Source organism: Brachypodium distachyon, chromosome 2 (assembly GCF_000005505.3).
Source record: "Brachypodium distachyon strain Bd21 chromosome 2, Brachypodium_distachyon_v3.0, whole genome shotgun sequence".
Taxonomy (NCBI): domain Eukaryota; kingdom Viridiplantae; phylum Streptophyta; class Magnoliopsida; order Poales; family Poaceae; genus Brachypodium; species Brachypodium distachyon.
Genome location: NC_016132.3, coordinates 55,548,845 through 55,684,526, shown reverse-complemented (window position 1 = coordinate 55,684,526; position 135,682 = coordinate 55,548,845). Strand labels below are relative to the sequence as shown.

The following is a 135,682-nucleotide window of genomic DNA, read 5'->3' as shown; positions in this document are numbered from 1 at the left end:
GTCAAGACATCATGTATAGCTTCTGAACTATGAAAAGCTTCTCTTTCTCGGTTTTCCAATGTCTAGCAACTTAGTTAAACGACCGTTTATTCTGTGTTTATATGATGATCCGCTGCTCCCTGACATGTAGGCTCCATGACCCTTTTTTTTTTTTGCGAAGACGGCTCCATGAGGACCATGATCGTGAGGTCTGTGAGTCGCTGAATTTCTTTTCCTTGACAAGGCTAAGCACAACTATGGAGTAAGAGATTGACTTGCGGCAATCGATCGTCAATGAGGCAGGTTATTTCAACTTTCCAGCATCTCGAGCTGGCCGAGACTCATTTTGATTTTTTGGCGAGGCAGCGACGTTGCTGGGTGGCAGGGTGGGTTTACTGATGCTGATGCCACTGCCAGACGCAGCCTCGCGGAAGATAATGACACGGCGAAATGAGAAAGGGCCGACACGAATGAATAGGAGCATGAAGCAAAAGGCTATGATATCTCGTGTCGCACAAGGGTCATTTGCTGTCTCCTGGTGTTCATCGCACGAAATGATGATGCTTTCAATTCTCGACAGGAATGCTTTTAAAGGCCGTACTGGCTGTTTACTTGTGGCGGGAAATCAATTGATCAACCGTGGAGGGCGCCTGCACCCCAGCCGTCGATCTGTTGAGACGCGGCGGCGGCGACGGCGGAAGACAGCGCAACGGCCGTGCACGCCTCAACTCGGATCTTGGCTCCACCCAACGGGACACGGAAAAGAAAAGAGGAGGAGAAAGGCAGCCAAAACAGAAAGAGACGGGAGAGAGTGAGCTCTCAGGAATCCAATTCCATAGCCCCGCGCGCCATCTTCACCCCCCCTTCCTCCTCAGTCCTCACCCAGTCGCTTTTGTTCTGTAAATAATTCCATTCCTGCCTCCTCCCCTGCTGTTTCAGCTTTGCTTATTCCATCCATCTGCATCCCCTCCGTGCCCGGCCGGGAGGAGCAGCAGCAGCAGCAGCAGGAATCGGCTCCGTCCCGGGCGCCGCGGCGGATGTCTGGTCGGGAGCTCCGCCCGCTGCGCTCGATCCGTAAGTCTTCTGATTTCTGGTTTCTCTTCAAGCTTCTTTGCGATCAGTGTGATATGTGTGATCAGTGAGTTGCTTGTGCTCGAGGGAGAAAAAAAAATTAAGGAGGGAGAAAGCAAAGTTATGTGTGGATTTGAAGCGGTATTAATTAATTAACTAATCGAGGAGTTAGATGCTTTACAGGACTTCTATTATTCCTCCACGCTTTGCCATCTCTGTGCATGCCCTGTTTCTCTATGACCAGTTTAAGGTTGCAGTCCTACAGAACCGGGTATCCACTTTGACATATTCAGAAGGAAGATCAATATTAAAAATAAGTGACCATCTTAGGATATGTGCTGCTTTGCATCACTCTAAGCGAATATTTATTTCTGGGAAACACTATAGGTGGTTAATTCTCATGAGCCTCAGCTTGGCGGTCTGGATTTTTGAACATAGGAACTAGTAGACCTGTAGACCTTATGCTGCCTTCAAATTTTCAGGAATTACAGGGGATGGGAGGTGCCTGTTCCGGTCGGTTGCTTACAGCGCCTGCTTAAGGAGAGGAAAGCAGTCACCGAGCGACAGCATCCAGAAAGAACTTGCCGACGAGCTTCGATCAAAAGTGACCTGGCTGCTCATCACCTTGATGATTATGTTGATTGAGCATTGCCACTGTCCTGTGTATTTTAACAGATTTTTTGAAGTTTCCTGTTTTTCCATTCGCACGCTTGCTGACCCATCGTTTGTATGTTCCAGGTTGCAGACGAATTCATCAAGAGAAGAGGAGATACAGAATGGTAAAACATTTTCTGCTGACCCGCCATTTTTCATTTCAAAATTAAGAAAGAAAATATACTTAAAATGGACAGATTAATTGCTCCGTTCAGTATCTAGATTCTAGATACACATCATTCTCATACAACAACTTCTGTTACATCCTTGCCCTCTGGATAGGTTCCTTGAAGGCGATTTCGAGAGCTACGTGAGTAAGATGAGAAAGCCTCATGTTTGGGGAGGAGAACCTGAACTGCTCATGTGCTCCCATGTTCTTAGGTAAGTACCTTCCTTGTGTAATTAGGTATATATCCCTATACACCACTGTTAGTTAGGAATGTCAAACTGCAGGATGCCCATCACTGTCCACATGTACACCAAGGGCTCTGATGGCCCCAGGATCATAGCAGAATATGGTCAGGAGTATGGCAAGGACAATCCGGTCCGTGTTCTCTACGACGGCTATGGGCACTACGATGCGCTGCAGCAACCTCTTGTAAGAACACCATCAAGACTGTAAGTATAACACGGCACAAAATCCGACAACTTCAGTCTACTATTGGAAGAATCAACCTTTCCTGTAAATTTGCAGGACATATTAAGCGGAGAATATGTTATTTAAGCTTCTTCTATATCTCAAGATCAGCCGCATAAGTGTCGAGATCTGCAACAACTTGATTTTGCTGGATTTGGCAAACAGCAAACTGTATATGGAATTCAGCCTGGATTTACTGCTCCATGCTTTGATCTTCTTCAGCGCTGCTGTATAAATAAGCATCAGATGTGTAACTCCTGATCCGATCACAAAATCTAACTGTATAGCCTTCTGTATCAGAAAATAAACATTAGATGCGTCCCAGCTTAAGCTGGAATGTTTTGTGAAGCTTCGGTATCATTTTATTCAAAAAAAATTTGCGGGACATATAACATCCCGACTACTGCTTCAAAGAAAGTAAATTCTACCAACCAATGTGAAGATGTTATGTTTGACATTAGTTTGACTCTAGGAGAGTTACCTGAAAATTGTAAACCTATGTGCACGATCATATTAAGGTTCTCTTTGGACTGCTATATCTAGTACTAATCAACCCCAGTTCTGATCAAGAGATCTTTTGAGTCCAGTAATTCACTAAAATAAACTTGATGTCAAGAAGAGAACACAAGGTAGGCCTACAGTACCTTTACAAGGGGAGATGATGATAAGCAGAAGCAATCCCTTTCGTGTTGAAATGGAAGATTTTACACGAGCCACTGCCTTACAGTACTTAAATTACAACAGACAATCTACTTGTGATCTCCTAGTCTTCAAGCCATCGAAGCTAATCCATGGTACAAGTGTACAACTATGAAAGGGGAGGCTGAGGCATGCAGGCCACTTGACATGCGAAAGCACTTTTATAGCTCCATCTCCTGAAACAAAACTTGGGCTTGCCAACGACATTTGCAGAAACATAGCATTGGAGGTCTGGCTCTCCAGCCTCAGCAGTTCTGATTGCCTGGGCAAGAGCAGTTTCCTTGGTCCTGTTTCAGTTTCTGCACAAATACATTTTCATATGATAAGTGCTAGTACATTTTAAATTCTCATGGCGAGAAGTGCTATAATTTGCTTGTAAGAATATTGCCATACAACATAATGCTCATTAGGTGCTCGCGGGCATTTGTCCTTTTATTTTTGTAACAAGTATATTATTGCTTAGGCAGTTTAGACATACGTCAAAATAGATGAAAGATGTTGATGTACAATGTAAAAAAAACATTTTTAACAAGGACTCCTGGAAGTGTGTAAGATACAACAGCTACCGAGCATACCTCAATTTGGTCCTGCAACACTTTGATGTAGTCTACAGCAATATCCAACATGTCTGACGTGTTTGTTTGCTGCATATTCAAGAACAAACTTATTACTAAGAGAGGAAGTGCACACAACAAATGCAATTCAGGACAGCTAGATTGGACAGTCTGACAAGATGTGAAGAATGATGTGTACTGAAAGGACCAAGCAATATTTCCCAACGAAGTGAATTGCCATAAAGTAGTCTGAACTCTGTAGTAATTAGGTCCGAGTCATTAACAACTACTTACGTTTTGGATTCCTAATAGATAAGACAATACTCCCAATTCAGGTTAGAAAGGTCAGTGTTAGTTGTTCAGTGATCACGGACTCTTGTAATTCATGGTGAGATTTTTCTTGTATCCTGATCTGCTGACCTCGAGATGACAGTCGACTTTATCTGCTGGCAGAAATCTGATAATTAGTTAAGCTACCTTGTCCATGTTGGGCACCAGGTCTTGCAGCTTCCTTAGCCTCTTGCTGATCCTTGTTCTTCTTTCCTGAACAGCATGAGCATTTAAGTGATTCAGTACGATCTCTCTATAAGAAAAAGATCAAATACAACACATGTTAATTAAGTCGAGGCAGCAGAAGATGCAGGACACTAACCCTCTCAGCAATGCTCCGCGGGTGAGTCGCGCAACCACGCTTGGCGCGGACTCTGCAGGCGACGGAGTCCTGCTGCAGCTGTAGGTAGTCATCCATGCCGGGCATCTCCAGGGATGAGCTCGACACACCAAACTGAAAAGAATTGGACGAGAAACATTACTAACAGGAAGCAGTCGGTTAATTACAGGCACTAAAAATTTAACCAACCAAACAGTGGAATTTTAGCAGCACATTGTAATTTGCCTGTACCTGCGAGTCGATGTTGCTGAAGCTGGTGACCATGCCGTCATCGGCGTGGTCCAGATCCACCATGACCTTGGCCTTCTTGCTGCTGCGAGCCGGAGAGGAGAACATGATGGAGTTGGTGTCGTCCCACGAGCTCATGGAGAAGTTCCTGGAGAGGCCTCCGCCGCCGTAGGACGACGACTGCGCGTTCCCGCCCGCCCCGTCGCTGGAGCTGTTGCCGCCGGTGGCGATGCTCTCGCCGATGTCGGCCGGCATGGTGGCCAAGGCCATCCCCATCTCCGAGATCTGCGGCATGATCATGTCCTGCTGCTGCCTGGAGAAGCTCCACTGCGAGCTCAGCCTCCTGTGCTGCGCCATCGCGTCCACGTTGCCCGCCGCCTGCGAGTGCGTGTAGCCCCCGATATTCCCCATCCCGCCATTGTTGCCTGCCCGCGCATCAGAAGATCAATTGCGTGAGACAGTGAGCCCAATTGTCAGCGACTGTTCGTATTTGCATTAGAAACACAAGAGGAAGTATCATGGACACGATCGATCAAGGCAAATACTCGGGGCTATGGGGTCTGGGCCAGGGCAGGTGCAGTGGTGCATTGGGACATTAAACGCCTTGTATTTCTACAAGAGAAGCGTATCGCACTCTTGTAGTTGGCGATTCGCTAACGGTTTGCGCGGCTACGTACGTGCGCGGTGCGTCCAAGGATCTTAAGTGCTGCTGAAGCGCTGCACGATATCTGGCAAATACCGGGCAGCGCCTTATCCGTGGTTTCGGAACCACGCCACGTCAGCCAGATACAATGCATGCACTGAGCCTAAAACGAATCGACATGTGCCCACCTCAGCTTGGAGGAGAAAAAACAGAGGTGACATGTGTGTCCAGGTTCGCTGATGCCAGCGAGGAAGGCTCACGCCACGTCAGCCGGATACAATGCATGCACCACTTGGGAACGGGTGCAGTACTTTTCTACAGATTGCTAGGTTCAGATTCAGTGCATTGTAGTATGTGACAGTGCCAATGAAGTTTATACTTGGGTAAAATATCTAGTCAATGGCAGTGCTGCATCTGAGACAGCAGATAAGGTGCTGTTAATTAGCTAACTTTTAGTTTACATGGAGGACAGGATGATGAGTGGGGCACTTTTCTATCCGTTAATTAAAATAAGGCGCGCGGCGATTATTCCACGCCGCCCCTTCCCGTCACTCGCCAGCTCCCACCAGTTTCGCGAGGAGTGCTTATTGGACAGATAAGATCATCCGCCCCATTTGGCCGTCATGATCCTCCTAAATCACTCACGAGACATCATGCGCATGAACAACCATAGATCGCAATTCGCAAGATGGTAGTACTCAAACTTGAATGAGCCAAGCACAGGAGCTAGAAGCAGAACAGAGGCAGGCAGTAAAAATAGGAGCCAATGGGAGCGCGCGGTGACACGCGATACGCTAAGCGAAGAAAAGCCGGGAGAGAGACGAGCGATCGGCGGGGAACGACGTACCGTGTGGGTCGGCCATGAGGCGGGAGAGGAGCCCGGCGGGAGAGCTGCTGTGCCGGAGGAGCCCTGACTGCGGCGCGGGATGCGGAGGCGGCTGAGGCACGTGGTGGATGATCTCGCCGGACCCGCCGTAGGCCCGCTGCAGCCTGCCGTCCGTGTGGCAGCTGGACTCGCAGGAGGCGAGCCCGGACGAGGTCTCCCCGCCGCCGGAGAAGAACCGGCTGACGACCGGCGGCGGGGGCGGCGAGGCGACGACGGAGTCGGCCAGCGCGGCGAGGAAGGCGCCCGGCGCGGAGCCGTAGCGCGCCAGGCCGCCGTGGTGGTGCTGCGGCGGGTGCATCGTCGCGGCCCTGCCGTGGTGCGCCGGCGTCAGGCGGTTCATGGCTCTCTTGCGGCTTTGCTTTGAGTAAGGAGTGCGCGTGCGAGAGAGCGGCTGCGTGAGTGCGTCCCCTGCCTCCTCTGCTTTTTATCAGGGATCAATGAATCGCGCCGCGCCAAAGGCCAAAGCAAAGCAACGCCAGGGGGGATGGACTGATACCGCCGTGCCTCTTCGCCTTGGCGGGGCCCGAGACCGAGAGAGAGAGAGACCCCCGCGGAAGAAGGAAGGAAGGAAGTGGGCAAGCATAGCTAGCACCACGCCGACGCGGCAAGTCATGTGGCCATGTGCGCGCGCGCAACCGCGTCTTGTACACACTTGTCCTCGTGCTCTGGGGACTGGGTTCGTTTCACTGCCCAGGCAAGGCAATTTTTTTGCATCCATGGCATGCACGCCACAGGCGATCGACTGTGATGATGCATGCATACTCCGGCCGTTCCGGGGCTGTTGTATCTTTCAGGTAGGCAACTGTTTGTATTCTTCTCAATCTTCTTCTTTCAGTCGACACCCCCCCCTGTGCGCGTCACGGTAAGGTTCGGTGGACGGGGCTGTCGGGCCTGCGCACATATCCTCCTCCTCCCGAGTGGCATACCCCCGGCCCTCTCATGTGGGTTTGCTGTTGACAGCTCTAGTTATCCAATCAGACGTGCTCAATTCTCCCTTGGAAAAACATGGCTAGTTCAAGTCAACCGAATGCGGTGCCCTCCAAGTTCCATCGTGCTACTCTTTCTCCGGATACAGAAACAACTTGACCGAGAACCTGTCGAGTATTTCACAAGTCAACGACGAGTGCAAGTTGAAGAAAAGCGAAAATCCTGCATGTTGCACTTCCAGACCTCCTGCACCCATAACACGATACCGGTACAACTTACATTGCTCCATTAATAGTTCCTCTACTTGGCCATAAAAAAAAAAACAAGGACGATTAGTTTCTGATTCCTGTGCCGAGAGGGAACTCGGTCATGTTATTTCTACATGAAAAGATACCGATGGACACAACAATAATAGCAACTCCCAGGCTTTTTCTTGCCAGACTATACACACCAGGCACCTGCACAACCGTGCATCTGCATGCGCACGGAACTCTTGCCGGTGTTGTCTCCGTCTGCCCCATGTGAGGATACAGTGCGCAGAACGGCTGTCTCGGAGACCTTCCTCTGCGATCGATGATTATCCTACAGGCTCCTTGCACTGCCTGCCTAGCTACTCGAGGCACCAACGCAGGGGAAACCCCGCTGTCTGCTACTCTGCTAGGGAACCTTGAGAATCTAACCCAAGTGGCGGCCCGCACACTTTCGCACCCAGAATTGCTGTCTTATACTAAAGCCCAGTTGGCACGTACACATGCACGGAGGCAGGCAGGCTGCGCCAAAAGCCAGAAGCGATTACGGAAAGCATGCTTAATCTAGGACCAGAACTAACTTTGCCAGATCTGCTGCACGAGCAAGCGCGACAAGTACGACAGTATAGGCAACCCAACGAGGTACTACTAGCAGCGCATTGTGCGCGGCTCCACGTACGCATCGCATGTGCCCCGTCCCAGGCTGCGTTTGCTTGCATCTGCGTCTTGCGTGCCTGCCAGCCCTCTTTGCAAGGTCGCTCTGCATCCTTTCTGTCTGGCAATGCTGCAGCTGCAAAGAAGTCGTCGGTTTATCTCTTTACTTTGCGGTAGTTCGTCGCCAAGAGCGAAGTCAACGTACGAGCTCCTCGTTTGTTTGATTAATCAAGTTCAGAGCACGGTTCGATGTTAACTGTGGCAGGATGTTACAGGGTGGAGGAGCTGTTGCTTTCTTTCTCCCTCGACGATGGTGATACGTACAGGGGGCCTGACCGGGTTACGCTTACGCTGCTGGGTCAAAGCTTTGTTATTCGTACGTGTGCTCCACGCGGGAGCTATATTCAGGCCAACAAATGCTTGGATCGTTGCGAGGATCAGCACCTCTTGACGTTGACCGATAGCCTGAGTTCAAAGTCAACCTTTTCTTTTTCTTTTCGTTGTGTGTTGAAACTTGAAAGTCACCGATTCGTGCCGACCTATATTTTTCTCGAGAGAGAGAAAAACGCTGGCGTGGTGCCGACCTGGGACGTGTCATTGGTTTCCTACCCGCGGTCTGGGCCACCCAGTTGCGGAAGCACGACACTGAGGGAAATGAATGAGAAGAAGAGTCAGCTACCTTTATATCCTTCTGGATGCATGACATGGAGCTTCATATTACTTGTCTCGTTGCTATACATCAAGCTAGAGCCATACAACTCCAATGCCTGGATATAGCCCACGCTATGATCTTTTGTACGCATTTGAATTCTATCCAAATTTGTTGGGATTCATCATACATCTGTTGAGGTAGGTACATAGAGTAGTATACAGTAAAATGCACAGTTATCGGCCTATTTCTGCTAGAGCAGTTCGACGCATCGTTTATTGTTTTGTGCTGACGTGTTTACAGATATTGTAAGCTTCATCCACACAAAAAAAAAGATATTGCATCTTTTTTGAGCGAAAAGCTTCTTTTCTGTTTATTGACACTTCATTATTTGAGAGGCCTACTCACTCTCGTTGCACAAGCCGAACTGTTGTCTACCTTCTTTGTCTTTACTGCTACTTAATTTCGAGTTTGGCAGTTCGTCCGTCCGTCCGTCCGGCCGGCCGCCCGCCGCTGCCGACTTCCGGGTCCCGCAAACACCTGACCCGCTGCGCCTCCCTATCTCCTCCTCTCGCAGAAACGCATAGGAAAAGAAATCTCCCCGCTTCCCTCGCCGCAGCCTGCTCGCCCGCTCCATCTGCCCACATAGAGCCGCCGTCCACCGCGCCGACGCCGCCCTCCTACCCCGCAGGCCGGGGGTCGATGCCGGTGCCCTCCACCGCGGACGCCGCTGCCATCGCCCTCCACCACGGATGCCGCGGGATAAGGAGATGGTGGCGGCATCGAGATCCAGGCGGCAGACACGTGCGTCCTCCCGCCGCTACGTCCGACGGCGCCGCCGTAATTCGCACATCAGCCGCCACCGCGCACCTCAGCCGCTGTCAGACCGCCGCCGCGCGTCCTCCTGCTGGTCTCAAACCCTAAACCCATCTTCTTCTCCTTCTTTTTCTCGTTTCTCCCTCGAATCCATGGGATTCGCCGATTCGCGTATTACTTGTTTCCTACTGATTCGTCTCGTGGTCCTCGTGTCGCCGCTGCTGGAATCCTCCTGCCCCGTCGCCTCGCGGGCCGCTGGCCTCGCGCGCCGCCGCAACCCTGTGGCTGTCCCTCCCACACCACCGCCGCAGCCCCGCCATCCGCAGATGGCCGCGCCGCCACGACCACTGAATCCTACTGGCCGCTCCGATGCGGCCTCGTGGGAGCACGAGGAGGCTGAGGGGCCGTGCCTCCCCAACTGCTCCGTGTGTATGAATCACGTAAGCTGAGGGGGAAATTGGGCATCTGGTCGATTTGCTAGGTAGGTGTGCTTCTGAGTTTCTTGTGTGTCAATTCTAACTAGCTCTTGCTTCAGGCAGGTCATATTATGGTCTTACGTGTTCAGCAGCAAAGATAAAATCTGAGGTGCTGGTATATCTCTGTACAAGGCCCTACAAAAACTGCCCCTTCTAATGAAACAAGGGGTATCGGCAGACTGCTGTGGATGAGAAGTACATTATATAAGACGTCATTGGTGAGTTTCCTTATTAATTAATTAGTGAAACTTACAAACTGATGTGGATGCGAAGTACATTATAATAAGACGTCAGAAAAAAGAGAGTAGAGAACGGCCTTATTTTTGCTTGTTGTATACGATTTACCCTCTGAATTTCTTGATCACACATTATACTTACACTATGTTGTTAATGCATATTTTAATTTCCCCGATGTCAAGGTCTTACATATTCTTTAGTTTAGTGTGTGACATTTGCATCATGATTTCATCTAATGTGTTCTTGCATTGAGGTATTCTCACCTCAAAATTGAGTTATAGGTCTACATGAATTACAGGATTCCTGATTTTTTTTTACCTCACAGTTCTTATTATTATTGTATTCGTACTATGTAATATATAAGTGCACTTGGAGAAAAAATGAATGACGTAGAAATCTGATTTAGGATTCAGGGATAAGCCCCTTTCTTTCAGGCAGGTTTGAAAAATATTGTATGGACCTGCAAGCTTTATGAAAAAATGTTCTTTTTCATGACATGTGGTTCAGTGAATTGGTCATAGCAAGTCTAAAAGAGGGTTACATTTCTGGTTTGCTTATAGGGAAATCCAGAGTGCAGTCACATTGAGCTTGCCCAAGAAGGCCACTGCCCACCACGCGAGGTATTGTACTGTCTATGCACGGGAAGAAGCTTGCAGTTTTATTGTGCAGGATTAGCTACCTCCAATTGTTTTGTAGATTCTCCTTGGCTTCTTAATTTCTTTAAGCTTGTTCTACTTTGTGATTAGCATATCCTAGATAGAAAAAGAGCGATTCACAATGCAGGGGGAGGGGTGCTATTGTGTCTCAGTAAATAATTACTTCAATGTTACGTATCATGTATGAAGGTACAACTTCTGACCTGTAAACTCTGTTGTTGTGAAAGGTTAGTACCTTACTCAATTATTGATCATGACAAGAAAGAACATTTGTCCTATCTGCGTCCAGGGAAGATGGGCTTCCAAATTAAGGTAAGCTAATTTAATTGGTAGAACTGATATGGCTATCTGATTTTTCATTTTCCATGGTGGAATTGGAAGGGCTAATTTCAGTTGCAAGGTAAGAACATTTTTCATTGTACAATTGTACCTAACTTTAGCTAATTTCAGTTACATGGGAATCGGAAGAGCTAAAAGAAGGGTAGAAACTGAGAACCTTGCATCTACATATTGTACTCTTACCCTGGTTCCAATATATAATAGCAGTAAAAAAAACTGTTGGTCAACAAGGTAAATAAGAGTTTTCTTTTTCTTCTGCTTTACTGCCTTTTGCAGATGCACATGAACCCTGGTAGGCGATTTGTCTCTCTTTACTGCTCTGCACTGTTATTTTTTTTCCTTATCTAACACTGACGTCTAAAACTGATATGGGTTTCTCCTACAGAGCTAGAGCAAAGTTCTAATCTTGTACTCAAACAAATCGATAATTTTCTGTAGGCGCAGCTACTGATGCAGCCGGTACCTGCGTATTTGATGACAGCAGGTATGCTGCTAGCAAACCACTATTTAGAGAATAAGGTGTTTCATGGGGGCATTGTCGTAAGGTACCGTCAGCCAGTTCACATACTTGATTGCAATTTCATGTGTTTTCTTCTTACTCTTGTGCACTCCCCCTGCGCTGCCAGTTACTTCCTTTCGTATGGCATATTTCTGTTTACCTTCGTTTTTTTGGTACTCCCAGTTTCTAATAAAAAAAAGGGACAATGTATCTCTGGTTAGTGTTGTAGTGTGTAAGATGGCTCGACAAAGTATATGAGCATCGGGCTGTCCTTATCTATGATTTAGCTGACATGGATGTTTCTACATTTTTAAATGCCTGACCCAGTGACCCTTCTGATTATATTTAATCAAGCAATAATGCTACAATATGAATTGTGAACAGTTTGGTCAGGCTATGGAATTCTTTTAATGCTTCATTTTTTCAATTTTATGTACTGTTGGTCCAAACTGAAAGATTGAAGTCTGAACTTCTGCTTGGCATCTTAAGTTCTTAGCCTGAGATGTAAATTTTTACAACTCTTGCCTTTTTTCAGGTTGCTAAACCGGATGCATGGAAGGAGAGGCTAACTTCAAACACATTTGATCGAAATGTATAAATGTTTGTGTATCGCTATAGTTACCTGGAGGCAGAATATACATAGCAAAATATACATTCCTGCTGATTCAGTTAACTGAACTCGAGAAGGTTCTTAGACTTAGAAGGTTACTGATCCTATGGCCGAAGCCTCAAAGGTGTCTCCCATCGTATGACAAATGCCTTTTTAATAAGAGTTCATAATGTTCCTGTGGTGAAGCAACACTTTCAATCTCGATGTAGACATACATTCTCTGCATATAGTTTCTCTTATTTTGTTTACAGGATATTGAATGAGCTCGTTAAATACTATCTTCGTTTCTAAATATAAGAAGTTCTAACTTTGTGTTAAATCAAACTTCTTAAATTTAGCCGAGAAAGAAGAAAAAAACTTGGGATTTCATGCGATGTGGTAATGTGTTTTGCTTGGCACGCATTTGCAAGAAAAAAAAACCTTTAATCAAACTTCTTAGAGTTTAGTCGAGAAAGAAGAAAAAAACTTGGGATTTCACGCGATCTGGTAATGTGTTTTGCTTGGCACGCATTTGCAAGAAAAAAAACCTTTAATTGATGACTTTATAATTTTTTCTGTTAGTCCGTAGCAACGCACGGGCACTTAACTAATCTTCCAATCTTCCGTTTATGCCTAAGTTGAGCGGAGCTGGCACCAAGGAAACTTTTCTTACCCTTATTATAGCTTACAGATTTCCCCGGGTTCCAGCCCAATAGTAGCCCACAAAGGCATCATTTCTCTCAGTTTCATAGAGGCCCAGATTCGAGCAGGCGACGAACGAATAGGCTGCCCAGGAATGGAGACGAGACGAGCTATATTTTCGCTGCTCCCAGACTCGCCCGGACGCTCAGCTGATTTTCCTTCCCCGTATATACTGCTCGGATTGAGCCAGAGTAAAGGCAATTTACGAATTTTTCTTTTACCCATCGGTGCCTAAGACAACACTGTTCATACGCAAGTACTCAACCAATCAACTCCATCCCGGTGCCTAAGGGCGTGTACAATGGGGTGACGTCAGGTTTCTCTTAACGGTGCCACATAAGATAAAATCTGATGTGGAAGAGAGAGAAACGAAGAAAAAACACAAGTCTTCTCTTAATTAAGAAATGATCTTTTCACAAGAATGATAAGACAAAGATAAGACAATTTTCCCATTATACTAGATTTCACCTTTTCTTAACATTTATTTAGTTAATTTTATTCATCTAAGCATTAATTTTAAGATATAACATTAAGAGATAACTCATTGTACAACATGTTTTGTTATCTTTTCTAAATGACGTGGAACATGTAAGATAAAACAGTCTTATCAACCATTGTACATGCTATAAGACAACACTGTCCATGGTGCTCTACATGATATCTTTCAAGTTAGAATTTCATTTATGTAGCAGCTAAGCTGCACCTCATTTTTATTACTTAAAACCATTAACAGCTAACAATGTCAAGGACACTAACCTTTACACTGGACACAATTTGAGAATCGTGGCCTAAACAATCATTGACATGATATTAAATGTGCTTATCTTATTGAATTACTACTTCATTTCACATATGCCCTGTTGGGCAAGGATGTTTTTATATTTATCTAGCGGTCACGTGTACTCCCTCCATCCTAAATTAATTTACGTGGATTTTGTATAGGTCCTTATACTCAATCATTGGATCAACTGATCAAATCAGGACCAAATCCCAACTCCCTCGCACTCTCTGTCGATCCAAATGGCACGATCATTAGATGTGTCCAGCCTACCAAAAGGAAGGAAACAAAGAAAGAAAATAATTTATCTCTTCCCTGAACCCAAATTTCCTCCTCTGCTACTTTCTTCCCACCAGACCCCACTCCCTGTGGGTTGACTTTGCCCTTTTCCCAAAAGCCATAGCCACAACAAGAGAAGAAGCCAAGGGACTCGCAATCAGAATCAGAATTTTGCTTCAATCGTGCTAGGCTGATCTTGGGACTGCTTGCTGTTGCCGGGATCGATTGATCGATTCTCTGCAACTGCATCTCTTTGCAGCCTCCAAAACCAAAGGTTAGAAAGATGCGGAATCTTAATTTGCTGGTAATCATCATCCGTCGGAGCCCGTTCTAGTACTCATGCATATGGCAGGCTGGCAGGCAGTTGAAAGAAATGGAATTGGAGATCCCAGCAATAGTTGAAGCAGAAGTTGATGATGATCGTGTCCTCTTCCCTTGCCCCAATTGTGACATTCAGATGGTGCACAGACTGGCGCAGCTTCTGCTTTCCGGCCTGGCCACGGCATGCGTCGACAGCACAACCTTCTCCTTCTTCTTCTCCTTGGCCAGCGCCAGGGACTCCTCCTCTTCCTCGGTCGTCGCCGTCGAGACGCGCAAGGAGCTGGTAGACTACATCACGCACAGAAGCACGAGCATCATTCTGGACAACACGGAAGAGACCATGTCCATGGATCCAAGCGAGAATTTATCCATCTTCCTGGACGATTTCGCGAGCACCAAGAGGAATGTAGTCGTCGGATGGCTTGGCCTCGGGCTGCCATACTTGAGCGACAGCCGCGACGACAGGATCGACGACCTTGTCCAAGAAATGGAGACGACCCGTTTCTGGCCGATCCACGCCAGGGAAGCCATTGCCCGGTCTCTGCTCCTTGTCGGAAATTTAGATGTCAGCGGCCGGTTCCATTGCCGTGAGAAGCTGGAGAGGAAAGCTGCTGATGCTGATGGGCATGTCGATTGCAGCTTCAGGCCTGTAAGGTGCCAGAATCAAGGCTGCCGAGCCGAGGTCTCTGCTCTTCGCGCTCATGAGCACGACGAGGTTTGCCCCTTGAAGCTCCTTCCCTGTGAGCAGCACTGCGAACTCAGCGTCATCAGGAGTCAAATGGACAGGCATTGCATCACTTCTTGTCCCATGAAGCTCACCAATTGCCCCTTCTACCAGCTTGGGTGTGAGTCTGCCTTCCCCAGCTGCAATCTTGAATCTCACTGTGCTCAGTTTCTTCAGTCTCACCTCCGGAAAATCCTGCTTACTCACGTCCCTGTGAGTGATCGTCATGACCATCTGGATCTGGTGGAGAAGCGTCTTCTACTGCTGGAAAAGGCCAGTCTTCACCTATCTCTAGCTACCTACATATGTACACTTGCTTGTTTATTTTTATTTTTATATCTCAGCATCTGATCGATCTGACGGTCAGGCTGGTGATTAAACCGTACTGATCCATGTCTGTCTGGCTGCAGTGTGACTCTCATGCTACGTTGCGCAAAGCTTTGGATGTGAGGTCTCTTACTAAAGCTCTTGCTGAGCTAGAGAAAAGCTTGAACGGTCAGCCATGATGATAATGATTCCTCCGGTTACACGGGACAAAAGGAGGAGAATTTTTTTTTTGAATCCTTCATTTTTATAAAATTATTTCTTCTAGTGTTTTTTGGGAACACATATAAGATAAGATTATGTTCTTCCTATTTCTCACAATGTCGACTGAAATTGTATACATGATTACATTTTTTGAGATAATATAGCTAGACAACTACCATGTTTGCCTCAAAAGAGAATACTTCTTTCGATGGGCTGTTCAACACAAAGTTTTCACAAGAATCAAGAATGCTATCTCATCCCTAAAAACTACAGAAGTTGAAACCAATCAACCAAAATCGACATTGTAACTCACTACAGCTTACCGAAAGAAAAATACACCACCAAAACATAATTCCCATATCTAGTGTCATTAAACAAGATGACAACAAACGTGGGTAAACGAAAGTCAATTGATACAGTAAGCAATTGTACACGAACAGAAAAGAGTAAATTGACAAATACCTAATAAGGCATCCTACGAGAGGACGAGAAGATGCATCTCGAGAGCCGGCCCTTGCATGTTGCCATCGACTGTGTGGAGTTATGTCGGAACGGCGTACGTGCACACTGCCTCCCACGCGACTCGTTCGTCACTGTTGCTACCTCCTGCGGCGCCCTTCTCGGACCTCGTCCAAAAGTGACCCATCATCACCTCACATGATCTATTATTTGAAAATTAGTTTGCTAATTCGATTGTCGAATTCATTTTACACACAGACACACATAGAAATTCAAATGGTCCGAACAAATACACATCTAACATTGATGTATTAATTTGTCTTAAAATTGATCCGAATAGTCAACAATTTCCGTGCACCATAGTTGGGGCATATAACACGAGTTTGTACGTCTTTCATGTATCCTTTAACATGTGATGGTTCTATTTAGAAAAAACTTAGAAGTCGGTTGACTCTCCAACCAAATTGGTCCTCATGTGATACTTGATTGCAAAGAGGTTGAAGCTAAATCCAGAGGAATCAACCGCATTGTGCCAAGAGTGTGCATGTCAAGGAGTTGATCATGACTGACCTTCTCGACTGCAGCGGTATTAACAGGTGACACAACCCAGCGAGGTTTGCAGGAAAAAAAGTTGCATTTCGCGTATGTGCATACTGCGGAGAGCTCTTTCGACTACATCACCATGAGAGGCCCAACTCGTTGGCGCTAAGTTGAATGAACCTGCGTTGGGATCGAGGTCATAAAGAAGTCGAGCAAAAACGATTCATGAGCTGTGGGCTAAAGGTTGAGGAAATAGACAAAGTTTACAAACGGAAGACATTTTTTTATGTTCAAATGAATGACTACCTATCTAATGCAAACCTTCGTTCTGGTCCATCGGTCTCCAACGTTAGGTCAAGATTAGAGATAGGAATTAAAGATAAGACAACATAGATAAGTACATGAGTTATGTAAAAAAACGTGTTTAAGTGAGAGTTGATTTCCCCTTTTGATCTACAGTGCATGTTTTAGATTTCGATGATAAATGTTGATAGTTTGCAAGTTTGCGACAAATAAAAGTTAGTAGGAAAATGTCCGTGCGTGGCAATGGGATACTAAAAAACAAGGAGGTAAATACACTGGCAGTCCAAACAGTTGAGAGGTGGGAGCAATTTAGTCCAAATTCTTGAAAATTGGGGTGGACTAGTCCTAAAAGTTGATTCGCGGATTCATTAGAGGTCCTGGCCAATAAGGAGAGGACACGTGGCATGTTTAGTCGGTTTTTCCATTTTGCTGAAAACCCCCTGGACTTTGACTAAATTGCTCCGAATTCTAACAAGTGCATGACGGTTCGTGTTCCTTTTCGGCCGCCCGCACCGCTCTATTCCTCTTCCCCCGCACCTCTCTAACCCTAGAATTTGGCCGGCCACCGATGAGGAGCTTCCGCAAGGGCGGGTGCCGCATTAGCGCTGGTTGAGGGGTAGTTCATGAGGGGGAATCTTGGTCCCGAGCGGGTTAGAGGCGGCGGTGGCAGGTTTGGCAGTCGAGCGATCTTACCGTACTGTGGCGACCAGAGTCCCATTACCGGAGGCGGGGCTCCGACGGCATCGTCGTGTCTCGCAGCCGACGAGGAGACGCCTGATCGCCCACGTCGTCATCGTCGAGGCGACAACGAAGAGTCAGGGAAGGCGAAGCAGTTAGCAAGGAAAGAGGACAGAAATGCGCCGGGTGTTTTTTTTTTTTGGAAAAACTATCTTTGTTGTGTGGTCTGGACCTTTCTGTTAATGTCTTATACTGAGGGGTCTCTTTGCTAAAAGTACAAGTTCGCCATACGAACGGCCGAGATGAAACCACGTCTCCATTCGGATTAGATTGGACTTTTTTGCTCCCACCTTTCAACTTTTAGGACTAGTCCACCCCAATTTCAAGAATTTAGACTAAATTGCTCCCACCTCTCTAGTAGTTGGACCACTGGTGTATTTACCTCAACAAACAAGCTATTTTGTACTCACAAAAAAAAAGCAAAATAGCAACACCGAAACATCTTAAAGTTCTACTCTGATTAAAATAATTCCACTCTGATTTGGTTTTGTGCCACTTAGCTTCCGCGGCGGCGCAGCGGAGAGGGAGAGGAGGGGGCCCTGGGACCTCGTGCGGAGGGGCAGATGACCAGATTGAGCTCGCCCGTGTGGGATCCTCGGGACAGCCGTTGAAGTCCTTGGCTGCCGGCGTGTCTCTGTGGATGGCGCCCTGCAAGCCCCTGGAGACCGAGTGGGAGAGGGGGGCGGGGGCTGGTCCTGCAAGCCCGGGTGGGGTGTTTTTCAGATGAGAAAATTACTTAAAACCACCACATTTGAGGCACATATATAAGAAAACCACCTTTAAAAAAAATCAAATTACCACCGTTTTTGTGATCCGTTGTACTCCCGCGCACTGATTTTTCATTTGATCGCGTTTTGATGGAAAACCTGACGGGGGGCCCACATGTCAGGTGCCACCTGCTCCACGTTGGCCTAGCCCTCCATCATGTCCGAACCCGATTGAGCACCCAGCAGGACGCCGCCGCGACGAAGCTGCCCCGCCGCCCAGCCGCACGCACGCCGCACCCTCGTCCACAGCGCCCAGCCGCACGCACCCCTGGAACCTGACCCCGCCGCGCTGCACCGCATGAGACCCGCCTTTGCAGACGATGATGGCGACTAGGCAGAGGCCGGCGGTGTCCCACAGGGTAGTAATGATGGGGAGGAGAGGTGCATCACGGTGTCCCACGGCCGGAGCGGGCTGGTGTCCGCGGGGGCTCGCGAAGCGGCACGAAGCGCTCTGCAGAAGGGGGCGACGGGGAGCGGCCGGAGTCCGATGCGATGCGGGGCGGCCGATGGGGGCGATGGGGAGCGGCCGGAGTCCGATGCGATGCGGGGCAGCAGACGGACGGCGGCGCAGGCGGCCAGGCGGGAGCGCCTGCAGGCGGTGTGGCAGCCAGGCGGCGGGGGCGCAGCGTGGGCAGGCCGGCGGCGGGGGCGCAGGCGGGCGGGCGGGAGCGCGTGCAGGCCTTGCGGCGGCCATGCGGCGCGGGCAGGCCGGCGGTCAGACGATAGGAGGAAGAAGAAGCCGTGGGCAGGGGAATCAGACAACTTTTTTTTTTGAGACAGAGGAAAATGCCACGTTGGATTGGGAAAAGCCACGTTGGATCTGACAGGTGGTCCCAATTGTCAGGATTGCTGTCTTTTATTTTTTAGAGTAATAATAGGAGCCAGGGTCAGGATTGCTGTCAACTTGCGTTAAACTCCAATATTAGTGGCCTGAGGAACCAACAGCCCAAAAACGGTGGTAATTGTAAAATTTTAAAAAAAAATTGGTTTCGCCTAGATATGTCTCAAATGTGTGTTTTTACATGATCTTCTCATCAAGTGGACGAGGGGGTACGCGGGTTTGACAAGCGACGACGCCAAGAGCAACGAAAACGCCTGGCGAACAGGGAACCTTCGGTGTAGATGCACTCAATACGTGTCTCGGATGAATTACGGGACTAATTATTTCGACGTGTGCAGAAGGCCAACAACTATCTCTCCTTTTTTCCCCTTGCTGAGCCGCATCCCCTCCTTCCTCTTCTGTCCGATCTCGCTGCCGAGCCGCCAGCCCACCTCGCACCGTCGCTCGTCTTCCTCCTCGCGCGAGCGCCGCCACCGCCGGTTGGTCTCCCCCTCGATTCTATCGCTCCCGACCGTTTCTCCTCCCATCACCCCCACGAACGGATTCCGCCCTTTGGCTCCCCGTTTCATCTCCTTATTCTACCCTAATTCGTAACCGAGGCGAAAATCAAGGTAGGGCTTGCCCTACTGGGTCCTCCGCCCGTGTCCAGATGTTTTGCGCTTCTGTTGTTCTCTTGTGGAGATACCTCTTGTTCTTCAGCCTCACGGGTTCCGATTCCATATTACAGGTGCCACCATGTTCAACAGGCTATTCGGGAAGCCCAAGGAGCAAGCCAACGCCGGCGCGTTGGCCACTTTAGATAAGTTAAACGAGGTGAGGTGTTTATTCTTCTTATTCTTTTCCTAATTTCTGTTAATGCTAGTGTTACAATCATAAATTTGACGCTTTCTTATGCATATGCTATGAAATATGAGAAGTTCTTAAATCCTTCTTTGTATATATTTAGACTCTTGATATGCTGGAGAAGAAAGAGAAAGTGTTGGAGAAAAAAGCAGCTGCTGAGCTTGAGAGGGCCAAGGATTTCTCAAAAGCAAAGAATAAAAGAGGTATGGTCAATCACCTTAGTGCAACATGTAATCTACCCTAGTAATATGTTGATTGGAGTATTTTTTTTCTTCCAAAGTGCATACATATAAAATGGGAATTAACTTATCTTATACACATGCCACACTGCCAATTTTAGAACACATACATCCTATTCTCACGTCCATTTTACTTTTATTTTCTTTCGTGCTTGCTGCGCTCGATGCTCGTGCAATTTTTAAATTTGAGACACGGTTGTTATTCTTCTCATTGTTAAGATCATTGGGTTAATATCAAGGCTGGCATGTTTCTGCATTGGATAATACGTCGTGTAAGATGCATTGGGTTAATGCCAAGCAACCTGTACTATCGTTTCACTTGAAGCCCTCATGATGCTAAATACGGCGTATTCGTTTTTTTTTTCTTTCAGTTGAGCTAATGTTGATTACCTTAGATTGTGATGTGCCATTGTTGTTTTTATGTAATGTAGAATAGAGTTATGATGTCATACATAATTGCAACAATATTTTTTGTCAACTAATTTCTGTTTTTCATCAGCGGCTATCCAAGCTTTGAAAAGGAAAAAACTTTATGAGCAACAAATTGAGCAGCTTGGGAATTTTCAGTTGAGAATCCATGATCAGGTTAACTCCTAGTTCCGAGTTAGTTTTTTTTGTACATGTTCATGTTCATTGCATACAGTATGTTTACCATATTGATCTTGTTATCTAGATGATCATGTTAGAAGCTGCTAAAGCTACGACTGAGACTGTTGATGCATTGAGGACTGGCGCCAAAGCTATGAAAGCAATGCAAAAAGCAACGTGAGTATTATTATTATTCTATTTTAATTTAGGTTTGTTCCTCTAATTATTTCAGGTAATTCAGGTTTTAAATCGACTAATTTCCTTGGCCCTGCAGAAATATCGATGATGTTGATAAGACTATGGATGAAATTAATGAACAGACTGAGAACATGAAACAAATACAAGATGCTTTGTCAGCTCCTCTTGGAGCATCTGCTGATTTTGACGAGGTAAGTAACTAGCCATTTAAGATGTACGTATAATTTTGGGGAATTCACTTAATACCTATTGCCCTGAAAAATTGATAGGATGAACTAGAAGCGGAGCTGGAAGAATTGGAGGGAGCAGAGTTGGAATCTCAACTACTGGAGCCAGTTGCAGCTCCACCTATTCATCCGGTACAGATTCCAGCCAACAGGCCACGACCTCACCTTGCTCCACAGAAAGCGTCAGCTGAGGAGGATGAGCTTGCTGCTCTGCAAGCTGAAATGGCAATGTGATCAGGTTATTGATTTACCCTGTCTTCAATTTTCTGTGATGTATCATGCTCTTCCACTCATCCAACTAAAATTCGTTAACTGATTGCTGATTTTGTTAATTGAGATCTAAATATTGTGTGTTGCATATTTCTTAATGTGTTGCATGGATCCAATCAATGACTAATTCTATTATATAGCATAAAAGATTAAGAAAAAGTCCACTTTACCCTCCCTGGACTCTCGCTGGAAATGCGGGCACACCAGTATGGCATGGTGTAGTCTCCGCCATGGCTAAGTTCGACCGTTAACCCCTCTGGCCCTTCCAAAGTTCTACACAGCCTTGAATCATGCACATTGTGAGGTGAGGTCGCAAGAAAGGCTAGAGACTGAGCTTGGCTATTTGTGTGTGACTGCTAATACACACTATTTGATTGATTGGTGGTTTTGTGCATTTTGGTATTGGAATACCACGTGTGCATCTTGAGTATCCTAACTTAGTAGTATTGGACCGCTCAATTTATCCCCACGGACTCTCTAAACCATCTGAAATTGCAATGTATGTGCCATGCAGGCAACTTTAGTCACATCAGCGTCTTCTTCCCTACATGTCTTCTCCCTCAACCTCTCTCCCGCCCTGTTTTTTGCCACTGCAGACCTCTACATTGACGCATGACGTCTGCCTCATCTGCATGCCACTCCCTCGACTTCCTGTGCAACCTTATTTATTTTGATTTTCTAGGTCTGGCCTTAATTGTCAGGATACATTATGTACAATAACAGGATTAGACCATGAGATCCGGGTTTGAACTGTTAAGACCATGTTTTAGAAGCCAAGAGAACAGAGTGTTTGACGTAGGAGTGTCCTTTCACTTTTGGTTTTGCTACACCCTCAAGTCTCTTTTAATTACTTCTGGGTTTGGCATTGAAATTGTCTCAACCAAACAACGATACCTATGAGGCTATGACTGCTAACTTCTCTGGTTAAATCTTACCATAAAATATAGAACTGATGATTTGTAAGTACTTCCGTTAGGAAATCAGTTATTTACATTTTCCATGTATAATCAAACACATTTTTGCATGTATATTAGTGGTTGAAGTTCTAAAACATTTACTGTGCATGTTCTGTCATGATGTATTTGAGGGCAGAGGGGTAAATGTTTGGCAACTAGCCCCATTAAGAGTTGGCCATCAGATCAACCTTTTGGAAAACAAGCTTGGGATTGCATGTACTGTTAGGAAATATCCTGGGGATCAATTGGGTAGTGCTTTGACTGATAGTCACCATCAATCATGTGTCTCCGCATGTTCTGTTCGGAGACTCAAGAACATGGAACTTGGTGTATTTCTGTTAGGTTCTAAGGTCTTAAAAGGTTTAAATTTTTACGCACCCACAGCTATAACCGGAAACCTGTTTTGACATTGGTTGTGTGCGCCCTCTTCTTTGCTAGTTGATGAAAAGAAACTAGAATTTTCTTTGAAAAATCAGACAGTAGCAATCTTTTTGTGCAATTGACTTATTTGCTTTTGTCAGGTTCTGTAGAACTTGTTTTATTGTGTTTAGAATTTTAGATAACAGTGGTGTAATTTTTGGGAGATTTAATCTGCTTGCATATTTCGTCGTGGACATTGTATTTTTATGTGTCTCCTTGTTGTAATTTTTTCTCTCCACATGATCTGTTGTAATGGCAATGGAAAACGTGCAGGTTGCCAGTTAAGAAGTGAAATGTACAAATGATTGGTGGTATGCTACGAGGTCGCAAGTGAGTCCAGCTACACATATAGTTGCCAATGTGTGTGTGTATAATCTTGTGGGGATATATTTGGCGATGAACGCAGGAAAAGGTTGCTCTGATCCTTATTTTAATTGTTTGAAGGTCTGTTTTCCATAGACTTAATTTTCAGTTGATGTTGGCTCCATCTAAGTCATCGTGCAATGCTCATTGTTCGTGACATCTATTTTCCATTGTCCCATATTATGTGGATCCTTGTAAAACAAGTTGCAACTTATAAATCCTAGGGTTCACAATGGATGCCTTGGTGGAGCAGTCTTTCCTTTCTATTGTACACGCATCTGTTTTGATTCCACGAAGGTGACATCTCCCTATTTTGCATACTGCTTCAGTATGTAAAGGTTGTGCTCATCTTCCTTTCTTGATGGTATGTGAGGTTGATCTCGTTTCTGTTGTCAGAATTGCCATAACCCGTTCAGTGGTGAAATGGCCGGTTCTGATCCATGCCAAATGTTCTTTAAGGATTCCTGCATTAGATAAGTTATACTTTGATCTATGGTTGTTGATGGAGCACGCACATGAGCAAGCCAAAAGGCCGCACCTCGGCCAAAACCACTGAAGAATGAAGGCCTTGCCGGAGAGACCGTTGTGTGCTCTCCGATGTCGAAACCTGACAAGTGCCTAGATGGCCAGTAGATCTACCGTGTTCTGTCAAAAACGGCACTATGGCGCAAGGAAATGCAGAGGTGGAGGCGAAGTCGCGTCCTTCTCGCCGACGGCCGAGTGTTCGGTTTCCCGGTTTCAATAGCCACCCAACACCCACGTGGCAATGGACCCGATTCATTGACCCTGCGCCCAAAGCGCAGAAAGAAACACAAGGCAAAGCATAAACCTCGTTGTGGAAAGAAAGACGCCATTAATCACCCGCTTTGGCGTGCCAACCACAAACTCCAACCGATTTTTCCAACTGTTCCGCATTCAATGCAACCCCAGATCTATCTCTAAATGACAAGTGGGAGCCAGGAAACACCAGCACCAGCGGGCCCACCTGTCATGGTTAATTTCGAAGAGCTTTCCTGTAACTCACAGCAAGGACGCAGCTAGGCGTGCGACCTAAAGCATACAGCAAGCTCTACATGTCGTCCCTGACAGGTGGGACATAACACGTGGACCCACAGGCAGTAGTGACAATCGGGTAATGCGGCACGTACTTTTCGTACGCGGGACCTTTCCGTGTGTGAGAACGTAGTTAAGATTAAAGCGATCAGCTCAACTGTCCACCAGACATCTGTACTAAACCCCAATCTCACTGACGCCGGGCCCCACTTGCCGTCCCCACCCTCGGTACTTCCTTCCCCATCGGCCTTCTGTCACCTCGTCATAAGAAAAAGCCGCGACGCCAACGCCAATGGCAGGCATCTGATGCCCGCCCAGGCCCAGCTAGTGCCTTCCTCGTGCGCGCGCGTCTCCATCCACCTCGACGCCTCCGCCTCGCCCAGTCCCCATCCATGGCCGCCGGCGTGGTGGGCACCGTGCGGTGGTCCACCGCCTGCTCGGCTGTGCTCAACGCCGCCGCCGCGTCCACCGGCGCGGCCGTCGCGGCCTTCGCGCTCCGGCGGGGATGCGGCGCGCTCGGACCTGCCGTCGCCGCCGCGTCCGCGGCCTCGGCGGCGAGGCTCCTGGCCTCCGCCGTGGCCGGGTTCGCGCAGGGCGCGGCGGCGGCCGCGATTGCCGCCGGCGCCATCGGGGCGCACGTCGACAGAGAGCGCGACCTCCGCCAGCTCTCGCGGGTAAGCTCCGTCCAGTAATGGGTAATGCGGTCTTTTATTCTACTCGGAGTAGCTAGTTAGCATTAATCATCTGCGAATCAATGCCTAAGATATGCAAGCTACGATACTTTCAAACTAGATTGGCTAAAAAAGGTAGGCTAGTTCTTCTGGGGTAGCTGCAGCAATGGCAAATTCATAGCCAAATTGGAGCCAAACCGTTCCCGACACTGCAATTTTTGTATCGCCTGCCAGCTTTGAGCTTTTTTTCATGCTGCCTGCTGGATGATTCTAGGCTGTACAGAGAGCCGGCTGCTGCTATCATTTGCATTGCCTTTGCAGGCGGTAGCACCACCTTAACAGTGAATTTTAAATCTCTCAGTTCATGCCTCACTCATTTTACCTCCATCGCTAATTCTTTCTAGAGTTAATTTCATGGTTCATTTGGGTCCATTGCATTACTTCTCTTCAGTGAGGACTTTATTACTGGCTGTTGGGCTACGGCGTACCGCCTTTATTGTTCAGTGTTAACACTGACACAATTCATCTCCTTCCATAAAACACATCGTATCCTGCCTGCATTTTAGGTGCTTCGTAACAACCTCTGAGGCAATTTACTATTATTTCTTTGGACAGCTGAGATACAAGAGATGGCTTTGGTGGACAAGGTTTGGGATGGTAATTACAGTGCTGCAGTTTGTGTTAGCATTTTATCTGATGTGTATTATTATAAAGGATTTGTCAGCTGGGAGGTCTTCGAATGAGTACCTTTCAGGTATATTCACAATTACTAAACTTTCCCCAAAGAACTCAAGTTTAATTTGTCCAATATACAGAAAATTAAGTTATTTTATCTACTCTATCCTTGTCATCTGTGCTTAAATCATCTGTATTGTAAAAAACAATGATGGAATATGACCCCCAAAAATCTTTAATAAGTTGCTTAGTGCATTAGATGCATTTTTTGGGGGAATTTTATAGTATAATGCTAATCTATTATTAACTGGATCATGTTATGTGAATTTTATCAGGACAAGGTCAGGACAACAGTGACTGGAAGCACATCTTGTTAATATTTTTCCTTGTTGTCATGTGGGTGGGAACAGTAGTTCAGTGTGCTACTGGTTCAGATGTATTAAGATGGAGGTCCTTTTATGCATCCCATGATATTGCATGGAGGGCTCACTACAGGGAGGTGTTTGATCATGGCATCCGTGAGGCTTTATGTTGTCTAGGGCGGGTTAAGTACTCGTATGTTTCTCTCTGCTGCTGAGTGGTATGTCCTCGCTGCATTCATATTTTATCAGTCTCAGCAACTTTGTTCTTCACTTTGCTAGGAGTGTATTAGAAGATGATGATATCTGTGTCGTGGCAAAATTATTGGGCGATATTATGGCTTATCGTGCATCTGGAACTGGCCATCTTGAGCTCATAGCAGGTTGGTTTTCTATTTATGTTGTCATTCAAAGCTCATTAATGTTCAATCCTGGTGAATACATGTGTCCATATGTGTTCTGATGTTCTGGTTTCATCATAACATTATTTAGCAGTATTATCTTTGTCTCAAATGATTTTCCTTCAGGGTTTTCATTATTGCAGAAAGCTAAGCAGCTGTCCACGGTTATTCCGAAAGAACAAGCGGAGGCTCCTCAGAATCTCATCCAAGAAGCTGTTCTGTTTCATCCGTTTGCTGAAGCTGCCTATACGGTTATTGATTGCATCCTTTATTTGGTCCCAAATTGAATGTCTTTTTAGGAGGATACTCAGTGTTTTGGGGTACATTGTTGACATGTTCTCCTCGCAGGGGCCCCTGCTTGATTTTGGAAGGAATCCTCTTATGTTTCCCTGTGTTTGGCTCAATAGGCAAGGGGTTTTGACTCCATGGAGTCGTGCCAGGTAAACATTATTGCGGCCTTTATAGAAGACTTTGTGATCATCATCAGATTACATCGTGTAGCACTGAATTAGAGGTCAAATGCTTTTTAGTGCCTTCTGTTTTCCTCAAGATTTGGATAGTTGATGCTTGCTCAATATGGTGTCTGTTGATCCACAAGAACACCAAATAGTGTTATTTTCTAGGGAGGCATAGACATGGCTTGTATGAGCTGTTGCATTACAATCCACTATAATTGTTACGAGTACGACTTTTAAGAAATGGTTGCTCCGGATTTGAAGCTAGTAGCTCCCTTGCAATCAACTGCATCATTTAATTTGATATTTTAAGCACAATCTCTTAAATATGGCATGCTGAGAATTCTCTATTGGGTTCAAAAGTAAAATGCAGGATAAAACAAAAGAAAAAGGTAGCTGCATTTGCACAGTTGCACCTGGACGAATAAGCTTAGGCTCCAAAATGTTTTTTATGACATACCTGTTCTTTCTTTGTTGTATGATGCATTATCATGATTATAAAACTGTACTTCCGTAGGCGACCAATCCTTGAAGGAGATAATTGGTGGAGAGGGCATGCAGCCGCTTTCCTAAAATATGTCAATGTGGCTCCAGAAGCCCTTCGAGAAGGTCGTGTAAGCCAGGTAAATCAGCATATACACTACATCAACTTTACGAATTTTTTTTGTGACAAATCTAAGTCCCTATTTTCTGCTTGCAGAAAAAACGTGAGGCTGCCTATTTTGTTGTTGTCCTACATAATTTGAAAACAATAGTCATTGCCATTCGTGGAACTGAGACTCCAGAAGATGTTATAACTGACGGCTTGTGTAGGGAATGCTCTCTTACCATGGATGACTTAGATGGCCTGATCAAGTAATTTACTCTCTCAAATAGCCTAATCTCTCTCATGCTAAAAATTATACGTCGTAAACTGTCTTTGTTTCGGAAAATAAAAGGCATATTGTGTATCTTTTAATCTTGGAAAGAAAATCCATTTTTGGTTTCTCAACAATTTCAGAAGTCTAAGTTTGCTCCATCATCTCCAATAACAGATGTTCTTGGTCTCTTCCCCCTCCGAATGTGGCTTTGATGATGTTGTGGCTGTGCTTTTGCACATGGGGCTTCCAGCCTTCCAGGCAACAGAAAAATTGGGGAAAGACTATTAATCTGAGAGAGAGAGTAGATTTTGCAATTCCTTAGGAAATACATGCCATGGGATTACATTATACATGCCAAAGAAAATACAGACCCAAGCGAAACACCCAAAGACAACCTAAAATTAATTATGTGGGACTTCTAGCGCCAATGAAAGACCACAGCCTGTGTTCTGTTCTGATTCCTTCATGAATAATTTAATATCCCATAGGTTGTGTTGTGAGTGGTGCAGTTGCAAATTCTATCATTTTTCCCTCAAAACTTGACTTTTACATGTTCAAAACTTAGGCTTTTGCAATAGTTGAGGGGTCAGAAAACAGAGGCTGATTCATGTCCTCAGTCTTACTTATGCATTAAAGAAACTATTTGGAACTCCCCAGTCCCCACCAGGCTGTGCCATGTTTGAATCTTCATTCACTTCTTGATGGAAACTTTGAACTGATATGAATACCTGCTATTTGTTTACCTGATTAAAGGATTTGTTATATTGCAGTTCTGATCAGTTGTCTCCTCAAGTGAAGGGTGCTATCCTCTCATCTTTTCCACACTATGGGCATGCTGGAATGGTTGAATCAGCTCGAGAACTGTATGTAAAGCTTGAAGGGCAGCCCATTCATCAAGGTTAACTTGGAATAAGATGCATATTTATTTTTTGTGCACAATCAAACATACACGTGCCCCGTTTTTATCATATAAAACTAGCACAGTATAATGCATCTGAACCATGTCCTTCTGCATTTCATTGTGTCCTTGTTACTGTAGCACCTTGTTCTTTGACAAATTTGACAACAGCATCATGGAACTACCTGCAGATAAGTCAGAAACAGTGACCGTTGGGTTCTTATCTTCTCTGCTTGGAGCTGGATGCGAATGCGATGGATACAATATTGAGATTGTTGGACATTCTTTAGGAGGTGCCGTGGCTGCACTTCTTGGTATCAGGGTAAGTTTGTTATTTTCAATGTACAGGGGAATTTAGATTTTTTTACCGATACAGGGAACTTTAGTTGTCATTTGAACATGTTGATTTGTCAGTTTCAACATAAAGCTTGACTTCACTTTTCGTATATGTCACCCACAAAATATTGCTGTATTATTTGATACTTCTACATTTTTACACCTGTGAACCATTAAACTTCACCTCTAAGCTGTTTGGTTACTTGTTAGGGCTTTTTTTAGAATTCAGTGTTTGCATGAGGTGACTGAATGTAGGTATCCTGGACAAGGTGGTGCACCAACAGGAGCATTTTAATGGGATGCTGCATGGTCTTCTCCATAATAATTTCGGAATAAACTGACAGTCTGGTCGCACCTTGGCAATATAAACTCGCTAGATAAATGGGCAAACAACCTTATCTAGTTATCAGATCCAAATAACCTCTCATTTTGCATCACTGAGTGAAGTAAATGCAGAAGACTGGCAATTGAACACAAAATGGAGCATTAGGTATTCTTTTTTTTTTATCGAACACGCCGAGCGGTTAGGTATTCTGTAATGCATAGCTTAGTTGGTGTGGTGATTGAGTTTATTTGGCTGTTAATGCAAGTTAATCTGCCGGTCTGTCATTGTGAGTTGCCTATTTAAGATTAGTCCTTATTAACACCTTATCAGTTAGTATAATGATGTGGGAATTGTTACAAACTTCAAGTGCCATCTATGATGCAGTTTACATGCTTGCTTAGACTAAGTTAAGTCAATCTTTGAGTCTGTAGGAAAGTAATGTTCCATATCTGTTCGGCGTAAACTTTGTTTTCACGCAATAATATTCACTTTTGTCAATCAACTTGTATTTTATATTATGCAGCTGTATAGACGCTTTCCAAAACTACATGTGTTTGCATATGGAGCTGCACCATGTGTTGATTATGTGATAGCAGATGCATGCTCACAGTTTGTTACCAGGTGAATATCGAATTGCCATGATTAGTGAATCTCATTATTTGTTAGGCGAAGTATCCGGTGAAAACCACCTCTACGGTGCAAACTGTGAAAACTTCATCGAAAAGACTTCAGAAAATTCTCAAAAAAATCACATATGTTAGAAAAGTGATGTTTTATATATGTGTAAAATTTCAATTCCAAACTCAATTTCGTTTGGTAGCAGCGAAAAAAACAAATTCTGCATGAATAGTGGTCTTTTAGTGTTTGACACTATTCATTGTAATTTTCTCTTTTTAATTCCTTTCAAATGCTTTTGATTTTGAACTTGAAATTTTGCAGGTTTGTAGAACATCGCGCTCCCAACATATGGTATTTTTGTAGAATTTTTTGAAACTTTTAAACATGGTTTTTATGAATTTTGTACGGTTTGCACCGAATGGGGGTTTTCACCGGATACTTCGCCTATTTGTTAATACTGGAATTGGCATGTGATTAATTATCCTTAATTTACAGCATTGTCCACAATGATGAATTTTCAGCGAGATTATCCATGAATTCAGTAATTAGATTACGTGCTGCTGCTATAAAAGCTCTCTCAAAGGATACTTCGCCAAATTCTGCTAAAGTTGTCAAACTAGTCGGTGGAATCAGGAGCACCAGAAGAGATGATGAGAATTCTGTGGACCATTGCGCTTCTGCTGGTGCTCTGCAGACAGTGAGTGACCTAACTAATAATCAAATCCGTGGAAAGAATCTAATGCATACTGTTAGAGGTGGTGTATTTCTCTTTGATCAAGCGATATCTTGCTTAATAAATACTCCAAAACGTCGAATCAGCTCCACTGCGACAATGAACTATGAGTTGGGGCGATCTAGAACAACCTTAACCTGTAATGGAGAAAAATGTGTGGTTGCTTCCCACAGTGTTATGACAGCTTCACAACCCGGAGAACCTAGTAATGTATACAGAGATGACTTGAATGAATGTGGACGGTCACCGCATTCAAATAATGGTATTGAACTCGCATCAGCTCCTAACGATCACGTGTGTACAATAAGTTTGTCTGAAGTGCAGTCGACGGAGGTGTACCTCCCTGGCCTCATTATTCATATTGTTCCAGTAAAGAAAGGTACTTCTCCGTTGCAGAAGACACTTGTGACTCGTCACAAGAACAAGAGTTACAAAGCATTTATAGCAAATCGGCAGGATTTTACGGACCTTGTTGTGTCCCGTCGCATGTTTCTTGATCATCTCCCATGGAGGTATGTCCCTCAATGACTCTATTCACATGGAAATTGTATTGTATCAAAACTCTAATCATCTGGAATATCATTAGATCTAAGAGCTATATTTCTTTGCTATATTACAAATGGAGAATGAGTGCAGAGTTTAAACCATCCTAGATTAACTGGATTGACACTACATCAGTTTCAGTTGACCATTGTTTCAGTCGATGCGTAAATGTGTAACTATAAACCTGTGCCCCTTCACTTTTATGCTAGCATTACAATAGATCTGATGCGTTCATGCTTCTGTAGTTACTAGATCTTGCTTTTGTGTGATTAAAGGTAACCACAACATTCTTCACTGGTGTATTTTCTGAACTAGTAGAGTTGATCTGATGGTTTGCAGGTGTCAGTATGCCATGCAAAGGGTTATACAAACATGGAAACAGGACCAGCTAATTCAGGATTCATTGGCTAGAGAGGATCCTGTCTAATGTAACATTATGCAACTTGCCCTCTTTTTTTTTGTGCTGTACATAAGCTAGATAGCTATGATCACCTGCTCTTCACATGACAGACGGCAGTTATGCACACATTACTGACAGTTAAGTACAAGTAACAAGGGCAGAAATGGTCCTTCCACCCGTCCTGATGAACACTAGTTGATCTCAGCATTGTTGTAGTATTCAGTTTCCCTGATGGCTAGGTTTTCTCCGAGATCAATGTAGACCGACTTTATTATTGAGTGACAAATTTGTAAAGAGTTGAAGCCTCTGCTTAATCTCAGCATTGTTGTTGTACTGTTCAGCTTTCCTGATGGCTAGATTGCTCCGAGATCAATGGAGTCCGCCTTCAATATTTATGACAAATTTGTATACTGTACTAAATTGAAGCGTCTGGTATCAGCCTCGAGCAGTGTTGTAATTTTAACACCAGCACACGTAGGCATCGACTGTAAAAATCTGAAGTGTCATGGATTACAATGCGCCTACTGAATAGAAAGCTGGCATTTTAGTTTCTTTCTCGTATTGCATTTCCCTACTTGTTAGTACTACCTCTGAACCGGGCCTGCGTATGCCTGAAGCCGAACCTTTTTCAGTTTTTCGCCGGTAAATATTTGAAATTGTTAATGATGTAGTGAGAAAGTTTACTTACTTTCAAGCATAATACTGCACAATGCTTATCCTCTCGTTCAATTCTGTTCATGGGCTTAGTTGTAGATATCTCCCCTGGTGCCTTTGCATTGAATCCTCTCCCGTCTCTCCGTCAGAAAAGCGCAGATCAAGTAGCAATATAGTAGTACTCGCACTTCAGTTGCTGCTAGTCTTCGACAGCTGGATGTTGACGAGGATGCATGAGCCACATGACAACATGGGTTGAGTAGAAATAGACCAAGATATAGAATTTCAGACCATCCTTTCGTAACACAAACGCCGGCCCCAGCCAGCAAGCAAAGCTGGCCATTGGACCCTTTTAAGCATGGGACCCAATTAATCTAACTACTACTAGTATGACGCATATATCATCGTCGATCTTCTCCTGGGAACTAGAAAGATATGCCATCAGGTCGGAAAGAGATGCAGGGAATCGTTTGGTGACGCGAAGCATGTTATCCAAGAGTTGCCTTTTCCCCGCTGCTTAGCTAGCTTCAAGCAACTGATGGTGATGAGGACAAGCCAAACTGAAACTAAAAAGGCGGATCGAGGCAAATATATTCGATGTGATCGCTGCTGCTAGCTATTCCCTAATCCCTAGCAGCTCCTACGTCGTCTAAATCTGACGTAGCGAACTGGTACAAGTTGGCGCTTCCAGCAGCAGGATTAAAGAAGGACAGAAGAAAGAATTCCCGGATTGATCCCCCCTTTTTCCCCTTTACCTTGTTTCTTTCTTTCTTTCTTTCTTTCTTCCCGGAACCGGTCGGTGGATCGATCGATGTGCAGGGCTGCAGGCGAGGCGCCAAGAAGCTTCATTGTCAGGCAGACAAGAGCCAGTTACCTCTCCGTGTCCAACACCGCATCTATATATTCTCCGGAGAACAGCCGGGGGGAGAAAGTAAAAAGGCAAGAGGACTTGTCCCCTCGCTGCATGCTGCCGTCCGGCAAGCAGACGCCGGCCGGCGGCGGCAAAAGGGGAAACTGACCCGCCGCGTGTCAAGGTTTCCATCGATCTGCCTTTATTTTGGACCAATGCTGGTCTTTCAGTTTGTTGTCTCGCGTGTTAAGCTGCATGCAGCGCTGGCTGGTCTTTTCAGCTTTTCTCGTGTGTAAGCGGCAAAGCAATGCTGGATTGCTGGCTGGCTGGTGTGGAGTTTGCATGCAGTAAACGAAAGGGGGAAGTTAACTGGCGGTCAAGTTGACGAGGGGAGATTGTCAAGGGAGATTGATGGAGACGTGCTCTTTTTTCTATGGAAATTTCTGGTAGTACTACACAAAGTGCACGGTGTTGCTAGTCTACAAGCGACGGCCCTAGTTAAGCAAGGCTAAGCTAATAAGCTAAGCTAGGCTCTCACCAACCACGATAAGACCAATAATGAAATGGTGGTGATTATGGTAAGTTAAGTCGAGTTTTGTTATGGCCACCGGAGGGAGGGAGGTGTGTGCGGGTATACTACTACGTTCGTTTCGTGCGTGCGCGTGGACACGTGTGGAGTAACCGGAGGCCGGCCACCGCCCGTGCCGTCCGTGTGCAAGCAGCTAGCCTGCACGCACGAACTCGATCACTCCTGCGGTTCATTCATACACAGATTGTCAACAAGAGCATGCACATTGTATTATATCTCTACCATGTGCGTGCATGCGCGCGCGTGTGTATGATGTGCATCCGTGGTCATGATCTGCTCGAAATGCTTGATGGATCACGCAGGCAGCTAATGGACTCTACTCCGTCTGTGCCCCCGTTTCCGGCCGGGCCGTCGGAAAAGTTGGACCGTCAAGATTTTTTCACACGAGTTCGTTCCCAACGCATCAGAACGGAGATAGACCAATAATTAATATATCTGGACTTTGCGCGGCGCCGGAACGCAGAAACGTCCCGTCCCATACTCCCATCACTCTGCAAGTCTGCAAGTAGTACGTACGTCCTCAACAAACTGGATCGTACGTACGTGGAGGAAACCGCGCGATTCCTGCCCCCCAACACTATCAATCGCCTGCTGGCTGACCCGGAGCTGCATCCCGTCGCGTCGCACGCACGGCCCAGCTCTCTCGGGATCAAAGGGGGGTGCCATTACTGCGCGAGCTAGCTGCACCGCTTAATTACGCTGCCGATCGCAATTACCGATCGAATTAACGAACCAGCGAGCGAGATGGAGGGAGGGAGGGAGCGGCCGGGTCGATTCATCGGACAGTGCTCGATCGCTTCATTCAACAGAGACGACATGGATCCATCAATTAATGCTCTTTTCAGAGTTTCCCCGTCGTCTGTGTATGTCTGTTGTTTGTGGCCCAGACGCGATCTACGAGTCGCAGGCACGAGCCCCAGAATCTCGCCGACCTCGCCCGATCCCACGCGTACGTACGTGTCAAGCTCATGCATGCACACAAGATTGTTCGGATCGCCCAGAGCAAGCCGGCCTACGTACGTGTCCCTCGCCCAACTTTGTTACGTGCAGATCCGTATATATGATCGGATTAGCTAGCTAGTCCAAGATCGCGTTACGTATACCTAGCTACGTTACGTGGTGTGCACGTTATGTCCGGAACCAAATGAAGCAGCTGCAGCATATCAAGTCCACGTCCCTGGCTAGTTCGACCGGCGCATGCATGCATGACGATGGGGATGCTAATTTGGGTTGCAGCTAGTCTCGGACACGATGGCCGGGGATCAGTACTAGTAGAAAAGACGTACTCGATGGGTTTGTTTGCATGCATGGATGCAAAACGCATGCACGTACGTCGGTCCAATTGTTTCCTTACCATCGGTCGGCGGCGCTGGTCACAACAACAATTCTTCCAGCTGCAGCTGCCTGCCTGCCTGCCAAATTAACTGATCGAACGAGCCGTTTCTTTCTCCGCGCAGCGCATACATACTGCACGCAGAGCTAGCGACGTCGACGTCAATGCATCGATGAACGGAGCTGTAGAAAATCGACCGGCTCAGAACACTTCTCTGTTGGGGGCCGGTGTTTGGGGATCGATAGCGACCGAGAGGGGGAGTTCCATCGCTCGGGGACCGATCTCTTTCACTTCCTTGAGAATTAAGCATAGACACCTAGCGGCTAACTTTGGTTGGCTGCTAATCGGCCATGTCGACGGCATGCCCGGAGGTGTCGGCCTCAAAGCTAGCGATATCGGGTCAGCGCGGGGACCTAACGGTCTCGATCGAGCGAGCGAGCATTCCAGCAGGCAGCAGTGTCCGTTCGATATCTCGCAGCATACGGCAGCTGCTGCGGCATGCACGGCGTGAGAACTCGTCCGGACGAATTGGCCGGACACGGTGTCAGCACGTAATCAATAATGTTGAACTTGCTATGGGAATTTTTGCTAATCCGTGTGGGTACGTACACTAGTGTCGGCAGAGATCCTTTTTTCTTGCATGCAATATGCTCTTGCTAATACATGCATTGTTTTGTGCGGACGCTTGTGTCCAGACCAAGGCGCAGACTGCCGAGACGCCAACTTTCTTCTGCTCCTGTTTCGTTCGGTTAGCTGGTCCAGTGACGAATGCAAGGCAGATTCTTGCTAGGCACCACTATACGTACGCAGCGATTTTTTCTAAAACAATGTAGCTAATGCAAGAGAGGAGGAACAGATGAACAAGCAACAGCGAGTGAGCAAGCAAGCTCAAATAACGGATAGAGATTAAAAAGGCGGACATACATACGTGCCTGGCTGGGGAGACATTATTTGGAGTCTTGGAGGCAGATGAGGCCACGTCCTACAAGCTAGTGTTGGTTTCACTAGTACGACTCCTACATGGGACGGCCACTCTTAGCTTAATCAGAACAGTACTAGTACTGGGGCCGTATTTATTTAATTGATTGTGCAAAGGAGGGCACCTTTCAATGATCAGTGCATCGAATGTTCACTCTCCGGCCGTACACACGGGTGACGTAGACCGGCCCGGCCCGCCAAAGAAAGAAAGAAAGAAGGGGAAGATGTCAACGAGTGAATGACCGATGCCTACACCGCAACAGTTAGCAAAGCCTACGCGATCTCGCCAACCACACGGATGCCTACACCGCAACAGCGTTCAACACGAATTTAAGTCAACACTCGAGCTACATGCCTGCATATTTTATTGCTTTGGTCCCCTTGATTTATGGAGGGAGTCAAGCGCCCTTAATTAAATCCTGTCCGGCCGGCCGGCCAAGGAGCAGCATGCAAGTAGTAGCCGGTGGATCAGTTCTTATGATTTCCTACGTTTTCCCAATGCGCCTGACATTCTAAGAATCATATATGCTGTTTCTAATATTGTCTGGAAATGGGAGATTCTTATTTCTAGATTGTTCAAGTTGTAAGCCATGAATGAAGCTTGAAACCCCACTCCTTCCGATACATAAAAAGTGCCGGTCATTTTGTACTAAATTAGTACAAATTTTATACTAAATGGGCGATACTTTTTGTGTAGATCGGAGGGAGTAGCAAAATATTTCGCAAACTTTCAAATTTTATTATTTTGCTAAAATTTCATAGTACAAATTGACTGCTAACGAAAATTGCACACATTTAGAATCTAAATTTAGTGATGCTCACTTCTTCCAAAACAAATCCTGGCACTGAATGCGTTTGAGATATACAAATATTAAAAAAAAACTAGTAGTATGAAACATAAAGAAATAGTACTGGACATACACATAGGGACGTGGACGCGGACACGTCGGTCGCGTTGACCGCCATGCCGATAACCGGCAGCGTCACGGTTGGCCGCTAAACGTCCACCCCCGGAATTAATCCCTGCGCATTAGTGCCCTCTCATCCCTAGTCTCCGCGCGCTAAAACTTTTTCTCCCCGCGGCCGGGAGCCGCTGGAGCATGGGGCGGGCGACGTCACCGGCCAACCGCCGCTAATCAATCCCCAAAGGGGGCTCTGGCTCGCGCGGCGCTCTGGGCGCGGCCACGTCGTCCCCGGCCCCGGGCGGCGGCGTGGACTCGCTTCGCCCACGTAGCTGCCTCCGCGACGACCCTCGGCCCCCAACCAGCGCGCCCTTAATTGCGTCGCCATTGATTAATTTAAGCTCGTCGGGGGAAAAAAGGATCCCCTTTTCGGCATCAATTCGATCGTAGTATGACCTTTGGTTCAGACTCTACGCGGATATATCCATGTACCCAACGATGTCGTCCCCCTCCTCTCCTTTCCGGTTCTAATGGTCATCTTTAACACAGATTTTTTACATTGCGTTAATCCAAGTATATCTTTAACACAAATTTCTACTCTACTTGAATGTAAAAGAAAAAAAATCGCGCGTCCAAGCTGACTGTACTCGATTTGTCTGAACTGACGGGTCACTGTTAATAAATAGCCGATTGTTCTGTACAGTTTCTGAATTTGGGCATGTCCGTCTGAAGGTAAATGTACAGATCCCTCCAGTTGGGGGGAACTCTCGGCTGCTCTGTTTCCTCTGAGGCAGCAGTGGCATCCACTACCCCGATTCTGCCTGCAACTGCAGCATTTTTTAATCCGACCCTCAGCAACCCAGCCAAAGGATCTAGACAATCCGAAAATCCCACTTACTCCTCCTGGTCTCGATCGGGTCATGGGAAGCATCAAAATGATTACGACAATCATCCCGCAGGCCAGGAAAAACTCACCTCAGCAAAGCAAACCAAACCCCAGCGACGGACGGGACCGGTCAATCGCTCGCCAGACCAAAACGCCTCCGGTGAATGAAAACGATCTTTCCACGGCAGTCAAAAGAGTCAAAACCCCTCCCACGCCACGAGAATTACGTAATTCCACCCGCGAATTATCACCGTCCTAACCAAGCAGGCCTTTGGGGCAGTAGCAGTCGGTGGCGAGAGGCGCGGCTGGCTGGGCTGTCCCCGCCAAGTTGGTTATTATTCCGAAAAGGCGCGCAGGGGAGGCAGCGGAGGCCGCTTGGCTTCCCCATCGGATGACTCACTTTGGGACGGAGAGGACTGTAGCGGTAGCGAGCTTTCTTCCCTGGAGATAGAGGGGGGATTGAGACATGCGTGCAAGCCACCCCAATCCCCAGTGGGATTTCCTTTGTCTCTCGGTCTCGCCCTATATATGCCCCCTCACCCCGCGCGCGTCCCCCATGCATCATCATCCATCATTGCCAGCCATTCCCTTCTCTTCTCCTCCCATCTATGGTCTTGGCGTTCCCACCGCCTCGATCGCCGCGCAGCAGCAGCTGATGGCCTTCGCCGCTCCCGCGACAACACTAGCAGCTTCAGCAATGGCGCTCTCCCCGCAATGCGCGTCGACGCTCCCCAGCACCTCTAACTGCAACAGGCGGCGATGCTGCAGCAGCAGAGCCTCGGCAGCGGCGGCGATGTCGACGGCGTGCGTTCCGGTGGAGAGACGGAGGGCGGCGGCGCCGTCGTCGTCCGTGGCGGGGATGTGGAGGCAGGTGCAGGGCTGCTCTGACTGGGCCGGCCTGCTGGACCACGCCGTGGTCCGGGGCGAGGTGGCCCGGTACGGGGAGCTGGTGGACGCGTGCTACAAGGCGTTCGACCTGGACCCGAGCTCGCGGCGGCACCTCAACTGCAAGTACGGCAAGGAGCGGATGCTGGAGGCGGTGGGCATGGCGGGCGCCGGGTACGAGGTCACCAAGTACATCTACGCCGCCCCCGACGTGTCCGTGCCCATGGAGTCCTCGTCCGCAGCGAGCCGTTGGATCGGCTACGTGGCCGTGTCGACGGACGAGATGAGCCGGCGCCTGGGCCGGCGCGACGTGGTCGTCTCCTTCCGCGGCACCGTGACCCCCGCCGAGTGGATGGCCAACCTCATGAGCTCCCTGGAGCCGGCCCGCCTCGACCCCTGCGACCCGCGGCCCGACGTCAAGGTCGAGTCGGGGTTCCTCAGCCTCTACACCTCCGCCGACAAGACCTGCCGCTTCGGCGGCGCCGGCTCCTGCCGCGAGCAGCTCCTCCGCGAGCTCTCCCGCCTCCTCGACTCCCATTACTCTTCGGCATCGGCATCGGCACCGGCGTCGGACATCAGCATCACGCTGGCGGGGCACAGCATGGGCAGCGCGCTGGCGCTGCTGCTGGCCTACGACCTGGCGGAGCTGGGCCTGAACCAGGCCGCGCCGGTGACCGTCTTCTCCTTCGGCGGGCCCAGGGTGGGCAACGCGGCCTTCAAGGCCCGCTGCGACGAGCTGGGCGTCAAGGCGCTGCGGGTCGCCAACGTGCACGACCCAATCACCAAGCTCCCGGGCGTCTTCCTCAACGAGGCCACCACGGCCGGGGTGCGCGCGCTCGGCGCCTGGCGGGAGTCCTGCTACACGCACGTCGGCGTCGAGCTCCCGCTCCAAAACAACGGCTTCGGCGACCTGGCCGCCGTGCACGACCTCGGCACCTACGTCGCATTGCTCAAGAAGCCGCCGCCGACGCCGCAGGCCAAGACCAACAAGGCGAGAGCGGCGGGCGACATCGGCGGCGTGCTGGGCAAGGTCATGGGGTTCGTGGGCCGGCAGCGGGCCGGGGCTTCGTTGCCGTGGCAGGACGCGGCGCTGCAGATGGGCGGCCTGGTGCAGACGCTCGGGCTGATCTGAATTCCTCTGACCAGAACACTGTGATGACAAAAGTTAACTCACTGATCCTCCTAGCTCCTCGGAGATGGCATATATTTTCTTCTCGGGAGAGCAGAGATTCAACAAGGCCACTGTTCTTTTGTTTGTTGTTGTTGCTGTTGCTGTACAGATTAATCAATCATCATACGGAATCACAAAGACAGAATTCTTTCATTTCCCGTTTCGAGTGCCTCTTTCTTCCTTGAGTCTTCGCTCTTCACACACTGACAGTCACACGCTGTATACTAGTGGTCAGCAAATGCAAACGAACTGGAGCCTCAGAGACACACACCCAGGCAAAATTACCAACTGAAAACTGATCTGATAATGATTGGTTTGTTGGGCTGTGTCTCAGAGAGACAAAGAGAGAGTGTCCGTCCTGTCCGTCCGCTCGACGCGCCGAGGCGCCGAGCCAGCAGCAGGCGGCAAGATTCGCGTTTAATAGCTTTACACATCACACGGAGATGCGCGGAGGGGTTTGCTAAAATCTCCGGCCAGAGCCGAACCGTCGGATCGCGGAACCAACGGCCCAGATCGGACTTTCACCTAATTGGGATTGCTCGCTCGCTCGGAATTCTGTTCCGTTGCTAAAAATATTGGAGAGCGAGGGGGGGTGCGTCACCGTACATTCGTTGCTTGCAAATACCACGTGTCTCAAGGTCACGGAATTTTTCTCCTTTTATTTTTCAAAGGAACAAAAAAGAAGAAAAGAAAAGCAAGCAGGCTCATGGCAGGATACGGAAACGAGGATGAGCGTGGAGTGGAGATCTTTGGGGGCCGTTTTTCTTTTCCGGGAAAATGACGTCCGTGGAATGGAATAACAAGTTATCATCAGAAAATAGTAATCACGATTCACGTACTGCGTGGCTAAGATAGCTAGCCGGGTCGGAAAATAAGATGAACTTTGTAAGGATTAATTCCAGAACATGCTTAGCAAGTTAGCATCAGGTATCGTTCAAGTATTCGTTAGAGATGAACTACATACTCCTATATATTCATACTTTTTTTTGGCATGCCATCGTGAACTGCAGCCCCGACGTGAGACATCTGTTCCATCCTGCAGCTCATAACGTGTACTAGTACTATATATTCCTATTCATACTTTTTTTTAGAGATATGTACTACATACTCATGCATCGACCTACTGTATTTGGCACGCGATGCCACGTATATCTAAAGTTTCAAGAGCTGTTTTCCTACCTTATATATTCCAAACAGACAAGTTGTCTGGGGTACAACAGACTGTCCGTAGACAGTTCGATAGCCGAAGCTATGAAGCAAAACTAAAGAAGGCAAAGGGGAAAACAAGAGTGGCTAAACCGTGTTTTACCGATGTTTTGGTCACGACTAAATAGTTAGTCTTTGTTTGCATTGTTGTCAAAATTTTGGCATGCCAATACTTCCTGCCGCTTTAGTTTATTTTTCATGCTAATGTTGGCCAAATCTTAGGTAAACGAAAGCATGACAAGAAATTTAGCTAGCCAACTTTTGGTAGGGTAAATCTAAGGCTAACATCCCCTCGAATTTTAGAGATGTGTACTAAGTATATACTCACGCATGGACCTGCTATGTTTGGCACACGATGTTACATATCAAAGTTTTTTTGTAACAACTCGATCTTTTGTTAAAATTCCTTGCACTGCACTGTGTATGAACAAAAAAGCATTGCACTATATATGTATGAACAAAAAAACGGAAAGAGTACCACCGCCATACGATTGCTTTGCTCTATGGGTCTTATTGTACTCTAGTTTAAGGGACGCATTCTTCTGCCTGGTCAGAGATAAGTTGGTTATTCCCAACTCGCAATAAAATAGAAAATTGTTTTTGTCCATGCATGATCATTTAGAGGTTCCTGCCTATCCAACCCTGGAGTTCCTAGCTTGCGAGCTGCTTTCCACACCGGATTTTGTTCGTCCCAGTCACCGGCTGCTTTTATTTTTCAACATTTTTGTTCTCTTTTGGTCCTTTGTTTGGATATATATTTGGTGGTGACGAAATCACTAGCATCCTTAAGAGCGTGTATAATGGGATGACGTTAGCCTTTTCCTCACGGTTTCATGGATGCTGGTGCGATTTAATTTTGTTCTGTAATTTGTGCATATAGTAAACTGGAGAGGATACTGATCCAAAAGCTTAGAAAAAATATGTGGGATTTTTGTAGAATAACCAGGCAATTTATAAACGGTAAACAGACAATTTCCTTATTAAAAGTGGAGTGGCACAGCCTTGGTCCATAACTCGTTCTTATTCTCAGCATCCACGCGGCCACATTTCTCTTCATTTTACAGCTACTATTTCACTAGTATTACATCTTTATACATACTTCCTCCATTCCATAATTCTTGTCGAAATATTACATGTATCTAGACGTTTTAAGAAATAGATACATCCATTTTTTTAGCAAATTTGAAACAAGAATTATGAAACAGAGGGAGTACAACATTTTGTCTCAAATTAAGCTCTAAGATTGACAGCGAGATCAGGTCTGCCACACATGGGTAGTACGTGGCAACCATGATATATATGTGGGCTGGCGGCTGGGAGCAGGACGTATGCGCTTTCCACCGTGCTTACACATAGAACCGTGCAATCAGCTGAGGCGAGATAGCGGCTCGATCGATCCTTGGCAGCCATATAATAGAAGCAGAAGTGGCAGGCATGAAATGGCTTTCCATCTCCCATGTTCTAACAAACTGACAGTACGGGCGAACACTGAACAATAAACAAACAAACAAACAAAAAACTTCTTCTTCTTCTTCTTCTTCTTCTTCTTCTTGAAACGATCGTTGTAGAAACTTCTGGAGGAGCCGGTCAAACTGCGGCTCTAGGGCTGTGATCGAGCTGTTTAACATGCATGATTGGTTAAGTGAGACTGTGAGAGGTAAAATTACCGGGAACAGGTGATAGAGTTTATAGTACACATAAAGGGCTCTGTTTCTGCTTCTTGCAAAAACGAAAAAATAGCGAAGGAAGAGATAGAGAGATTGGACCGAAATGAAGGGGGTTGGGCAGCTCGCTGGGGCCGCTAGTGTTGCTCTCAGGAGGTAAAGAAGCCAGTTATTATTTCTCATTATACATTTGTGGACCTTGGAGAATTTGAAAGTGACAACGAAAATTAATGCAACTGTGCAGGGCCACACATGGTCTCAACAACTTTGTTATCACACTAGTACTAATAGCTTTGCTTAGACTGGCTGCAAACCATCACAGCAGTACAAAATCGAAACATGGACGAGGTTATAAATGATCTGACTCGGTGACAAATGTGATGTGATCACCCAAGTACGGAGTATATATATTGGAACTGCGAGCTAGAATTCAGTTGCCGACATATAAGCAACATTTCCAGCCTCTTATTCGGGATAACCTAGAACTCACAAAAGAAATCTGCACATGCTAATTGTGTCTGGACAACAAAGGACCATGGAAGTGTTAGGCTTCTGATCTGCGTCAGTGTCAGACGTTTAATTTTCACCGCTGTTATTCCGGAGAAACGCCAATCACACAGGTTTCTGTCCTTCGAGATCAGCAACATCTTATCCTTGTCAGATCATGCCCATCACGATCTTATATATACACGTGATCACATAGAAATGGCGGTCCTAAAATATACACAAGCCTAGCTTAGGCTGAACACAAAACTGAACCGAAAGATCGTGATCTTGTCTGCACATAATTCATGTCAAGTTCACTACTGTCGTGCGAGTAAATCTTCACTCTGACCCCACATGTTTGTCGCGTTGTGACAAATTTGGACCGGATTTAATTTCCAACACATTTAACGGCATTTAAGCACCAACAATTCCATTTTAACCATATTATATATGTTTTGGCCCCCGTCTTGCCACGTTTGTTTGCAATACCTGTCAGGCTAACTAGATGGTAGGTTGGCATCACGATGTAGCTATTGACAAGGCATGTCCGATGTGGCCTTATTAACAATTAGGGCATCCACAAACTTAGATTTTGAATTGGCTCTTTACGTCACCTATAGTCGGTAGTAAAACAATTTATATAATGAGTTTATGCCCTGAGCTGCTTCAGTATATTTTTCGTACCTCAACTTGTTGAAAAATACGCAAATGGTTCTCAACTCTTTTATTCGTATACTTTTCATCCTCGACTGTTGAAACCGGACATCAATGGTCCCTCGTCTCATCCAAAGCGGTATTCGTGTCATCATATCACAGTTTTGGACCAAGAATTGTCATGTTACTTTGTCGAATTTGCATCACCTGTTGTTTTATACCTCGAGTCAATTTCTTTCTGCAAAAGAAACAAAGAAAAAAACCTAATCCAGCGTGGTATTTCTAGGCCAAAACCATGACACATATAAATATAGTCCAAATATCGCAGGGACGGAGACAAGTCCTTTTTCTGTAGTTGGCGTGTTAAAAAGTATTTCTCTGAATGAATTTTACATAAATGTACATACATATTTATATACTCACATGATTGCTGTACATAATTTGTTTGAAGCTTCTCAATATCATATTTGGAGTTCTGAAAAATTCTAGTCCACTGAAGTTCGAGCTCCAAACGTCCGCACTCGTCCAATGCGGCCTTATTTACCGTACAAGACATTTCCTTGTGGACAACAATGATGCGGCCTTCCTAATCAGTGCCATGTTTTTTTTCTTACAACAAAAGCATCTAATCAGTGCCACGTTGATTCCACATGTCGGGCCTCTCTTTTTAATGGCTATAACACTTCAAATTTTGTCAAGTCATAGTAAACTATGGCACATAAATCTGATCAAATGTGTTACGGAGAATAAATATAGTCCGAATTTCGCAAGGAAAGACTAGTAGAATCAGTGAAGAAAAAAGGAAAGATACTAGCAGTTGTACTCAGTTTGCACCCTCTCTAATCCTGAACTTCTTTTATTTGCCCCCTATATACATAAATTTTGGCTCCGTTCTTGGTCCGAATTGTCAACCTCTGTTCCAAATATAAGACATTTTGGTAGACTATTTGAAACAGAGGTAATATTACCTAGTCGATCTTAAGGACAATAAAACCTTTTTGGGTATAATAAGATATATAGAGGTGCACGGCCAGTGAGCATAAACATGGTGAGGCACAAGCGCTAATGCGTTGTTTGGATTCGATAGATGTTTGGTACCGGAGTTGCAGTTAAGTAAGTGGAGCATCAACTTTTCAGCTGACTAGACTCAATCCACGTCATGCAACGCATAGAACCAAAATTTATCCAAAGCGATGCTCTAGCCGTACGTAGATGCTGAAATCGGCTTTACGCAATGGCACAAACCTGCCAACTTGGCAAATGGCGAGTAAAGTACTCCCTCCGTGCACTAAAACAGCGACAAGTATTTACGAACGGATGGTGTAGCTCGCAACTGCATACCATTGTGATGACATGCCACTGTTTTGAACTAGCACAGCACAGTGAGGACGACATAACTCTGAATATGCGCAAAAAAAATGACATAATTCTGAAGAATAACTGTTTTTTATTCTCTCCGTTCCATGTTAAGTGACTTCTTATTGTATGTATCTAGATGATTTTTAGACATAGATACATCATATTTGAACATGAGGAGGGAGTAATGCTTGTGCGGTGTCGTTGGAATTGGATGATCCATGCAAAGCGAACAAAGCCCGCTTCCTAATTTGGTACAGCAGAGGACTGCTGGTGCTAACCAAAAAAGAAAGAAAGAATCTCGAGCAATATCGGACAGGTTAGCCGCGTACGTGTGAAACGCGCTGGACGGACGTACAGGACGTGCCAGCTGCGAAATCTCTGTCCTGCCGTTGGGCTGTTTGCTGCAATGTACTGTACATATAATACACACATAAAAAAACTGAACCATATCTTGCGATTAGCTGAGAGCAGAGCAGTGTTTTGTTGAGGATCTTGGTGACATGTGACGTACGATCCTCGCGTATATTTTGGCGTAGTGTGTGTCTGTGTGACACTGATCATGGATGCCCAATTAGGAACGAAATCTTGCAAGCCCAGCTTTAGCTGGTGCTGCAAGGAACCATTTAGTTGTCACATCTCTCCTTCTCTGCTTACATTATTTATGTATTTCACCGAGCTATATATTAAGCTATGCTGACTTTGACAAGGAGGCGGTCGATTAGGCCAGCCTGCCGCGCGTGTACAGGACGAGAGTAGTATTCCAGCTAGTCCCCAAATAGCAGGAGGCCGAGTACCAAAGACAAATGCTGCGTGTAGTATATATGTGCGCTGTGTACCAATGATGAGCCCGTGGAAATCCCTGGATCATGTATGGTGCCATGCATGCATATGCGCAATCTCTTAGGCTACACGTACGCAGGAGTCGTAGTAGCCTTCCATGCCGTTTTCTGATGGAAAATTGGAAACCAGCCAACATGCACTGTACGAAATATATATTCGCCACATATATGCACTGTACACCGGTTCCCAAACGCCGGTGCAAATCTTTTTACAGATAAAATACAAGCGCAAAGTTGCAGATCATTGTAAAGCTGGCGCCTCTGATCGACATGGGCAGCTAGCTAGCATGGCGTCAGTGGGCAGCTGAGCTGCATGGCTTTTGGTGACTACCTTCGGCCGAGCTGACCGGGCGTGCGTGGATCGCGCGCTTCTGTCGTTGCGGTTTGTAGCTAATTAATGGTTTCCGTTTTCAGGCATCGTCGCTTGCGATTGGTGATTTGGATGGCCGACAACGTGAAATGGAGAGTCACTGAGCGCTAGTCTGCTGCTGATCGATCACACCCTCACTCTCACTCCCTGCTCATCCGGCCTGATCTCTCTGTTCACCATCTCTCTCTCGGAGTGAGATCTGGAGAGAGGGACGGCCTGCTCCCGATTTCCCCTTCCAGAGAGCCAGAGAGGTCCAACGATGGCAACTAAGCATTCTTCGTAGCATGCATCACCATCGCCGGCACAAAGAAATTAATTTACAGAAATCAGTAGCTATATAGCGTCGTCCCATGACTATAGCTAGGTACACCTATATACTCACACATACTATAGCTAACTAGGCGAGCAAGAGCCCACGTAATGGACGCCAACTGATCAACCGATCGTCGGGTTGGAGCTAGGAGGAGGCCACGTGTATACGTACCTACATACAGGTGCATGCATATATACGTACGTATAGATAATCAACGATCCATCGAGACCGTTCATTCGCTTCGATCAGGTATATACGTATACATAGAGCTACGTCGTAGGAGAGAAAAAGGTTTAATTTTAACGACGTGGCCACCCTAGCGATCGTGCTATATATAGCTATCGACCGAGACGACGTGCACGCTGCAACGACGACAGCACTGCCACTATATCATAGGCAGCTGGGCCTCCATGCACGTAGTACGTGCCATGCTTGCTACGCTGCAATTAAGCTAGCACTGATCACTAGTGTGTATCATAGATGCATACTCGATCATCACAACATGCAAGGTGTAGGAAAACTAACGGGCACTAATTAACAAAACAGTACTCCCGTCTCGTAATTTTTTTTTAAAATTTGCTCAAAAATGAATGTATCCATTCTTAAAAAACATCTAGGTATATGTAATATTTTGACAAGAATTATGGAACGGAGAGAGTAGCTGTTATTTTGATTTGTCGCTGTTGGCACAAGCTAGTTAGCTCCCTCTGTCCACACTCCAAAATATATATTGCATATATGGACGTGCAAATTAATTTCTCGCATAAAATAGAGACATGCTCGATCGATCCAAGTGGGATATATTCATATATCAACAGTGCCGCATCGCATGGGTCGTTTTCCCTGCGCTTTTCAAGCGGCAGCTTCTTCTTTCGCATCGGCGTCAACACCAGTACACACCACCAACCAACGCCCGGCCGATTGAACCTCGAAAGCGAGACCAGCCCAGGGAGGAGGGCCACGTCAGCCAGCCACCGGTGGGGCCAGCATATCATAAATTGGGAATTGATAGTCATGGGGCATGTATACATATTCACTCGGCCTCGGGTGCTATGGTCTTTGTTCGTGCACGTAGCTAGCTAGGAGGACCCCTCTCTCAATTTAGTCAACACGTCGTAGTACTACGCATTGACTTGCTGGATTGGGTTGATTGATTGATTGATTGCTTGCTGAATTTGGTAGGTTTCTTTATAACTACTTCGGCCGGTGTTGTTGTTCTTAAATTAACCTTTCTCTTTCGATCTCGTTTTTTCTTAACGCCGGGCCTGGGCTGTTGTACAAATGAAGAGCCTTTTAATTGGGGCGGACATGTGGGCTTACCTAGCTCAAAGACTAGTATGCACTTATTTCGGTTTGGAGGAAACAAAACATAAGAATAGGATGGCAACTGCCAAACTAGAAATGAGGTTGGACTAGATGTTGAGTTTCCTCCAAAAACATAGGAAATGAATAGTGTTCCTAAAAATTTGTTTTGCTCATTTCCTACAAATCGAATGCACATTCCTATGAAATCTCCAATCCTGTGTTTTTCCTTTAAAAATCCTCCAAACGAATGAGCCCTCAGTGGAAGGGTTTTCCTCGCGCAAAATAATCCGAATCTAAAAGGCGAAGACGTATGCGCAACAATTGTTATGCTTCCAACAATTATCTCGTTCACTGTTAAAAAAAAAGAGAATGTCAACGGCCGAGGTGATCAAGTGAAAATGGCTGTTTTACAAAAAAAAAGAGCGAAAATGGCTGACTAATCGTTTGCACATGCTCCCGCGGAGATGATGACGAAGCACCAACGCCACCAACGGAACCAAGGTAAGGGTTTTTTTTTTTTTTTTTTTTGAGAAAGGTGGCTGGCAGATTAGAATGCGCCGTGGACGCAAGCCGTCGGTGTTACCGAAATAAGCCCGGTCCGTGTAGAAGATTGCACGCCGGGCCTGGACGGTGCGAAATAGATGGGCTGGATCCGCAACTCGAGCATTTCGTTTCCCGCACCAGGCCCAACTTGGCGGCTCATCATGCCTAGTCCCCGTTACTAGGCTTTGCATCCTTGCATGGCCGGGCCGTCATTCTTGTTCTTTTTCTTTCATTTCGGTTTCTCAGGTTTCCGTCTTCCTTTTCACTTTGTTTTTCATTTCTAAAAGTTTTCTCTTTCCTTTATTTTTTTTTGAATCAACTACTCCAATAGTATGTTGTTCTATACGGAGATTAATTTTTGTTGATAGGCTGGGTAAGAGCAGGAGTGGGAAGAATCTTACGGCTTGTTTGGCACCCATCATTTCGGACTAGAACCGTGGAATTCATTTTAAATTTTAAAAACTAACTTGTTTGGTTGGCACGGAATTGACTACATGAATTTAATTTGCAATTTAATGGAATCACAATACAACTAAACTCAATTTCTCTCTACAAGCTATCATTTCTCTGGAATTGTCTCTAAATCTACAAATCCATGTGGCAGACAGACATGATTTTTGAATCCGAAATTCAAATTCAACCAAATGAAATTCTACCAAAAATTAGATTTCATTTCATTTGGACCAAATGAAATGAAATGAGCTGTTAGCTTAATTTTTCATTTCGTCCTATCATTTGACCAAGAACCACACCGTTTTGTCATTTCGTGCCTCCAGTCCCCGCGCGAGGCCGGCCAGGCACGTACGGCCAGGAAGCGAGAAACCCAGCAAGCAAACAACACATGCAAAGACTGGAGCAAGAGGCCAAGGTCACGTGAGACGACGCCTATACCTAGCTACTTAGCTAATACTCCCCCAATTAGCCATGCATGCACGATCCTTCGCCAAAGCTATATGCCTGCCTGCATGCATGCAGACGAAATGCATGGTCAAACCAAACGATCGATGCATTTTAGTATATCTTACATGCACCGGATATTATAAATTAAGAAAGCGGTAACACAGCACGCCCCAATCACGTTCTTTAGTTCCTGTTCGGTTTGGGATTCTGTTTCACCTTTTGGTGATTTTAGCAATTTCAAAATTAATTCTCCTATTTACACATGAAGCTGAGAAGCACCAAGTGCTTTTGAGATTACTAGAAGCACCAAAAGCTGAAATAAAAATCCAAATAAACAGGGCCTTAGCTAACTAGCAGCAGATCGATCGGCGATGAGCAAAGTGCTAAAGCAACACAGAGAGAGTAAGGCTATCCAAGAAAGTAAGAGTAATCCTTGCTTTGTTCCTCAAATTCTTGATCAAATGATCGGTCAAAAAAATATACGCCCTAATTTAAAGTGCAGATGGAATAATTTGTATAACCAACAGTGCGGGGCATATATAAGTAAAAGTATAGTCGTAATTCAATTATTCAAAGCTGAGATTGCAGACGGCATTATTCTGCTACGGGAACAAGGATTTGAATTCAGAAGCATGCTTCCATGCATGCGTCCCTGCAGCACGCATGAGCGTCGACTGTCAGAAAAGAAGTGGCGAACAGTGTAACGGAAGAAGAAAAGTGATCAGGAAATGCGGCGATAGACTTGCTTAGCCTGTCGCGGGGCTAGCTAGCTACTAGTACCACGTAGGATTTGTTTACGCACAGCAGACAGCGGCTGCGCGACCTGTGGGGCGATAAGAATGTGAGCCAATCTACGTATACGAACGTACGTAGCTAGCCTTCAAATCAAACGGCTAAGCCTAGCTAGCTACAGCTAGTCACTCTCCCACAAAAGCTGCCCAAATCAATGCAAGTGTTTTTAGTGGGATCGCATGCATGGTTAAAGGTTAGCCGCATGCAAAGCGTAGTACCAGTAATTATGGAGTAATTTACTATCTGTACACAAGGTTATCTTTACAGTGTTTACGAGGAGGCACGGGCGCTCCGTTGATTTCTCCTAGGCCACTGCACGCCAGCTGAGTAGGAGGAGAGTATGGTACTCGTTTTCAATCAAAATCATCCATGCACCCTCCTGTATGGTACTCCTGTTGGTACAACTTTTTCAGTCCCGTATTAAGTGATAAATGGTATCTAAGATAAAGTCACGACACTTAACACCAGACGGAGTACTACTTAAAATATATTTTTACCTACGTGCAGCCCGGCCCTCCGCTAGCTAAACGTTGGTTTGCATCGATCTCGAACTACCTAAACACAAGAACGTAACAATGGAGATACTTGGAGTAGCGGAAAGACCATGCAGCCCCTATGACCCATATGACAGGGGCCTACATTAACGCACTTAATTACTCTGGTACTCCATTTTTTTTTTGAGGGGCCTCTGGTACTCCATGTTTAGAGTACCATCTAACCCTCGTGTTCGTGTCATGACTTAGTGAGAGGCTCTTCTAAATTTGGTCCAATCCAGAGGAGCCACACCACACGTGCGGGTGTGCAGGCCTGCTGCTGGCTCTGGCAGGCAGGCTTGAGTAGAAGAAGAGCTAGCATGCATGCACATGCCAATGAGCCTCGGGCGCGCGCACATGCGCTTTATCGTTCCAAGAGAAGATTGTGCACTCGACCGTGGACTGATCCGGCCCTCATCACAGTCTCACGTACAGTGTGTGCACGTGAGAAGCCAAACTTAATTACTCCAAACGCAAGTCAGATACGCCCGTACGTGAATACTATACGGCGCCGGAGAGTGTTTATATATGTGTGTACACGTATTCATTTTTTACGGAATCCGGCCCCCTGATCACATAATTAACTTATTTCACACTGCCGACTTCGCGGGCGGTTAATTAGTAAAAGATGGTGAGGTTACAGTCTGAACTCTGAACTGAGGCAGGAAATTCAAGAGGCAAGCAGGGGGACGCACGCACGCAAGCACGCAGGGTTTGAATACGATCTATAGCTTTGACGGTCAAAGTTTTAGGCGGAGGCAAGGGGTGCAATTACCGAGGTAAAAAAACACGCTCGCCTATCTTAACCTCCACTGCTTCTCCGTTCCCCCATAAAGAGAGAGAAATCGATCACTAAGTTAATCCTTCTCTGGAGCTGCCAAGGAGAGAGAGAGAGAGAGATTAAGCTCCGGTTAACAACTTGTCATGGAGGATCCTATGCGAGGTTTCTAGGGTTTCTTTCTTTCTTTCCTGCAGCTCTCGCTCGTTTCTCGATCTCTCTGCGTTTCTGGAGAGGATCAACGGCGGAGGTTTTTTATATGGCCGGAAGACGAGGGTCCGTGTCCTCTTCTGGGGTGCAGGTACCACACCGGCCATCTCCTTCTTCCTTGAGACTAGCTATGAGACCGGCAATTTCATTTCTTTCCTTCTGCAGCTTTAGTTATGTCCTGCTATATACTGTACATAGCCTCTCTTTGCAATGCTAGCTTAATTTAATTTGTTCTTCTTCTCTATCAATTGATCAGCTGGCTAGCTAGGTTCAGGTACCTATCATGTTTAATTTGATCGTCGTGTACGGCACACACAAAGTATTAGTAGTATGATTATTTAATTGATACATATAATTGCAATGTTATATATGGTGTAGATGCATTTCCAAATGAAAGAATTTGTCATATATATGTATTGCCGCTTGCGATGTTAGATCTCAAGATGTTTAAATATTAATGGAGATTGCGTTTAAACTTGCTGAATCTGTAATTGGCAACATATATGTACAAGTACTACTATAACATTGGATCGAGCTACCGTAAAGGATGTTTAAATGGGAATGTGCATCTAGTAATTCAGAGCCTCTCACTGACATACTAGCCTTGGTGTGTGTTGGTATCGTAGTGTTGTCAGGAGAGCCTAGGTCTTTGCAAGAAACCTTGTCAGGGCTTCTGCACACGAGCCGTGAGCGGTTTTAGGGTTTCACAGAGCTAGCCGAGGACCAGGCCAAAGGCCATATACGCCAGGACTTCATTGTTCATATGTGGATTCATCAACTCTTGAACAGTGTTTTGTCACATAGCTATGGATATTGGATAGTAAAATAAAATACCAATACTAGTTATATATACATGCATATGTCAACTCACTACTGATATATGTCCAGCGACCCAACCGTGCAGCCAGCGTGCATGTGATCTCTGCATTTGAAAATTAAAAGGGAGAGATACTATATGCACACGCAAGAACATCTGCTTGCGAATTGAGATCCTAGACAAATAGAATGAAGCTAGATCTTGCAACATTTCTTTTCTCCCCGTGGAAGGATTAGTTTTCTAATCACTGTGAATACCCCAGCTTTCCAGTCAAAAAAGGACATGACAACTCATTCTGTTATCGAGTAAAGGGCACCACTTTAGTAGTACAACATGTACATGCATGCAGGCAGGCCAGCATCAGGGTGTACTCATGTAGGCAATATCTTGACATGTTTATTTGGGGGGAAATGAGACAAAATATAGTGGACTCTCCCCCGAGAAAGCACAAGCAAAAAGCTGACCTTGTTCAGTTAAACCATGCCACTGTTTTTGTATTGCAGCCAACATATACACAAAATTTATGGTGCCTTTTCCCCCTGTACAGGAAAAGCTTCTCCTGCATAGGTGTAGCTAGTCTTACCCTCACATAGCTAGTACTCATAAAAGTACACTCGTAATATCAAGGATTAGTGCTATGGTTTGTATAAATATCTGCCCCAGTACTAGTACTACTAGTACAGTTGCTTAAGGCTGCAAAACTCTCTTCTTGACCTCTCCCTCCAGCTTCACCCCTGGTCCTTAGGACTGCTCACCGAAATGGCTTCCTGATCTGCTCGGTGCCAATCTAACAAAGCAAGCTTAAGTTTCTACTTAATCACTTCCACATCTTTGCTCTAGCTAATCGTCGATCAGCCGAGCATGGCTACCGTGAACAACTGGCTGGGCTTCTCCCTCTCCCCGCAGGAGCTCCCGTCCTCCGCCGCTGCCGCCGCCGGCGACGTCTCCGGCGCCGACGTCTGCTTCAACATCCCGCAAGGTACAGACACATATATGTACACACAGTTGATTAATCAAAAGGGCATCAAGCGTGTTAATACAGAAGTTTGATTGATTTGATTTGATTTGGTTGCGCGTGTGTGCAGATTGGGGCATGAGGGGATCGGAGCTGTCGGCGCTGGTGGCGGAGCCGAAGCTGGAGGACTTCCTCGGCGGCATCTCTTCCTACTCTGACCATCACAAGGCAGCCAGAAGCAACAACATGAACATCAATGGCGCCGCCGCCTGCTACGCGAGCTCCGGCAGCAGCGGCTACCAGCTTTACCACGACCACCCCAACTCCCTCCAGTTCGCCGACTCTGTCATGGTCGCTTCCTCCGCTGGCGGCGTCCACAATGAACATGGCATCATGGCAAGCACCACTGCCAATGGTGCAGGCACCAATGGCGGCATCGGGCTGTCCATGATCAAGAGCTGGCTGCGGAGCCAGCCGGCGCCGGCGCAGCAGGAGCAGCAGAGGGCGGAGGGGCTGTCGCTGTCCATGAACATGCCGCTCCTGCAGGCGGCGGCGGCGGAGACTAGCTTGTCCACGTCGGCAGCGCAGCAGGGATCTCGGAAGGAGAATAATGGCAGCAGTAGTGCTGGTTCTGGAGCCGTGGTGTCAGCCGGTACTACCAGCGCCGGCGCGGTGGTGGTGGAGTCGCCGGCAGCGGGGAGGAAGACCGCCGACACGTTCGGGCAGCGGACTTCGATCTACCGCGGCGTCACCAGGTACATATATACCTATGTATAGGGTGCAATGCATTATGCAACCCATACATGAAATGAATTTAATTTCTCTACTGGATCGAGCTAGCTACAGTCCAGCATGCACATCATCACCAATATGGACAAATGCTGATTTTCTGTTGATTCTTGTTGCAAGGTAGACTCTTCTGTGTGTGTTTCTTGCAAGGAAATGTAGTACTGTTTCATTGCTTCTCATTTTTGTTTGGATCAAATGCGTATGGATGCTGTTGATCATATAGATGCATAGGATCGGAGTGCTATCATGTGGATGTGGGACGGGAATGTGTGTATATTTTTGATTTTGGTTGGTTATATAGGCATAGATGGACAGGGAGGTATGAGGCTCACCTGTGGGACAACAGCTGCAGAAGAGAAGGACAAACTCGCAAGGGTCGTCAAGGTACTGAATTTATGCTAATTAAGTTTATATATAGGTGTCTTCAAATCTGTTTGATATTTGATCTTTCCTCCCTCAGTGTTGCTGCTTATTGACATTCTTCTTCTTTTCCTTCTTATTTCCGGGTCGATTGGTTGGTGTTGATTTACTCTACACAGTTTATCTAGGTAACCAAGATTCGGACCCAACTAATTAATTAGATTTTTTTGTGACAATATTTAGACGAGTCATTGTTCACCAATGATTGTTTTCATCTTGCAAATTAACATTGATATTATTTGTATGTATAGGTGGTTATGACAAAGAGGAGAAAGCTGCAAGAGCTTATGATTTGGCTGCTCTCAAGTATTGGGGCCCCACCACGACGACAAATTTTCCAGTAAGCATATATATACTCTTCAGTTTGTACATTCATTGTTTCTGAAGAAATCATTGTAACTTAATAATATCTGATTGGTCACTGATATCAGTGGTGAATGATAACCATATCTTAGTGTAGCTTACTGAAGTTGTACTTAAAGGATGCACATACGTATGTATATTTTTCAGGTAGATAACTACGAGAAGGAGCTGGAGGAGATGAAGCACATGACAAGGCAGGAGTTTGTGGCGTCTCTCCGAAGGTTGGTCCCCAATCTTTTGCGATCATTAGCAAATCAATCAATCTATACGAATAGATTAGTGCTACTTTTATTTGATCAATGATGCTAATTAATTACTCCTACGAATCCTTGTATCTCTGCAGGAAGAGCAGTGGTTTTTCAAGAGGTGCATCCATTTATCGTGGAGTAACTAGGTATACATTTTTTTTCCCCTTTATCTATTGTACAATGTAGAAGTTTAGGAATGATCATTTCATCACATCTGTAAAAAAATGTAATTATTTCTGACGATCCATCTTCCAATGTGCATAAATAAAGGCACCACCAACATGGGAGATGGCAAGCAAGGATAGGGAGAGTTGCAGGGAACAAGGATCTCTACTTGGGCACTTTCAGTAAGTTATATGTACTCCATCTATACTGTTCATTACAGAAGACAATTAGTTCCATTCATATAGTAGTAAAAAAAATACATTTTCGTTTCTAAGAAAATACTCCACTGAATCAGTTACCACCCCCAATAAGATTGCAAGAATCATTTTGTCACGCGTCAGCGGGACATGGAGTGAGAAATACTAAAATGCTCACAAATAGAGCGACAAATCCTAGATTTTTTCCGTTGAAATGGGACCGGCAGGCCTGCAAGTCATGCATGCCAAGTTGCATTACTTTGTGCCTACTGTTCATGTGCCCCTTCTTTTGCCTTTTCTTTTTAACGTAGCCTTCCATGTTTAGTGCTGCCGCTGTCTCCCGTTCCCCGCTGCATCTAGTCAAAGTCATCACTGCCAGGCAGCGTGCATTATTTGCAGTAAACTACTTACATTAGAATACTCACTAATATAATCATACCTCTTCATCTATCATGCATGCATGGATGCGGCGACTGGTGGTAGCTAATGAAGCGTGCACGGCAATAATGTGTTGTGTTCTGTAGGCACGCAGGAGGAGGCGGCGGAGGCGTACGACATCGCGGCGATCAAGTTCCGGGGGCTGAACGCCGTCACTAACTTCGACATGTCCCGCTACGACGTCAAGAGCATCCTCGACAGCACCGCCGCGCTGCCTGTCGGCGGCACCAAGCGCCTCAGGGACGCGGCTGCCGCCGATCAGCACTACCAGCAGCGCGCCGGGGGCGTCGTCAGCTACGCCGCGCCGCAGCTCGGTGGTGTCAACGAGACCGCCCTTGCCTATGGCGCGCCCTACTACCACCACCAAACCTCCGCCGCAGCGTGGCCGACCATCGCGTTCCAGGCGGCGCCGCAAGCGTCGTCGGGGCACGGGCACATGCTGTACCACCCGTACGGGCAGCCATTGATGCGCGGGTGGTGCAAGCAAGAGCAGGAGCAAGGGCAAGGGCAGCAGGAGCCGGACCACGCGGTGATCGCGGCCGCGCACAGCCTGCAGGACCTCCACCACCTCAACCTCGGCGCCGGTGCGCACGACTTCTTCTCCCAGCATGCCCACGCCATGCACCAGCAGCAGCAGCAGCACGGCGGCCTCGGCAGCGTCGACAACAACGGCGCGGCGTCGCTGGAGCACAGCACTGGCTCCAACTCCGTCGTCTACAACGGGGCCGCTGCCGCCGGGGACACCAACAACAGCTACATGCTGCCGCCCATGAGCGCTGCAGCAGCAGCTGGCTTCGGCCTCCGCGATCAGCAGGACGAAGGCGGGAAGATGGCGTACGAGAACTTCCTCCTCGGCGCCGCCACCGACGGCTACTGTGGCCCTGGAAGGATGGCGGCCACCTGGACACCGGTGTCGGTTTCGGCGGCCCAGCCAGTGGCGGCAACGAGCAGCGGCAGCGACATGGCCGGTGCCGTCTGCCATGGCGGCGCGCAGCTCTTCAGCGTCTGGAACGACGACAGTTAGTTGGATCGACCGCCTTTAGGCCAGTCAAAGTTAAGAAGGCACCACTGACATTGATAGCATAGCACTTATTTAGGGTTCTTGAGAACATCGGCCATTAAGCTGTTATTGTCATGTCCTATTATTAGTATTACTACTTAGTAGCAAGCTTAGCTAGTTGGGAGGATGTTCTTCTGAAGGAAGGGAATGGTTTGTGACTATGAGAGCTACCATTGTTTTGGGGGTTCAAGTTCAGAAGGATATATACATTTGCCTGATCATTAACTAGTTAATTACATGGTTAATTTAGAGATGGAGCTAGATAGCTAGCCTGGTTACTAAACTAAGGAAATGTTCTTGTGGCTGACATGCAGGCAGGAAAATGCATGATGGCAGAATTTATCGTGGGTTCTCAATCAGTCAATCTTATCTAGTATGTTTCTTACTGAAGAGCCATGTAGTATGCCTGTATGCACACAAGAAATTTTAAAAGCCTTGATCCCCCAAATGTACAAAGTATGATCTGATCGGCAGAGCTGGGCTATAATTTGGGCAGGCTGAACAATACTTGGCCCAGTGCAAACAAGACGATCATTTCTCAAATTGATCTCTGTACCTACAAAATGTAGCTACCATGAATTCTGAACTGGCTGCCACCAAATGCCATCTACTTGAGCCAAAAAAAGAAAGGGATTCTCTAAAAACAATTTGAGAATAAATTTAAGATTTTAAATCCCCATATACTAAATGTTTATTTTCTGCTAATCAAATGGGATCTCTCTAAAGCCGTGTGCATCATGGGTTCAGTTCCATCCAAAATCTCAGGTCTGACAGATGATTGCAAGAGGTCAAACAAACTTAGAGCATAGAAAGGGAAACAAAACGATAGCATATTTGTTTGTTAAACCTGCTCAATTCATTCGTGGAGCAGATCAGACAAGGGATGCACGCGCCCTGCAAAAGCTTCCTTTGACCAAGGACACAACACCTCATGCTTTGCTTTGCTTTGCCCTGAGGTTGGTGAGCTGCTCTGTTATGGTCAGCGAGCTAGTATCTTTGAGCAGTTGAAGCTACACATACCACTCACCTCGGATCACCTGAATATTTTTTCTTCTGAAGCAAGGGTAAATCTGCACCTATAAATATGCAAGTGAGAGTGGTTGAAATAGCAGGCAATCCTCAGTGGGTGATTAAATGGACTGATACTGTTACCTTGCATGCATCAGGCCCTGGGCTCCTGGAACTGCAGGACTTATTCTGCACTCGCCTGACCAGAAAATCTTTTCCCTATGAAGAAGACAGTAGATGTTAATTTATTCGAATGGATTCAGTTTAGCTGCACCACTGACTATTCCATGAAGCAGAAACAGGTGCCCGAGGAATTGGCATCACAAATTCAGAATAACCTTTCCAGATTGTTACAATTGCAGGCAGAGCTTGTAGATGACAGACTTTCAAAGAATCTAAGTTGGTACGTCGCATATTGGATAGGGATATCTTTTTTCTCTAAAAATGGTAGAAAAAAATCAAAACGTTTTGCACTTTCAGATCCAAGTGAGATGAGTCCAGTATGTAAGATAAGCTGCAAAAAAAAAACATGCACAAAGACCAACCGGCAACTGCAAAAAAGAAAAGAAAAGAAAACATGCACAGAAGAACTGCGAAAAAAGCAGGCAACTAAAATCTGTGCATCGTGCAGAAAACTCGCTACATGAATTCATGCCAATTTTTCACTGTTCAACTTCAGCACTAACAGCTTGACATACACTAGGCAACTAATTCCAGATAAAGTGTGTATGGATAGTCAGTTAAAGTCTGCTGAATGTACTGATTTAGGCTCATGGAATTTTAACTGCTAATGTAGATGTATATTTGCGACCGCTTCAATACTTACAGTAATATTCTCTGAAATAGTATACAAGCAGATTTATGCACGCACCATGTCAACCAAGTACAAAAGGTTATCTTAAGTGACAACAATTTTCATATTTTCCCAACCTGAAATCAAATGGTGACAAAGTACATACACTAAATATTCAAATGGCTATATTGCCACCTTACCACCCCTGAAATCAAATGGTATTTATAATGTTCAATATTTATAATGGGTTTGGCTTTGGTATGGATGGGTACCTGCTGTCCCTCAAACCATGACAGGTGCCACCTTGAACATTATAAATACCCATCCATACCAAAGCCAAACCCATTCACATTCCCCCTCATCCTCTCACTTCAGAAGAGCTGTCCAGCAATGAAAATGAGCGTGGGAGGCCAGCCAAAGGGTCACTTATGGCTGGTCTTAGCTGTGGTGATTGCCATGTTTGCAATGCACGGTGAGGCAGCCAGAAGCTTGTCACCACCTTCTCTTTCATTATCACCAGCATATGCTCCTGTTATTAAGGTGGTAGGGAAGGTGTACTGCTATAGATGTTTCAACGAGGCACATCCAGAAGAATCTCATGGGAAGGAGCACCTGCAAGGTGAAAATTTTGTCATTAACCAGTTTCCACTTGTCATGATCTAATCATTCGATGTTTCTTCTTGCCTCGTAATTTTCTTTCTGTAAGATAATACAATTGGTCCATGAACATGACTATAGAGGAAAACTGAGCTTTGTGCTCACCACTATCTGATGTAGTTTCAAGTATCTGTAAGGCTGTAAAAGAAGGATCTGTACTTTTTCACTGCTATCTGGATAAGGCATTTTTAGTGTTTTAGAAGCCCTATATACATAGCTGCTAAAAGAAGTTACTGAGAAGGTAGGTCAGAAAGAGGATGAAGACAAATGGGATTGCTCCCTGAATGCATATATACAATGTACTGTTAACCAAATTGTAGTAGCTAAATCACATTGGAGAGAATACTCTAACTTAAATATTCATGCCTCCTTCCTACATTTCATACTTTTTATCCTGATCTGGTGCAGGAGCCATGATCAAGGTCACTTGCCAGGCCAATGACCAGGCACTAGTGCGATTTGGCTACACCGAAAGCAATGGAAAATACAGCGTGGGCATCACAGATTTGCCACTTAGCAGCGCCTATGGGGCTGACTCGTGTAAGGTTGAACTCCATGCAGCACCAGGAGGATCTGACTGCAATGTGCCAATGGAGTTAAATTTGTCTGGAGTAAACGTTTACTCAAAGTCCAACAAGGAGGTGGTTTTCCAAGCCAACCAAGTAATGGCGTTTGGATCAAAGAAGACATTTGCTGGATGTTCAAAACCTCACGTTCTTCCACCGGTCCATCCGTATAATTCATCACCACTTCCATACCAGTATCCCTCACCTCCATCCAGCTACAAGTTCCCACCGTTGCCGTACCAGTATTCACCACCTCCATCACATCAGTACACATCACCTCCAATGAACTTCTACTCTTCGCCACCACCCCACCAACTGTCCACACCGCCAAACAACTATCAAGCTCCACCAACATCTAGCAATTATCCGTCGCCTCCACAGGGCTACAAGTATCCAACACCAACCCACAAGTATTTACCACCACCATACTACTACAACTCTCCACCACCGCAACACCAATATTCGTCACCTCCAAACAACCATGTAGCTCCATTAGTGCCTTACCAGAAATCCCCACCCCCGACCTACAACTACAAGTCGCCTCTTCTACCACCGTCACCAGCGCCTGTTTACCACTATAACGCTCCACCACCTTACCACTATTCACCACCTCCACTTAACTATGGATCTTCACCCCCACCTTACCAATATTCTCCGCTATTACCTCCAAGACATCTACAACCAAATCTTCCTAATGCGAAGTCGCCACCAGCATCAACATCTCCACAGCCACTCCGGAACTCCTACCAATCCCCACCACCACCGAACAAGCTGTCTTAATTAAGCATCAAGAAGGAATGTAAGTTTTTTGGTGGGATTTATGTGGAGTACCATTTAAAATTTAACACGTATGGTCACATGAAATGTTACCTATCTGATTTCATCCATCTCATTTCAGGATCAGACATGGGCAGAACAACGGAAGAGTAGAAGTCTATCTCAAGAGGAAGAAGTGCCGTAGCTGGAGTTTCAGCTGTGGATTTCAGTCTCTAGAATTATTTACCACTTATTGTATGTTCATCTTTCATGGTATTACCTAGAGCTATTTCAGCAATGTAATCCTAAGTCGTGTGTTCTTTGATAGTATCCATGTTATGTATTCAATCCAATATATCATATACGATATTTCTCTGTTGCAAAACCAGATTTTTTTTCTAGCGTGTGGCTGCGTCTGTTTCTCAAGAAAATGAAACAAAATGAGGAGATGTTGTCCTTGATTGGCTACTTCACTTATTCTTTTCTTGTTCCACAGTTTCTACTGCGGCATCTATCTGAGATGCAATAAATCCAGACAGGATTTGTCCACCACAATAAATCCATTACCCAAATTCCATTTTGCAATCAAAATGGATGTTACATCTTCACAGACTCTTCTAAACTCTTACCAATCCTCACTACCACCGAACCAGCTGTTTTATAACCATAAAGAAGGGCTTCTTGAAATGTAAGTACCCTAATGGGCTTTATGTGACGTACCATTTTGTATTCCACACACTATGCATCATCTCTTTGATATTCGATCATAGTAATAATGTGAATTTTCAGCCTTCCAAGATGACTCATATAAACTCAATATAACGTGGATTATTGCATTAGTGTATGATAAAAAATAATTATTTTGCTAAATTATAGTTAGCAGACATGCCAGTCATATGGTTTCCTCCCTCTCATTCTAGGCTCAGGCCGTGGGCAGAATAAATGGAAGAGTTGAAGTCTATCTCAAGAGGAAGAAACTTCACGGCTGGAGTTTTCAGGTGTGAATCGCAGTCTTCAGAATTATATACTGCATGTCTAGTATTATTTCATCCTTCATTTCATTCCCTTGAGCTATTTCTTCACTTTTCAGCAATGTAATCAAAAGTCCTATGATCTTTGTTAGTATCCATGTTCGCTATTCAATCCATATTATATATAGTTGCAGGTCTATATTAGTTTCTATTTGTTGCTCAAGAAAATGGAAGAAATTAGAGAGAAATGTTGTAGTTTAACTGGCTACTTTCTTCAGTCAAGAATGTTCCCACAGTTTATACCTTGGCATCTACCCAAGATGCAACAATCCAGAGGGACTTCAACACCACACAAAAATCCTTGACTCAATTAAATTCTATTCAGTGGTGTAAAGTGAGCTTGAGCGTAGTGTCAGTGTGCACACCAATCGATATCTGTCACCCTAAAGGCTCAAAGCAATATCACCAGTAAATTAACGCGGTTCCTACATAAAGCCAAAGGATCATCCATCACCCAACCACGCGCCCGCAAAGGCACAATGCACTACTACTTGGCAGTGGCGATTGCCAGAAAAAAATTTGAGCTCAAAATTCCAGGCGGATCTCGTGACATCTACACGGAATTATTCGCCAACGAAAACCTACGCGGTTTTACCAACATGAACTAGTAACTCAGCGAACGATTCCTAGAACTCACCGGAGAGGAAGACCGAAGAAGCGGCGGTCTCCGAACATGTGGCCCAACATCGCCGGAGTTGGCGGCGCTCGGGGTGGCTGGCAGGAACCGGGCGCGCCGCCGCGATTCCACCCGCCCGAGGATGCGGAACGCAGTTTGGGTGGGCTTGGGCCTCCCAAGGAGTGCATATTAATTTGGGCCTAGAATTTATTAGACTGGCTTGGGCCACCCAAGAGGGCGATCAAAACAGTTTACCCGTGGTGGTTGCTCTTTTTTTTTTCCTAAAAAAAGGTTAAATGTTTTTTCGTTTTTAGCGGCGCATCGGCTAAATGTTAAATAACCATGGCAGAACACATTGATAAGGTGATCCTTGTTCATAAATCTTAAAGTCAGTGGCAAATAATCATCTTGAATAAAAGAAGTCCTTGTACACGGCGACACGTTGCGTGGTTGCTTTTGAAATCTATTTTTGACTTGCTCACGCACGCACATAAGCACATTTGGGGCAGTGACGTCTCTCTAGACGCCGGCCGTTAGCTTTCTGCATCAGAACGACCCACGCCTAGCACGTGAAGGCGTGATTCGTTCGTTGAGCCACTCTTCCTATCACTGCAAGATTAGCATTCTCCTTTCATTCCCGTCAGGCTCGAGCAGAACCTGAAAAAGGCTACATCCTCATCTGTGATTTCTCAAGGATATCTCGTAGGAAAAAAAAAACTCAGTGAAACACAAGTCCAAACACTATGGATGAGGTGCACGTCATTTTCCCAAAAAAGGAATCAAGTTTTTCGTTTTTGGATACCATAACAAGGGAGCAATTGATGATATACTAGCAAAAAAAAGAGATGGCTTGCATGCAAATGGACGAATTAGATAAGCAAAAAATATATATGGAGATTTTTTTTGCATACAAACAGCAGATGTTGTCACGGGAATAAAAATATAAAATGTCTTCTTCCTTCTGCTTGATCCAGTTGGTTCTGTTCCGGGTATGGCGATGACGAGCCTGAGGCTGGCGTTGCAGGCCAGGAGGCTGCAGATTCCGGAAGCACACAAAGTTTGATGCCAAGGGAATATAACCCGGACATATTCGCCTGTGCTGCGATTGGAGGAGGCCCGAGTGAGGCTAAGACACATGTCACGTATCAGTCCCAACTGTACATGCAGATAGTACTCCTATCTCCAAATCTTTCACTTGAATGCTATCCATACATCTTTGATCTGCGGGACACGAGGCTTATCGCCCAAACATAGGAGACCGTACCTTACGTACACACATTTGTTTCTCCGACGCGAAAAAGTTGAATCTTCAGTGAACATATGAAGATATTCAATGAGCATTCTGCCCGTACTCGGCGAGATTAATTGGAGTAGTAAAACAAGGTATAGAACAACCGTAGCTCAATGAGATCAACCGGTGTCAGTTCCGAATGTAGTAACTCCGTCCAGCAAAAAATGTCTCAACTCTGACCAAATTTGAATAAATTTATGCACTAAGTCATATCTAGATACATTCAAATTTTGACAAATTTAAGACATTTTTTTGTTGTACGGAGGAAGTAGGAAATTTGACGGGATTTTCGCAAGAATTTGGAAGTAATTTGACGGGTTGTTGGCAAGGGAATACATGTAGAGGTGCTTCTGCGCCAACGCATGTGCACCATGTTTAAAGCTCAGGAGGCCCGGCGACCATCATCATCAACACCAACAAGAGCATTTAACGGGACCAGCAGACACTTTAAACGCAGGATTTACCTCGAGATCCGCCTTCTCACCAACTCCAACGAGACCAAAACATGTTGTTGCTGTAGCAGCTCCGATTACTGTTGCATTCAGAAAACAAGAGAAACAGAGGGAAGAATCTGCAATATAAAACGGGTTTAATTAGCAGCAACAGGCTAAGGAGTAATATAAAATCTGCACTCTGCAGTGGAAGTGCAAATTACCAAAAGCGCCCTGCCACTGCCCCGTTCAAGAAAGGAAGGAAAAGGGCAGAGAAAGAAAAGAGAGAGAGAGAGGGGCAGGGGAAGGACTGACTGACTCCTCGCGGCTCGCCAAGGCGGCCACATTCCGCACCCACGGTCTTCGCCGCGATCCGTCGGGGACGCCAGGGGCAAGAGTGAGGCCGTGCTGGGACTGCCCGAGTGAGCCGCCGGTCTCGCCGCCTCCGGCTCTGTTTCCTCTGATCCTGCCCGCCGCGCGACGTCGTCGGCTCCTTTCCGTGGTTCGGGTTTCCGAGGAGCAAACCTCTTTTTGCGGCCGCCTGTTGGTGAGGTGAGTACTGCTATTCCAAGCTTAGTTTGGTTGCAATCAGCGTGTGATGTGTGCTTGGCTCGTCTGGTCCTAGGGTGGCGGCGTTGGCAAACAACTGATCAGGACTCAGGAGGAGTTATTTTTTCCTCTGTTTTTTTGCTGTCGTTCGAGGAACATGAGGGGAGCACACGGCTGTTCCTTGATCAGGGCAACTGTTTGCTGCGTGAGTGTTCACTGCAGCTCTTGGTTTAGGTTGTAGGATTCAGCCGAATCACTTCCCTACTGGTTCGGTAGAGATTGGAGTGTGCGATTTTATGCTGAGTCCGGTGTAGCTGCCTCAGTGTTGACAGTATTCTTGATCCACCGGGCGTATGGGCCCCACCAGAATGCAAGGTGTTTAGGGCTATTGGATTATAGGTGTTAGATTTTTGGTGTTGCACTTGTTTCTGTGTGCTATCGATGAGGATGCATGGCAATTTGCATAATTCAAAGTGCCTGGTCTTCATTTTGCCCGGCCAACCCAAAGGAATTACCCTTTTGCTTACTTGTTTCAGTCTCCTATTGTTCCATTTCCAATGTATGTTGGTAATTAATCGCACATTTCCTTTTGTCAAACAAACCCCATGTGTGCGCTGGATCATCTTTGATTTGCATCGTGTTCGTGTTTTCATGGTGTTCATCTCGGTTAACATTTCGTTTCTTTTCGCAGAGCATAATTTGGTTGTCTTTTGCTAGAGTTTACCAATGTCAGCAGGGGCCACTATAAACTGGATTAAAACCCCATTCGGCACCAGGAGATGTCATGACTTCTCTAGTTTAAGGTCACTCCCTCCTTCATTGATTCAATTGAATACTTTGAATGACTCTTCTCTTTATTGAACCTTACAAGTGTAACAATTTATTGTAGTTTTAGATGCCGAAACACTTTTGGATCAATTCAGCCTTGCTGGTTCGCAACTGATAAGGAATCATCCCTCTCCAAAGTTCGTGTGGCTGCAGATTACTCAGACTCAGTGCCAGATTCGAAGTACATGAGAGAGCGGGGATACCATCCTCTTGAAGAAGTAAAAGAACGTCCAAAGAAAAAAGACCTTTCACTAACAGATGTAGAAACGGCTAGAACTGTTGTAGAGGTAACCTATGATGACAAAACAACCCTTTTGTTGAAAAATGCATCTAGTCATTATAATTCTGCATAGCGGTGACCAAATTCCATAGTAGAAAATGTCTCTACCTAAGTCTTACTATTTTTTTTTCTTCTAAAAGGAAGTTAAAATCCCCGGCCTCTACCTCAAAATGATGCACACAGCCATACCTAAGTCTTAGTATGCATCACTACATCAGTAAAAGCTAACACAAATCCTGTCTAGGCCAATAGCAAGGGATTGCTTGTATTTCCTGCCAGGGTGCATAATGAACCTCATGGACATGTTGCTTGGTCAGAGTTTCAGTATGTTGTTGATGACTATGGAGGTAATGCCTTGATATGCATGCAAAGATTTTACAGTAGAACCTTCATAATGCCCCTCTTGTGCATCTAAACACTTAATACGTTGTAAATTTACATACAGACATTTTCTTTCAAGTACCTGATAATGGGAACATTTTGGACGATGATGACGCAAACAACCCTGTGGTAAGATTACTTCTGTTTCTGTTTTGTTGGTTTGTTTCTTGAAAAGCACAAATGTTTTCTATGATCACCATTACTGTTCTAATTTTTTCATGCCAAAAAGGATGCTGTTTTTGAGATTTTCCATTGTGAGGTGGCACATAAGGACCATGTGGTGCATTATCCACCTAATTTGAGTCTGCATATTTAGTGCTGCAGTCATCATAATGCTGCCTTGTTGAGAAAAATGCTGTTCTCAAGTGCAGAGTGCACCAACATTTTGGTTGCAAGGATTTTCTTATGTTGAAATGACATTTTAAAATTTAAATTGCAGACGGTTTTAATTGGAACAGATGGTGCCATTATTGGAGAAACTAGTGTGGTAACTAGCGATTTCAGCGACCACATGGACATTGAGGATTCTATGGACATGCGTGATGATTACAGCAAGGTTTGCTAAGAAAGTTTTTAGCTGCTTATTTGTTGGTCAGTTTTCTCATTATCATCATTATTGATGTTCCTTTGTGAATTGTCACAGATTGATACAGAAATAACTGATATTCTTATAGAGTGGGGAATGCCAGTAACGATGCGTGCAATACATCCTATATATTTTGCGAAGTGTTTGACAAAGGTAAGTCATGAACAGTTATCATATGCATAAGCAACTATTGAAATAGTGAACCAGACAAGGATTTAATCAGGAAGAAAGCTTCTCATCAGAGTGATTTTTATCTCATACACACAGGACAACCTTGACCTATCAGTTAGGCACAAGTCAAAGCTGAAAAAATAAAATAAGAATTCAATATATTCATGCGGTTTCTTTAGTGGAACTCGATGGGGAGGCCCTTTTTTTCAAAAAAATTAAAAAAAATCACATTCCTTTCGTAGCTTAGCAAGTTAAAGGAAAGGGGGGAAAAGACAGAATAAATGATTTTTTTTTGTTTTGCTCTGCAAAATGCATTTCATACATGTATAGTATGAAAGTTGTGCTCACTGCTCAAAACATGAATGAAGTACTGAAAACAAATCATTTTAAAGAACAAAATGGATTTTGAATCTGCAAAACTCAACTTATTATTTTACAATTCTAATTTTTCCTGTTGAAGTTCATGAAAGAGTAAGTTCCTTAGCAAGCATATTTCGTAGCCTGAATTGTCACGAGGAACACTATCTCATGTACATCATTCCTGTTGCACCTTAAGTGTTCCTTTTGTTATGCAGGCTATTCATGACAATCATGGGGAGAAGATGGATAATCCGTCAAATGGTGTCTCCATTGTAGGATATCTGAGACCTGCTTTCATAGAAGAAGAATCTTATTTGAGGAGCTTATTTCGTGCTGAATGCAATGCTGATGGCCAATCATCTAACTGGAGAGGTGCCACTTAGCCTGCTCATAGTTAATTCTATCAATCATGTCCTTCTATACAATTGTTTGACCTAATAAATAGTCAATCAAACAGAGGAACACCACAGAGAACCTGTGTCAGCTTATGGAACTAATGGCCTAATCGGTAATTTGATCAGTTGGGATCTTTTGTTCCTTCACTTGCCTTCAACATTTTTTTTGACTAATAGTATTAAGTGAATATTCAGATGATGATAAATCGAGAATAGACTCGAGTGATGCGGGAAGTAGCATGGAATCAATGATCTACAAGCTCGAAATAATGACAATTGAGTTGTTTTCCATCTATGGGAAGCAGGTAATGCCCTCCCTCTTCCGCTGAATGTATTCAGTTGACAAGTACAGGACAGTTCAATCCATGTATTACTTTGTAAAGGGAAAATGGGAAATAATCAGCATCATTTTTCTTGGCTTGGTAGTCATCCTGTTGATTGTTGCAGTTGATGATTGATCCACAAGACTTTCAAGATGCAGAACCAGACCTTCTTACAAATTACGCTCCAGATATTATAAAACGCATCAAAGAAAACAATGATCAATGTACTATGGCTCTGAGGTCCCTCTGTAGCAGGAAAAAAGGACTTGCAGTAGAGGTGTGTTTCTGTTCATTAATGCTTTACTCATGTTCCATACTCCTTAGTGTGGATGATGAATATAATAATTCTTACCATCAATTGTACTACTCTGTATCTGCAAATGGAATTTAATCCTGGTAATATATGTTAGTTTAAATCTAGTACAATGTCTGAAACTAATCATTCTTATGTACAAGAAGCTCTGTTTTGCCTGTAGGTCCAAATTGAGTATTTTATTGTGAAAAATGGCGATAACGGAAAAAAAAAATCTAGTTAGATATTGTGAGATGTATTGTAACAGTACCTTTACATATGTTGGTTGTGACAGTGCTGTTTGTAACTTCATGATCTCAATCGGTTTAATTCGGTAAATAGAGTAAACTCAGTCCGATACATTTTTCAGGGGGCAAGCTTGATTGGGGTTGATAGTCTTGGTATTGATGTAAGGGCTTTTTCTGGCTTGGAAGCTCGGACTGTTAGATTTTCCTTTAATGCACAGGTGAGCTCTTAGGCTTAAACTTTTGACATAATCTATGGCTTTTCTTGGAATCCAGATTAATCTATTTAGGCCTTTGGTTTCAGGCGCTATCTGAACGTTCAGCTGAAAAGAAGATCAGGCGAATGCTTTTTCCACGTTATCGCAAGTCTGTCAAAGTACCTGCTGAAGATGAATGTTAGACAACTAATTTATTTCCCTTCGACCACCAAACTCTGATAGTGAGTAGACAAGGGTGCAAAGGGAACTCAACACCAATATTGCATCCAGTCTTCTCCCAATTCAATAGGAGAAGTTCACATCCGTCGACTATGAAATTATCTCAAGTATTAGAGCACCTGATCGAGGTTTCGACTTCATCGGCTATAGAAGGTCGACCACCCATGGTTTCTGACAAATAAGGTGGTGGCCATGTACAAAAGAGCATCCTTGTCGGTGCAATCTGCAACTGACTAAGTTCGGTCAGCCCCAAGTTTTCCTCCGGGAAAAAAAAAAGGGTGCAGTGCAGGAAACACCAAATACATAGGATATAAATAACCTCAGTGCCAGCATAGAGCTGTTAAATTATCGATTGTGTCATAGTAATAAGCTCTTACTGCAACTTGTAACTAACTATCAGTCAATGTTTTTCACTGAAACTGGTAATTAACTACCAGAAGATTTTTTTTTTCTTTCCGTAACTGAATAAATGCGATTCCATTTGCCAGTGCCGCTGTTGAAATCTGGATGGTGTCACAGCAACGATCTTAAACTTTGTCATGACTAATGACTTGAAAGCTTACATCAGACAGAAAATATTTTTTTTCTAGAATACATCAGACGAAAATATGGTCACCATGTGGAATTGAATGGGCCCTATTTGTTTGTTGGTGAGTAGCTTTCATTTCCGGAGAGGTACCTTTCTGCTGCCGTGTTTTCCTGATAAGATTGTGACTGGAGAGGTTTGCATGATCATGTTTGGGCCAGCGGTAGTCGTTGTCGTCCTGAGACGAGATGGACTAGCCGGTGGTGCCTTTTTGTGTGAGATTCGGTGGGAGACGATGGAGAAGCAAGCCAGCGGCAGGTGAGTTCCAACACGACAGATGATTAGCTACAAGCTGTAGGAAGGAAGCTGCTGCATCCTTTGCTGCCGCCTATCACATTTCTAGCCAGTAGCATATGAGCTTTCAAGAATCACAGCAGGTGCGGATTCAGAAAAAGCTTGATTGCCAAATTTGACCATGTCATTGCTTACACGGATGGAACTATCACTGCTCGGCTAACATCAGGACTAACAAACAACAATTGTAAAATAAAATACTTGCTAAAAAAACGATCCATGCTTATGTCTGCTCGATGGGCTGGCGCAATATTGATGAGGAAGTCGATTCCTGCAAGGCTGCAAACCTTTTTTATAGCCTAGAAGATGGTACTGGACTAGTTACCGGTCGATCTTACCGTCAAAACATTACGCCTCAATCTTACATCAGATTGGCTTAATACAACAGCTGCCACTGAAGAGTTACCCGGAGTAGCCTACTGTTTTCACTCAGGGTTGTTAACCTTTTGCTTCTTTGAGTGCTCCTTATTTTTCTTGGCGTCACGGCGCTCCCGCTTCAGCCCCTTTATGTCGTTTGTTAAGGTCATTTTTCCAAGCTTCAGTCAAAAACCATGAATCCGATTAGTATATCGATAGGTCAAATTTTAAAACTGTTTATAAAACAAAACAGACACAAACCTCCTGATCTGGAATGTAGACCCTGCCCAGCTTGCCCTCAATTGGATCCTTCGTGACATTTTTCATCTGTAAATATTTTATGATAGTAGTGAATACCATAGTGACAGAAAAATTCTCAGTGAGAAGATGAGAGCAAGAGGTTAGCTGTTTAGAGTCAATGACACCAGTTCGCAACCTGACTATCAAGATAACAATAACCGATGAACAAAAGACAGTTGCTCGGTTGCTCCATTAGGTTTACCTTCTTAGCATGACCAGGAGCCTTCATAGCTTCTTTCTGTAAACTTTCAGCTGGAAAACGGTGCCGTCTAACTACCAGATCCATTGAAGGCCCCACTTCAACCAGCTCCATTCTAGGAATAGATGTCCCTGACCTTTTTAGACGGAGAGCACAGTGCATCATGTAGACAGTGGTAGGAGAAATTGCTGTGCAAACAAATATCCGACCTACACCGGAAAGGTTCAGATTCTCTACCACCTATATCAACAATAAACAGGTTACTGTGAAGCTCAAGACATTATCTATGTCCCACGTGACAACATATATGTATAAGAAAGAACACCTCTCCTTTGAAATGATCAAGCAGCATTTCCTTCAAATGCTTCAGCTCTTCAACACTCTCAAAGTGCTCCCCAATGAAGGCAAAGAAAGGCTTTGTCCCAAGTTTTGGTGCCAGCTTCTTATCATATGCATATGATTCTATGGATTTGTAGTTCTCAACTCCTACTTCAACAAGGTCGTATATGTGGTGATCATAAGTCCTTCCCAGAACAAGATTGTTGGGCCTCTTCTTTGAATGAGAACCATACTGCAAACACAAACAGTTACAGGTAAAAAAAGGGGGAAAGACAGCTGCTTAACATATATAATCAGGTTACTACACTTAATATGTGAAGGCATCGGAAACAATCATAACAACAGACATGGACAAGTTCTCAAATAGTTTTCATACAGGTCTCAAGAAAATTATTTTGTAGCTCATCCAGTCATTTTACTTTCAGACCCAAAGAATCAAAGTATTCCTTATGTTTCTCTAGTCAAATACATTATTCTCACCAACTACACAGTGGGAACTGCAAATCAAGCCAGCATAATGTAACTTACCACTAAAAGACTGCAGTCAGATTTAAGGGAGAAGAACTCCAGAGAAGTTTCACCCCCGCTCTCAAATGGCCTGATGTTGTCGTTCTTCTTGGTGTACTTCACAGCATGATCACGCTTGAGGTGAAAAATATCTGCCAGCACAGAATTCAAAACTGCACTAGTCTTTGTACCATGGAGAATAAGCATCTTCTTGCCATTCTCAACCTGGAACAAGCATATAAAAGCAACCTTGATTTTGGAGTCGGAAATAAATACATAGATATTATATCTAGTTTCCCGACGTGGAACGTTGGAAAGGTGCAGAGCCTTCGAATGCCTATACCAACTAAAAATAAATTTTGCATGTGATCGTCAGCATAACGCATAGTATCTGTGGCAGATAATCTGGTCCTTCCTTCGGTGTGTAACTCGGTTCCTATGAAAATAAATAAAAATAAGGCATCTGTTGCTCTACATTACATAAACTAATTTAGGATATACCAGTTTCTCCCTGGCTAAAACGTCACAATATCATAATGCTCTAATACCACACAAGAAACTATATCTCCATATACTTATATCGGAATAACATTGTGCGGTAATCGTAAACCTGGTAGGGTGTGCTGGTCCTGTAAACTGAAGCTAAATTTGCAACAGATGAAGAAATGGCGGAACAGAAGAGAAAGCTTACGAGCTTGGGCGCGTGCTTGAGGAGCTCGCGCTTGGCGCGCATGCTCCTGGGAACTCTAATCGCCACCATCTTGGTCCTCCTCCGCCGGTCCAACCCAACCCTGGAGCTCAAACGAGGACAGGACGGGTCGGCGTCTGTCGGCGGTGCTGGGAGCTCTCGAAGTGGGCAGCGGCGGCGGCGCAGGAGGGGTTCAGGGGATTGCGGGTCCTGTGGGTTTGCGAACTTGCGAGTGGACTAGGAGGAACCCAGGTATCTGGGCCTCTAGGTCGAGGACTGAAAAACAAGGACCGTTTCGCGTCGGCCTGTTGGGCTTTGGACTAGTCAGCTAATGGGCCTGGCATACTTCAGGTAGTCGCCCGTCCTTTATGTTTCCATTTTCGCTCAAGAAAAAATGTTTCAATTCTTCCTCGTCGACTTTTTTTTGGAATTTTCTCGTTCCGTTCAACTTTCCTACAGGTCACACTCACATGACCGCTCAAAAAAAAAACATCTTACAGGTCACATGTTTTGAGGCTGTAAAAAAGGGGTCACATGTTTTGAGTGAAGTGGTTCACGTGTCTTTTCGAGACTTATGAATTTAATTCTGCTTATCCGTTTATACAGTACTTTCTCAATGGCGTATTTGATTTCCTCGGACAAAGATTCTGATCAGAAATTAATTTATTAATACGTGCTTTGTACATGAAATTTATATCGCTAATAATCATAGTTTCATATCATATAAGTTGCATGATAATAAAAATATTATTGGTCAAATTCTTGTCTAAGCAAAGCCAAACACCACTACACGATGGACCAAACATGAGGACAATTAACTGCCGGCAAAAATCCATTTAAGGAGGCAGTCGAACTGCCGGGAAAGGTAAACTGTCGGCAAAAATATTAAAGGGCATATTATCTGCCGGCAAAGATTAAGAATCCCTGGCAATCCATTGCCGGTAAAGATGCAAAGTTACAGGGGCAGCATAACTGTCGGGAGAAATTGGCACCGGTAGCTTAGGTCTCGCAGGGAGAAAAGAAAATTCATAAGCTCCGGTGCACAAAAGAAACCCTAGAGTCACTCCCAGTCCCAGATAATCCCGCACACAGGCGCTGCGCCGCCACCCCCAATCCTCCCCGTCACTCGCGCACTCCAGCCGCCGTGCGGACTCCAACCTTCTCACGTCTGTGCTACTGTCTCCGGTCCGTGCTCGCTATCCTCCTCCTTGCCCGCCACTGCGCTGCGCCGCTCCACCACACTGCTGCACTGCAACCTCTGCCCCAGCGCCACCGCACCAGCCGGATCTACGGCGAGCACGGCTGCCTTGGTTCCCCTCCTATATCCCCATCCCGCATTCTCCCTCCTACCTCCCTCGCGCACTACCTCTCCCATGCCCCCAAATCCTAGATCCGGTCGGTGAGCAGGAAGTTAAGGCGGCGGCGGAGGCCTCCCCCGTTCTCTGACGTGGCCATTGAGGCAGGCAGCAAGGCGGAAAGTTAGCTGGCTGTGATGTGTTGTGCTGGCTCCGTTGGCTATGCAGGCTGTGCCCGGCGAGGAGGCCGGACAGGAAGCCATGACACTCTGCTTGCCTCTGCTCCACAACCAGAACCTGATTCTTCTCGATGACAACTTTCAGCAAGAGTGCAGCCTAAGAAGAGGTACTTTTTGTGTTTTCTTTGTACATGATATTCCAATTTTTGGGAGTTGGTGATTACTAGTGCGATAGGCCAGTGCACCAGTGTACTGAGCTTGTTCATTGCTACCAACTTCTTATGTAGGTCTGACTTGCTATTTGACCAATGAAATTTGTTAAGAAGAGATAAGCGGCCCCCAATTTTTTCATTTCTTCCCTATATGTAAACAAGGATGGATATATATGGTCAATAAAATTTCATTGTTCTAGAAAGAACAACCAGCATGCATATTCAAAATAGAAATAAGAAGCCAATAAAATTTCGTTGTTGTTATTGCTGCTGCTGCGTGTCATTGAATTAAGAGAATAATTTGGCATGTTTTTATAGGTAGCACATCAGAGGTAATCAGTTTGCTCTATTTTCAGTAGGGCATCAAACTAAGAATAGCTAGGAGACAACATCAATGGCCATCAGCAGCACAAGAGGTATGAAGCATGGCACTGAATTAACTAAGTGCTTAAGTAGTGTAGTGTTGACAAATTTTCCTTGGTAAAACCAATCATATCATGTGTAGTGTATAGCACAACAAAGAAGAAACTATTAGTAGATTATTACTGAGTTCTAGTACTTTAGTTTTGTATTTTTAATGAGAAATGGAGTTCTGGAGGTTCTCCCCTCCCAGATCATCTAATAACTACGAAAATTGAACTGAGTTGTAGTATTGTGGTTTTGTTTTTTAATGAGGAATGGAGTTCCGAAGGTTCTCCCCTCGGGTTCCTCCACTGTTGCTGCGGCGGTATAACACTGCTCACGTAACTTCTTTGTTAACTGGAAAACTTTTAACCTTCATTTCAAATCGTTCTTGATATTCTTGTATGACTGACTTACCAACATGATAATTTTCTGGAATTCGCAGTTGAACCTCATATTGGTGATGGAAGTTTTTTTATCATTAATCAAAAATATGTTTGCTAGAAATGCAAAAATCAGGTTGTGCGATGAAATTATTTTATCTATGTCATTTGTGTCTCAGTCAGTTGATAGTGTCCTCTGCCTTGTGGTCTCTATTTTTGATCGATAGTGGCATATCGCTTTGATGGTTTGATGATATTCTGGAAGCTGCACCTTGCAAAGCCATGTAGGGAGCTGAGGGTGCTCTTGCTCTCGTATCCCTTTTAACTTTTCCTGTATGTTTTTGTTTGCTTTTGTTTGCTGTGAACACTTTGCTACGAGGAGTAAAATAATTCCCCCACATTATATCAAGGTTCTCACTATTTAATTTTGTAAATGCAGGTGGAGGAGGATGATCAAGGACAACTTCAAGGCAAGAAGCAGGCTGAATTAAATCCCAATAGGTATTACAGAAAACTGCTACACTTGGATTCTGATTTCTTGTTATATCTATGCCTTGTCAGTCGATGGCTGCTCTAGCAGAACAAATGTGACTTCTTTTTAAGAATTTGAAAACTGAAATTATGCATATGGATTATTTAGTGCAACTCTTCCATTCTTTCTTTCTTCCAGGTTGACACGTTGCACAAGTCGCTTCTGCAGTCCGAGTTGGTGCCATCTAGAACTACTGATTTGCATTTCTGTGTTAATGCTTGATGGATAGCATTGGTGTTAACTTGTATATGAAGTTTCCCCTGAAGTTTATGTTTTAGAAGCATATTTGTGCTCCAGTTCATTGTTGTATGAAGTTTACAAAAATGCTCTTGTTGTTCATGAACTGTTGTGAACTATGTGTTGTACCTGACATATCATGGCTTACTTTTAAATGGAAAATTTGGAACTTACGGCTGAAAATGAAGTGTAACTATGGGATTATGCAGCTTATTTTTTTTTTAATTGTGGGATGAAAATCAAGGGCAGTTTATCTGCCGGGGAAGGCAGGAAGAGCCAGCAGATTATCTGCCGCCAAATAACTAACTGCCGGGAAAGTCTTTTGACAGCCAAACCGCCGGGATTAAACCTACCTGCAGGAAAAACTATTTGCCGGCAGGTTAATCTGTTTGCCGGGCAAGAAACTTGACTGCCGGCAGAAAAGGTGCCCTTAGGTTTGGTCCAACCGTGTAGTGCACGCCAACTTTTATGAAAATGATTAAGTATTATGCAGTCTGGTCTCCAAATACATGGATCTTTAGGATGCAGGAGTGAAACTACATTGGCTTCCAAGAATATTGTCCAGGATGAGAAGCACCAGAGAAAGCGGGAGGATCGGAACCGGTGGGTGGTCACCGGCAATTCGCCGGGAACGCCATGCTAGTTGGTAGAAGATTTTCTCGTGTTTTCAGCCAGAGGTGCACATATGTACGGTGGACACCAATGGCAACGTCTTTGTGTTTTCGGAGATAGATGAGCGGATGCTCGTTGAGTGTAAATGAGTTGCCCAGGACTCTCATCGACACAACACACTTGTCTCTCAGCATATATCCACCACTCGAAGCACACAAAGCACAAGATAAAACCATACTGTATATCCCGGACAAAAAGAATGGTACAACGTACATGCATGACATGTACGGGAGAGCTTAATTCACTGTGTAGACCCGTAGAAACTTCCTGGATCGATCGTCAGTACGGTCGGCGAGAAGAGAAGACAGGCAGCTAGCGAGAGCGACGTGGTGTGGACCGGAAATGATCGATCGGTCGGCCGAATCGCCCCGGGATCGAAGCCTCCAAGAAGAAGCTAAAAAGGCCAATCGACAGTTCCCCTTCGATGGCCGTCTCGTCTCGTGCCTCTCAAGCTAGTAGCCACGCGCGCTGCGATACGGAGAAACTAACACGGCGAATGAGCAGTGAATGACCGATCGATATCCAAGGTCATCTGTTTGCTTGGAAGCGATGCTACTCGGTCACGGCGAGTCGCCGTCGAAAAAGGACCGTGCACACACGCGGTGGTCGCCTGCAGTACAAGATTGTTGAGAAATTAGCATCGCAGTAGTATTACTGTCGATCGAGGATCGGTGGATGATCCGTGTCACGGTTGGGCACAAGAACTACGTGTTGATACTCTCCATGTTGTATCTCGCGCTGTCGCGCACAAAAGTCTGCCTGTCCGTCTCCTTCGCCACCTCAAATAAAAACACGACGACCGGCGACCGCACCCAGCCGACTCGCTCCACTACACTCTGAGCACGTGTGCTCGGAGCACCTGATATCATATCACTACCAGTCCAGTGTATCCACCAGCTTTACGCAGCGGCGGCCATGCCGCTCTCGGCGGCGGCGACGGAAGCCGCCATCAAGCCGATACCGCGAGCGCTCTCCATCACGGCGGCGGCGGCCGCCGCGGTCACGACGTCCCTCCTCCTCATCTCCGCCGTCGTCTCCCGCGCCCGCCCCGACCCGCCCTCGCCTCCCCCGTCCACCAGCGCCTCCACCACCGCCGCGCTTCCTCCGGCGCCCGAACCCTCGCCGCTCCTCCCGGACCACCCGCGCCCCCCGCCATGCCCGCCCAACGCCTCCCACCTCACCCCCTGCCACGAACCTCCTCCTTCCGGCGAGCGCCACTGCCCCCCGCCCCCGCCGCCTCCTCATCCGCCGCACTCGCCCGACGACCCGCCGCCTCACCCCCCGCACTCGCCCGACGACCCGCCGCCTCACCCCCCGCACCCTCCGCCGCCGCCGCCGCACTGCCGCGTCCCGCCGCCACCCGGGTACCACCCGCCCCCGCCGTGGCCCGTGCGGCGGGAGCGGGCGCGGTACGCCAACGTGGATCTCCCGCTTCTTACCGCGGCCAAGACGGCGCCATCCGGGTCCCTGGACCCGGCGCGCGCGCGCGGGGAGTGGCTGGTGTTCCCCAAGGGCGTGGGCACTTACGTCGAGAAGCTGGAGCGCGTGGTGCCGCTCCGCGGCGGCACGGTGCGAACGGCGCTCGACGTCGGGTGCGGAGTGAGTACTTGGACTAAATTGACTCATATCTCCACCAGATTGCCATACATTCTAGGGAATTGCGACCGATGCTTGTGGCTCTGACTCTGTGTGCTCGCTGCAGGTCGCCAGCTTTGGGGACTACCTGCTGAGCTATGGCATCCTGACCATGTCCATTGCCCCCAGGGACATACATGATGCGCAAGTACAGTTTGCCTTGGAGCGCGGATTACCTGCGATGATTGGAGCGCTCGGCGCTCACAGGCTACCATATCCATCAAGGTCCTTCGACATGGTGCACTGCGCGGACTGCCATGTTTCATGGACTGCTCACGGTAGGACGCTGCAATAAATCGATACTATCTGTGAAAACACACATGTACAGGACATCATGTTCGATGTATTGATGGTTGCACATGTCTTCGTATTCTAGCTTATGATTGCACACATCAGCAGTTCCTTGAAAGTGCAAATTCCTTTTGGCAAATGCCAATGTGATTATGTAAGTACTAAAGCATTATGCTGGATGGCTGAGTGCTTTTGTTCTTATTCACCCATAGCTGATTTCAGATGGACGGTATATGCTGGAAATAGACCGTCTTCTCAGACCTGGTGGGTACTGGGTTGTGTCTAGTGCGCCTATCAGCTGGAAAGCGCCCAACAAGCACCTCAACTGGACAACCGTGAGCATTGATGGTGAGCAATCAGCTATGGAAGATATTGCAAAAAAGCTTTGTTGGAAAAAGGTGGCAAATAAGGGCACCATCACCGTTTGGAGAAAGCCTTCTAATCATCTCCACTGTGCCCAAGAAGCAAATTTCTTGAGATCACCACCACTCTGTACAGAAGACAACCCAGATAGTGCTTGGTAAGATTTTTCTTGCCAGCCTGAAGTTGCTTTTCTTGGCATCTTTTATGGTGAAGCATAAATATTGCGCAATGTTATTTTGAATAATTCTCAGTACCTAAGAGATGACACAGACACAGTGCACATAATGGTTTGGGTGGGATCAATGTTTAAGAACTTCATGCTCGTTGCTGTGAGGCTGACGAGAAATATACAAATTGTCAATGTTATTTTCTGAACTCTGAAGTTTGACAGTCTGTACATAACATGGCTAATGGGTCTGTAGAATCATGACATCACCTGCATATTACCTGAATCCTGATTATATGTAGGTTTCCAAGTCCTTTAAGCTGTCAAGGCTAATTCCCTGGATTAGTTGAATATAGTACCTGGAAGCCGGATCATCTCAGGATATTACTCTGTGACTAAAACAAGTTTATCTGAAACTTAAAGCATGCACAACAAGTTGCATCCAAGTAAGTTAGTAAGCGCATGAGTTCAGCACCAGTGAATCCAAAGAGCTTACTGCCAGACAGAAAAAAGGAAGGTAGTTAGTTGCTGAGTCATCGGATAATCTAGTATATAAATCCTGCCTTGTTTGCATTGGGTGATTAGTTATACAATTCCTCAGTTATTCTATCTCATAAAACTATGGACAAACGTTTTCTATGTTCCAGGTATGTAAATATTTCGACTTGTATAACTCATCTTCCAAGAGTTGAACTTGTTAGTGATATTGCTGGTGGTGCTGTGGAGAGATGGCCTCAAAGACTTGCTGCAGTGCCACCTAGGATAGCCAAGGGGGAAATTAAAGGGACGTCCATTCAGGCATACAAACATGACAATTCAATTTGGAAGAGAAGAGTTGGACTATACGGAAAATATTTGGAAGATTTATCTCATAGGAGTTACAGAAATGTCATGGACATGAATGCTGGCTTTGGAGGCTTTGCTGCTGCTATGTCAAAATACCCTGTTTGGGTCATGAATGTGGTTCCTGCAAATATAACGGACAACACTCTCGGTATCATCTATGAGCGTGGCCTGATTGGAACATACATGGACTGGTATGTCACAGAGCAGATATTGACCTGTAGTGAAGTACTGTTTCTATTTTTCCGTTAAGATATCGAAAGCTACTCAGTAACTTGAGTCATTTTTCCCAATGTCAGGTGTGAGGCTTTCTCTACTTATCCACGCACATATGATCTGATACATGCTAATGGAGTATTCAGCTTGTATATTAACAAGTAAGTGACTCATCATAATTCTCATTGCTCAAGTATAGTTGTTCCTATTTTAGATTTAGAATAGCCTCAGAAAGAGGCAGGAATGGCATTGCTGATTCTGGTTCACTTAGCTTGAGACATGAGAGTACCAAACTCTACTTAAGCATAAAGTGCCCACTGTCCCACGACACACCCTATCGTTCACTTAGTTTTGGCAGGGGTAAAGTCTGCCTGAACATCAAGAAACACACACGCCATTACATGGATATGGATGTACTGGATTTGCCTCTCTGAACAAAAGAAAACGCGAGTAACTAACATGAAATTTTCCCTATTTAATTAGTGCGGTGTTTAAATCCCTTAATTTCTCAGTATATGTACATATTCTGATCTGAAATAGGGCCAATATTATTTTCTCCATTTTCAACACATCACCTGACAGATGTGATGCCTTCACAAAGCACGAAGCCACTACACGACTCAGTACGTATTTCAGTTCACCGCGCCATTTTGACACCAAGCTTTCTTCAGGTGTGGCCTCCTTGACATACTGCTCGAGATGGACCGCATTCTCCGGCCAGGGGGCGCCGCGATTATTCGAGACGCAGCAAATGTTGTTCTGGAAGTGAAGGAGGCTGCTGATCGGCTGCAATGGCGAAGCCTGGTTGTGGATGCGGAGACTGAGACCTCCGATCCTCAGAAGCTTCTCATCGTGGACAATTCTCTCCCACCACAAGGGAGCTAGAACAGAACCAACAATAGCATCAGTTAACAACAATACAATACCATGATATTACCTGTACAGATGAAGAGCCCAAGGTGAGGCTACACTTGCAGTTACATGCACAGATGTGCAAATAACCATATCAGTGGCTGCTGCATTGTCGCCAATGTCAATAAGCTTGGTGTTGAGTGTTCAGATGCCACCAAGCTCGACTCTGCCACTCTGTAGATATATTGAATCGTGTATTTTGCATTATTGCTGTGCGTCTTTTTGTGAGAGGTGCTGTAAATATATGTGAGTGAGGAGTTGGTCACTGGTCAGATCCGTTTTGAGCCTGCCGTGGCCTGCTCGCTAAGCAATAGTACGTCTGTAATTGTTTCATTGAAAGAGCAGTGTCGGGATTGATTTCATCATGGGTATATGCAGCAGTCTACTTTTGTTACAAAAGTTCTATAGCGTAGTGCAAAAGAGAGCTGTTATTGGGCATTGCCTTGCCAGGCTAAGGATGCCGAAAGAGCTAGCTGGTTGCCTTGTTCGTCAGGGGTGTTGTGCAAGCAAAGTGCAAATCCAGTATGGACGTGATTATTTTCTCTCTCGTGACATAATGGCAGTTGCTGGTACTGAATTTGTTACACAGTTAGGACACTGTAGATGCAATGTTGTAGCTTCAACCAGCGGACCACTATGGGTTTTGCCCAGAACATAGTTTGGCAGAAGATGAATTGATGCAGGTATTCTCATCTGTCAGAGTGGAAGGAGCAATCTTGTGGTTACTGAACTAGTATGTTGATGTTGCGTTATAGATATCTAATGTCTTTTGTTTTCACCAGCATATTTACCTTTGCGTTATAGATATCATGTTTAAAAGTTTTGAAAAAATTCTAAAAAATAGCATATGTTGGAGGTGTGATGCTCCGCAAAAGTGCAACATTTCAACTCGAAACTGAAATGCATTTGGAAGTAATTAAGAAAAATATACAAATGAATAGTGAAAGACAATGAAGAACTACCATTCAGTATTCATGTTGAATTTGTTTTTTCTGTTGCTACAAAATTGAGTTTGGATTTGAAATTTTACACATATGTAACATATATAGAACATCACTTCGACATATGCAAAAAAATTCTGAACTTTTAAACCTTTTACAATGGAGTTGCATAGTTTGCACCGTGTCATGGGATTTGAGAAGGGAAGGAATATAAAGAAAAAGAGTCGCCCCAGGCACCAAGGATTCAACCCTGATACACAAGCTAGAGCCTGCGTTTGTGTATTACAGGGCCAGCAGACACGCTCGTTTATGGACTCGTATGCACGGCAACTAATTAAACCTACACGGACACGTGCCAGATGTGCATTCAAACTGATTACGAAACAAATATCCTAAACTAATTACCCGTCAAAAAATAATATCCTAACCTGATTCCAAATTAAAATCAAGCTCAAGATTAATCCTAGACATGAGCCCACCTGAGGACTCAGGTACTATTAATCCGCAGTCCTATTTTTATTGTCGCGGTGTCAGTTTAGTCCTAATTTATGATAAGTGATGCACGAGAGGTTCTAAGCTCGCTCGGGCGCGTCTGACTCGCCTACGTGGCACGTTGACCGCGTGCATGTCGGCTCAGGAGCGTTTGGCGGGAGTTTTGCCGTCAAAGCAAGTTGGCGATCCGTTGGTTTGAATAGCGTAGACCAGGTACGTAGCCAACGTGTGCATGAATATAAGACCTGCATAAGAGAAGTTGGCCATCAAAGCCAGTTGGCGATCCGTTGGCTTAAATAGTGTAGGCCAGGTGCTCTTGTAACAAGAGAAACCACAGGGACCAGATGCCAGGACGAATTTAGATAGAACACGTTGAGAAGAATAAAGGAAAAGGCACACTAAGCTGATATGTCTCCCCAAGCTTGACACTTGAGGCCGGAAGCAATGAAATCTTTCTTTATCTAAATTAGAGAAAAATATATTTTTCATCTCTCAATTTGTCGAAAAGTAAACAAATGGTGCCTCAACTTTTTATATTTTTTTTTGACTTCCAACTATCGAAACCGGACACCAGTGATCCCTGAACCAGGTCTGAAACGTCTTCGGTGTCTACGTGGCATGGTACCCTACATGGGCATGTCATGTTGTTTTCTCCTACTGGAGTGGGTCTACTTGAGTCTTTTGTTGAATTTTGAGGCGAAACAAATGAAGGGGGCTAAAAAAACAATCAAATGGCAACGTGACAAAAGGGTGGGAAAATCGTGCCACGTTGGCACCAAAACCGCTTTAGACAGATTGAGAGACCATTATATGGGTGTCTGGTTTCGACAATTCAGGACCAAAAGTGTTTAGAGACAGGTCGAGGGAAAAAAAGTCGAGAGAGTATTTGTACTTTTCAACAAGTCGAGTGACAAAATACCCTTTTCTCTTATCTAAAAGACTAAAAACAAACTACCTCAATCTTACAGAACATGCCATGTCAATTCGCCATGTCCAGACATTCTGATCCCAAGTAATTTAAGGTCAACTTTTACTAAATCAGCACTAGTATACAGTACAACACATGCGACTCCACAGCTTCATCTACCTACTTCACGTACGTACACACACCTGCACGGTGGGCGATCGACTCGGACTCGAACTCGAACTCGGAAGCAAAATTTCACTACAGGGCGTCGTCGGTGTGCAAGGAGAAATCCGGCTCGTCGGGCTTGGCCAGCTTGGGGAGCTTGATGGTGGAGACGTCGTGCTGCGCCACCACCTTCTGGTGCGCGCCCTTCTTGGTGTTCTTGGCGAACTTGGACGCCAAGAAGGTCACCCCAAGGTGCGACCCCCCGCCGCCCCCCGCCGCCGCTCCTCCTCCCTCCGCCGCCGCCGACGCCGCGCCATCCTTGCCGTAATCCCCAAGCAACGGCGCGCTGTCACTATCGCCCACCCCAGACCCACCATCCCCGCCGGCGCCACCTTGCCCATCATCGAATCCCAAGAGCAAACCTTCCTGCTTCATGAGCTCCTTGGCGAGCTTCCGCTTCTTGTACCTCCGCCAGGCCCCCTGCACGAAGCACGCGCCCCAGCTGCGCCACTGGTGGGAGTAGTACCGGAACGCGTGCTGCAGCCGCTTGCTGTGGAGCCGCTTGAACTGGTTGGCCACGTACTTGAGGTCCTCGGCCCGGAGCGCGAAGGCTTCCACCTCGGTCACGGAGCGGACGGTCCGGGTGGACTGCGGGAAGTTGAGCGACGGGTTGGGCATCAGCGCCCAGGTCAGCAGCTCCTCGCCGCAGAAGTCCCCCGGCCGGAGCGTGATGGAGCTGAAGAAGTTTGTCCGCCCGCCGTCCGTCGTGGAGCTCTCCAGCTCCCCGCGGATGATGAAGAGCATCTCGCTGACCGGGTCGCCTTCCCGGACGATGTAGGCGTCCTTCGTGCTTAGCGACGACACCAGCCGCTCGCAGATCGCGTCCAGCAGCTGCTCGTCCATCTGCGAGAAGAAGGGCACCTGCAGGCAGCCATGGCCGTGTCAGACTCAGATCCGGATCCAGATCGGAAGGCAAGGAGAGGGGGATCGAGGGCGTGGAAGATCGTACGCGGCGGACGAGGGCGAGGCAGAGGTGGCGCTGGATCTCGCGGCGGAGGTCGAGGGGCAAGGACTGGAGGATGGACTCCTCGTCGACGCCGCGGGTGGCCAGCCACTTGTACTGGAAGAAGCGGCGGACACGCTCCTGGAGCTCCAGGGGGAGCTGCCGGTGACGCATCCACTCCTCGATGTCCCGCCGCTTCACCCGCCATTCCTCCAGCCGCACCGTCATGGACTGCAGGTACGTCTGCAAACACCAAACCATCTAATTAAAGCCCATGTAGTAATAATGCAGAAGTTTTTACTGACAGCTGATAATTAGTTCTTGCAAAGGAAAGCAAAATCAAACAGAATTAGGCATGGTTTTGGACCTGCATGTTTCCGATGAGGTGCGAGAAGAAGACGAGTCCCATGATGCAAATCAGGATGCAGAATATGGTCTCCCCACTGTAGGTGCTGTTCTGCAAGTTCTGTCCATAGGAACTAGCAGAGAAACAAAACATCACTCGCCATTGCAATTTGCATCAGCAAATACATGATAATAATAACGATCATCTGACAGTGAGCACCGAATCCAGACCTCAAGTTCCGGAACCCCCACCATAGGCAGTAGAGGTACTTCTCGAAGAAGGTGGCGCCGACGACGTCGAGGTTGAGCGCGTCTGCGAACAGCCCGTACTTGTACGTAGCCCCGGGGAGCTTGCACTGCGTGTCGATGTGGCTTACCTCGTACCAGCTCTTCCTGACGGGGTCGTGAACCGATTTGCAGTCCAGGTAGGTCATCAAGCATTTCGGTATGTTCTGGTTCGGCTCGGTGCCGTTCTCGCTCGTGCAGGCTTCCACCCAGCACGTGTACTGCCGCTCAATCGACAGCAGGTACCACAGCGCTCCAAGCACCTGCATACATTACATTAAGATTCAGACATTTCCGATGGTCCTAATATTGCTGAACGCTAATTGCGTATGATCGAATTGAATCGAAGCACTGTGGATTCTTGTCTGAAGAAATGACAGATATGTTACATGGCTTGCCAATGTGTAGAGAAGCAGGTTGTAGGCAGCCCCTGCCCAGGCAGTTCTTGTGACGACTCCACTGGACTTGACGATCTTGGAGTTGAGGGATATGATGAGGAACACCCTTGGTATGTACTGGATCAGCACGATCATGGAGAGCGTGTTGTTGGTGTGATTCGCCGAGGAGGTGCTCACGGCTGGTATCACAAACCAGATGATCACCTGCAAGCACAAGACACATTCCATGCAAATCATCTGACAAGCCTATATAGCAATGTGAATGTCGTGAATGCGAAACGCACGAATCAATCAATTAATCTGGTGTGTTTGATTAATGATCTAAATTGTACATCAAAATCCATCTGCAACATCTTCCGATCGATCGCCATGATAATAATCAATAACAAAACATGCATCTAAAAAAGGAAAATTAAATGGACGCAAGAGAAATGGGGAATATGCCTGTGGGATTGGGAGCATGGCGGCGAGGTCGACGATGAAGTCGTTCTTGAGGTATCTGATGGCGATCTGGTCGGGGTCCCTGACGAGCTCGCCGCGGCCGAAGACGCGCGAGCTGGGCGCGACGAACGCGGTGCGGAACTTGAGGATCATGTGTGCGAGGTAGAAGAGGTCGGCGATGGTGCGGACGGCGGTGACGGCGACGCCGATGCCCATGTCGATCTTGACGCAGGACTCGCCGGAGCTGTAGAGGAGGTAGAAGTACATGGGGTCCACGAAGAGGCCCACCATGCATGTCACCAGGAAGAGGCGGTTCCAGCGGAGCATCACCTCGTCGCCCGGGTCCAGGATCCGGCGCGGCGTCCATGGCCGCCGCCCGTCCTGCTGCTGCCCGCCGGGCTGCTGGGAGGCCGAGACGGCGGAGGAGGCGCCGTGGTGGAAGAAGGGCAGCGGCGGGCGCCGGAACGGGGGAAGGAAGTGGCGGTGGAGGAAGCCGGCCATGGCTGCCTATGGCTGCTGGGTGGACATGCGCGCATCGACGATCGATCGGCCTAGAGGACAGGGGGCTCCGATCCCTGGCTGCTCTGCATGCGCGGCCGCCGCGCGTTTCGGCTTCGGGCTTCCATGCATTTGCCAATTTGCTGCCATTGCCGTGGCACTAGACTAGAGGTGGCCGCGCGCCGCGTCTAGCTCCCTGCGATGCATGCCCCAGCCCGCCCGCGGACGCGTCACGTAGTTCACATTCACGCCTGTTTTTGTTCTGAGTCCAAAAATAATTCAAATTCGATCAATTTTTGTTTACCTTCACCACTGCTAATGGTCCAACCAGGATAGCGAAATTGATCAATTTGAGCTGTTTTCTCCGTCTTCTCCTTTGTTCTCCGTATGTCACATCCTATATGTGAGGATGTATCGGATGCGTTCCATTAAGAGGCGACGATCAGATGTTGTATACATTCTGGCCAAAAAAATTTGTTTTTGTACGTTTGTATGTGATTCTAAATAATTGGAAATAAACGGTCATTAATTATTCAATTAATACAATGTATGATTTTGCTATGCCCGAGTCGTTTGAGATTCGTGCTTTAACATTCAGATGTAGAGGAGGAAATAAGGATGGCTAGTTCTGACATTGTGGACTGAGATTTAAGCATTTTCCTTAGACTCCTAATATTGTAAAAACGTAGGAAGTCGTTAATTTCATTCCCCCAAAATGTTACTCCCTTCAATTCTAAATTGTTGTCGAAATATTACATGTATCTAGATGTTTTTTAAGAATAGATACATTCATATTTAGGCAAATTTTAGTCAAGAATTTAGGATCAGAGGTAGTAATTTTGAAATACCCTCCCACTGTGCTACATTTGTAAAGCCTGCAAATGCATGTAGCACTGCTATCATGGTAGCATGCTCAGCTTCCTTCAAAATCAAATGTTCCAAGACCAATGCCGTTGCTTTCTTCAGAGCTTGATCACTCTAGGAGTTTCAAATCCTCAAGGAAGCGTGGCGAACGCCATCTGCGACGTACGACCCGTGTTGTCCGCCAGCGCTTCCGTGCATGGCCTTCTCCTTGCCCAACGCCAGCTAGCTAGCCTCTCCCTCAGCTTTGTCCACTTTCACGGTTGGATAAAACACATGCTCAAAAAAGATTACAGTACTCCATGGAGTAACCATACCGTTTCTAGCTCTGGCTCTGTTTTCCCATGGTGGAAAAGCCACGGGCCGGAGGGAGTCACACTCACATGGCACTGCTGCAACCTAGAGGCTAGAGAGAACGGCAACCGGCCGGCAAGGCCAATTCTGCGTGGGTTGCCTGGCTCGTCCCGTTGCATGGGAAAGGAAAGAGCGCACATGCACGGCTTAAAGCTCGGTAAACTCGCCGATGGGCCATGGCCGCGCGGCAGATATGTGTGTCTCGCGGTGGCGAGCTGACGAGCAGTGTAGCAAAGAAGAAGAGCACAAGCACAGTACGACTAGCAGGGTGCTAAGCAGACCGAGAAGAAGAGCAGCCATGCCGCGCACCTTCCTCCTCGTCGCCATGGCCGCCGGGATGGTTCTCGCCGCCGCCATAGTGGACGACACGGCCGGCAGCTACGGTCTTTTGCAGTGCCAGGATCCGTCGTCGCCATCGTCTTCCACCTTCCGCGGCGACATCCTCTCTCTCCTCGACGACCTCCCCGCCACCGCAGCCACCACGGGCTTCGCCAACCTTCAACTGTCCTCCGGCTCCGGCGCGTTCGCCTGGGGCCTCTGCCTCTGCCTCGGCGCCGGCGGCGGCCCGTGCGCGGAGTGCCTGGCCGGCGCGGCCAGGGAGGCCGCCGTGGAACAGGATCGCCCCCTACTGCTCGCTCAACTTCGGCGACACCAACGCCACGTCGCCCGTCGAGGCCGCGTACCGCGATTGCCAGCGCCACGTCGTCTCCTTCTCCGGGGCCGGCCGCCTCCTCCGCGACGTCGGCGCGCGCGGCGGCTTCACCGCCCTGGCGCTCTCCCTCGCGCCGCGCGCCGCCAACAGCAGCTCGGGCCCTCTGCTCGCCACCGCGGCCACGGACATGGCCCATGTGCTGCCCGTGGCCGTCCCTCGCACTCGCACGGCGCGGCGCGGCTGGAACGTGCGGGTGCGCGCGCTGGCGCAGTGCGCGAGGGACCGCGCGCCGGCGGACTGCGCGAACTGCCTGCGGCTCTCGGCCCAGCACCTGCCCAAGTGCTGGGGCCCCATGGGCGAGGGCCTCGCGGCCGTCAGCGTCGTGGCCTACGACTGCTACCTGGGGCTGGAGCTGGCTCCTCCTCCTCCAGTCTACGCTCCAGATCAGGCATCATCACCCTTCTGTACGTAAATTCCTCACCCATAACGAAATTTCAGGAACGATTGACGGCTCCGATTGATTAGTTATGTCTGCGTGTGTTTTGTTTGGTGCAGGGAAGATTATGTGTTTTAGTGTCATGGCCGTGATCGTTGGCGTATTCTCTGCAGCAGCAGCATATTGCCTGCGCCGGCGAATCTGCGGCTGACTGGATGGCCTCTGTACGTAGGTCAGATCGATTGGCAATTTTAATTTAGCTAGCTTGCTGCCTCTCGTAGTTCATTAGGAGGATGCATGGTTCTGTAGCAGCTTACGGTGACTGATTGTGCGTAGGCTGTAGCGCCTAGCTAGTACGTCGAACCGATCGACTTTGGATTTACCCGGTGTCACCTGCCTGCCGGGTGTGGATTGGGGATATTTGAGAACATGTTTTAGTACCGGTACATGTATGTGTGATTTCTCCTTTTATTCCCCTAATGTTATTCTCGAAATGCCCTCCCACCGTGCTACTCCATTTTAAAAGACTGCAAATGCATGCAGTAGCATGCTCAGCTTTATTCAAAACCAAACCTTCCGGGACCAATGCGCCGTTTACTCTCTTGAGAGCTTGATCACTTGGAGAGTTTCAAATTCCTCAAGGAAGAACAATGCCATCCGCGGCGACCCTTTGTCTGCCATCGCATCCGTGGCCTTGTCCTTGGCTAACGCCAGCAGCCGATCTCTCCGTCAGCTTATCCGCTTCACCAGATTCCTCCATCGATCATCAGCAGGTCACCTTCTCCACCTCGCCGGCCTTCACCAGCTCGTCATTGTATTATATCCCCTCCATCACGAAGACGAAGGCAGCCTTCATTTCCTCCACCACACGAACGCCTTGCGTCTGTGCCTTGGCGATTCGATTCGGTTCCAAATACACTTACAGTCCAACTGCAAGTCTGCAACCTATTGTGGATAGAGGCCTCTGGAAGGTGTTCTCATGGATAGCCTTCCGGCGGGCGTACCAAACAGATGGAACCCGATGGAAAAGATTGCTATTAATATACGGAGTACTTATCAGTTATCACGCAAAGAAAGAGGATGAATAATGTGGACTAAATATATTTATTCTTGCTCATCTCATCACAACAGTTTACGACAACAAGGCCGGTATTTTGTCCCCCCCCCCCCCCCCCCCCCCCCCCAAAGTGTTTCAGCAAGCTCGCCATCGTGCCATAGTCCTCTAAACATCATCGCCATAGCGTGGCTTGGGGAACATTAGGTCAAAAGGCTATATAAATCTTCCCATGCTCAGGTGCACACTTCTGGCACTCTAGACAACAAGACGAAAACCTCTTAGACAACATCAGACGGGAAGAAGTGGCTGTCTCTCTTCAGATCCATGTCGGTGTTTAGCCTGTATGTATGCATGGTTGTCAGGTTATCAAACAGAAGATAAAACCAGTCTCATGGGTTACATTCAGTATATGGTTACCTCGCCTGCCACTGAATCGACTTTGACGTATACAGATTCCTTTAATCCGCTGAAAAGGGCATCATGAAAACAAATATATTACTAAAGAAACTTTGAAGTCTGCGACATGCATTCACATGGACTGCATAAAGCTTTAGGAGGGGCTACAGTAGAAAACAATAAATTTCTTCTGAATGTGGATCACAAAATGAAACTTCAGAAAATGCAGGTGTATCAACTACCCGAGGGACTAACCTGTGATCCTCAGCATCAGCCATCTCAACTTTACTGCTAGGCACTTGGTCCTTAATTTGGTTAGATAGATACTGAAACAAAAACCCACCAAAAACATGTAAGGTAGGAAAACTTCAATATTAATCAACTACTAAACACAAAAGAAAGGAAGTTACCTGGTGCATAGATATAATTACTATTGATATTCCAAGAACAAAATTTATAGTCAGAGTATGGCCAAACAGTACAGCAGACGCTACCCCAGTAAAGATTGTGGCGATTGTTGATGAGTACTTCTTCAAAATTGTATCTGCATTCATCATTACTCAAAAAATAATAATTTAATGTGCTTATATCTCAACACATTTCACTTGCCAAAACGAACACATACTGTAACCAAATTGCACATCAGATAACTAGCCTATTCATGTGTATGTATGATCTTATGAGTTAGGACTGAATAATCACTACTCCTGCTCAATGTGTTTTATATACTCAGGTGTAAGAAAGAATTTGTTTAGTTACATGCTCATGCACATGTACGGCAACTTTTCGCGGATACATACATCCAATTTAAATAGGATAACAATCCTTCAGATATGTAGACATATAGTCCATCTCAGTAGTCTCAGTAGCATGTCAAACTGTAACCAGAAATATACCTGCATATTTGAAGAAAAATGACGAAAGTATTCCCTGTGCAGCATTGTTGCAAATAAGGAACATCGTTGCCTTTGAATGTCCTTCCAGAATGTGAAAGCTACTAGGCCCTGAAAATTTTACACTAGCAGAGGTCTTAGCATAACAACTTCCAATATGCCACATCCATAGTGGCATCAACTGATCAAAGAGTTAATACATATCATGCAAGAGTTTGCCATGCATGTTGTCCAAATCGTAGCATCCCGAACAACATGTTGAAATGAACAATGAAAAGTTATAATATTTGTGGAAGTTTTTGACATTTCAAATTTGGATACTGAATTTTAAATTTGATATCTAACAGACTGTTAAGCCAAATCAAACTGAAAAGATATAATGTATAATCATCTAGAGCACAGAATTACAGAAACAAACTAATAAAATAACTATTGAAAATCCTAAGCTAACATGGGACAACGATTAGTATTCACAGAGTAAAAATTGGTAAGATAGCACATAACCAAAAAAAGGCAATAACACATAGCTTCTGATCAGACATGTATCCTCAAAAAATTACCTTGGATGATGGCAGTGATCACAAGCCCAAGGAAATTAAATATTGCACCATATCCATACAGAAATAAGTTCTGTAAACATTAAATGAAGATCATGATGAAAATTAGCTTTCGAGAAATAAAAGAAATGCATAAGCAATATAGCACACAGAGCCAGAAAAGTAGTACACAAGGATATGGTCATACCTGAAGATATATACTGGTATCGAACTGGCTTTTCAGGGCCTTTTCATTGTAAACTGAAGCCAATGCAGGAACTGTTATCTGATTGCCCACAAAGTTAGTATGGAACTCATCATTAATTTTGCTCTTTAAAAATTTCATTTTCATAATTTGTTTACATGCTCAAACGAAAAACTTAAGCTCCATATCTCCCCATGTGGAGCAGTTGGATGCATAAATTCTATCCCAGAGTGCTTGCAGCCTATTGTTTTGTCTGGTGGAAGTTTACTGCAAGTTCTGGACCATACCGTACATGTTGAAGTTACAGGTAAATATAGATTGGACCGCAATATCAAGTAATTTGATTGAAAGCAAGAAAAGGCAAGGCCAAGCTACCAATGAGACGGACGATTGCAACATTTATAATTAGCTAGAGTTAAGGAGTAGTGCAGCTACAACACTGAACTATAGTCAGTTAACTGACAGAATACCATACAGTTATGTTCTACATATACAAGAAAAGGGCATAAAAAGTTGAGTCTTAATGCATAGTAAGAGTTATGCTAGCTTACCAAATTTCACGATATACTATAACCTAGCATGTTAAATAAAAGCAGCACACTGCACACTACTCAGGTACAGATGGCTTGAAGAAGTATTGAGATAAATGAATAAACAAATGAACCAAAAGTCAGAACTTACAAAAAATAGTGTATACATGTAGGCTCCAGCTGCAACGGGAAGACCAAGTGCAGTGGAACCTTCAGGCAGTGACTTTAGCTGATTAACGGATATACCGATTAACAAGAGAGCAAGGGCTTCCCACTGTCAATAAACAATAGCAAGGTGTCAATTACACAAGTTCACGGTATCGCTAAAAAGTATAGCATTATATTTTGACATTAATCCACAGATAATGGTCAATTATCTTTCAACTGCACCGACATAAAATGCATTTATGTTCAAATGTGACTTTATCCCACCTATGCTTCTAAATACTGAAAACCTAAAACGTCTAAAGTTGAAACACATGACTGATGACAATTTAAACCAAACTTGCCTGAATTGTGGAAAAACGCCTTCTCAATATCACCTTTAGGAGTACAGCGATTATCAGAACCTACAGATATCAGTATAATATAAATAGATGCTCGGGAAAACATACAAAATGCATGTGATATACATCCAGATTCGAACTTAATGTTAAAAACCAAAAGGTATATTACAAGATTTAGATTATTAGAAGTTACGTTTTGTTGAAGTAAAACATGAAAAAAGTGTAAGCATGCAAATGCAGATGTGCAACCCATGAATGCATGCACCAACTTTAGATTATGCAACTACCAAGATTTCCCAAACCTCTAACATTTTCCATACAAAGAAGGAAACTGACATACCTTGAGATTACCCAGCATTTTCACTGTAGCGGGATTGAAATATAGCTGCAAACATGATCAATGATCTTGGTCAGGAAATACGTAAAATGTCCAAGTTACGTCCGCTACTTTGGTTTCTCAAAAATAAAATAAAAAGGACGCCATGCCATATCCTGATTTCATAGGTGTTTATCAATTGTTTACCTGCATTGTAAACTTCAAATAATTGTTGATAGCATAGAGAAAAGCAGGAACAGCAAGAAGAACATTGTTGCGAGCAGCCTGCCAAGTGATCAATAATTAGCATGGCCAATAAGGTCACTAATTTTCTGTATTTATCTTAATAATAAACAAAGGGAGACTAGTGGACACTATAAATTGATAAATGTTAACAAGTTATATATGTATGGAAGTTCCATGAGTTGTCAGCTAACTGGTTCTATCGTTAATCAACATGGCAGCGTATGGCTATGTAATGGAGGATCCACAACTTCTCTTCAAAATAGTTAGCATGTATTTCCATCATGCGAGTTTTCCAATGGAGAAATCATGCTTGAGATCGAAATCAGGCAACGAAACGATTGGATCCGTTATAGGTCTGAATATTTAAGGTCACATTACCTGCACAAATGTTGAAACTGTAAGAAGTGGCTTCTCTCCCACCTTTAGACGCCTAGCCTGTAAGAGGCAAAACTGAACTTGATAAGGGCATCAAAGCAATCACTGCAAGCATAAGTCTTCTGAATCAGCACTGTATTGAAATGCGAGAATATGAAACATAGGTTAATTCAACTCGTTTGACAGCATAACTGCATGAACAAAAATGCCATCAATCTTACAGGAATTACAATACTCCTTATTCTGATAATCTATAACCGTCCAACTAAAGAACATGGATAGAATAGAATAATCTGTTATACAGTTCAAAAAAAAAGAATAATCTGTTATATCAAGCAACGTGGAACTATGTATCAGACATACCTGGATGAACAGCATGATGATGGCAAAGATAACTTTTGTGATCTCTGTCAAGAAGTTCACACTGACTGGGCTGAATTTGAATTTCCCATCCACTTTACACATGTACACTAATATAGGCTACAGAAAAAAAGCGAGTAGAGTTTGTCAAGGAACATAAGAACTTGCAATGTGGCAAACTGCCAATGAATTGATAAAAACCTTCGTGACCTTGCTCAGTTGGCTAGATAGTTTCTTAATTCTGTTCATCCTATAGTCTTGATCCTACTTCATACTCCCTCTGTCCCATATTAAGTGACTCAAATTTGTCCAAATATGAATATAACTATTCCTAAAAAGCGTCTAGATACATGTAATATTTCGACAGTTAATATAGGACGGAGGGAGTAGAATAGATTCACAATGAGCCGTGTGAATCATGGAACAGTGTCGATAGTAAGTACACATTAGTTCTTCTTCAGGAAGCTAACAGCAATATACGGGGTATTCAAGTAAACAATCCAAAATATCATTACTTGTTCATGTACAAGAATCAATGAAACCAGTAACCTACTGTTACAAATTTTGCATGTTGCTTGCTCGTATGTAAAGTAAACATGTTTATCTACCGATAACACCATTCTGAAATTTGCAGAATCTAGAAAAATAAATTTGAAATACTAGAAAACAAAATAAAAATGAAAGGTCATGAAACTCCAAACTTTTTTAGCATTAGAATGGACTGTAGCTAACATAATGCACAAAAAATTGGTTTATTAGTTCAAAACCACTCAATTCAACTCCCGCATCATCCTTTTGCAACCAGCAGCAACGATTCAATTATTACGCAACACTTGCGATTAGAGACCAAACACACTGATGACTGATCAAACTGGACCGAATGCAAAAAGGAAGCACGCGTCACCTGGAGGCCGGCGAGGATGCAGTCACCGGAGACGAGGAGGACGTTGAGCGCGCGCTGCCGCGACGACACGGTGCTCCGGTGGCTGTCGTACGCCTTCGACACCGCCGCCGGCACCGCTACCTTCGCGTGGCACACGCTGCATTCCACCTCCCCGTTCATCTCCCCGCCTCCGCCGCAAGAGGCTCGCCAAAACCCTAAGATTCCGAGAGGTGGCGCCGACAAACGACGCAAAAAATTCAGGGGAATCACCCGAGAAATCGCGGAAAATTCAGGAACGGGCCGGGGGGACGAACAGGGGGGGGAGTTGGAACCCTAGCCGTCGGTGGGCGCATCCACCATGGGAGCTCGTGGAGGCGGAAGCGATCGCGATGCGAAGCTTCTCGGAGGCGCGAGCGGGCGACGGAAGAGGGGCAATGAGGAGCGGAGAGGAGAGGCGAGCAGTGGAAAACGTAAATATAAAAATTCCGTGGGAATATCCCACGAGAACGAAAGGGGAAAGGGCTTTTCTGTGAGGTTTTTCTTTTCTATTAAAGCCCTCGCTTTTACCACTGAATCCCACAAAGGTCCTCTACTCCTCTTAATTACCTTCCTTCGTATGTGAAGTTTTTGTGCAGGGAGCCAGGTATAGTATGAAAAACTTGCAGTCATCGCAATGTAGTTTTCAAGCCACCATCGGCAACTTTTATCTACTCCATTCAATATTTATTGGTAACCACAATTTTCTTTATAAGTATGGCTATGTTTCTTCTCACTATTAAGGAAACATTTTCTTTAGTATCAAGTAATAACATTGGTTCATTATAAAATTATGTACCAAATACAATCAAGCATATGAATAGTATGAGATTATAGTGCATCAATATTTACCATCTGTAGGGCTATGCCATTAGTTCCATTTCTCTATATCTTTCCTAATCCAAGTATGTGATTAGTTCAAAAACTGAATTCAGCCAACTGGCTAATGCTGAATAAAACTGTTTGCTCAGACGTCGGTGCTAGAAGTTTCGAGTTACAAACAGAAATAAATTATGACGAGTTAATTGTATCCCTTTATAGCCTGCAACTCTGAAAAGATGAAGCATGATCCAAATTGTACTGGGATAGCACGGAACCTAAAAATTCAGAAAAAAACGGACAATATGATCCTGAATAGACAGAAAAATGCAGGGGTCAAAGTGAAACTTGGCGCCGTCCTTCTGCTTGCTCACCGGTCACAACCATGGAGGGGAGAGGCTCTGTTCAAGAGGATAAACGAGTTACTCGTACATGCCGACAAAGTGGAGTCTGCCCAGACACGAGAACCGTTTGTCCCGAGACTGCCCCCAGCTTGTGGCCAGTGGCCGACGCGTTCGCAAGCGACGGGTTCAAGGAGAGGAGGGGCGTTTTCGGTATTTTCGTCCGGGCACGCAGGTGCGGCCAAACCGAACGGTTAGGCTGAATGACAAAATTAATCGCACAGGATACGAGGCATGCGTGGATAGTCGTGCAAAGTCAAGGAAGGCTCTTCCACACACGGGAGCCCCTGGCGGCCGCCACGCGTACGGCGCGTGCAGACTGGCACCGACGGAAAGCAAAACAAAATCTCGGCGAACAGAGGGGTTTCAAATGCAAATTGCAGGGAAACACATGGGAACAAGCGGATACTGTTGGAGTTGGAGCAACATCATACGAACTGAACTGTTTTCAGAGCACACTGTTTGCTTGCTGCTGCACCTGCACCCTTTTCTGCGGTACAGCAGCATCTACAGATCCTGCTCCGTTACGTACTAGTACTACAATGGTCACCGTTCGGCAACAAAGCGAAGCTAAAAAGGGAGAAATTAGGAGTACAAAGCCACACTGGAGCTAGCTGATCCGGCTAATTCAGCCATGGATTAGCAGCCGAATCTCCATCCGGGGAGCAGCACGGCAAATGGAGCAACCCGCGCGCTTCGTGAGCAGCAGGATGCAGAAGTCTGCACCATGCAGTCATGCAGAGACACCCCAATGAGGAGCGACGAGCACCTGATGCTTTCAGAAAAGCTTCGGCCAGCCAGCCACTGACGGCCTCGAGATCTCTTGCAGTCCAGAGGGAGGTGTCACGAGTCCTCTCCCCCATCTCCCTTTCTGAACTTTTGCAACAAAAGCATTGACGGGTTTTGTTGTCGATGACACTAAGCGGAGGCAAAGCCTTATAAGCGGATTCTTCATCTCCGTACACCTTCAGGTCAGGCCTGCGCTGTAGGCGTGCATATCAGGAGATGAACCGGCAGACTCCCCTAGTCCCAGCTTCCATTAGCTGCAGAGTTTGACTGTGCATGCCACTGTCTGAGCCCAGTACTTGAGCCGAGCTTTCACCTCCTCTGGATCATCACCTGTCAAATCCAATACAGTAGTAGTTAGCTACTGGTCAGCTATGAGCAGTAGAAATCGGTCATAATCTCAGGATCAAATGAACAGCAAACCAAACAGACATCCACTGTTGGGTTTTTGTACATAAAGATCTGAATAGTGAATATTCAGGTATAGGAAATTTAGTGTTTATATGAAATTGAATATAAAGGTTGCAGAGAGGAGCATAATTTCCTGTGGCTGTGGGGGCTACTCTTGCTTTGCTTTGTTGTGAAGTTTGTCCTGGAGAAGACAAATCTTGCACTTACCAAGAAAAGTGACTTCAACGAACAAGGCTCATGTGGAGTATCTTTTTGCCACTGTTTTGTCGTACAACTAAGGATGTGACTTCAGGTGGAGATCTCCCTCACTGTCGATTTCTCCTAAGATACAGCTGAGAATACCAGTAGTGCTTTCCCCCTTTATGTGCCAGAATTTTTCTTTCTTTTCATTTGGCATCAAATTCAGATGTAACCACAAAGTTGGTAGAATATTTGATTGTCTATCAGCCTGATATGACTAAAGTAACAGAAATGGTCCATGATTCTCCATGCCGAACAATCATAATTCAGAGCGATTCGGTATGAATTGATATATTTTCAATTGGCTGCCTTAATTTTTCTACATTGATTTGATATACAAAACACATATACAGTTCCCTTCTAACAAAATTGTCGTTATAACTTTATGTGTTTGTAGCAAAAACTCTGATGGTTGGAATCAGACGTCCATGCAACTCTTTCCTTAATATTAATTTTTTTCTGCTTATAATTGTCTGAATTCTTCAACAACCTGACTGCATATTGTTTGGTACAAGCATTCAGCATGAACATCTTATATCTTTACAGGTAACAATTCATGCGACGGTCTCCAAATCCAGCATATTGCTAAACTATTGCCATTCCTCTGTCCATCAACTCCTAAACAAAATTCCTATCTAAACCACGGTGTAATCTGCACGGGATTCAGCAAGCAAGCTAATGAGAGGAACGCAGCTGACATATTGCGAACATACTCTCATCCTACCTGGACAAAACATAAAGGCATCAAATCGTTCGCGCACAGGTTTGGCGTAGTTTTTACCATCTCAATACGAATTACGAAACCTCCCTCCCATCTCAACTGAACCAGATAATCTAATCCTCTGAGCCAAATTTACCTCTAATCCTCCCAAAACCAGATAGTTCGCACCGAAACAACAGAGAAGACCAGCAACCCGTTCTAATCATCCCAAACACAGTTTACCAAAATTCAAAACATGAGCAGAGAAACAAGTCTTACCAGGGCCGGAGATCCTCCAGTTCGGGATGGGCGGCGTCGCCGGCTCCTGCGGCCCCGCTGACGCCCTCTGCTCGTCGAGGAACCTCCGCGTCATGGAGTAGCAGAGCTCGAGCCCGGGCAGCGTCCCGCAGAGCCCAGGGATCTCGTGGTAGGAGAACCCGAAGCCGAGGTCGAGGCAGCCCTTGAGCTCCTCCAGGTCCTCCTCCGTCAGGCTCCTCGTCCTCCCCACCACCGCGCCGGACGCAGCCGCCGCCTCGAGCATGACGCAGCTGCCGCCGGTCCGCCGCCTCCGCTGCTGCCGGCCGCTGCTGGCAGGGTTGGCGGTGGAGCCGGGCAGCTGCGGCTGCGAGGAGAAGTAGGCGGTGGAGGAGATGGCCGCCATTTCTGTGTCTCGTCTGGCTTTTTGGCTTCAGGTTTGTGTGTTTGGCTTCTGGGTCGAGTTCTGTGGTTTCCTCAGGTTGGTTTGGGTTCTGGGTTATTTATAGACAGGCGCGCAATTCCTTGGGTGGCAGCGTGGCAGGTGAGTAATTCATGGCTGTCTAGCTTTTCTTGCACTAATTCCGCAAGGACTTTTGGGTTCTGATAGAGCCTGGCTCACTCTAAAAAACAACAACAAAAAAACAGAAAAACAAAACTGTCCATGCTTTAGCCATGATATGGCTAACGCCTAGTGGCGAGCTAGCTGTCTTCCTCTCCAAAAGAGCACCCATGCATGCTTAATTCGTTGATAATCCACATCATGCCGTCCGAATAACTGCCTTTTTACAGAGTGGGCTTTTAGTACCTGTGTGGCGGAAAAAAGGAAAACAGATCATTGCTAGTAATGCATACGGTTCTACAGTAATCGATGAGTAAACCTCACTCCTGCGGTGCACATGTGCGTGCCGCTGCCCTGTGCGACAGGATCAGGACCCGAATCGGTGGAGTGGACTGAAGACGACGTGCACCTCGGCGGATCGTGGGGCCACCGGCAGCGACCTGGAGATCCAAGTCAGGGGCCGGCCGACCCGTTCTTCCGTGGCCATTTTCTTTCACGCATGATCGACGCAGCATGAGTAGTCCCAAGTTTCATCTCAGTCAAATTTAAATGACAAGTAACTGATTCGTAAACACGAGTAGAGCAACGAGTGTACGTGCAGTCGAAGCACCGATTCATCGGCTACTTGGAACAGTCATCATTGGAGTGGATATATCCAGCCACGTTTAAGATTTGAGTGGCTGCAAGGGTTACACCGTGATGAGCACGAGCAGTACACCAAGAACCAAGCAACGGAATTACCCGTCACGGAGCAGCAGTACGCACGTGGACACGATGGGGCCACCTGGGCCAGCAGGCGGTTGCTTGCCCCAGAACGGAAGAGCGCCCACGTGGCTACGTGCATGTGTGGATAAACCCAAAGCCCGGGGAGGTTCGTGGCCGAGGAGCGAGCCAGCCCTCTCCGCTTGGAATCTCTGGGGCCAGGAGCGAGCGATATATCCATGGCCGCTAATTTTGAACCCACACGACGCTGCAACCGAACCGCCAACCGGCCACGTTCTTGTTGCACACCAAATATTTGCGCCTGTGTGGGAGCAGCCACGTGAATTTTGGCCAAGCTTGTGGTCTGCCTGTTCTCTGCTCTGTTCGCGCGCCTGTGAGGCCAGCCGCAGGGGACAGTGACACGGTAACCTCTGCTAGTGCACTGTGATTACTGTTCAGTTAACGACAGCAAAATAAGGCAGCTAGCTGTCGAAAAAAAGACAGCAAATTAATGAGAACACTATAAAACATTCAGTGGTGTATATACAGCGAAGAGTCTGCAGCTGCCACGTAGTACACGTCCGATCCATACTCAAAGACACTTGGGCTGGATGGGCCCATTTTTGTGCGTGCATCCCGGATAGCCATATTATAGCAGCCAGACAACATCCAACAAGTGAAAAGGACTCATCCACGGTGGACAAAAGGCACATCCTGCTTGCCGGAGTCGAGCAACAATCGATTCTGAGCAAACAAGCCTTGCTGTATATACGTCCAGCAAATTGATCCATTTGGACCACGCATAAACAACATAAGAGCTAGCCAGTGCTGATTTGGCCCCACAGATCGAGCCACTAAAAATTCTTGTGGCCTATAAAGTGGCACCAATATTTGAAAGCCAAACAAAACAACTCTTGGTTTTTTATTCCCTCAAAAAAAAACTCTTGTTTTTTATCTTGAAAAAAAGATTCTTCGCAGCTGTACCACCACCACCACATAGGGCCACACGAAAAAGTTGGTTTTCCGTCGAACAATATATATGCGGTGATGTTTGGTGATGAACTTGACCGATGGATGTAGACTTGTGTACGCTGTGCATTTGTGTTCACGCAAAAAGAAAAAAACAGTACACATCGGAAGGTGAAAACTTGCAGCTTCTTAGACCAGTGTGTGTATATTGGCGCAATATCCATCGCATTATCACTCGTGTGGTTACGGCCGTCTCGAACGATTTACACCACGGTTCTGAATCTGTGACGGTCATGGTCCGGTGGTCGGTCGATCGTGACGGCACGGTTGTTGATAAGAACGGTGGATTGACAGAGAATGAGAAGAGGATAAACCTGAAGCAGAGGTATATATGTCTCAGAATTGATTTACGTTAGTTAATCTGTTGCTGAACGTTCCGATGGATATGTTTTGGCTCCATCCGAGACTAGTCACGGTAGTTACACACTAATCTACAGCTTAGATAACCATATATAATTAGGAACACAGTACTGGAGTGTTTCTACAGTTTACAGATGATCACCAGGCTAATTAAACGAATTTCCTGTGCAATCCCAACCAAGTTATACTAACCAACTTAGCTACTGTAATTAAGATCGATCATTGCATCCCCGCGGCGCACAGCGCCGCACTCGATTATTATCACGCAGGACGATGCGCTGTTCCACGCACATGATTTGATTTTTTGGCCGCCGCAATATATAATCTTAGGCACGTACAATGGTTGATAAGACTGTCTTATCTTGGCTGTGATACGTCAATTAGAAAAGACAACAAAACATGTTGTACAACGGGTTATCTCTTATTGTTATATCTTAAAATTAATTCTTACATGAATAAAATTAACTAAATAAATGTTAAGAAAAGGCAAAATCTAGTACAATGGGAAATTTGACTTATCTTTGTCCTATCATTTTTGTGAAAAGATCATCTCTTAATTAAGAGAAGACTTGTGCCTTTTTTAAAACGTCGTCCCATTATACACGGCCTTGCATGTATTGAGCCATCCGAGAGAACGGGGGACTCGAGGTAGACCGTAGTCCAAGGATTCGGTACATGCGCACATACGACATGGAGACCGTTGGCCAAACCGGAAAATTTGCTCGTCTCCAAATCCAAAACGAGCCGTCCTAAGTATATCTATCCTCGTCTACGGTTTGGTACTACTTTGGTTCAATAAAATGAAGTTATATTATTTCGTTCTCAACTTTGACTAAATTTAAATCCATCTATACACTAAGTTATGTCTAGATACATTTAAATTTTGACAAATTTAAGACATATTTTGTTGAGCGGCATGACGGAGGGAGTATATTCATCAAAAGACATAAAAAGAAACAATTCATTAAGCAGTAAGCGTACCAAAGCCCCATGGACATCATTTTGGTGCCAATTAATCACATCACGAATGACATGATTGGTTTGGCCCATTCCTAAGCTACTCCGTATCAATATGGAGCAGTAGACAGTAGTGCTAGCAAATGTCTGTGCTCTAAAAGCTGCTCTTTTCCTCGGAAACAATATGGAGTAGTGGTAGCGCTGAGATTAACAGCGCGAATGCAAATTCTCCACGCGGCACTCGCTCGCCTGGGCTTTCGCTGACCCAGGCCCATGAGGCCTTTCGGTCTTGCATTGGGCATAAAACCCGAAAAACCGAAACCGATCACCGAAGAACCTGAAACCGAAGCCGATTGGACCGAAATCGAAGAACCGTTTAAAACTTCGGTCAGCAAACTCAAAGAACCGAAGTTTGTTCGATTAATTCGATCTCTTGCCTCAGTTAGCCGAAAAAACCTGAAGAACCGAAACTCATTGCTGCATCTTTAAAATTTAATGTTTTCATTGCATGTTAGATGATATTTATTGGCTGCTACCATTACGTGTGTCTGTGTCACACAAGATTTTCTGTTTATTTTTGCGTGTAACTTAAATCTATTTTCTGTTGTAAGTGGAAGATTGAACTAAATTTGTTTTCATTTTTTTGCCGTAAACACAATGTTCGGTTCCGAACCGAATTTTTGGTGAACCGAACTTTCAATTGTCAAAATTTTCAAGATGACTTCGGTCCTCATATTTGAAGAACCGAATTTCATGAAAACCCGAAGAACCGAACCAAAATTTCGGTTATAACCGAACGCCCACCCCGACTTGCATCCATGCATGTCTCTGTGTCTGTTCTCCTCTCTCAAAAAATAAAAATATACTCTCCTTTGATCCTAAATTCTTGACTCAAATTTGCCCAAATCCGGGCACATGCATGTGATGCAACATTGCAACTCGAAGAAACCATGGGGAAAACCTACATACCGGCGATTCCAGAAGCTTTTGAGACCGACCGTTTTCTGAACACTTCGCAGATTTACTACTCTACTCCCTCTGACCCTAAATTCTTGACTTTAATTTGTCCAAATATGGATGTATCTATTCTTAAAAAGCGTCTAGATACATGTAATATTTCAACAACAATTTAGGATCGGAGGGAGTATTTTTTTTCTTCTTCTTTGTTGTTTGTAAGCTACCTTTGATAATTCCAGTGTTCCTACTGTGTTCCATGAATGAGAAGAACAAGCATTCTACCACGGAGTACATGGCCAAACTACTTTTTAGTACTAACAATCTAACATTCAGAACTGCACACCTTTTGCATTGAAACAATTTACCAAATTTGTAACTGTCCTCTCCCATGCAATCTATTTATATATGATTTCTTCATCTTATTGCACACTCTGATGAGCATCTCAGTTGATACTTCCAAATACCAGTAGTCTCACATACAGGCCTCCACATGGTGGTGAGTTTGTGAGGATACCCTTCATCGGTGTTCACAATTACAAGATGTGATGTTTATTTTATCTGATGAGACAATCATTGCTGAAACCAGATGCTTCCCCATCTCTTTTATTCTCACAAGTATGTTCGTTCTATGACTAAACAATTGGAAGAACACCCTTATTAGCATTCCCTTGCAAAATTATAAGGTGAAATTCTTTATCATTGGATTGTGTGCCTCCAATTTGTTACTGTTCGCTACAGACAGGCCAGTTTCAGAAATGCGAAATGTCTGCTTCAACGGATCCAATTTTACATTGTATAATGTTCCTTTTCTCTTCCTATAAAAGTTTTTTTTGCGAGACTTCCTATAGAGTTTGACTAATTGCTTTCGGTAGTTACCGCTTATAGTTTTTTCTTTTCTTTTCGAACAGCCATGCAAGAAGTTACTTCTATGTCATGTTGTTCTTCCTTAAGAAAAATCTCTCGAGAACTGATTGTCTTCTTATATGTGAAAATGTCAACATACCCTTAAAATATGATGAGGTATAGCTTATTCAAGTCCTATACAAAATTCCATGTTCTTTTGTTAAAAAATCCAGCAGCAACGTGCGGGGTATCATCTAGTATTACTAGTGAGAGTGGCACGTGCACGTACGTCCCTAAGCTTAAAACATATCTTTCAAATTTTATTTCTTTTTAAGTTGTTTTTTATTAAGAGACACTTAAATATGTGTCATGTCTAACGATGTATAACGTGTGCACGCAACAAATGATCCACACATAGTGCATCAAATGAAATTCACGAGCATAATAAATATAGTAAATTTCGATAACGAATCTAATGGTGTACTTTTTATTAAAAAAACATACCTATTTAATTAATCAAATTGAGAATCTAGGAATAGGAATGCGTGCGTGTCTCATATTATGGGACGGAGGGAGTACACCATAACGAAAACTTTGTACACCCAAAAGAATAGCAGTCAGAAGCCCAGAAAAGCGGAGCAAAACAGAAGAAATAGTTAACATGGAAGACATGTTAAATTGCAAACGCTTCTGTATACAGATTTTGAAAACTAGTTTCTCAGGTCTCAGGCCCATCGACCTAATGGTCCAGCTGCCTGCATCCTTCAAGAACTTGTCGTATGGGCTTGCATGCGGCAATCTAAAGGACCGGTTATCGCTAGATGTTGAAACGCTGCGCGCATGTAGTCCGCCCTTGTCGATTGAAACTCGGGCTCGGATCGTCAAATGACTGCAAAATGCGACGAGGTATCAGGATTTGGGTGAGCTGAAGTTCACAATCTGACCACATGCCTTGATTTTAGGACAGCTAAGGTTAAGACAATCTGACCACATGCCTTGATTTTATGACAAAATGCCTTGATTATACACATGCCTCATTTGTTTCCGGCCCATTCTCCCCTGTTGAGCTCCTTGCGTGCTTGAAGCTCAAGAGAGCAGACATCTTCTGCTGCTTTTCCATGACTAGGGACTCACATTGGCTCGTCATTTGGTCATATGATACTACAAGGTTGGACCGTTGGAGACTGGAAAGTTAGCAACTTGCCTCGCTGTCTCGTGAACCTGAGATGTTGAGGAGACTGCATGTTGCTCTAAGAGAACAAAGTAATTTTCAGGTCCCGTTGTATAATCAGAGATGATACATACAAATTCCATCGGTTGATTCAAGTTCAGAACATCCGAAGAACATCCGAAGATGTCGTTGATCCTGATGTTCTCCTGTCCGACTGAGAACACCGGAGAGACTTTTCGAAGAAAAAAAAGACTGCACGGGAGAGACGACTCGGTCAAGTCAAACAGCCCACCAGCTGATGTGGCGCCAGCTAGGACCCGACATGTGAGCCCGCCTCATTAGTTTTAGGGTTATTCACTAGCAACCGAATACTTAGTGTAATTTGATGGTTTTTAAGTAAAAAAACGTAGACTGATCCCTTAACGCGGTGGTTTTCTGTGATTTACTCCTACATGCTTGCGGTGGGGGACCCAATCTTCCATTCCCAAGTCAGGATTACGGTGAGCCACCGTACGGAACGCCGCCGTCCTCAAAGAAGGAGAAGGTAAGCCCCTGCGCTGCTGCCCTCTTTGTTTTTTCTTTTACTTCCTCGCGACGTCTGGAGTGTCGTCTGATGGGCACGATTGGTTTGCTCGATTTTAAGGGCTCGGCCGTGGCAATTGATTTTTAGGATCTGGGGAGATTGATTTTAAAGGCATGATGAGAAGATCCACCACCAAATAGATACCGGGGGTGGGAAAAAAAATCACCTTTTTACAGGCCGCGATGCACTTGCTCCTCCTACACACCACCAATAACATGTAGATGTGGCTGTAAAAAAAAAAACATGTAGATGTGGATTTGCCGATTCCCCGTGCGACTGTAGTACTACATCCATAGTTCCATACGTGAAGCAATTTCGATTCTATTTCATCTTGGAGAGTCGGGAATCTCTCTACTTGCGGTTCTGGTCGGACCGTTAATTGTCTTCTCCTCTCTGAACAAATAAATACAGGGACGAGCTCTTTGTGTGCGAAATAAAGACAAGCGCTTCTCCCGAAATAAACAAAAGACGAGCGCTTTGGTTCATGGCTTTTTGCACTCGAAGGAGGTTATTATCCACGGAGTCAAATAATGTGCACTGCCATGTAAGTTACGGAGTATTTGCTAGCCTCCTTTTGATTTGCCTCCGACGGTTGTTTGTGTTTTTTTTTTCACTTATCCTACCATTCAAGTATCCTCTGTAATTTCTTTGCTAGCTTCTCCTTTTGAGTAGCAGTACAATGTTCTTGCTAGAGATGATGCAACTATGACTTTTGCTTAGACCCTTCAATCTTCACATCTTAACATATGTTCTTGTTGCAGAACGTAGAGGAAGACAGGCTCAGTGCCGTCACCGATGACATCTTAATCTCTATCTTGGGAAAATTCAGCCTTGCCACGGCAGCAAGGACTAGCGTGCTATCAAGGCGGTGGAGAAACCTGCCTTGGTTACTTCCTGAGCTTACACTTCGCGTCAGGGACTTTGTTGGTGCCCTATGCCCAGGTGACCCCCCAGGGGCTGCTGCACGACTCATTCATCAAGCCATGGCGTCCCTAGCAGGAGCCGCGAGCAGCTTCCTGTCTCAGCCCCACGGGAAACGCACCATCATAACGCTGCACTTGAGCTCTGTCTCATCGGCAGCAACAGCTACTCGCGCGACATTGGCCTGCTAGTTGGCAACGCCATTGACGGCGAGATGGTAAAAGAATTGGATCTTGCCATTATAAACGACAAGTTTATATTTACTGTCGGAGCTTCTCCTGCAGTTTTCGGTCAAAAAAAACCGACAAGTTTCCTGAGGACTCGCAGCACGAGGTTTTGGTGCAGCACGCACGGGATATTGATCGATTCTTCAGTGCGTGCCCCAGCGTTCTGCGATGCCTCACGAGACTCCATCTGCATAACGTTCGCTTTGCTGAATGGGATATAACCGCCTCCTGTTTGGCTGCTGCAAGCAGCTGCGGCACCTTATCCTGAGCCACTGTGACACCGGGGACCGTTCTGTATGGACGATCGATGCGCCGGATTCGAATCTCAGAGTTGTAGAAGTCTTCTTTTCCTCGTCGAAAAGAACCGAGGTGCTCTGCCTTCCAAAGCTAGAGCGGCTCTGTTGGGAGACTTGGTTACGTTACGAGGCCCCCTTGTGTCCCGTCACTTCAGGAAGTTTGCCTCATGTGTGGTGCAACTCTCAGTCACCAAGATTTTAGTTTAAGCCAGGTTCTACATGGTGCCACAAACATACAAACTCTAACCTTAGACTTCAATGGCGAAAGGGTAATAATTTCAGTTGTCATGTTGTGGATGTGCTCTTTCATTAGTACGAATTTTAAGTTGTATCGGGATTGGGATTGTGCTAGTTTTTCTGTTTGATTCCCTTGATCAAGTTATTTTCTTTTATTTATAATTGCCAGGAAGCTCGATCCTGTTACATAGCAATTGACTAACCCGGTGCACATATAACTTGCCTGTATATATATACATGCAAACATTTCATTCTCCATTTTGTTTAGTTATTTTGTTCATCAGATCTGGATGCAACCAGAAGGAAAGCAACTCTGCACTGCATTCGACAATCTAAAGGAGCTATCTCTTCGTGGCATCTTTATGGAATTTGACCTGTTTTGGACATTAAATCTCATTGAAGCTGCTCCATTTGTTGAGATATTCGACGTTGAGGTACTTGTATTCCTTTCTTCCCAATTTTTGGATGGAATTTTTATAAGTCTGTCCGACTCATTTAAGAACGCTACGGTAATGCAGATGTTCGAACACCCATGCCGAAATGCTAATGAACGAAGAGCAAGACTTTATGGTGCTTCAAAAGTAAAACCTTCATGGAAGATACCTGGGTTCAGAATCTGTAACAATTGGCGATTGAAAGAGTTCAACTTTGCTGGTTTTTAGGCCCTTACTACACTTGTTATTTGTAAGTGCCGTGATGGATCGAGCTCCAGAATTGAAGACTGTTCTTCTGACAGATGGTAAACAGCCGTGAAAGCAAATGCGACGCAATGGTTACAAAGCCTCCTCCGATAGGAGGCATCTTTCCAACAGACATGGATGAGCAAGAAGCGATAGTCAAGCAACTTAAGACAGGGTCTGGTCCTCGGCACAGATAATTTTACAGAAGCAGTGATTCAACAGTTGTATTGTAATTCATACTTTAAGTTATATATAAACGTTTATTGCAAGTGCAACTTCATCCATCATTTGTAATTCATTTGCTCATACGCTGCCCGGGCTTAGGCCATGAGATCATTCGGGTGGTTAACGCACCTAAACTGGAGATATTGGGCCTTTAATCGCCCGGCATCTCTGAAATTCAAATTGCAAAGGTTGTCTTCCAGCTAGCAGCATCAGCCTCTCACTTTTGCATTCGGCATTTTTTTCATGCATAATATAATTTGTTTGGATTTCCATTTGTGTTACTCAGGGAATGATCCCACCTGCTAGCTTGAAAACCCCAATAAGCAGCGTGAAGATTTTGGCCCTCCAGTTTCATGGTCCTGATTTGAATGCAGTTCTTGACATCCTCAAATGCTTCCCCTCCTTGGAAAAGCTCCATGTCATTGTGAGTATTAAACTTCGTTTGCTTTAAATGTCAAATAAATATATAATTCTCACGTAACCTAATCTAGTTAGTGAATACAATATCACAGTGGCGCACATAAAACACATACAAAAAGACAGAAATGGAAAATGTGCGTCAGTATCACCCACTAGATCAAATGCCTCGACACCCACCTCAAAAAACTCGTGCTGAAGAATTACCAAGGTAGTGAGGAAGATATTTGCTTTGCGAAATTCTGTGCTATGAATGCGAAAGTGGTAAAGGATATCAGGTTCAAGAGTTTGTGAGGAGATTGACATCGACAAGGTGCTAGAAGTCAAAGCTAGAGCTTCTCCAGAAGCTCAATTCAAATTCAGAGGTGGCTCTTCTTCTTATTTCGATGGCTGTTTGGATACCCGTGACTAGTCAATTGCAGATCCCTTCGATTGCTGTTTTGTGGATGAGGTAGATCATCTTTGAGAAGAAGCATATTGTCATTTGTCAAACTCACCTTACCCTGTCCTTTGTGATTTTGTCTGAAGAAGTGGATGCAACCTAACATGTTCCAGGTTTATTAAGCCATGCATGATTGGTGTTGAAAAAGTTGCTCCAGTTTCAGTTAGCAGTTCATTCTTCTTTGTACAAAACTCAATCAACCTTTTCATATAGAAGTATATGAAGTTGAATACTTTTTTTCATGCTTAAGAAACCCAACCTGGTACCGTGCAGGCCAGAAAAGGCCAACTGAGCTAACAGGCGAACGGTATACATCCGTGCGGCCATTTTCATTTAACTGTATTATCTGTAGATAGAAAACCAGACTGTAAATTCGTGATGTCAGAGACACCAAAGGCCTACAATCCGAGGGCACTTCTTATATTGGAAGACTGATGCATTGACCACCAACGACATTCTGCAGTAACACAGATACAGAAACTTTACAATGTAATCATTTCCTTCAGGACCGTCAAGTTGTATACAAGTACATACTCAACACTACTCTGTTTATTCTGGGACTCTACAGACGTAGCAGAAATTTGTACACCTTGCAGAAAATTTGTACACTCAAAAGAATAGAAGCCAGAAAAAGGGACCAAAACAGAAGAATGGAAGACATGTTAATTTGCAAACACTTCTGTATACAGATTCGATAACCACTTTGTCAGGTTTTAAGCCCATTGTGTCGACCTACCGTCCAGCCGCCTTCAAGAACTTGTCGTATGGGCTTGCAGGTGGCAATCTGAAGGACCGGTCATCGCTAGATGTTGAATCGCTGCGCCGCATGTGGTCCTTCCTTGTTGATTGCAACTCTGGCTCGGATCGGGAAGATGACTGCAAAAAGCGCCGAAATGTCAGGATTTAGGCGACCTCGAGGTCATGAATATGACAAGATGGCTGGATTTTAGGAGAGCTAAGGTTAAGAGCATCTGATAGGGTCATACACATGCCTCATTTGTTTCCCCCGTTGAGCTACGTGAATCGGTCCTTGAGTGCTTGAAGCTCAAGAGAGCAGACATCTTCTGCTGCTTTTCCATGACGAGGGACTCACATTGGCTCTTCATTTGGTCATATGATACAGGATTGGTGGAGACTGGAACGTTAGCAACTTGCCTTGCTGTCTCGTGAACCTGAGAAGCAAGCAGTTCAATTACTGACAGATGAGGAGACTGCATATTGTACAAAGAGAACAGAGTAGTTTTCACTTTCAGATCCCATTGTGTAACTAGAGATGATACATACAGATTCCATCAGTTGATTCACGTTCAGAACATCTGAAGAAGTCATCGATCCTGATGTTCTCCTGTCTGACTGCGACCCACTATGTTCGAAAACGATGTCATCATCGTCATCCATCTCACAAGGAATAACTTCCTGAAGGGAGAAGACATGCAGCTAAAAGGTCAGGACACAACAGCACTAATCATAATAACACAAATGAAGTATTTATAAAGGAGTACGGACCTCATCAAAAAAGTGGCCATCCTTTTCTGCATACATTGAACAAGAGTGTGGCGTCTCCATGAATAGTGGAGCACCAAGAGGAAATGAATCATCAAGTGAGAATTCTTGAAGAAGCTGTTCTTCTATACCATCAAACTTCTGCATTTCCCAGTAGATATACTCGATTATCAGTTACTGTTCTTGAGTCTGTTAAGCTAAATCACATAGATATTCTGTTCAAATAAATCTAAATCCACACCTCGGGTAAATTTTCAAATTTCTCTTTGAAGTGGGATATCACAATGTCTTTTAACCGCGTGTCATCCTTATTTACAGCAGAAAGAAAAACTTGTGCATCACGTTCGTCTTCCTCAGATCCATAAAGCATCTCACTACAAGATTGTGCAGAAGTAATAACGAGTCTGCAGTCATCAACCAGGCAAAGATGAGGGTCAACCTGAAAATTAACAAAGCACATTATATATTCATATTAATACATAGAACCTATTCGGGATTGCAGGCCAGACAAATTCAAACGAATGTTCACATGGTGGAAATCAACAAACCATTTTCTCTGGCACTGCTGCTTTGACAAGCTGAATTATCTGAGGAATATCAGCAACTTTTGCAGAAAAAATAAGCATTGCTGACGCCATTGTATACAAACACCTTCTCCGAGATGGCTGCAGAACATCTTCATTTAAAGCAGAAAAAGGTAAGATGAAATCAAGCCATGAATTCAACGGCTATGCAGGTATATATGCTGCATTCAAATACATGATATGGAGAGCATTATCTTTCAGTCGTTCATAGAGAATGAAAAAGGAGCATTTCTTGGGTAAGTCCCTAGCTGGCCAAAAGCTTTCGCAACATCATTTGAGAGGCAATGTTGAAGGAACTTACTTTCTTGGTTCAGAGACATTCTCCTGAGAGAGAACGCTAACTGGAAACATCGAACTAGTGCCACATGACTGGAGGTCTGTCATGAAAATTAATTAGTCACTCAAACAGTACACAACTTCAAGTCTAAAGAACATGAGGTTCAACTATCCTGTGAATTCAAAAAGGGGGTTCATGCTTCCTACATCAGTAAAATATGCAAAGGTTCCATCTTGTCAACAAATTTCGGTGCAGTAAAAAAGACTGGTTAAAATGACCCAACATAGTCCATCTATGTGCTTTGATAATTTTGATGCTTCAGAATATAGTGATGGCCTTTTAAATTAACAGCCCTAGTTGCTAATATCTGATATAATGTCAAGGCCTCCAGTACAAAGTAAGATTTGATATGATCTTCTTGCCTATTGAGTAACAAGAGTGCATTGTATTGAGCCTGACTTACTTTTGTCTTCGAACACAATAAAGCAATGTTGTAGGTATGGCCCATTGCTTCAAAAGTTAAAGGTGAGCTATCTTCCAGAGATGCTTGATTCCAAATAGATGATAGAAGGAGAATAAGTTGGTTGTTGTTCAACCTCATAAACTTCAAGTTCTAGTCAAATGTTAAAAAAAAAATGTTACATCAGTTGGAGTGGGGAGAGTCGAAAACTTCAAAGCAAGAGAAAGCAAGAACAATAACAATGCTAGTTGGAGTTCATACTTCATCTTTAGATGTGGTAAGACGATACTCATTGAAATATGGACTCCCTGAAGACTGCCTTGTGTTTGGTTCTGTATGTGCATATCCATTCTCAATACCTGCGACAGCTTTTGATTTCTCATTTTTCTGCAAGGATTCCTGGATTGTGCTTTCCGTTTGCAGTTCATCCATTATGTTCCCAGAAGAAAATGCTGATAGGGCCAACAAAAGTACACTCCGCGAACCATTGACCTTCATTGGGATAGGAAAACCTATGGCTGACCATGGGCATATCAGTGAAGGTGCAACAATGGTGGATAGAACACGATGTGAACCAATCCTTGTCTTATTGTCTGGGTGCATCATAGCTAAGAGAAGCTGATGAAATAAAGCTTCAGGAAATGCCTGAGATATGCACAGGGAGATGGCAATTAATATTGTTATTCTACTGCTAAAATATTTCTCCTGCAATAGTGGAAATATCATAAACTTACTTTCTGATTGTAAGATGACTTGTACACAGAAGCTGCTATTTGTGTCGTGCGGTAAACAGATGACACTGTTGTCCTGGCGATGGTGGCAGTGTATGACAGATTCTCAAGCATTACAGTGACCATGTCAATAATAGGACCAACATCCCCAACCTAGTCAGCATGACGAGCAACTTTTCTTAAGATTTATATGACAAAAGCGAAATATGGTTATAGTAATAAAGCACCAAAATATAACCACAACCTTCTCTGTCAATTGCACCAGGCACTCCTCCAAGGCCACATAAAGGGCACTGTTCCACTCATCAACATCAGCTTGAGAATTTGATGCTTCAGTAGCACAGTACATACATTTTCGCAAATGCTTTATTAAGTCACTGATTGCACTTGCTACTGTGACCGATGCCTGAGACTTTGCATGTTTTGCGAGATGAGTAGCAACTTTTATAATGCTGATTTGGTTGATAGGCATCTTGGCAACACTTTTATGATCGATGTGCTTTATAGTGAAAGATAGCAGCAAGTGGCCATTTTGCCCTGTAAGTTTAGAACAAGATTTAACGGTTAAATCTGTCTGATGTTTACTTTCAGTCAAGAAGTAACACGGAAAGGAAAAAAAAACAGAGAAGAAATGACATAGGTGGAAATTGCTGCACCTGATTTGTCCATCAGTGTCTGCATTTCTTGTAGAACAGAAAGGGCAACACCATTTTCCGGAGACCAATAATTGTGGCTATCAAAAAGGCGAAATAGAGGATCAAGAATACGCCTCACTGTTGTTGCCTCCTTTGCAATATTGGCCATGTTACGCAAGCAAACCCTTGCCCAGTGCGCTGGATTTTCAGATGCGGACCTGCTAACACGTTGAGCCAATAAAGATATGAAAGGTGCATTATTGTCTAGAAATGGGGTCAACATATGAGCAGAATATCTCACATGTCAGATGCCAACTTGGCACTATTTTGCCCAGATACTGCCAACATTGTCAAATCATCTTCATCTTGCAGTCTGACAACCTCTTTTATTGAGAGAGTTTGGTTCGCCTCATAACAGCTTATTATCACCGAGACAACCTAGGTTCAAGAATGAATTCAGAAATTAATCAGATCCCCAGTTTGAGATGCTACATGAGCTGAAACATCTCTGCTGACATTTTGCTTCATGATTGTTGTTTCTGTTTCACTATGAATAAAATTAGTGTGCTGTTTTCTATACTATTTCAGCAAGAGACATATATTCCCCAGATTCCCAGAACATATCCAGCCATCGTGTAAGAAAATAAAACCTGAATCTTCCAACACAAAATAGAAGCAATAAGGACTTACTTCATCGAGTTCCATTGAAATATGTGAGTGCTCACCCATGTATTCGACCTGATTACAAGTGGTGAAACAGTCAGACCGGGGTTAAAAATATTGTTTCCAACTTAATCACTACTACGATACTATTTCCTTCCTAGGAAGAATAGGTAATGCAGAGCAAGCAGCCATGACGCTTACTTTTCTATCCTTACATTTCGCTTGAAAAAAAATCCAACATTAAGGCAGAACAAAGCATAACAAAGCACAATGCACATAAATCAAGATATCAGCGTGATGCACATATATTGCACATAAATCAAAATATTGTATAAGCCTAAATATAATAATATGTGATTATCTGTTTTAAGCCTTGAAGCTGTATCCCTACAGTCAATGTACACAAGTTTGCATTTATTATGAAGCACATGGAATTGTATAATAGATTGAAATGGTAATTGATTCGGTCAAAAAATAATAATGGTAATTGATTCAGTTACTTTACATCATTATTCCTGGTGTCAAATTATGAAATAAGCCCTTAAATGGCTGACACGCACATGACTGCCATGCCCTTTTCATTGGAGCAAACAAGACATTGACTTACCATACAAGCAAGAGCTTGGAGTGCAGCAGAGCGAAGGCGGAGCCCTTTGTCATCTTCCCTTGATTCTTGACCAATTCTGCATAGCTTTGGTATCAGGCCTTCTAAACTGAACATATGTGTGCTGTCAACCTAGATAAACACCGAGTTAAGAATTAAGCGGATTGCAAGTAACCAGGAAATAAATTTAATGCAAATTGTTAATATGTCAATAACCTGTCCATTAAGAAAGTCGACAAGCATCAGACAACCCAGGACCTGCAAATCATCGTTCGATTTCTGATCAAGAAGAGTGCGAACAATACACATTGTGCTTGTGGCCAGCAATGGTCTGAAACAAGAATAATCCAATCAGTGTATTAGCCAAGATTGGTCATGAATGCATCGTTGGATGAACAGAGCAGTGGCACTTACGTATGCTCCTTGCATGAACGCAGAAGTTTCCTATAGATGCACGGTACAACTTTGACTAAGGTGAAATTCTCGTGTCTCAGTTCTTTATAGCATCTCTGCTCGAGATACTCTGTGATCTGTTAAAAAATGGGATGGCGTTAAATTATTGTCTTGCCTGGTACATTCTTTCACTCACTTAGCTGTTAAATCCTGAAACAGGCAATCAGCTCAGTATCACTACATATATCTACCAGACACTACCAAGAACAACGCCCATCAGACAAAAACATTGCAGGTCACCGGTCACTATAAAAGTAACAATAAAGCGATTACTTTTCCAACATAAGAATATACAATTTGCATTACTGAATTCAGTTTCTTCCACTGACTTCATTCCAGTCTTGAGCAACTCCAGCAGCAACTATTAGATGACAGCAAGAAAGAAAGGAACAAAAAAAGGAGGAGATGTGGGGTGTTACATTTGGTATGCGCGTTGGATTTCTCGAGACATAATCGCAGAGTTTCCCAATCCTTCTGTCATTCGGTTCCCCATCCTAAGGAACCATCACGACTTGAATTAGCAAAGTCCCCCACACATTTGAACACAACACCCATTTACAAACGCTAACAGGCGGGGGATTGGCCATACATACCGGTGGCAACTGGTAGATCTCGGAGATGATCTTCTTGTACCTCTTGACGGGCTGGCGGGATCGCGCCCGCAGCGAGGGGCAGAAGTAGCAGAGGCTGCTGCAGGCGGGCAGCACCCGCCTCGACATCGCCCCCATCCCCTTCCTCCTCTCCTAGAAGACTTTCCCAAGACCGATTCTTTTGATCCAGAAACACCAAAGGAAAGCAAAGCAAACCGCGGATCCGCCCGCCCGCCCGCCCACCTTGGGCCGGGAGGCCGGGGGAGGAGCTAGCGATCGCCGGCAGGGGCTCGATCCGCGCGCCGAGGTCACCGAGGCGCGGCGGCCTCGCGTGCGGGTGGGGGTTGTCGACGGCTCGTCTCGACGCAACAACGGTCGCCTCCTCGTCTCGTCTGTATTCACTGCGGGGAGTAGTTAAAATCTCGGCAGCTGCAAGAAGAGGAGCGGCGGAACATTCATAGCGGGCGGCACGGGGGATACGAGTACAGCTCAAGGCCAAGCGCGTCGCGGTTCTTGGTGTAAACGTGGAAATGTTCCGGGGGGCTTTTCGGCAAAAGGGGGGGCCCGCCGTGCTCCTCGTTGGAGAACACGTCGGCCCGGCACACGAGGCTGCCGCTCGGTTTCTGTAGGAAATTACTTCCCTGCCCTCTTCTATTCCGAGTTCTCGAACAACAGTACGAGGTAGATCGGGGAATTCCGCGTTGCTCTGCGAAGAAAGGTTCGGGGGTCAGGATTAAAATTCTGGTGCGATCCGAGACCATCATCAAGGACAGTAACCGGTCCTGACTGGGCAATCGTACGGCTGAGGAAAACGGGGCCCACGTCCTGTCAATCTGCCATGCGTGTCCCCTTCATGTTGGGTGTTGGGTGTTGGCTGGGCGTCTAGCTCCTGTCCTTTGAGCTAACCTAGAGGGAGTATAAATGCCGAAATGCATCCTCTTCTACGGGTACAGAAAACTACCGATGACAGAGAAACACTGCAGTGTGCAGTCCTCAAAAAGCTTCCCCGTCTTTTGAGTTTTGACAAACTACACGTACTGGTACTACGAAAACCAGGCCGGCGTCCCGTGCGTGCAGTACAACTCGATTAACAGCGCGGAGGAGCCGGCCGGAACATCGTATCTGTGCGGGAAGCCTGGAAGAATATTTGCGTGCCAATTTGCCAGGAGACGTGCATGTGGTGCAGCTTGGGCGCAAGCGACATGGAAAACGCAACGGATACCAGGCCCACCGTATGATTAATGGCAGCTAGAGCGTTGTTGAAAATTCAATCCAATCACTCTTGTCATGTGACGTGCCTCCCTGTTCTGTGATCCCTGCATACCTAACTGCCAGTTCTTTATTTGTATTTTATTTGTTTTAAGCAAGCTCCAAAGAGATATTTTCTAATCAAGTTCATGTTTGGGAGTTTCGTCCGAGACAGGTCAAGGCGTACCCCGTATTCATTATTCCTGTTGACCATTTGTCATACATGTTGTGGGTGCTCCTCTCGTGTCAAGCAGGACCCGATGTACATATCCTGCTGGACCTCGGCCTCGTCCCGAGCCCAAGTACTTCTCCGGGCCGTCTCAACTCTTACGACGTGCACACTAGGAAAACGGGCTGAGTTCGCTCCAAAAAGAAAAAAGGAAAACGGGCTGAGTTCATATACTCCGTATCTTAGATCCAACGGTGCACCTTCCTAGTTCCCTCCCCTTTTTAAAATCCAAAGCTGGGCACCGCCGCGAGGGAGCGAGACAGAGAAGAAAGCCGCGGATGGGGTTGACGCGTGTTGATCACCTAGAATTAACACTAGACGTTCCCTCGCAGGCGCCGGACCATCTTCTGTTCCGCACCGGGAAAACGCGTGTGGAATCAAAGCCGCTGCATCGATTATTCTGCTTCATGCCTCGGGCTTACTGCTTCGCACCGATCGAGCTGTCACATGCATTGCACAATTTGTTCACAACATGCTAGCTGCTCATGTCTCCTTGCAGCCACTATTCATGGTTTTGCTTTTGCATGGCACTATGCCGAGACAGCAACAAGGGCAACATCCCCGGTTTAGGCGGCCTGCTAATCTGATGCTTGCAGGACTGGCCGCGTGCCACTAGGCCGTGTTCTTTCTCAATATGCGCTCCTAGCAAAACTCTCTCGTGGCATTTGTCCTTCAGCAGCATGCCATTCGGGATGAACTCTAGAGTGGGAATTTTGGACGAGAAAAGGTTAGTGTAGATTAACTGCTTTCCCCTTTTTCAGTGACTAGTAGAAAGGAAATTGACCAAGCACACTGCAATTCTCGAGCTCCCACCAACATGAAAACATTTTGTTTGGTGCACATACTCTTCAGTTCGTCTAGTATCTCTATGAATCAATCTGTTCAACGTATGTACTAATTATTTGCATCGTACAAAACATGAAAAGTCTTTTTTTTGGTCATGTGCGCTTCTGGGCAGTGTTGTCGCGGTCGTTACATAGAAGAAAACGACTTTTTGAAGATGTGGAATGTTCAAACTCTAAAAGAGTTAAGTTTACGATGCCCATTGGATTACATCTTGATGCTGGTTTCCTTAACGAACACCTAACCATCGAGCCATATGAGTTCAAAGTAAAATCTTTTCTTGGTAGTATCCTCAATTATGAAGGTGTGAAGACAACGGAAGTTGGACCTTTTCGGGTGTCTTATTAAGCTGTTTTCGCGTGTCCATGAAAATACTGCAGCCGTGGAGACTTCAGTGTAGATGAGATGCTTGTAACAGAGAAGAGCATATATATCAATATTTCTAAAGAACCAAAAATGAATTCTGATAAAAGACACATCGATAAGGATTTCAATAAACTCCTAATCTTTCTTATGAACAGTAGATATCGTAAAGATGACAAAATACCTACTTATCTCAATGATTTTATTTCCCGCATAAATATAAAGAAACTATCCAATGTCCGCGGAAGAAATTTCATTGGATTTTCAGTCGTCATCATTTGTTCATCAAATAAATAAAACGAAGATTGTTTGTTAAGAATTTATATCGTTTTATGCACAATTTTTTTTTGTCGGATATATCTTTGCGCATATGATAGGTGTCACCTACTCAGTGCTCCACAAATTCATCTCAACCATCTATTGGAAGAAAAACAAGCATGATTACAATCAAACGATGAAAATGTGAAAATATTTTCTGATATTATGAATGGATATCTGGTTGTATTGTTCTGGCATTTTATAATCCATGTTCAGAAGATGCAAAAGTATGTGTATACATACTTGTTAGAATTTAAGTTTGACATTGTATTGTAGTTATATTAGTTATTCACACATTATTATTTCCTTTTATCTGTGTGATGTTGAATTAGATGAATTAGATTTGATTATTGCAAATTACTTTGAAAAATTCTGTAGAGAATTTCGGCGAACGGAGTCTAGTACCCACTAAATAGGACAAACATGTCATTCTAAGTAGCAAAAAACTCAAGACTTTACTCACTGCCACAATTTGATACCACACTTCTTTTAGTGACTACTCCCTCCGATCCATATTAATTGTCTCAAATTTACCCAAATATGGATGTATCTATGGCTAAAAAGCGTATAGATACATGTAATATTTCGACAACTGATATGGATCAGAGGGAGTACCTTTTCTAATAGTGCTACCATATTTTTTGAGATTATAGTACAATCATAGGAGGGGAGAGCACCCATATTTATAGAATTAAACCGTTGGATTATTGCCAAGTGGTGACCATCCAAATCATATATCTAGACTTGGCATTGGGTGGCCCTCCTCGGACGGCCCATGCCTGACTTTTGCGCACGAAGCCCGGCCTTAAAAATTTCAAAAAAAGCCTGAAATGGGTTAAAATCATTAAAAAAAATTTGGAAAATGGGTATGAAAAATCATTTATTTATCCCGAAAATGATTATCTTAAAAATGTAGTTTTTCCGGGTTTCGGGCCGGGCTAGGGCCAAGATTGGGATTTTCTGGCCGGCCTTGCCTAGGTCTACATATATCTATAAATATCTTTAATCTAGAATACTCTATACAAGTATCATAGTTCTAGTTTTTCCTATTTTACCGTGAAGAATTATTCTAATGTCTTCCATGGTAAATATCTATAATATTTTTGTTTAGTTTATTCATAAAATATCATTTTAGTTATGAAAATATAATAGATTGGCACTCAAATCAGTTTAGTTATGAAATAATAGATCCATGTTTCATTCTTTAGTCATGTTAAACCAGAAATTATATCATTTACTTTGGAAAATATTTTAGATGTATCAGCAATTCATCTAGTTGCCACATTATGCTGATTCTGGCTACAATAATATTGTCCGAATGGTGTAACGTAGATGCCATTAATTTGCTATTTAGAAGGAAAAAAATCCATTCTAAAACCTCAAACATGGCATCAATCAAATTTAAAATAATTGGATTCTTACAAAACCATCAATAATCTAGTTTTGTCACCGGTGGTTGTTGGATAACAATTTCTGTCTTTAACTACAACAAGTCGTTGATTTTTTGTCGAGGGAATGATTCATAATTTCTATTAAATTGTATGTTTTATCCTTTAGGGAGCTTTGTCTATGAGCATCTTTACTTATAAGCATCTTTCCTTATATGGGGAGAGATGGTATGCTGAAGTTAGAAAAATTATCTGAAATTTAGGTCAATGTCATATTCACATGCAGGTGGTGTAGGGTAGCTTTGGGTTATCTGCAACATTAAACCCTAAAGCCGCTTGAAGAATTTGAGCTTCTTTTTTCTTGACATGCAGCTATGCTAGGTAAATTAATATACTTTGTGCACAAGTTTTGTGTATTAGCTCCCAAGTCCTCAATAATACTCATAATTTTTATACGTATTTATTTTTTGTTCACTCTGTATTTTATCTGCAATTACATTTGTCATTAGTTTAGCTCTCTTATCTATTGGTTATAATTTTAGTCTATACCACCCGTATTAGTACCTACATACTGCACGTGTGTATACGAGCCGACTTATGATACGTCGTTCATCTAACCCAGAATGTGGAGTTAGTTCGCCGGGTGCAAAGTCTATGACGCTGAATCAGTAATGAATGCATGTAGTTCCGCATAAGTTTACCGATTGTGGTGATTTAACTTCTTCCACGGTATATAGAATACTAGATTGATATTCTACAGATTTTATTCGTGCTCCCCTCATGGATGATGTAAATATTATTCGTAATCAATAAATTGGCTACGATGGCTTTTTTTCAGATCAAAACTTGATATTCTTCTGCTTGTGGGTGCCTTTTTGCGCCCATCGGTCATAAGGTTTTCCTTACTGTATACGGCATGTTGCATATAATGAAATAATGATTAGTCTTAGTCCAAATTCGGTGGTCACTTTTCACCAGCTTATTAGTCCCGAGCCTTGTCAAGTAACAATTCTGCTCCTTAGGCTTTTTCTCTTGTGTTTGACCATTAAGGGTCATCATTCAAATTTGTTGTAAAATTTCTTCTGCAAATTTTCATGTGACTTTATGGTACCCATATTATGTTTGCGTTTTCTGCATTTTCATCGCATAAATGTATTTCATCATCGCAGATGTCGCACCAGTGGCACCCGGGGTACCACCGTTGCACGACGCGTGGGTCGCATCGCTCAGTTCCCGGGAGGATCTCACCCGGGCGGCAACGTACACGCTGCCCGACAAGCTACCAGCCCAGAAGGGCTAGCGGGGCTTCGGGGAACATTCCCGCCTGGGCACCTCCTGGGAAGTCGCTTGCCGGGAGGAGGGGTTCCCGGGCGCAGGTTCCCGCTGTGAGGACGGGCCGAGCGAGCAGAGCAACAACGCCATGTGGGCGCGTGCCAGGCGCCCAGTGTGCAGTTTCGCCAGGACAAGGAGTGAGGCGCACGGCGCATTTAATGAGTAGACAGGAGGGGCGTTATCCATCTTGTCGGGCGAACAGTGGATGTCCAGTCCTATTTTTTAGGCCTTAGACCCCTAGCTGCGGGGTTGGCGCTCATGCATGCATGCCAGCGCACCAAGGAGGAGTTGCCCAAGCTCCTTGCTCGCCACTTGTAAACCATGCACCGTGGCACCTGTGGTATTCCCTTGGCTATAAAAGGAGGACCCCCGCCGATGGTCAAAGGGTTGGGTTTTTCCTCGTTAGCTCGTCCGCTTTTCACTAGGGTTCTGCTATCTCACAGTTCGGCACTAGCCTTAACCAAAAGTAGCAAGGAGCACTTAGCCAAAAAGAGAACACCCGGGGATCCCTCCCCGGGAACTTGTAAACCATCTGTTTCACAATAATACAAGCTCAGACAAGCAGGACGTAGGGTTTTGCACCGCAAGGTGGCCCGAACCTGGGTAAAAAGAGTGTGCATGTGTTCTTAGTGCCTTCACAGGTTTCGCATTGGCCCCGCCGGCGATTGCCGGAGCGGTCCCCGTAGCCCACTACCGAACCTAAAAAGGGGGTGCCCGCGCATCCCCGGTGTCGGAGCCCCGTGCGACGACAGTAGATAAAACTACTAACTGATTTTCCCTTTTTTGTTTAGGGCCTCTGTCGATTCCTGTTTCCGTCATCATGCGTGTTATAAATTCCAGTAATATTTGAGACAAGTCATCTTCGGGAAAATATTATAGATACAAATCATTTTCCGGGGAGTAGTTGCCAGACACACATTAAACTATAGTTTGCTTGTAATTTGTCTGTTTCAAGTTTGGCCTCATGTAAAATTATGTAGATTCTTGTCGCATCACACAATTGTCTGAGCAGTGTATACAAATACCCTTCGCTACTTTCTGAAGGGAAAAAATTCCATTCTAAACCATGTCCATCCATTGGTTCAACTCATCAAATTTGTGCTGATTCTATAATTCTATTGTCATGTCACACGTGCAAGCACTGAAACTAGTGCACAATGATGTGGATCAAGAATGTTCAGGCCGCATGCATAATAAGAAGAATTTGACTGGTTCGGTCATGCAGGCAGCCCGCGTGAGCTCGATGCCCAGTTGGGGCGAACCACGTGTCTCTCCGAGGATTTATTCACTTATGATGTCCTGCCTCTTCCACACTTATCCCTTAGTGTTAGAGCAACGTACCCGTTGCCGATGGAGTCTGTTAACTTTGAGAATCTAATGTGCGTGTAATAAGTTGTATGGCTTTCTTATTAAGGGTAGAGTGTGTGATCGTGGTGTGCGTGTGGCCTGTGTTAGTGTATGAGTTCACATGCTACGGTTGCATTGTAGAAGAGAGGCTAAAAAAACAGAAATGATTATGAAACCAGCTTCTAAACTAGGACCGTTTCTTCTACCACCACTGCGGTAATAAGAGCAGCTCTAGCAGATACCGAATAGCCTACTGAACTAGCAAATAACCGTCACTCACGGATTGGGGAGCAAAAAAGGGCCAGAACAAATACCGAATAGCCTACCTGATCTGAAAAAAGTTTTCGGGGATCCGATCTCTCAGACGAAAAATCCCAATATCCTCGGATCCGAGATCGGGTGGGCAGCTAATCGAACTGCCAAAAATAACAGTTAACGGTCATTTTTCATTTTCTTCCCCCTCTCCTCGTCTCCGCACGGGCTTCTTCCCCAACTCCGGCGGGAGCTCCCCTGCGTCAATCCGCGTCCGACCCCCACCCGGCCAAGCCGCCCCCTGCCCGCCCTTGCCCGCGCCTGGCCGCGCCGCCCCATCTTTTCTTCTTCTGCGTTCATGAGGTCTTGTTCTGCGTTCGCGAGGAAGAAGATGAGCTAGGCTGGGTTGGGGCTTTACGGTTTAGCTATTCGGTATCTGTTCTGTCCATGTAAAATTGGTATCGAAAAAATCGAGATCTGTTAACTCAATACATGTTTTTTCAGATCCAAAAGTTCAGTAACCGCTAGAGTTGCTCTAAGCAGAATCCAGTACAGGCAGGCACGATTTCGTCTGCAGCTAGCACGTCTCTGGTCAGTTTCAGCGTGCAAGTTGTTATGTTCAGACCCAACTCCTCCTTCTATACAGGTGAGCCTATCTCTTTGCGGGAGTCCAAAGTGTCATTCTTACTAGCTTTGTGCCTGTGGTTTGCTATGGAATCATTAAGAAAAGAAAATTTATAATTGAAAAAAAACATGGTAGTCAATTTATGAACTAATGTCATAAAGCTTGATGATAGGCTTTGCTGAATTTGAACTCTGAACTTGAACTCATGGAGATGGAGATGAAAGGCAGCAGGAAAGACTATATAACGGAGGATTATGAGTTGAAGTTTGAACTCATGGGTTTGTACAATCTTCTTGTCAGGAGTGACGAGAGAAGGGTTTGAAAGAAGTGAATTGACGACCAATAAGTAGGAAAGATTTGAAAGCAAGCCACTAGCGATCCGTCGTTCATTCGTTTGCATACTGCTGCACGCGCGGTCATCAGGCATCGTCGGGGGCGATGACAGGAAAAGTTCGCGCCTGGCTTCTACGTACGTGAGATACACGTCAGCATGCATGTCAAGCGGGGAACCGCATTAATTAAGTGAGGTTTACAGTACGGAGCGATATTATTTTGTTCTGTGTCAGAGATGTAAGCACACATTAATGTATCGATGTTACTAGTATATGAGTGTGTTGCGAGTAGATTACCCTTGAAGAAAATGTAGGTCTGTAAACTTGGAATTTTTTTTATCCCCGCGATTTTTGTTACTGTAGGTGCTACAGTTCTTGGTCCGTCTCCACTTGGGGTTTCAAATACATGGAAACTTGCTAATCTCCTCTTCTTCATCTTTTCACTCACACGTCAAATTACATATATTTGCAATACAAATTCTTTTGCTTATGTAAGACACCAAGGTGGAAGCTCATATAATCACTTGCAAGAGAGAGAAAGACGTGTGCAAATCGTTTACCTTAATTTCATTACAACTCATCGTTGCCTTGACCTTTTCATGTTGGATGTGGCTATTTCTTAGTTGCCTGATTTTAAAGAAGTCTTAAATTTAAGTTGAGGAATCAGATCCGTTGGATTAAGATCTGTGGGTCATCCCCGCTCTCTCATCTTCCACATGGTATCGTTGGATTAAGATCCGACGGTCGAGCACGTCAACCAATCTCTAACTAAAAATCAGTCAACTTCTCAATAGCAAAACCATTTCATTTTATCCATGTACACTCAAACTTGTCATGGCTATGATTATTCGCCCTTACATTTCAACAATCCGGCAAGGGCAACTCTTCTAGGAGGTAATTCCCCTTCACAATTTCCAAAATTAAAAATTAATTTTTAGAAGTTTAAGAAAAATGATTTCTTGCATGTGTATAAATGTGTAAATTGTCATTAAGAATTAGTTTAAAATATGTGGTTAAAAATGTGCATTTACAATCGGGGTACAATACATATATCAAATATTTGTGTTATTAATTTGTGTAGCCTACAGATGGAAAATTTCCTCGAGTAAGTTTCATCTATAAGTATGTATATTCGTTCGGTACTTTTGGGAACATATTAACATGGCTTCCAATTTTGCTAAAAGCTCCTAGAGGGATTTTCGTATTTCCTGTACCTTCCTTTTTCTCTTAGAGGGAATTCCATATATACCATCCGGAATTTTGCCAAATGATCAAATTCCACTCAGAATTCTATTTGGCATTGGGGCTTATACGTAATTCACTCTTTGTCTTACCTTTCGCCCACCCCATCCCGACAACCCCATTATAATCCCGCCATTTGGGAGTTTTGGTCCATTTGGGGAACCCGCACCCATGAGCAAGTATACCATTTTGCCAGCGGAAACAGTGACAAATGACAGAGATAGAGGGATGATCGGTAGGCTATGACGATGCAACACGGAGGGGTTGGCAACAACAACTAGAATTGAGAGAAGAGAGAATGGGAAAGAGACCAAGATAGATGGGAAGTCGGGGGTGGCGGCGGCATGGATAATTGGGGTTGGGGATTTCAAAATGCATAGCTGAGGCAATAGTTAGGGTTAAGAGATTGGCCTAGTCGGGCTCATGTTTTAAAATTCTATGGGTTCGAGTTTTATAGATTTGAAAAGTAATGAAACGAGTTTATACCTATGTCCCCAAAAATGTTAAATATGACACGTCCCATCCCTGAAACGCTGCGAGCATTTGGGGTTTCGTGGCGCCGTTGCCAACTTGAGTCCAAACCGGTCAATTCGGTTGGTGTATGTGAATATAATTAAGTAGTTCTATAGGGAGTAAAGTGTATAAGTGATTACAGAAGGCAGAAGCATAAGGTCCCCAAGCTCGTCGTCTCTCACTGCTCTCCAACTCGAATCAGAAATTTCCCCAAGCTCAGGTCTCTCACTGCTCTCCAACTCTGACCAGAATTTCCTCGTATCCAGCAATCCCCACCCCAAAACTCCGGCTCTCAAGCGCGTCGCCGCACCCCGTTCTTTCTCGTCGGAACATCACGTTCCTGCTGTCTCCACCCCCGTTCACAGTCTTTGGCCATTGGATTTCGAGGTCTGAGGTTCTTTTCATCCAGGGATTAGTTAAATCCCGGTCTTCTTCATAAGTTCTGGGTGTGCCCGTGCACACCCGGCACATCATCTAGATCCGCCCCTGTCTGGGTGCGTCCATGCCCTTGGGGGATCTCCAGTGAGCTGAGCTGAAGTTAGGGTTTCGTGCCGCGGGCGAGGAGGGGAGCCTGAAATGTTCTACTCGCAGTTCATCTTGGCCAAGAAAGGCCCCCTTGGGACGATATGGATTGCCGCTCACTTGGAGCGGAAGCTGCGCAAGAACCAGGTCACGGATACGGATATCGGTGTCTCTGTAGGTGAGTGATTCTGCTGTTTTGCATCTAGGGTTTGTTTCCTTATAACTTACTTTGTGCATGCTGTGATTTAATACGTTCTAAACGCTCATTGTTGTTGCTGTGTCTGTCAATACTAAAAATATGGTAACTCTAGCTTATATGGAGTAGTATATAGTTTTGGTGTAGCTATTGCTTAGTTATGGCAAGAGGATTAGTAAAGATGTTACTTTTAAAGGTTTATTTCCTTCCAATTTACTTTGTGCGTGCTCTGACTGATATGTAGAGTGATAAAAACGTTGTTGTGCTAACTTTCATTGTTGCCGTGGCTGTCAATACTAAAAAGATACTAACTTTAGCTCATTTATGGTTTTGGCTGAGCTTATTGCTTAGGTATTGCAAGCCGATAAGGAAAGATGTTACATTTTTGGGTTGTTCATGCTAACTAGCTTCTGGTCATTGCTAGCAGAGCTGTTATCCTTTTAGAGCATGCCAATGTGCCATGCTTTTAGAGTTTTTTTTTTCTTTTGTGGTTCATTGCCTTCTCAGGTTCCAAGAAACACCACCCTGATCCTCACCAGTTACTCACTTGCTTGGTCATCAAGAATCATAAAGATATTGAATTCTGTATTTTACTGCTACTGGTAGACTTGCAGAGGCAATCAGGTTAAGAAAAGCTAATAGAATACTGGCAGCTTCCTGGTTCCTATGGCTCTAGGTTGTGACTAATGTTTATGCTATGGCCTAAGGCTAATAATAAACCTTTCTACTTGGAGTACTCCTTGCCGTTTTAGTCTCCCTTTTTTTGTGCTCCCTCCATCCCAAAATAAGTGACGTGGATTTGTACACGAGTCTATAGAAATCCACGTCATTTATTTTGGGACGGAGGGAGTATGAGGTTATCATCGCTATACCAGTACAGAAGGATGACTTTTCTAAGCTGTTCCGTTTTTATTGTTATTAATACGTAGTCACGTCAGCTGTCTTGGCTTAATTAGTGAAGAACCCAACCTCTATGTGTGACTCAGATAAACATAGCTCAAATCTTCGTTAAGTGTAGCATCTGATTTGATTGCCTTCTGATGCTTCTTAGGTGTGTTAAACACATTAAACGGCAGGAGCGCTATATGACACATATGCTACATAAATACTCCCATGAAAGAGTGCTATAATTACAATTGAGCTAACAGGAGAAAGTGTATTCCTTTTTCAAGTTCATGGTCATACAATGTTGTAACCACTTCATTGAGATTCTGTGGTATTAGCCACAACTTGTGTGTCTGCATAAAAGAGTAACTAAAATCAAATGGATGATGTGTTGGATAAGTGTATCTTATTCACACTGCATAAGTAGCCACATCACCATGCAGATCATGTTTGAACCATATACACATAAAGAGTTTTTTAACACCTGCCATTTTTTTTACTGATTGTTATTTATCGTTATTCCTGCAGATTCAATCATATTCCCCGAGGTTCCGATTGCACTACGATTATCAAGTCATCTTATGGTAGGTGTTGTCAGAATCTATTCTCGGAAGGTCAACTACCTATTCCATGATTGCAGTGAAGCTTTGCTCAAGATAAAACAAGCCTTTAGGTCTACTGCTGTTGATCTCCCCCCTGAAGAATCAACAGCTCCTTATCATTCTATAACACTCCCTGAGACATTCCATCTTGACGATTTTGAATTACCGGAGACTGCATTTCAGGGGTAAGGTCATGGTCTTGTTGTGATAAGTTCATTATTTGCACATGTGCTCTTCAATTGTCTAAATACTTTCCACTATGATCCAGTGACATTGATCATCATGTAAGCACAAAAGAACAGATCACCTTGCAAGACAACCCAGAGAGAACAGCATATTCTACATCTGAATTTGGCTTAGATGGTTGGTTTCACATCTTCTATTTTTTAAATTATGAAGTCATCTCGTTTAGTGATTTAAGCACATCTAAATATGCAGAAAGATTTGGTGATGGCAACTCTTCACATATCGGTTTGGATTTGGAGGAGGTAATCTCAACTTGTGTAACTTTTTTTCCATGTTGCTGCTGCAAATGTTTGTGTTCCGCATCTTGCATTATATTTATGGATTAAGATTTCTTTTTTGTCTTCTTGAATAAGGTCTTCCCCAAGTTATTGTAGATGTGAACTTGTATTGAAATGTTTCACATCAACTTTGCATGTTCTTGCACTGTCTGTGTATATGAATTAGAACATGTGCAGAACAAAACTCATTTAGAGGGTGGACTTTGGACAATAGTAATGAGTGCCTTGATCTGGTGTTGAAATTATCTGCATTATTTTTGTAGTCAAGCTGCATGTTTTGGTTCATTACATGTTAGAATTCAAGCTTCATTTTTGGTAATTTTGGTTCATTACATGTTAGACTTGCCAATGCAATGATACTAATGTGACAGGTGGTTTTATACATCTTGCAGATTGAACAAACTTACAGTTCTTGTTTTTCTGTTATCGTTTATCTCCTATGAGTTAATCAATAAAAGAGCAGCCTGTCACGTAGTACCAGCATTAAAATTTCTGCTCTCTTCAAAAGCTGTTTTTTTTTTCTGTCCTCAGGAACTATTGCTGACAAAGGATCACTCAATTCAACTCGAGTCTGATGATGGGTAAATTTACATCTTTTGGTCGTTTGAACAATATTGTTATTGCATTTTCTTGGAAATTTGATCATTATATTGCCTGGTTACAATAACATGTAATTGTGCTCTGGTGACTCATCCAAATCGTATGTTGTAAACCTTATCTCCCCCCGTCTGGGTTTATAAGGCCTCTGTTGAAATTCATGCCAAACTTTGACCAACAATTATACAAATAATATTTAATATATGTATGTAAAAGTTATACCATTAGAAAGAGTTTTTCAATACGAATCCAACAATACCTCTTTTGTGCCAAGATAATCTCATATTACCAATGTAATTTTGGGTCAAAGTTCGGCATGAAATTCCGCGTAGGCCTTATAAACCCGGACAGAGGTAGTATCTGTTTGCATGCTGTGTTACAGGGCTCATTGATTTGTTACTCATACTATGAAAACACTTATGTTGCCGTGCTATTTTTGAAATGGCGGTTCCTTTTATTTTATTTATTCATATTTGCTACATTTTCATTAAGTGTCATTGTGTGCCTCTCCAGTATCATCATTCAAGGCCGATCATCAGTTTATCCTACTGATATGGATGTTGATGATGATGTTGACAATAATCCAAGTAAAATCCATGGCGCTGAAGGATATGTCAACATGGATGATGGACCTAGTCACAGCAACCTTAATCCATTGAACACTGATGTACCTAGCTGGTCTGGTTACAATGTGCAGACCCCTGATTTGAATATGCTATTGCACAATGAAGATGGTGCAGGGCCATCAGCCTCATACTATCAACCTAGTCCCTTCCCTTGTGATGAACCTGCATCACCTGAGTTTGTAAGCGCTCAAGCCCCGGCCACACCTGGCTTAATGGAAGAAACAGTTCCTTCCAGAGTGCACGAAAGTCCTGTTCTGAGTCCGCAGCGAAAAGCTTCGCCAGCAAGCAATGATGAAGTTGCAAAGGTAGACAATGTTGCTGTGCCGCCTTCAGATTTTCTCCATTCAGCCGCAGTAGATGCTAATGATGCTGTAAGTGCTGAGCCGACTGGTAAAGTTGGATTGGTTAAGCCTGTGCTAGTCGAGTCTTCTGATGGTGTACAGGAGATTGATTCTTTGAGGCAACAGTGTGCAATGCCTCAACAAATTCAAACCTCAAACCTGGAGGTTACTGTGGAGAAGTCAGTGGTAAGTACTGATGATATAGTTGTATCAGGCGAAATGCTAGCTTCTGAAGCAACCATGGAAGGTGTGCCCTTGGTTGAAAATACTTCACAACTATGTGCTGATACTTCTACCGAGCCATGTATGATTGAGAATCCAACACAGTTTAATGAGGAAGCATTTGGCTTACAAGGTAAAGTTGACTCAACTGTTAATTTTTTCTAGCCCCACAAATTTTGAAGTCTATTTGTTTTTGGCAGGGGATAATTTGCTTGCTTCAAATGGGTTGGCGGAACAGAACTTAGAAGCAATACCACCAGAAATGCCACATGTTGACATGGCAAGCACAGGTTTCCAACAGAACGTAGAGGCAATACGGTTTGACTTACAAGGTAAAGTTGACTTAGCTGTTTGTTTTTTTCTAGCCTCACAAATTTTGAAGTCTACTTTTTTTTGGCAGGGGATAATTTGCTTGCCTCAAATGTGTTAGCGGAACAGAACTTAGAAGCAATACCACCAGAAATGACCCATGTTGATATGGCAAGTGCAGGTTTCCAACAGAACATAGAGGCAACACCACAAGAAATGGCATATAATGATAGACCAAATGCCCTATCAACCTCAGAATTCCCAGAACGTGAGAGAATGCTGTCAGCTCCAGACATTGAGTTCCACCAGACATATGATTTGGGGCAGATTACTGCTGAAAAAGGAATCACCGAATCTGATGGAAGTAACAAAATAGGTAGCCTTACTAGCAGAAAACGACACTTGGAGGATAGCTCGCCTGTTCCAGAAAGCGCGACTACTGATAAGTTATCTAGCAAACTACATGGTAAAAGAAGCGCTGAAGCTATTCCTGAAGACAACGATTTACTGGCATCTATCTTAGGTACAGATAGTTTAATCCGATAATTTTATCCGTGGCATTTCTGTTGCTTGGCTTTTACTGCATCATCTAATTCCGTAATATTTTATTAGTTGGTAGAAGGACCCCTGGGTTGTGGCTTGATTCAACACCATTACCATCTAAGGCATCATCTTTGAAACGCCCAAGGTTGGGATCGAAGACCATGACACCCAAGAGAAAAGTTCAAATGGATGATGCTATGGTTATACATGCTGAGTATGTATATTCCTTTTCATTGCCTCTAACAATACTTGGAAACTGTGTGACTGTTTATCCCTTTAAATATATTGATGTGTCCAGGAATTGTTATTGTCTGTCCTCCTGATCAGAAATGAATTGCGTTGGATCCTCAGTTCTTGAATTGTTGCTTTCACTTCCTTCCTGATCAGAAATGAATAGTGGATCCTTTGTTCCATGACTTCACTCTTGTCTTAAATATCTATAGTACAAATAAAGTGAAACATTAATTGCTCCACTCTTAACATGTTTGCTGTTAATTATAACATGTTTACCTGTTCATCTTGTAGCATTTCAAAAAGAAATGTTGTTGAAATTTTGCACTGCGCTTCTCAACATGGTTTGCTTTATTTTGGTATTTTCTGCTATTGGATGTGTAGGATAATTCATGCAACATTTAACATTGCTGAGAAAAACATGGCCTGCCTTTTGAGATTATTAGACTAGTGCAAAATATTCTTGCCAAGCTATTGCTCATTCAGAAATGTGCTTTGTTATCTGCAAGTATTGTACTCTTGTTCATCGTTGCACCGTTCCACTGTAATTTCTGCATAGCACGCACGCTTGCTGCATAGTGCACCTTGTCTTAGTGTAAACGTGAACTTACTGAGACTCTCTTACCTTCTCCAGTATTATACGGCAACAATTGATTAGTACTGAGGATATAAGGCGCATTCGTAGAAAGGCTCCATGTACCCGTTCTGAAATATGGATGATTGAGAAAGGTTCACTAGAAGATGATATATTCCATGAGCCCATATTTTCCTGTAAGTTCTCTTAATTGTCTTTTATTTTCTGTTCCCTCTTTGTCCTGCACTATTAATTTTGTATAGAAGCAAATGAAGCATTAGTTTACTAAGTCTTATCATCTTATTAGTAGTGGTGGTTAGGGTGCAACTAGTGTTAATTCCATGTTCCCCAATTTTTACACATGTATGTTTTTGTGTCCCAACTAGGCATGTGCAAGGATCTAAATGATTTGCAGTATCGAACCTATGAGACTGTTCCTCGCCTCACCGCTCATAACATGGAGCTACAAGGGCAACTAGGCATGACTGGAACTACATCATCAGATATCAACAATGTTGACATCTCTGGTGCCAAGGACAGTGCAACTATTGCTGACGAATTTCATATGGTGCTGCCAGATGGAGCTCAATTAGATGCAATGCTGCCAGAAACAACTGATTTGTTAGATGCTACAGCTGCTTTTGGTTTGCAATTACCATCTGACAAACATGTTAACAACATTGAAGGAGTAACTGAATTTCTGTTTGGTGATGAGAAAGAAATACCACTTGTTGACAAAACTAATGCTGATACAAACATCAGTCCTCAAGTCGATGCACTGGATAAGGACCGCCTTCAAGATGCTCCAGCTGATTTGCAGAGGAGTCAAGATCCACCTCTCTTCGTGCTAGATGACATCACCCATGATTCTGCTACTATGGTAACAGACGCTCCAGATGTGGTTTTGGATAGTTCTGGCCCAGCTTGTGCACAAGCAGTGGACAATATGGATGGGGAATTGACTGGCATTGTTCAAAGCGATATTAATGCTTTTGAGAATAATAAGGAGATGCCCACCTCTGAGATTACTGGGCTCGAATTCACCCAAGATGCCTCCGCTTTTCCTCAACCAACAGACGACGAGAATGCCATGTCTGCTATGGGAGAAAATTCTGGCTTGCAAGAAAATAACAGGGAGTCTTTTATGGATATGGACAACATGGGGCATGACTTTGCATTGAAGGAATGCAGTGTAAGTCCAAATAGAAGTTCTTTACTTACATACATGGACAGTTGGACACCTACCGAATGCTTTGCTTTGTGTAACTGCCAAATGCAGCATATTTTCTACATCTTGCAAGACAAGTATAGGCACTGTTTTGTTCTGTTTTCATCAAGGCATATCTTATAAATTATTATTTGTTTAAATTGCAGGATTTTGGCAGTGCTATTCATGGTGTTGACACAGGTAACTCTTCTGTTCTGATGAAAAGCATGAACTTGTACTCTTAACATGGTGTGGATACATTAGTCATGTTCCCACGTCTACCTCTTTTTTTTTTATGGTATTCTGTTACTGAACAAATAAATTGTGTGGATGGGATCATGGGAACTCCAAACACCACTGCTAACTAGTCTTAGTAATATAGCAACTTATTCCCTATCATGTGCTTTACTGTGTTTGTCTTGTGACGTTTTAATCATTGATCTGCTGTTTATCCTTTCAGATTTTCTTAACTATGACGATGATGTGGATTTTGACGACACAAATAATGACGAGCCAAATCCTGATGAATTCCAATCTCATGATGCGCTTAGTGGTTGGTCTTCTCGTACTAGGTACAGAAGAACTTAGTGTTATTTATTTAAGAGTTAACGTTCGTACCTTTTCCAGCTTTTTGACTGTTGTGCTACTATTCTTTTGCAGAGGTGTTGCAAGATATCTCAAGACTTTATTTGATGAAGAGTCTGGTCTGGGGAGAAAGAATATTGCCATTGATCATCTATTAAGAGGAAAGACTCGGAAGGAAGCATCGAGGATGTTCTTTGAGACTTTGGTATGCCATCTATTTTGTTTCATGGTTCTTACACTGTCTTCCTTCATGGTTCTTATCCTGTTGTGCAATTTCATCCATCCTGAAAAAAAAAACTGTACCAGATTTAGGCACTGCTGTGCCTGTAGACACTTAGATTACACTCCGTTATATCCCTGTTTCAGATTACTTTACATTTTACAGTTAACATCTTGTATGATTAACAGTAGAACATGCTGCTAGCACCATATTTTTGAAGTCTCCTTCTGTAACATCTGTCAAACTAGATCCATGATACTCTGCTGATAATAGTTGTTCGAACTGCATCTCTTGGTACAAAACGACCAGCACTTAAGTGTTCTGTTCCGTTTTGCAGGTTCTGTCGACAAAGGACTACATTCATGTGGATCAACCCAACCCTTTTGATTTTGTGAGCGTTAAGCCAGGACCGAAGCTCCTGAAGTCAGATTTCTAGATCGAGATCAGCTAGCGTGGCATGATACATACAGCTTGCTATATCTGTCGCAGCACCGTCAACATACAGATGTCCGCCGCCCCAATTTTTTGTTTTGTTGTTAATTTATCCCCTCTTGTAGTATTCGCCCGCAGTACTACTAATCTGTGTTTCTCAGAGTTAGAGTAGGGCTATTGTTGTTGTTGTTGTTGTTACTCCAGGTTGCTTCTTCGGTGTATATATGATTAGCCCGTGTAAAGTTTAATTATGTAATGTGATAGCGTATCATCAGATGGAGGTCTATGCTGTTTTCTTGATTTTAACAAGCCCATGGGAGCTGTATACCTCTGAACCTATTGAGCTGCTCGTCCAGTTATTTTTAAGTTCCCAAAGTTGAACAGCTGAAATGTTTTCTCTGGTTGTCCTCTCTGTGACCACTCTTTCTGGTACGAGTGGGAGACAGAGGGAGCCCTGAACTTTTCTGTCTTGTTCGCTGTCGTACTGCTGATGCCGTGTAATCTTCCATTTAATAAACGAAGAGCTTGCAAAGCGACTTTTGAACCATATATGCTCGCTCCGCACCACACATGAATATAAACGAGCAAACAGAAGTGGAATAAGATTATTATACTCCGTATTTTTTTTAAGTTGGAAGTGGAATAAGATTGATGGTGACGAAGACAGACAGTTACACAGACAATGGCATCCTTCCAACACAGGGCACACGAAAGGAAAGCAACACTCATCATAACAAAAGAGAGAAAGCAAACCAAAAGGAACGGGCGCGCGGGGTGGAGTCGGGTGCCGAAAATTATGTTGGTTAGAATTTGCCGTGGCATTTTCTTTCTCTCTTTCTCCCGAGGTCGACCAATTGCTGGAGCGTTTCTGTTCCTTGTGTCTTCAGCTAGTAGCGGCAGCTGGCCCAGCGTCTTTTGCCGGCTGCCGCTGTGCAGGGCGGTACGCCTAGCTACTGCAGCCTCCTAGTACTCCACCATGGGCCGGCCGGCCAAGTGACCCGATCGGACGGCCAGGAATTGCCATGTCCGAACCTAACGAATAATCTCAAACCAGCAGCCCCCTCCACTCAGCAACTCGATGTAGTACATGCGTGTGTCGGTGCACTGATTTCTTTATGGGTATTTCCTTTCTCTTCTCTTAATTATCCTGTCTCCGTCCTTGCCTGATCCAGCACCATCTACTGACGTGTACACATCTGCAGGCTGTGGTGCAGGGTCAATGCCTGCGCCGTCAAATCACCCGTGATTGAAGATTCGGAGGAGCTGTTGGAATGAAATGATGATTATATTTATAAAGGAGAAGGGATACGAATAGACGCATTCGTGTCCCAAATTTTGGGCATTCACGTTCCAATTTTTTTTAAATTGGGATACGAAGAGTTACAACACTAACTGTCTAATTAACTATTAATTAACTA

At 44.8% G+C, this 135,682-nt stretch overlaps 16 protein-coding genes, 3 long non-coding RNA genes and 1 pseudogene across 34 annotated transcripts in view; 13 read left to right on the top strand and 7 right to left on the bottom strand.

The window, feature by feature from the left end:
- LOC100845275 (U-box domain-containing protein 45) overlaps positions 1–2,754 on the top strand; it is a 6,885-nt gene extending 4,131 nt beyond the window's left edge. Inside the window, exons 7-13 of the mRNA XM_024458869.1 lie at positions 67–73; positions 819–1,053; positions 1,533–1,654; positions 1,789–1,829; positions 1,987–2,085; positions 2,158–2,322; positions 2,399–2,754. Of these exons, the coding sequence (XP_024314637.1) occupies positions 67–73; positions 819–1,053; positions 1,533–1,654; positions 1,789–1,829; positions 1,987–2,085; positions 2,158–2,322; positions 2,399–2,408 (679 nt within the window). The 3' untranslated portion in view covers positions 2,409–2,754. The remainder of the gene's footprint in view (positions 1–66; positions 74–818; positions 1,054–1,532; positions 1,655–1,788; positions 1,830–1,986; positions 2,086–2,157; positions 2,323–2,398) is intronic.
- A 162-nt stretch (positions 2,755–2,916) lies between these two features.
- LOC100844967 (transcription factor bHLH128) lies at positions 2,917–6,446 on the bottom strand. Of its 2 annotated transcripts, none has more exons than XM_003564803.4 (6): positions 5,983–6,438; positions 4,496–4,917; positions 4,247–4,378; positions 4,072–4,137; positions 3,616–3,684; positions 2,917–3,339 (listed from the first exon to the last, which is right to left on the bottom strand). In XM_003564803.4, exons 1-6 carry the CDS (start codon positions 6,359–6,361, stop codon positions 3,286–3,288), a joined length of 1,122 nt encoding a protein of 373 aa, XP_003564851.1. In that variant the 5' UTR covers positions 6,362–6,438; the 3' UTR covers positions 2,917–3,285. The 2 variants fall into 2 exon arrangements, 1 of the variants encoding a protein (XP_003564851.1); XR_002963056.1 differs by having other exon boundaries at positions 3,266–3,339; positions 4,015–4,137; positions 5,983–6,446.
- A 2,554-nt stretch (positions 6,447–9,000) lies between these two features.
- Positions 9,001–12,382, top strand: LOC104582920. 2 transcript variants are annotated; one of them, XR_001406483.2, is made up of 4 exons: positions 9,001–9,755; positions 9,851–10,009; positions 10,589–11,568; positions 12,058–12,382. It is a non-coding gene; the product is annotated as an uncharacterized LOC104582920 (long non-coding RNA). The 2 variants fall into 2 exon arrangements; XR_001406482.2 differs by having other exon boundaries at positions 9,002–9,755; positions 9,855–10,009.
- Positions 12,383–13,844: 1,462 nt separating this feature from the next.
- On the top strand, positions 13,845–15,635 carry LOC100833260. 3 transcript variants are annotated; one of them, XM_014898868.2, is made up of 3 exons: positions 13,845–14,144; positions 14,231–15,188; positions 15,326–15,635. In XM_014898868.2, exons 2-3 carry the CDS (start codon positions 14,244–14,246, stop codon positions 15,419–15,421), a joined length of 1,041 nt encoding a protein of 346 aa, XP_014754354.1. In that variant the 5' UTR covers positions 13,845–14,144; positions 14,231–14,243; the 3' UTR covers positions 15,422–15,635. The 3 variants fall into 3 exon arrangements, with proteins under 3 accessions (XP_014754354.1, XP_003567365.1, XP_024314104.1); XM_003567317.4 differs by having other exon boundaries at positions 14,223–15,188; XM_024458336.1 differs by having other exon boundaries at positions 13,845–15,188.
- Positions 15,636–19,411: 3,776 nt separating this feature from the next.
- Positions 19,412–23,466, top strand: LOC100844659 (vacuolar protein sorting-associated protein 32 homolog 2). 2 transcript variants are annotated; one of them, XM_003564802.4, is made up of 8 exons: positions 19,412–19,570; positions 19,819–19,904; positions 20,038–20,137; positions 20,673–20,758; positions 20,847–20,938; positions 21,036–21,150; positions 21,229–21,424; positions 23,106–23,466. In XM_003564802.4, the coding sequence occupies exons 2-7, from the start codon at positions 19,827–19,829 to the stop codon at positions 21,418–21,420; spliced, it is 663 nt and encodes a 220-aa protein (XP_003564850.1). In that variant the 5' UTR covers positions 19,412–19,570; positions 19,819–19,826; the 3' UTR covers positions 21,421–21,424; positions 23,106–23,466. The 2 variants fall into 2 exon arrangements, with proteins under 2 accessions (XP_003564850.1, XP_010232698.1); XM_010234396.2 differs by having other exon boundaries at positions 19,415–19,702.
- Positions 23,467–24,534: 1,068 nt separating this feature from the next.
- Positions 24,535–32,074, top strand: LOC100832948. 2 transcript variants are annotated; one of them, XR_002963134.1, is made up of 13 exons: positions 24,535–24,922; positions 25,535–25,673; positions 25,930–26,149; positions 26,236–26,336; positions 26,481–26,605; positions 26,703–26,794; positions 27,327–27,432; positions 27,510–27,664; positions 28,440–28,567; positions 28,759–28,889; positions 29,159–29,393; positions 29,752–29,849; positions 30,342–30,361. XR_002963134.1 is itself a non-coding variant. In XM_010234395.3 (13 exons), the coding sequence occupies exons 1-13, from the start codon at positions 24,641–24,643 to the stop codon at positions 31,547–31,549; spliced, it is 2,415 nt and encodes an 804-aa protein (XP_010232697.2). In that variant the 5' UTR covers positions 24,542–24,640; the 3' UTR covers positions 31,550–32,074. The 2 variants fall into 2 exon arrangements, 1 of the variants encoding a protein (XP_010232697.2); XM_010234395.3 differs by lacking the exon at positions 29,159–29,393 and adding an exon at positions 31,462–32,074 and having other exon boundaries at positions 24,542–24,922; positions 30,342–31,091.
- Positions 32,075–38,050: 5,976 nt separating this feature from the next.
- LOC100832639 (phospholipase A1 EG1, chloroplastic/mitochondrial) lies at positions 38,051–39,923 on the top strand. Its single transcript, XM_003567315.4, has one exon. It carries the CDS (start codon positions 38,181–38,183, stop codon positions 39,729–39,731), a length of 1,551 nt encoding a protein of 516 aa, XP_003567363.3. The 5' UTR covers positions 38,051–38,180; the 3' UTR covers positions 39,732–39,923.
- Positions 39,924–53,135: 13,212 nt separating this feature from the next.
- Positions 53,136–57,423, top strand: LOC100832327 (AP2-like ethylene-responsive transcription factor AIL7). The gene is made up of 9 exons (XM_014898116.2): positions 53,136–53,518; positions 53,625–54,249; positions 54,585–54,667; positions 54,823–54,831; positions 54,955–55,043; positions 55,214–55,287; positions 55,410–55,460; positions 55,585–55,661; positions 56,201–57,423. The coding sequence occupies exons 1-9, from the start codon at positions 53,401–53,403 to the stop codon at positions 57,136–57,138; spliced, it is 2,064 nt and encodes a 687-aa protein (XP_014753602.1). The 5' UTR covers positions 53,136–53,400; the 3' UTR covers positions 57,139–57,423.
- A 160-nt stretch (positions 57,424–57,583) lies between these two features.
- On the bottom strand, positions 57,584–62,792 carry LOC106865953. Of its 4 annotated transcripts, XR_002964162.1 has the most exons (6): positions 62,623–62,791; positions 59,248–59,587; positions 58,327–58,401; positions 58,202–58,244; positions 58,022–58,125; positions 57,584–57,730 (listed from the first exon to the last, which is right to left on the bottom strand). It is a non-coding gene; the product is annotated as an uncharacterized LOC106865953 (long non-coding RNA). The 4 variants fall into 4 exon arrangements; XR_002964160.1 differs by having other exon boundaries at positions 58,022–58,244; positions 62,623–62,792; XR_002964161.1 differs by lacking the exon at positions 57,584–57,730 and having other exon boundaries at positions 57,786–58,125.
- LOC100844056 (extensin) lies at positions 59,023–61,355 on the top strand. Its single transcript, XM_003564801.4, has 3 exons — positions 59,023–59,594; positions 60,041–60,997; positions 61,097–61,355. Exons 1-2 carry the CDS (start codon positions 59,219–59,221, stop codon positions 60,976–60,978), a joined length of 1,314 nt encoding a protein of 437 aa, XP_003564849.2. The 5' UTR covers positions 59,023–59,218; the 3' UTR covers positions 60,979–60,997; positions 61,097–61,355.
- A 1,738-nt stretch (positions 62,793–64,530) lies between the features above and the next one.
- LOC100843445 (uncharacterized protein At3g49140) lies at positions 64,531–69,657 on the top strand. Of its 5 annotated transcripts, none has more exons than XM_024460301.1 (14): positions 64,531–64,875; positions 64,949–65,077; positions 65,564–65,675; positions 65,768–65,987; positions 66,225–66,327; positions 66,426–66,490; positions 66,801–66,917; positions 67,005–67,100; positions 67,694–67,850; positions 67,924–67,986; positions 68,069–68,178; positions 68,321–68,473; positions 68,859–68,954; positions 69,038–69,657. In XM_024460301.1, the coding sequence occupies exons 3-14, from the start codon at positions 65,599–65,601 to the stop codon at positions 69,131–69,133; spliced, it is 1,353 nt and encodes a 450-aa protein (XP_024316069.1). In that variant the 5' UTR covers positions 64,531–64,875; positions 64,949–65,077; positions 65,564–65,598; the 3' UTR covers positions 69,134–69,657. The 5 variants fall into 5 exon arrangements, with proteins under 5 accessions (XP_024316069.1, XP_010232696.1, XP_024316068.1 ...); XM_024460300.1 differs by having other exon boundaries at positions 64,534–64,875; positions 65,762–65,987; XM_010234394.3 differs by lacking the exon at positions 64,949–65,077 and having other exon boundaries at positions 64,532–64,875.
- Positions 69,658–70,134: 477 nt separating this feature from the next.
- LOC100843754 (ribosome production factor 2 homolog) lies at positions 70,135–72,681 on the bottom strand. Its single transcript, XM_003564800.4, has 6 exons — positions 72,444–72,681; positions 71,774–71,977; positions 71,232–71,477; positions 70,910–71,146; positions 70,669–70,734; positions 70,135–70,586 (listed from the first exon to the last, which is right to left on the bottom strand). Exons 1-6 carry the CDS (start codon positions 72,510–72,512, stop codon positions 70,476–70,478), a joined length of 933 nt encoding a protein of 310 aa, XP_003564848.1. The 5' UTR covers positions 72,513–72,681; the 3' UTR covers positions 70,135–70,475.
- Positions 72,682–77,127: 4,446 nt separating this feature from the next.
- On the top strand, positions 77,128–81,172 carry LOC100832033 (probable methyltransferase PMT19). The gene is made up of 6 exons (XM_010234390.3): positions 77,128–77,951; positions 78,055–78,265; positions 78,501–78,798; positions 79,455–79,844; positions 79,950–80,027; positions 80,538–81,172. The coding sequence occupies exons 1-6, from the start codon at positions 77,268–77,270 to the stop codon at positions 80,749–80,751; spliced, it is 1,875 nt and encodes a 624-aa protein (XP_010232692.1). The 5' UTR covers positions 77,128–77,267; the 3' UTR covers positions 80,752–81,172.
- Positions 81,173–83,119: 1,947 nt separating this feature from the next.
- On the bottom strand, positions 83,120–86,376 carry LOC100831728 (cyclic nucleotide-gated ion channel 18). Its single transcript, XM_003567312.4, has 6 exons — positions 85,759–86,376; positions 85,306–85,518; positions 84,863–85,179; positions 84,654–84,765; positions 84,293–84,529; positions 83,120–84,204 (listed from the first exon to the last, which is right to left on the bottom strand). The coding sequence occupies exons 1-6, from the start codon at positions 86,254–86,256 to the stop codon at positions 83,377–83,379; spliced, it is 2,205 nt and encodes a 734-aa protein (XP_003567360.3). The 5' UTR covers positions 86,257–86,376; the 3' UTR covers positions 83,120–83,376.
- A 2,125-nt stretch (positions 86,377–88,501) lies between these two features.
- Positions 88,502–89,710, top strand: LOC104582919. The gene is made up of 2 exons (XR_002963351.1): positions 88,502–88,584; positions 88,676–89,710. It is a non-coding gene; the product is annotated as an uncharacterized LOC104582919 (long non-coding RNA).
- A 13-nt stretch (positions 89,711–89,723) lies between these two features.
- Positions 89,724–95,350, bottom strand: LOC100842941 (CMP-sialic acid transporter 3). Its single transcript, XM_010234388.3, has 15 exons — positions 95,174–95,350; positions 94,881–95,074; positions 93,980–94,096; positions 93,620–93,676; positions 93,203–93,280; positions 93,020–93,064; positions 92,683–92,742; positions 92,325–92,447; positions 91,647–91,724; positions 91,463–91,532; positions 90,906–91,013; positions 90,420–90,553; positions 90,265–90,335; positions 90,031–90,079; positions 89,724–89,952 (listed from the first exon to the last, which is right to left on the bottom strand). Exons 2-15 carry the CDS (start codon positions 95,037–95,039, stop codon positions 89,902–89,904), a joined length of 1,200 nt encoding a protein of 399 aa, XP_010232690.2. The 5' UTR covers positions 95,040–95,074; positions 95,174–95,350; the 3' UTR covers positions 89,724–89,901.
- A 1,127-nt stretch (positions 95,351–96,477) lies between these two features.
- Positions 96,478–99,012, bottom strand: LOC100842634. Its single transcript, XM_003564796.4, has 2 exons — positions 98,532–99,012; positions 96,478–97,234 (listed from the first exon to the last, which is right to left on the bottom strand). The coding sequence occupies exons 1-2, from the start codon at positions 98,911–98,913 to the stop codon at positions 97,155–97,157; spliced, it is 462 nt and encodes a 153-aa protein (XP_003564844.1). The 5' UTR covers positions 98,914–99,012; the 3' UTR covers positions 96,478–97,154.
- Positions 99,013–105,511: 6,499 nt separating this feature from the next.
- On the top strand, positions 105,512–109,348 carry LOC100831427 (annotated as a pseudogene).
- A 223-nt stretch (positions 109,349–109,571) lies between these two features.
- On the bottom strand, positions 109,572–116,080 carry LOC100842021. 3 transcript variants are annotated; one of them, XM_003564794.4, is made up of 19 exons: positions 115,620–116,079; positions 115,446–115,520; positions 114,988–115,103; positions 114,790–114,904; positions 114,577–114,705; positions 113,997–114,044; positions 113,608–113,744; positions 113,328–113,527; positions 112,916–113,208; positions 112,675–112,824; positions 112,202–112,585; positions 111,944–112,093; positions 111,505–111,580; positions 111,168–111,295; positions 110,861–111,058; positions 110,623–110,760; positions 110,401–110,532; positions 110,109–110,288; positions 109,572–109,992 (listed from the first exon to the last, which is right to left on the bottom strand). In XM_003564794.4, exons 1-19 carry the CDS (start codon positions 115,752–115,754, stop codon positions 109,849–109,851), a joined length of 2,928 nt encoding a protein of 975 aa, XP_003564842.1. In that variant the 5' UTR covers positions 115,755–116,079; the 3' UTR covers positions 109,572–109,848. The 3 variants fall into 3 exon arrangements, with proteins under 3 accessions (XP_003564842.1, XP_010232687.1, XP_010232688.1); XM_010234385.3 differs by having other exon boundaries at positions 109,593–109,992; positions 110,103–110,288; positions 115,620–116,080; XM_010234386.3 differs by having other exon boundaries at positions 109,593–109,992; positions 110,103–110,288; positions 113,328–113,524.
- Positions 116,081–125,817: 9,737 nt separating this feature from the next.
- LOC100841414 (sister chromatid cohesion 1 protein 4) lies at positions 125,818–134,647 on the top strand. Its single transcript, XM_010234384.3, has 15 exons — positions 125,818–126,348; positions 127,780–128,038; positions 128,122–128,216; positions 128,292–128,341; positions 128,909–128,958; positions 129,488–130,296; positions 130,364–130,495; positions 130,564–130,995; positions 131,085–131,229; positions 131,881–132,017; positions 132,207–133,012; positions 133,195–133,228; positions 133,488–133,599; positions 133,688–133,817; positions 134,170–134,647. The coding sequence occupies exons 1-15, from the start codon at positions 126,225–126,227 to the stop codon at positions 134,266–134,268; spliced, it is 3,414 nt and encodes a 1,137-aa protein (XP_010232686.1). The 5' UTR covers positions 125,818–126,224; the 3' UTR covers positions 134,269–134,647.
- The last annotated feature ends 1,035 nt before the right edge of the window (positions 134,648–135,682 follow it).

Excerpts from the sequence above, each read along its gene's own strand:
- LOC100842021 (XM_010234385.3), bottom strand. The coding sequence starts at position 115,754 with ATGGGGGCGATGTCGAGGCGGGTGCTGCCCGCCTGCAGCAGCCTCTGC. Across the intron at positions 114,905-114,987 it reads CGTTCATGCAAGGAGCATAC|ACCATTGCTGGCCACAAGCA; the intron begins GTAAGTGCCACT and ends TTCTTGTTTCAG. Across the intron at positions 110,533-110,622 it reads ATGGCCACTTTTTTGATGAG|GAAGTTATTCCTTGTGAGAT; the intron begins GTCCGTACTCCT and ends TTCTCCCTTCAG.
- LOC100831728 (XM_003567312.4), bottom strand. The coding sequence starts at position 86,256 with ATGGCCGGCTTCCTCCACCGCCACTTCCTTCCCCCGTTCCGGCGCCCG. Across the intron at positions 85,180-85,305 it reads TCTACACATTGGCAAGCCAT|GTGCTTGGAGCGCTGTGGTA; the intron begins GTAACATATCTG and ends TAATGTATGCAG. Across the intron at positions 84,205-84,292 it reads GCCTCGCCCTCGTCCGCCGC|GTGCCCTTCTTCTCGCAGAT; the intron begins GTACGATCTTCC and ends GGCTGCCTGCAG.
- LOC100844056 (XM_003564801.4), top strand. The coding sequence starts at position 59,219 with ATGGGTTTGGCTTTGGTATGGATGGGTACCTGCTGTCCCTCAAACCAT. Across the intron at positions 59,595-60,040 it reads TGGGAAGGAGCACCTGCAAG|GAGCCATGATCAAGGTCACT; the intron begins GTGAAAATTTTG and ends GATCTGGTGCAG.
- LOC100843445 (XM_024460300.1), top strand. The coding sequence starts at position 65,599 with ATGTCAGCAGGGGCCACTATAAACTGGATTAAAACCCCATTCGGCACC. Across the intron at positions 67,987-68,068 it reads TGGAACTAATGGCCTAATCG|ATGATGATAAATCGAGAATA; the intron begins GTAATTTGATCA and ends GTGAATATTCAG. Across the intron at positions 68,474-68,858 it reads AAAAAGGACTTGCAGTAGAG|GGGGCAAGCTTGATTGGGGT; the intron begins GTGTGTTTCTGT and ends TACATTTTTCAG.
- LOC100844659 (XM_003564802.4), top strand. The coding sequence starts at position 19,827 with ATGTTCAACAGGCTATTCGGGAAGCCCAAGGAGCAAGCCAACGCCGGC. Across the intron at positions 20,138-20,672 it reads AAAAGCAAAGAATAAAAGAG|CGGCTATCCAAGCTTTGAAA; the intron begins GTATGGTCAATC and ends GTTTTTCATCAG. Across the intron at positions 20,759-20,846 it reads AGTTGAGAATCCATGATCAG|ATGATCATGTTAGAAGCTGC; the intron begins GTTAACTCCTAG and ends CTTGTTATCTAG.
- LOC100832639 (XM_003567315.4), top strand. The coding sequence starts at position 38,181 with ATGCGTGCAAGCCACCCCAATCCCCAGTGGGATTTCCTTTGTCTCTCG.
- LOC100844967 (XM_003564803.4), bottom strand. The coding sequence starts at position 6,361 with ATGAACCGCCTGACGCCGGCGCACCACGGCAGGGCCGCGACGATGCAC. Across the intron at positions 4,918-5,982 it reads CCTCATGGCCGACCCACACG|GCAACAATGGCGGGATGGGG; the intron begins GTACGTCGTTCC and ends ATGCGCGGGCAG. Across the intron at positions 4,138-4,246 it reads CGCGGAGCATTGCTGAGAGG|GAAAGAAGAACAAGGATCAG; the intron begins GTTAGTGTCCTG and ends CATGCTGTTCAG.
- LOC100832327 (XM_014898116.2), top strand. The coding sequence starts at position 53,401 with ATGGCTACCGTGAACAACTGGCTGGGCTTCTCCCTCTCCCCGCAGGAG. Across the intron at positions 54,250-54,584 it reads ATCTACCGCGGCGTCACCAG|GCATAGATGGACAGGGAGGT; the intron begins GTACATATATAC and ends TTGGTTATATAG. Across the intron at positions 55,288-55,409 it reads TTTGTGGCGTCTCTCCGAAG|GAAGAGCAGTGGTTTTTCAA; the intron begins GTTGGTCCCCAA and ends GTATCTCTGCAG.
- LOC100841414 (XM_010234384.3), top strand. The coding sequence starts at position 126,225 with ATGTTCTACTCGCAGTTCATCTTGGCCAAGAAAGGCCCCCTTGGGACG. Across the intron at positions 128,217-128,291 it reads ATCTGAATTTGGCTTAGATG|AAAGATTTGGTGATGGCAAC; the intron begins GTTGGTTTCACA and ends CTAAATATGCAG. Across the intron at positions 130,496-130,563 it reads AATACGGTTTGACTTACAAG|GGGATAATTTGCTTGCCTCA; the intron begins GTAAAGTTGACT and ends TTTTTTTGGCAG.
- LOC100842941 (XM_010234388.3), bottom strand. The coding sequence starts at position 95,039 with ATGAACGGGGAGGTGGAATGCAGCGTGTGCCACGCGAAGGTAGCGGTG. Across the intron at positions 92,448-92,682 it reads GGCGTTTTTCCACAATTCAG|TGGGAAGCCCTTGCTCTCTT; the intron begins GCAAGTTTGGTT and ends GTTTATTGACAG. Across the intron at positions 90,336-90,419 it reads TAATTATATCTATGCACCAG|TATCTATCTAACCAAATTAA; the intron begins GTAACTTCCTTT and ends TTTTTGTTTCAG.
- LOC100832948 (XM_010234395.3), top strand. The coding sequence starts at position 24,641 with ATGGCCGCCGGCGTGGTGGGCACCGTGCGGTGGTCCACCGCCTGCTCG. Across the intron at positions 26,150-26,235 it reads CTAGGGCGGGTTAAGTACTC|GAGTGTATTAGAAGATGATG; the intron begins GTATGTTTCTCT and ends TCACTTTGCTAG. Across the intron at positions 27,665-28,439 it reads GACTTAGATGGCCTGATCAA|TTCTGATCAGTTGTCTCCTC; the intron begins GTAATTTACTCT and ends GTTATATTGCAG.
- LOC100832033 (XM_010234390.3), top strand. The coding sequence starts at position 77,268 with ATGCCGCTCTCGGCGGCGGCGACGGAAGCCGCCATCAAGCCGATACCG. Across the intron at positions 77,952-78,054 it reads CGCTCGACGTCGGGTGCGGA|GTCGCCAGCTTTGGGGACTA; the intron begins GTGAGTACTTGG and ends TGCTCGCTGCAG. Across the intron at positions 80,028-80,537 it reads TTCAGCTTGTATATTAACAA|GTGTGGCCTCCTTGACATAC; the intron begins GTAAGTGACTCA and ends AGCTTTCTTCAG.
- LOC100842634 (XM_003564796.4), bottom strand. The coding sequence starts at position 98,913 with ATGGCGGCCATCTCCTCCACCGCCTACTTCTCCTCGCAGCCGCAGCTG. Across the intron at positions 97,235-98,531 it reads CTGGAGGATCTCCGGCCCTG|GTGATGATCCAGAGGAGGTG; the intron begins GTAAGACTTGTT and ends TGGATTTGACAG.
- LOC100833260 (XM_014898868.2), top strand. The coding sequence starts at position 14,244 with ATGGAATTGGAGATCCCAGCAATAGTTGAAGCAGAAGTTGATGATGAT. Across the intron at positions 15,189-15,325 it reads GTCTTCTACTGCTGGAAAAG|TGTGACTCTCATGCTACGTT; the intron begins GCCAGTCTTCAC and ends GTCTGGCTGCAG.
- LOC100843754 (XM_003564800.4), bottom strand. The coding sequence starts at position 72,512 with ATGGTGGCGATTAGAGTTCCCAGGAGCATGCGCGCCAAGCGCGAGCTC. Across the intron at positions 71,478-71,773 it reads CTGACTGCAGTCTTTTAGTG|TATGGTTCTCATTCAAAGAA; the intron begins GTAAGTTACATT and ends TTGTGTTTGCAG. Across the intron at positions 70,587-70,668 it reads TCTACATTCCAGATCAGGAG|CTTGGAAAAATGACCTTAAC; the intron begins GTTTGTGTCTGT and ends TTTTGACTGAAG.